This window comes from Phoxinus phoxinus, assembly GCF_949152265.1.
Source record: "Phoxinus phoxinus genome assembly, chromosome: 1".
Taxonomy (NCBI): Eukaryota; Metazoa; Chordata; class Actinopteri; order Cypriniformes; family Leuciscidae; genus Phoxinus; species Phoxinus phoxinus.
In genome coordinates, this window is record NC_136876.1 from 43,342,978 (window position 1) to 43,487,156 (window position 144,179).

Sequence of the window (144,179 nt, forward strand, 5' to 3'; positions counted from 1 at the left end):
CACTTTCATTTTCCTATCAACAGTGGAAACAACTTTAAATACTCAATCTTTTCTGGTCATACAGAAAAGAATAATGCATCAGTCACAAACTCACAATAACAAGAAAACGTTGTGCTTTTGTAAAATAAAATAAAACAAACAGGGCGCGCTATAGCCTATACTGCACATCTTTGTTTCACCCCAGTGCTGGTCTTGACGTAGGCCTACTCCACTAATCATGTGTGTTACGACAGGCATTCATATGCAATGCTGCGGAGGCTTCCGGAACGAATGGAAAAACCCTGATATAGACTGACAAACACTAGTTAAAAAACAACAACATTGCGGATTGCGTTTTATGTTTTTCTCTGAAAATGTTGTAAGGCACATGTGTCAAACTCAAGGCCCGCGGGCCGGACCCGCCACATTATTTTATATAAGCCCGCGAGAGCATATGGGTGTCTTAAAATTAGGGATGCAACGAAATTTAGGCTGCCGAAAGAGACTAAAAAGCCGGCGCGCCCATCCGTTTTCGGCGATGGTTTGACTCTCTGGCTCAGTGTGATTTATGACTTCGAACGAAGCGCGTTCCTGTGTGTGCGCGCGCGCTGTACTCTCTCCGCTCCGGTCAACAACAACAAAAAAAACTGTTAAATTTGATTCTGCTGCATAGAACTGGTTGAAGAATTATATATTGATATTTTATATTATTTTAATAGGTAGCCTACCAGTATTAGCCTTTTCACCGTTTGTAGGCTATTACTAGCAAAACAAAAACTGCAGCATTAGATTTTTGACGTTACCAAATTTCACCCCTTATTTAATATTCACCAAGAATATATGCTTGAAATTTCATTAGGCTACATGGAAAATGATGTAGAATAAAATGCTTTAAACAGACGGGTGTGTTTGGTGTGGCGGTAATTGAGTGACTGGGATAAAGTCATGTGAGAGAAGGCAATGCCTCCAGCGCGGTAGGATTGGATGATATGATTGATTCGTGCGATAAATAACGAGTCATTTAAATATCACCGCTTTGTCACGTCAAAATCAAACTTGAAATGTCCTGTAAACATGACGACTGAGGGGGGTTTCATCAGCTTGCGGTGTAGACGGTAAGCTTGATGACTGCTGGGGAAAAAAAGTGACAAATAAAAGCTGAAAAGTAGTTCACACATAGTATATATTTTTTTTTAATTGTTACTGACCAGTTATTATTTTGGAATATATGTTAAAAAAAAGTCTAACTTGGAATTTATTGGTTTTAATAAATCAAACATTACATAGTGCAAAAAAGTTGAGTTGAATTTGGTCTTTTTTTAATGTTATGTTAAAGCATACCTGTCAACACTCCCGTTTTCACCGGGAGTCTCCCGTATTTCACACCCATCTCCCGCCCCCCTCCCGTTTTGTCCTTTCTCCCGTGAAACTCCCGTAATTTGTATTCCCAAACGTCGTTATATGAATAATCACATCAATATATTATTCCAAGGTTGCCCAGTTGCCAGATCTTGTATGAAACTCATCCTACTCGCGCAATCAACACATCATACACATTTCAACCCATTTGTGAGCTCAACCTGGCAACCTACAACTCAGTAGCGCTGTTGACGTGCGCAGATCGACGCGGGAAGTTGAATAAAGCGATCACTGGTAGAAATGGGAGGAGAAGACTCCGTGGTAAATATTTCACGTAATTAACGCAGGATCCGTTTTTTCTGTCATCCTTTGGCTGGCGTTACATTATATGATGCGCTTTTATTCTTGCAAATGCTTTTAAACCATTCACGCAAAGACAAATTGAGCGCCAGAATCGAGTTCTCTTTCGGCTTGAAGTTGACCGAACTAACACGCAATTCTGCAAAAATGTCAGTTTTGTCGAGTATCCTCATAAGAGCAGACTGAGCACTCTTAAATTAGTTAAATAAAGTCTTAAATGAACATAAAGAAGAGTTGTGAGAGAATGATGCGCGTGTGAGATCCGCGTCTCTGTCAGCGGCGGCTGCTCTTAAAGACACAGTAGCCAAAAAAAGCTTTCAGTCAGGAAAGTTAATCACAGAACAAAGGGAACAGAGAAAAACACTGACTGCTCTTGACAAAAGAACATTTGTAACTTTAATAAGGATTCATCTATGTATAATTTAACATTTATGCAGTGCAAACTGTTTGATAACTTTATTAAATTTCTGTATATTTCCTACCTTTTAGACAAATATTTAAAATATACTGTCTTTGTTGTTTCTTTGTTGTGAAATTATGACATTATAAAATATATAAAAAACACAAGGTTTTTATCACGAGTAATCAGATTTTTTTTTTATGTCTAACCCCCCCCCCCCCCCCCCCCCCCCCCCCCCCCTTCAGATCTCCCGTATTTTAGTACACAAATGTTGACAGGTATGTGTTAAAGCTGCAGTCCGGCACTTTTTTGGGTTTAAAAATATCAAAAAAGACATTTTTGAAGAAAAAAACGTAACCAGCCAGTGTTCAAAACGATCTGCTTGCCTTACCTCGATTCAAAACGGTAAGCTTGTAATAATGTTTTTAATTCCAGTGGTACTGGTGGATTTCCGCGGGAATTTCGAGCATGTCTTTGCGTCATTACGTCACTTCTGTACACATAGAGAAGGAGTCCCCGGCTAGCGTGTGTGGATGATGGAGGTGGAGATTTAGCTTAGCACTTGGTATGGCGGATCCCGAAAGTATAAAGCGACAATCACCAGTGACAACTGGAGATTCACCAGTTGTAAAACCCAAAGACTTAAAAAATATATATTTTTCACGTTTTGACGTGATATAAGCAATCGTTAGATTTAATCAGCATGATATAGCCTACTGCAATGCTTCCCCCCACCCCCCGAATTTGGTCAGAACAAAAGTGAATGTTACTTACTTGTTCAGATGACATTTTCCGATGAAAATTATAATGTTGACACTTTCAAAAAGTATACTCTGAGATTGCTGATGACAGTAACGTATCCACAGCGACGCGGTAGCCTCAATACATTGTGTTCATCCGCGCTGTTTCATGCCGATTTACTACCCACGCACAGTTAATAATTCCGCGAATAACTGCAATTGCAGATTTCGAACAGAGATGGCGACAAAGAGGAAAAACGACGGACTGCAGCTTTAATTAAGTATGACAGGGATTTAAATTTGCATTTGATAAAAACATTTTTTTTAAGAGCTTTACCTAATTTTAAATGTAAATGTAGCGAGCTCGTATCGAACCTTGACCCTTAAACCGAGGTGTTTCATGCTTTTAATCTTCAGAAAGATCTTTCTTCCTTCCCATATTGAGAACTGTGACTTTACTATTAAACAAACCTGTCTGAGATTGCTAACACTTATCTAAAAAGATATGAGCAATAAAACAAACTTTTTTTGAAACACTAAAATCTAAATATATTAGGGGAGAAACGGTACACGAACATGACGGTATAATACACTCCTCGGTTTGAAAGAAGTCTCTTTATACTCACCAAACATTATTGATGTTGAAAACTAATTTCTGTGGAAACCATGATGAATTTTTTTTTTCAGGGATTCTTTGATGTATAAAAAGTTTGAAACAGCATTTATTAAACATAGAAATCCTTTGTAAAATTGTCATGTATACGCAATGTACAGTTCGAGTGAATTTGATGAGGAAGTTTGAGAAGTTTCACAGATGAGGAAGTTCAAAATGTTGACATTTCAAAAAAGCAGGTCCGATAAAAATGAAACAAACAGAAGCAGCGACACTTGTAGAATTTATTTACAATCTTTTAATGTAAAAAAAAGTTATAACCGATCATAACAGCGTGCCTATAGTGTATGCTATGAGTACATCATGAATGAAATCACACTGGACACGTCCGAGATTGATTGTCGGTCACTGGAAAGAAAAAAAAGAAAAAAACATTTCCATTGTCAAAGATTAACTGCGTGTCCTTGTGTGACGTTACATTGTCCGGCTGCCAACTTCCCTTGTTTATTGCAGGTTTCATTTCAACTCGGATCTGGCTGTGAAACATAACCGCATATTCACCTTCGCTCTCATATAACATTGATCATCAGTGCAGTGCGATGAAAACATGGCCCCCGAAATAAGACCCCGTCAACAAAGTCTAAAACCGATTCAGAAATCCAAGATATACAAATCGTTTTTTTAAATCGAGCATAAAACAATTAATACAGAAGAAGATGATAAAGACAATGCTTTTTTGATCTTGACTAAGACGTGATTGACACGATTAGTGAGTGTATTATAACTAGTCAATGGTTTTCTCAATACGCAAGAACAGATGAAACATTCGGTGATGCAATTGGAAAGAAAGAAGAAGAAACATCAGGGAACGAAAATCATCAGTTTAATTGACACAGTTACTCAAAGTGAGTCGGCGTTTGTCCAGAGTCGTGTGGGAGTTTCCCTCAGTGAGTCCCGGCTCCATCAGTTCATGGTTTCTCTGCCGTCGGAAAGGCACTAGTGATTAGATGACTGGAGACTGGCTTTAAGATTTCATATAAACAACAACAACAACAAAAACAATAGTGCTTGCGAGGCGTGTATAAACTACTAAAAACATGGACAACCATCTTGAAGTAATCAAAAGAGTTTTTGTGGCTGGTTACTATTGTGATCTGTCATTTATCATACTTGCGTTAAGCGACATTTGGCATTTTTGGTGTGCAATGATTACAGATATAGACTATGCTGATGCTTAAAACTGAATTAAAAAGACAGCGACGGGGGTTTTTTTGGTCCCTCTAGCCGAACGTGGCTCCGCAGTTTGGACATCTCCTCTGACGCAGGGCCAGACAGAAGAGGATTCCCAGAGGAAAGAAGAATATGGCACACATGATTCCCAGACATGTGAAATCGTCCTCCAGCACGCCGACCCTGGACACAGCACAGCACAACGGTCAGCACATACGCCACCGAAACATCTACCAGACCAGCCTGATTATACAGATATCTTAATTAAAGGGGTGGTATAATGATGTTTTCACAGGATGTACAATAAGTCTCTGATGTCCCCAGAGTGTGTGTGTGAAGTTTGAGCTCAAAATACCCCACAGTTATTTTTATATAGCATGTTAAAATTGTCAATTTTTGAGGGTGAGCAAAAACGCACTGTTTTTGTGTCTGTCCCTTTAAATGCAAATGAGCTGCTGCTCCCGGCACAGGGGGCGGAGCTTCAAGAGCTCGTGTCATTTTACCTCACGCACTGAACATTTCAAAAACTTTTAGCCTTTTATGTTCAAACCGGATTCAGAGAGATCGAGAGACTCAAGAAGTGACAACATGTAGAATTATGTAATTATTAATTATTATTAGAAGCAACAGGACATTTCTGAATGGTTAGTTGATGAATTTTATGTTGCTGATGTGTAGTTATCTTCTAGTCATTGATTAGCATATTCTGTCATGATGATCTATAAATCGTGGAGGCGGGGTTTATGTAAATTTTAGGGTTGGTGATGTCACTAACCCAGGAGGAATGTTGTGTAGTCTCTACCAGCCGTTTGTTGTAGTCCTTAAAAAGCCATTTCTTTAAAAGCAAATATCTCCGTAACTTTGCAGATGTTGTTTTTGCTCAAACCGCAACATTACACACTAACTAAAGTTAGAAAAGTGAAATCATAATCAACCACCCCTTTAAAATGTGCCAGTGCCATTGAGAAGAAGGGTTTATGTACTGTTCATATTACAATTGTTTGGCAAATTTGGCCCACAATGTGATGTTTGGTCCGATCTAGCCCTTGAGTTTGACATTTGATAAACCACATCAGCACAAGTTGCAACAGCTAAAAATAATGTCTCAATTCTCGTACGACCAAAGTTATTTTCATTCTCTGCTGTAACCATTTGCTGTAATCAAATCTGAAAATAGCTTTGACTGTAATTCTTCTTGCGTATGGATATCGAGTGAACACTGGCCCGATGAAGGGTTGGTTCACCCAAAAATTAAAGTTCTGTCAGTAATTACTCGACCTCATGTTGTTCAAAACCCGTAAGACTTTAGTTCATCTTCAGAACACAAATGAAGATATTTTATTAGATGTTCGTTTATCCGTTGAAAGTCTGCGCAAGCAAAACTTTAAAGCTTCAAAAAGTTCATATACATCATAAAAGTAATACATATCAATTTAACACTTTTTTTTCATTTATTTTTTAGCAAAAGCTCAAACGTACTTGCTATAGTTAAAGTCCCCCTGTGGTCAATAATTGTATCCTTTAAAACTCATCTTTGATCACCAAAATTAAATGTTTTTTTTTTCTTGAAAAAAGATTCTTCATGTCTTAAAATAGTCTTGAATGTAACTCTACACTCTTGTCTCATTTAGTATATGCGGTTCTATGAATATGCAAATGAGCCCCGCCTCCACTCACTCACACCAGCTCAGAGATCCACTGGTTGACGATCACACGTTGATCTGATTGGTTACAAGGTCGTTTGTGACGTCAGAAACACCAGCGATTTCTAACCGTGTTTTTGAGACTGTCTTTGGTTCACTGCAGTTTTAAGGAGAAAATACTCAGCAATGCTGTCGACTTGTGAATTTACACATGCTTTGTTTTAAAGAATATTAAAAACAGCACATAGACGTATAAAAGCTTGATTTTCACCACAGGGGGACTTTAAAACAAACTTCACTGGTTCTCATGCGTCAAGCAGAAACGTTTGAGCTTCCGTTTCCCATATTTAATATGCTGTGTGTGTGTGTGTGTGTGTGTGTGTGTGTGTGTGTGTGTGTGTGTGTGTGTGTGGATCAATGTTTACATGTGAATAAAAGCAGAACAGAAAAATCTGATCACCATATAAAGTGATCATGAATAGGGGACATTTTTTAACTAGCAGATATCACCATGAAACTTTCCCAGTTGATTACCTACATAAAGATGAGAAAAAAATTATTACACGTTTTCTGTAATTTTAAATATGCAAATTAGACTATATTTAAGTAAATATGCGCTAATGTGCATATATTTTAAAAAACGAAATCTGAGTATTGGATAAAGCCAGGTTAAAAAATATTTTTTCATTGTGTTCACATATTAGATGGAGAAAAAATGACAGAGGGATTTATGGATATCTACTTTTGTTATCCTGTAAATCAGAATATACTGTCAATAGCATTAAATAAATTTTCGCCATGTTTTTCGCCAATGTAATATAAATCAGGCTAGGAATATATTTACAATATATTTACAAATCCCTCCGTAACTGTCTTCATAATATAACTAGGTACAAGACTGGAAAGTTTGGTGTGTATCGGTGCGACTGAAGTGGAGATTTCTGGACGTGGAGAATGAGAGAAAAGTCATTTTGAGAAAACGGGCTTTAAAGATTTATCATCAGCCAATGAGATTGCGCATTCAGCCCTATTACTTTCACGATTGGTTGCTGATAAAAAGGAAATGACCAAATTTGGATCCGAAAGCATTGTACGGGAGAGAGCGAGATCTATCCAGCGGTGTGTGTGATGACGGAGCAGACAGAGATCGCGGAGCAGCGGGACGATTTATAACGACAACTTTTGTTGAATTTAGGAGAAATCTACAGACGCAAACAGACAAAGTGTAGTAAAATAAAGACCTAAATGTGTATTTCTGACTTTTTTTCACCACAAGTCCAAAAGAAGACATGTTTTTGAAGACAAATTGGAAAAAAAAATGACCAGTGGAAGAAAAACTATGTTTTTGCCTGCCGTGTCTCGCCTTAATACCTTAAAATTAGTAACTTTTCTGCTAAATTTGCCATTTTGAATCAAAATGGCGTTTTTCTGAATCACGTAAATCCAAAGAAATTCGATTCGTAAGGCACAATAAACCTCAAGAAAAATTATTTCATCTCTTTATAAACATGTAGGCAGAGTCCATTTCAATGGATGGACCGTGTCGTTGCCCGCCGCTTTAAATGCTCGCGCTCTTTAAAGCAGGATGGATTCTGATTGGCTGTCAGTGTTTTTATCGTTCATAAGCTGAAGAAAATTAGTTCTGAGAGTGATTCCAACGATATTATTCCTCTGAGCCGTTATAGTTATGGTGTGTACTCTGCTAATCTTTTATATTCAGAACTATATCTTTATAGTTATCATAGTTATCGTCCTTTATGGCTTTCGGAACAACATGAGGAAGAGTAAATGATGACAATTGTCCTTTTAGGGGAAACTATCCCTCTAACCAACCAGAATATTAAAACATGATGTATTATGATATGAGAGAAGCAGCTTCAATTTCAGTCGCCATGCCTCTGTTATTTAGAGATGTAAAAATGCATTTTTAAAAAACAAAAGCATCAAACATCTTTTTAATTCTTAATCATAGACAGACAGATTTCTATATCTATATGTCATGTATGATATAGTGCAGTATGATTTAAAAGGAGGAAGGGAGCAACAATCACATTGTTTGTTTTGTGGTCGCGCTCACTAAACTGGACTGATCTGTTGTGTGAACCAAAGTTCAGTGTGAAATCATGAGGTCACATGACTCTCTCTCAGAGTCAGATGAGCGAGCAGGAAGTGCTTCTGGATTAAAACAACCTCAAAGAGGCCAATTTAAGGCCAGGATTATGAGTTGGAAATAATCTTATTGTGCGATTTGAACATCCAGCATGAAAAAAATTAAAAAATAATATTATATATATATAATAAAATCGTAACACTTTACTATAAGGTTCATTAGTTAATGTATTAACTAACATGAACTAACCATGAGCAATACATGTCCATCTTTGTTAGTGTAAGTTAATAACAAAAAAGCTGTTCATTGTTTGTTCATGTTAGTTCACAGTTGCTATCAAAGATTTTTAATAAAGTATTAGTAAGTGTTAAAATTAACATTAATAAATGCTGTATAAGTGCAGTTCACTATTAGTCCATGCTAACTAATGAACCTTATTGTAAAGTGCCACCAAAAAATCTGATTCTATCCTAATTATTGTATTTTTAGTCGTGACATCCGACATGATGCACTGTCACATGCTCACAAGCGAACAGGAAGAGGAGTGAGCGGATACAGAAACCACAGTTTGTTGAGTGTGATGTGTGTAAGCCTCACCTGCAGGCCGGACACCCCCCCACCACCACCACCGAGGGCTGGACGATGGTGTAGGTGCTGGTGTAGGCCGGCTGGGTGCCCACGGCTGCAGGCGGGCCCGGGACGGCAGGGTAACCGGATGTGGCGGCCGGGAAACCTGCGGGTCAGAGTTCACATCCATTAACACACACTCCACGTTCCTCACTGTGTGGTGAGCAGAAGCGTTTCATGAGCAAGCAGAGCTGAATATGGTACAGGAAGCGGACACCCTTGAGAAAAGGAAGTCACACTTGTAGTGTCCTTCAAATATTACGTTATATTTTAATGTACTTGCAGCTTTTAAAAAGTGTCAACTTTGTATTTTAACCCTATGGTGCTCTTTTTTTTTATTTCAAAGAAATGAATGTACTATATTTTAGTTGGATAACGTTTTTTATTTCATATTTTTGCATTTTTAAGGGATTTTATGGTACTAAATTATATTTACGCTGCACTCTGAAAATGACATTTCCAACTTAAACTGTCGTAAATCTAGCGTTTTTTTTTTTTAACTTTACGAATTTTACACTTTGTTATGAAAAAAATGCACAAAAATACTATTTTTGATTTTAATATGAAATATATATTTTCAAAAATAGGTTTTACTCTAAAACTGCACGATAATCAAAGCCATAAATCTAAACGAGTTGTGTACCAAAAAATTTGAGGTTGATATCTCAAAAAATTACTCGTTTTTTTTCAGTCAGATTTAGTTTGGCCGCAGTACCAAAAGCTTCCACTAGATTATATATTGTAAACTTTTTCGAATCATGTCCATGATTTTTTTTTGTGTGTGTTCACATAGCAAGTGCCAAAACTTTTACCAAGTTTCGTACCATTCCGATTAAATAAAATATTCACACACACAAAAAAAAGTAAAATTTTTCGGTAAAAAAACGACAGAAGAGCAACACGGGGTTAAAGAACATTTTAAATCATTATCTTTTAATAATCTTTTGTCATGCTTTAAAGAAGTGCTCTTATTTTGATGTGTTGACTAACATACTAAAGCACTTGATTATAATTACAACTGTGTGTTATTCAATATTACATTTAAATTAGGGCTGTTAAACGATTAATCGCATCCAAAATAAGTGTATAATTATTTTGTATATATAAATACACACACGTTCATGTATATATTTAAGAAAAATGTGTTATTTATATATAAAATATTTATAATTTATATTAATTATATATAAATCTATATCCAGTATATATTATACATGTAAATATTTATTAAACATATACAAGCATGTTTGTGTATTTAAATATATAAAATAATTATACACAGTACACACACATTTATTATGTAAACAAACTTTTATTTTGGATGCGATTTATCGTTTAACAGCCCAAATTTAAAGTTAATATTATATTATTATAAATGTACTGAACTGGATCTTCATCATTACAAATGTGTAATTAGAAATATATTTAAAAACAACACACAAGTTTCAGTAGAAATTACATTAAAGTATATTTAATTGATCACAAATGCTTGTCAGTGACTTTGTACTTATGAAATGACAGAAGTAGGCATACTTAAGCGGGTCAAAAAAGCACTCTTACGTTCAACTAATTGCGTTTAATATAAATGTAAATGGTAAATAACATGCAATCAAGTGTCCAAAAACACTAAAGTTGGTTCTTTATATCATTTCCATAATAAGAGCTCTTTTTTAAAGGTATGCTAAAGCGCACTACTTTTTCACAAGGGTGAAAGTACACTGTGACATATTGAGAGAGAGGTAAACCGTTAACTAGCGTGTGTGCGTCTGTGTATTTATGGTCTGTGGACTTCAAACTTATGAAACTACATAAGAAGGCAGCTTGGTACCATGGTACTGAATGGTTACCTTGTTCATATACCATGGTATTTAGATTGAGACCCGTTTTTCACAGAATGTAGTCGCGTAAATACATTAATAATTATAAACATAAAACGTGACCTGTTGCATAAACTGCTTAGACTTGTTTTATAAGTCAGGCATCTTTTCTTTAGAGCTGGTTGTACCTAACTAATAATAATTCACTTGTGTGAAGACGTAGACTGCGCTAGTTTGAGAATGAAAAGAGTGATTATCATTAGGATGTATTAGTAGTCAGACTAATTTTAATATTAATAAACTAATATTAGAAAGTCTAGTTTAGTTTCCAAACCAGTACATTTTTTCCCCACAGATCTTTGACTGAATTACTCTGACTCAAAATAAACCAAGAACTGTGTGTTGTTGTACTAAGGCTCGAGACACTTAAACCACGAGTAGTAAAAAAAATAGTATTTTATAGAAAGAAACGCCGTTCCATCCCGTGAATGTTGTACCATATTTTTATTTTGTTTTAATTTCTCTTTTAATTCAAGTTATTTTTTTATAGTTGCCAGTGAGTGAAAAGTCATTAAAAAGTTGTGTGAACACACTTATTGAAATGTTTTTAAATTTATTCCTAATAATTTGTTGTTGTTTTTTTAACTCGAAATGATGATCTCATCAATGATCTCATCAATTGTCAACTGACGATGCGGTCACATGTTTTTGAAGGAAGTCTCTTCTGCTCATCAAGCCTGCATTTATTTGATCAAAAATACAGAGCAAAAACTCTAATAGTGAAATGTTATTACAATTTAAAATAATGGTTTTCTATTTTAATATACTGTAAAATAGCTAGTTTATAATAATAGTTAAATAGGCTAGCTTATACCTGTGATCAACGTGTCCCTGTATAGACCAACGCTACTTTTGCGTCATCGAAGGGTAACGCCCCTTTTTGGGGGAAAACAAACGGATTCCCCTGAGAACAGAACTCGCTCTAATAAGTTTCTTGACAGCAAAAATGGCACAAATATACACACTCTTTGCCGGCTGAGGACCGTGAGTGGTATTTAAAGAAGCTACTGGATATGGGGATACAGAGGTGTCCCTTTGAAATGGTCGAAAACTGGATTAATGACCCCACGCAGTGGCCAAATATGGACTATTCAGAGTTTCAGACATCTAACGTTACCACTGTCTCGTGGAATCACCAAATAACGTTAGCCTATTTTTTTTTGTCATTAACACACTCACAGTATGACAAACTAGACGATGTCTAGAGGAGTCGGTGGTTTACTTGGATCATATTTCACTTGATTTAAGCTATTGACATAGTTTTGTTGTCGACTAGCTAACGTTGTTAACGTTACTAGTTAACGTTAGAAAGACGAAGCTGCTAGCAGCAGTTTAGTTGGTATGATAACGAAATTAAAGCCAGTAACTAGCAAGTACACTACTTCATGTTAAATACACATAGTTTGTCACTAAGTTTGAATTAACTTAGTGACACGAGCAGAAACCAGCCAAGTCCACTTTAGTCCTAGCCTGCCACTATTTCAACAGTAAAATCAGTTAACAGCCAATAGCGTGCCTAGTGAGAGCTAATCACGTAACTTTAACGTTAGCTGCTAGCAGCTTCGTCTTTCTAACTAGTATAGCTAGTCGATAACAAAACTATGTCAATAGCTTAAAATAAATCAAGTGAAATATGATCCAAGTAACTTAAACCACCGACTCCTTTTGACATGGCCTCGTCGTCTAGTTTGTCATACTGTGAGTGTGTTAATGACAAAAAAAATAGGCTACTTACTCTTTAAATACCGCTCACGGTCCTCGGCCGGCAAAGAGAGTGTGTATGTTTGTGCCATTTTTGTTTTTTAAGAAACATTTTGCAGATCTAGAGCGAGTTCTGTTCGCAGGGGAATCCGTTTGTTTTCCCCCAAAAAGGGGCGTTACCCTTCGATGACGCAAAAGTAGCGTTGGTCTATTCAGTGTCACGTGATCATTCAGAAGTCATTATAATAATACATGATTTATTATCAATGTTGGAAACCGTTGTGCTGCTAATTAAAAAATTATGACGTGATACTTTTTACAGGATTCATTGATGAATAAAACGTTTTAAAAAAAGAATTCAACCGCGTTTATTTACACTAGAAATCAATATACCGTTCAAAAGTTTGGGGTCACAGTTTTTTTCCCCTTTTTTTCTTGAAAGATATTAATACTCGTATTCAGCTAGGATGTGTTAAATTGCTATAAAAAAAAAAGTGAAAGTAAAGATTTATATTGTTACAAAAGATTTATATTTCGAATAAACGCTGTTCTTTTTTACTTTTAATTCATCAAATAATCCTGAAAAAGGATTACAAATTCATAATAAAAAAAATATATTTATTATGCAGCACAAATTTTTCCATTATTGAGCATCAAATCATCATATCAGAAGTATTTCTGAAAGATCATGTGACACTGAAGACTGAATTATTGACGCTACAAAAAAAATCAGCTTTACAGCACAGGAATAAATTACATTATAAAGTATATTAAATAGAAAACCAATTATTTAAAGTTGAAATAATATTTCACAATATTACTGTTTATTCTGTATTTCTAATCAAATAAATCCAGCCTTGATGAGCATAAGAGATTTCTTCAAATCTGAAGCATCACATTCTTAATAACACACATGCGTTATAAAATCCTGCATTTTGCAAATGGCAGGATTATGAGCAGATGAAACCCAGTGTGTGTGTGTGTGTGTGTGTGTGTTCGCGGTGGTCTTGCCTTGGTAGGGCGGCGGTGCCTGAGCCTGGAAGCCCATCGCGGGAGCAGCGGCCGCGGGGAACGAGCCGTAGTCGTACGCGGCCACCGGGACCGTGTTGTACGCCGGAGGTCTGTCCTGGAGAAGAGGTTTAGTATCCATATCCAGTCCGAGGCGTCCTGTCCACTTCAGAAAACGAGTTTAAAATCTTCTTGAGCTTGAACGATCACTTGGACTAACGCAAACAAAAACCAAAACAAAGATTGGATGAAAGTTCCTCCACTCTCTTCCCCATGCGACTTCAACGCGCTCTTGCAAGCGTCGGGACAGGAATGGTTTGAAGACGTGTAAATGTCCTAAAGATGCGCCATAGCGACCTGTTCTTGATTTCTCTCGTTTATGAGAGAAATCCGTGTTTGGTAACGACTGAAACTCCTTATCAAACTCAAAATCGACGTTTTTCCTGCTGCTGCTGCTGCACTGTCACAAGACTCGCTGTCACGTGATGAAGTGGAACGCGCATGCGCGGGGGAGGGGGCGCGCCTTAAAGTTATACACTACACTCACTTTTTTCACGCACTCAAAAGTTAAATTTCTATTTTTGTTTTTAACTCGTTTATTATTTTATTTATATTATTGGATGTTATTTTCCCCCGCTATTCTATGTTGTATCTACTGATGTTTGATACTTTGTTATAATTGTTGACTGATTAATAATAAAAATGCTCACTAAAAAAGGTAATCAGATAAAACAAAAATGTTACAGTGCTTTTATTTCTGTTTAGAATCATGTATACATGAGATGGAGGCTCTAGTCTTATTAGTAACCTCATAAAAACTGTGTTATTGTACATGATGTGGGTCACGCTGAGTTCACGTCATTGTTACCCTAATTATGAGATGAAACACCGTGACGTCACCTGAGCTGTTGGAATCCATGTTGGAATCTCGGTAATTCCGACATGGCGAGAGAGAAAAATCCGACATGGCGTAAACACACCTATCAAACAAAATTCACGTTAATGAGTGTTGTGATTTACAATTTGTGAACAGATGTTCAATTAAACCCATATCTTTTCAATAAACCATTTGATCTGGTTTCCAAAAACCCGGTCTGAGTGAATATAACCAGTTTTGCTCACTTGCTTGCACTCGGAGCACATGTTTAATGGTACGGTTTCGGAATTATCGTAAATATGAGTCTCCTAGTTGGAAATTGTACAAGAACGTCTTCACAGTTCGCAAGTTGTGTTTAAAGGGCCAAACTGGTCCTAATAGGCTGGCTATGTGAGTACATTTATAAATTTAGCATTTTAATAAATGCATCTGTGTCTATTGACACACTACAATACAAAAATACAGCTGTCAAACTGTATAAAGCAACCGAGTGTTACTGCATGTAATGCTTTTTACATGTAACACTTCACATCTATGTTGCTTTTTTTATGTATCCAACGAACTTTATTAGTATACAATATATAATTTGCATCTTAATACATCCCAAAAAAACAAAAACATTCCAGAGAGCTATATGTTTATTTTATTGCTAATATCATCTGTGATGTGATTTTGATGAAAGAGTCTCTGACATACATCCCAGTTACTTCATTCATGTTAATAAATAAAATAATGTTTACAGCACACGTTGTTCGCCAAAGTGCTTGTATTCTATTCACAACACAAATAAGGAATACTTCAAAACACAAAAGGTCGAAAAAGAGGAAAAACAACGGTATTTCAAACACATTTACAGCCAGATTAACGTTATATTGTATATAGCCTTTTCGTCTTCAGTCATTTGTAAATTCATCTGATACATCGCCCGTCTATGCATTACATCAGTCTGAAGTAACAGCTGAAGTGTAGGAGTTAGTACTCGTGTATCACCCTTGAGTTGTTAATTATTGAGAGAGTAAAGAGTGAATAATTGATCGAGTAAACCTGCGCATATATGAGAGCTCTGCGCGACGGAAAAACATACGTGCGCGCACAGGCTGTCCAATCAGAAGCGTAGATTTCGACATTTCCGTGAGCGCTGACCAATCAGAGCGAAAATACCCCTGACTTCCTGCTTTGGCTCGCTGAGCCCTTAGAATAATGCTGGGAATAATAATAAACGGGTCGCTGATGTGTGTAATGCTCGGAATAGATGAAGACTCGCTGCACAGTCATTAGACTACACAGAGGGTGAGTTTATGAGCACATCTGAGCGGAATGTGAATTCGTTGTGTGTCGGAATTTATATTCGTCGTATTGATTAGGCTACTATCATTAAACATCATAAATCATAAGGCGAAAGCAGGTGCATAAATGTTTTACATTGAATTAAATTAAGCAGAGAATAATACGGCTGTGAGACAGATGCGAGTTGACCACTGGTGTCCAGTAACAGTATCTCTTACTTAACTAGACTATATTAATGTGTGTATTATTGAGTATGTATATGTATTATTGCTTGATCTATTAAGAATCTAATTAAATAAGAAAACTTTAAAATACAATGTGTACATTTTAATTGTGAACTTTTTTACGGTCTGTGGTTTAATAACTAAACAACAAAGAGCTGTTATATATTTATATATATTAAATATTATTTATAACTTTTATTTTATATTAAGTAAAGTATATAATAATATATAACATTGTTCAAACGCTTAAAAAAAAAGAAATTAAGACTTATTCCGCAAAGACACATTAAATTGATAAAAAGTGACATTAAAGATTTGTATAATAATAATAATACAAAAGATTTATATCTCAAATAAATGCTGTTCTGTTTTGAACTTTCTATTCATCAAAGAATCCTGAAAAGAAATGTATCTCTAGTTTCCACAGAAATATGAAGCAGCACAACTGCTTTCAACATTGATAATCAGAAATGTTTCTTGAGCATCAGATCATCATATCTGAATGATTTCTGAAGGATCATGTGACACTGAAGACTGGAGTAATGATGCTGAACATTTAGCTTTTGATCACAGGAGTAAATTACATTTTAAAACAGCCTAAATTACATAAAAAACAGATCATTTACTTTTTGTTTCACAATATCATTGTGTATTTTTGTTCAAATATGCAGTCTTGGTGGGCAGAATAGTAATAATAATAATAAAATAATAATATCTTTCAAAAAGATAAACAGATTCTTATTGACCACAAACTTTTGAACGGTAGTATATCGTCAGCGAGAGAGAGAGTGTGTGTGTGTGTGTGTGTGTGTGTGTGTGTGTGTGTGTGTGTGTGTGTGTGTGTGTGTGTGTGTGTGTGTGTGTGTGTGTGTGTGTGTGTGTGTGTGTGTGCGTGCGTGCGTGTTTATACACTCTAAAAAATGCTGGGTTGTTTTAAACCAATTTTGGGTAAAATATGGACAAACTCGAACATTGGGTTAAAATCTAACCCAATGGCTGGGTTAAAATTTGGGTTAAAACAACCCAGCATTTTTTAGAGTGTGTATATATACATAGTACTGTGCAAAAGTCTTAGATACTTCAGTATCGAACAATAAAATGGCTTTATTTATATCTTTTGCTGTAGTGTGTCAGTGACAAATGTCAGTTTAAATTTCCATTTTACCATTAGTTGTAATCATCCAGTGATATTTTTGTAAGCACACAGAGTCTGACAACAACAGCCGGTATATGATCTGATCTCACCAATACCATCATCGAGTCAGTCTGTGATTACATGAAGAAACTGAAAAAAACTGAGAACTGTCTCCAAGATGCTTTTTTCCTGCAAAGCTACAGCACTGTGAGAAGTTTTTAAGGCTCATGTCAGACTGCTTGTGCTTACAAAAATATCACTGGATTATTACAGTTAATGGCAAAATGAATGTATGGAAATGTAAACTGATATTTCCTACTGACACACTACAGCTAAATATATAAATAACTGTCTTAAAACCATTTTGTTTTTTGGTCAAAATACTGGCATGCCTAATACTTTTTCACAGTACTGAATAAGCCACGTTCTCTACATTTGGTGAGTCGTGTTGATGACTGCGTGTGCTCTGCAGGGCCGACGATGTCCGTGTCGCTGCTGTGGGCGGTGGATGTGTACGGGCGGGTGTTCAGTCTTCCGGCCACCGGAGGACGCTGGAGCCGCGCTACTGACATAGTGCTGGAGCTGAAGCGTGTGACGGGCTCTCATCAGTCCTGCTGGGGCATCGGCTGCGACCATCACGTCTATCTCAATGTGTATCCCAGTCAAGTGCCCATACGCCACCAGGAAGAGACCTTTGAAAACCAGGTCAGAATTTTCAATTCAATTGCGATTTGGCATGATTCAATACTGTACCAGAGCCCGTCTACGGAGAGCCTGCCCACTCCCTATTAAGTCCTATTGTACCGAATTTTTGGTTGTAGTTCCACCAGAGTTCCACTGGGGGCGATCGCCCGAGTGCAAAATTAATGGGAGTCTATGGAGCTAGACGGCTAAATTTGTCTCTTTCACCCGATTGCCGTTGAGAAATCTCAGATTTGATTGTAGGTTTTGCAAGTTCAACATGGGTTATAGTTCGAAAGTTGAATGAACGAGTACTTATGTCCTTTCGATTTCTTACAGGTTGAGTTGTTGTTGCCCATAACACGCTAGCATTCTGCTTATGAACGCTGATTGGTCAGTGAAGGACTGATTACGACCAGAGATACCGCTTGATGTTATCGTGGCATCCGAAGCGGGACCAGAATGTCTTCTAGCAAAAACTCTTCTAGCACGTGTATTTACCTGTGTCAGCTGTGTTGTCGATGCCTTGAGAGAAAAGATATTGCAGAGCGCGAAAGCACCACAGTGACTGAAAGATTGCCGTAAAGCAGTATCTCTGGTCGTACGAGGTGTATGACGTCATTGACATTTTAAAATACTTTTTAAAGCAAATAAGTGACTCTAAAAAATCTAACACCCAGCAATGTGTAATTTCTTTGCATCTCCTTTCGAAAACAACATTCAAATTACTAGACAAAAAATGATATCCTGAGAAAAGTGGATTTTGAGGGGTATAGCTCCATAGGCCTCCATTCATTCTGCACTCGTCCTGTGAGCGCCCTCATATGGAATCAGAGTGGAACTGTAACCAGTTCAGAAGCCGGAAGTTTACTGAGAGCGGCAGTTCTCCCCATATTAGACATTCTCTGACTGTACATAATAAGGTCCCATTTGTTAAAGTCGGCGTGAAACGGAAGTTGCGATAGTCTTTATTTCCCTATTGTGACGTAGGAGTGAAACTTACTGCTTCTCGAACAAGAATAAATGTAGGGCGGGGCTTGATTTTGTCCATGTGGAATTGATTGGATGGTTGTGGTTTGCTATAGAGACAGAGCGTAACGCGTCATAATCTGAAGACCACGCCCACCGGGGGGGGGGGGGGGGGGGGACAATCCAACCGTCTCCATTGACTTTGCATTGCGAGAGGCTGCCTCCTTGACATTTCTTGCTTCTAACATAAGACAGAAAAATGCCTAAAAGCTGCTGTGTGACGAGGTGTACAGCAAACAAGCTAAGAAACCCATAAATAAGTTTTTATAAGCTGTCGACCCCAAAAAATGAGCGTTTAAGGACTTAAAAGTGGATACAGGCTGGAACGAATGGGTAAACTGTGGGATCCTGACACTCAGTATACACTAAAAATACAGTTACGTGTGCAGTGAGTTCAACATTTGGTCACTGGTGAGTCAAATATCCAAATGTCAGTTTTATATATTATATTTCTGTAAGATAAGCCGATTACGTTCTCCTCCAGCGGGCGTATGTTAGTTCTCAGAGTAATGAGACACGTTACGCTCTGATTAGTTTAGGGTTAGTTGGCATGATTTATAATTTATAGTTATTACTATAGTAAAGTACGTGTAACAAGGACACTGTAAAATAAAGTGTTACCATCATTTATAAATACTGCACAATTGATTTCATGGTGTGTTATGAGGTTGTTAGGATGAACCCAATCGCAGACAGCAGATAACTCAAACAGGGGTTTATTCAAGACAAAAACAGAAAACAAAACCCACGAGGGGGCAAAACATAGACAGGTAAGGGATACACTAAACTAGGACTTGGTAAATAACTAGACAAAACAAACAGTAGACGAGTACTGTAAACGAGACAACACAAGCACATGGCCCAAACAGGCCATGTGCTTGCACACAAAACATGGGTCTGTCATGATCCTGCCTCAAGACTAGAGAAAATCAAGGACATGAGGGCAGAATCATGACATGGTGTCTTAAACATTAGTTAAGGCGTTGACTAACTTTTCTAAATGAAGTAAGAAAATACAACAGGTTATTGTTAGTTCATGTTAGCTCAGGTCTATTTAATACATATTATGCCCCTTTTTTTTTACAAGATGTAATATACTGTAAGTCTCAGGTAAGTCTCAGGTGTCCCCAAAATGTGTCTGTGAAGTTTCAGCTCAAAATACCCAACAGATCATTTATCATACTTGTTGTAAATACCCATTTTCGAGTGGAAGGAAAAGCATTCTGTTTTCGTGCATGTATCTTTAAATGCAAATGAGCTCATGCTCCCGCCCCCGTTTCCAGAAGTGGGCGGAGCCTGTACAGCTCGTGCCTTTAATACTCTGCCAAAAAGTTCTCTTTCACGTCTTATTGACATAAACTGTCAAAAACACAAAAAGTTCACATAAACCCAGTCAGATATGTCTGTGAATGTAAACAGCAAGTAAGGAGATCACATGTGTATATTAGATCTGTGTTTTAAAGGGGTGGTTGATTATGATTTCACTTTTCTGACTTTAGTTAGTGTGTAATGTTGATGTTTGAGCATAAACAACATCTGCAAAGTTACAACGTTCAAAGCAAAGGAAGATATTTTCTTTTAAAGAAATCGCTTTTTAAGGATTACAACAAACGGCATAAATTCATCAACTAACCATTCAGAAATGTTTTCTACATGTTGTCACTTCTTCTTGAGTCTCTCTCGGTCACTGTCTGACTCCGGTTTGCACATAAAAGGCTAAAAGTTTTAGAAATGTTCAGTGTGTGAGGTAAAAGCATAGACAGTATATAAACTGGACACAGCGACCCCATAGATTTCAACGGAGAAAAGTGAAGCCCATTTGAAGCACTCACTTCCTGATCGCCAGGCGAACTGCACAGGCTCAAACTGAGCTTGAAGACGTAGATGTGACGTGAGCAACCTGTCTGACAGCTGTAGGTCTTCTAGTAGCTGTGCCGAGAGAAATCTGCATCAATCCCTTCTGAATCTCGCAGAGACGGAGAGCGTGAGCATTACCTGTCCATGAGCTAGCAGCAGGAGCAACTTTATCACTCTCTATGGGCTTCTCCCTTCACTTTATCGGACTTAATGCCTCCACGTTCCCCCGATTGCCTGTGAGCTTCTCCGCCGGTCTATACGGTAATTTTTCGATGGTGCGACAGAGAGTCACGTTGTTATGACACAATCGTTAGCCTATTTTTACAAAAACGGCTTCTACGGGCCATAACGTGAGATACAAGGTAATGGAGCCTTTTATACATTGTCGCGTTTCTTTAGAAATAAATAATGGACAAATGGAGTCTTTAAACGCCTCAGATGTAAAGTTATTCGCTGTCAAAGTGACGCCAAAATGAATGGGAGTCAATGGGATGCTAACAGCAGGTGAAGTTCTGCTACAATGGCGGCTCCCGTGGAGGCTTCGGTTTCCGGCGGATGGATTACCCCCCTTGGGTAAAAGGACAAGAGATCTTCAAGCTCCGCCCCCTGTGCCGGGAGCAGAAGCTCATTTGCATTTAAAGGGACAGACACAAAACTAGGGGGTTTTGCTCACCCTCAAAAAGTGACCATTTTAACATGCTATATAAACATATCTGTGGGGTATTTTGAGCTAAAACTTCACATACACACTCTGGGGACATCAGAGACTTATTTTACATCTTGTGAAAAGGGCATTATACCACCCCTTTAAAGTGAAAGAAGCTTAATATACAGTACCTACTGCTATACTGTTAATATGAATCAAAAGATAAAAGAAAAACAGAAAATCACCCACTGCTCTTGATTGAATTAGCTTTAGTAGGGCCCATGAATTCCACGATGCAGAAAACAGCTTATGAAAACCCCACATTCAAAATTAGAATATTGTGAAGGGGTTTTCATAAGATGTAAGCCATAATCATCCAAATTATAACAAATAAAGGCTTGAAATATCTCACTTTGCATGTAATGAGTCTATATAATATATTAGTTTCATCTTTTAAGTTGAATTACTGAAATAAATTAACTTTTACACGATATTCAAATATTTTGAGTTTCACCTGTATGTGTGTATATATATATATAGGTTTCTGTATTGGTTTGCTCCAAATATCCTCTGACCTGTGTGTTTTCCAGAGGTGGAACCCAGTTGACGGTTACACCGACACACTCCTCCCGACAGACCGCTGGCAGTGGACGGATGAGTCCGGCTCGATCCCACAGCCTCTTCACAGCTTCGAGCTGCCATCTGCTAACTGGGAGTGGGAGGGCGACTGGTACGTGGATGACGAAAGCTGCGGGAGAGAATCCACTGAGACTGGGGTGAGGGACACAATCTCATAAACTCAACCCATCCCGAACCTAACTTACTCTACACTTAACCTCTGAACCCAGCGCTGACCTTCTCCTGTGCCGTCAGGGCTGGGAGTATGCAGTGGACTTCCCTGCATCCTTCAGCAAAGACAAGAAGTGGAATTCATGTGTCCGGCGCAGGCGATGGCTTCGCTACAGGAGATATAAAGCACTGGGATCATGGGCCAAGGTATAATCACCTGTACAAAGCTAAAAAATATATTGTTATTTCAATGTTAAACACCCAAAGATCAGCCTTACAAGTACAACCAATCCATATTTGTGACCCTGGAAAACATGTCGCACGGGTATATTTGTGGCAATAGCCGACAATACATTGTATGGGTCAAAATGATAGATTTTTCTTTTATGCCAGTTATCATTAGGATATTAAGTAAAGATCATGATCCATGAAGATATTTAGTAAATTTCCTACCGTAAATATATAAAACATTAATTTTTGTGAGTGAATGCAGCACAATCGCGAATATATAAATGTTCAACTTTAAAGGAGATTTTCTCAATGTTTCGATTTTTTTGCACCCTCAGATTCCAGATTTTCAATAGTTGTATCTCGGCCAAATATTGTCCTATCCTAACAAACCGTACATCAATGGAAAGCTTATTTATTCAGCTTTTATGTGTAAATTTTAACAAAAAATGACCCTTGTGACTGGTTTTGTCATCCAGGGTCACATTTATGTTATCTAATGCTTTATATTTAAAGGGGTGATGAACTGAGAAACCAAATTTTCCTTGAGCTTTTGACATATAAGAGGTCATCATACTATAAGAATATCCTATAAGTTTCAGAACTGAAAACTTCCTTGTTAGTCCAATAAAAGCTTTTATTGACACCAGGCGCAGCAAACGACAGGTTTTTCAAAGTGGGGATCTATGAGGTCAAAGGGCATCAAACCCCGCCTCCGCAGAAGAAGATCGACGGCTACTTCAACACCGCCTGTTTAGCCCCGCCCACCGATTCACGCATTACATTAAAACTCATTATAATATTCAAAACTGCTATCCAATCATAGCAGGGGGCATTAACTTTCAAGTCTTCATCGCGGCACGCCCATAAAAACCCAGCGTTTCAGGAGCTAGGCTCAAAACCAGGGTAGAAAATAGCCTATTACTGATTCATTTTGATGTTTTTGAATGTAAAAAAACAAGCGAACGTCATAAGTTGACCTCAGACAACAATATAACATTTTTTTAAAAGCCAGTTCATGACCCCTGTCGCATTGAGAATGTGTGTTTTTGGTGCAGGTGCCTTTGGACCGGGGCAGACCTCCGCCCGAGCCCTTCATTGACCTGAGCAGCGGAGGCTGGGACACGAGCCCTGAGAAGCACATTCACCTGTGGGCCGTGTCCCAACAAGGGAAGGTATATGCCTGGTTTAACACAAGTTATGTGCAATGTTGTTGCCTGCACAGAATATAATGGACATAACTATACTGTATACACTACCATTCAAAAGTCTGAGGTCAGTACGGGTTTTTTTTTTTTTTGGAAAGAAATTAATACTTTTATTCAGCAAGGACACATTGATTTAAAAAAAAAAAAAAAAAGGTGACATTTATAATGTTACAGAAGATTTCTATTTCCAATAAATGCTGTTTTTTTTTACTTTCTACTCATGAATGAATGCTGAAAAATCACGGTCTACACATAAATAAGAAGCTACATAACAGATAATAATCATAAATGTTTCTTGAGCATCAAATCATCATATCAGAATGATTTCTGAAGGATCATGTGACACTGAAGAATGGAGTAATGATGCTGAAAATACAGCTTTGATCACAGGAGTAAAATACATTTTACAATATATTAATCTAAACAATAAGCAGCTAGTTAATCGTGAGAATTGGATCCTAAACTAAAGTGTTAGCAAACACTGAGCAGTGATGCTGTTGTGTTGGCATTGTAGATTCCTGACCACTAGAGGCCGCTGTTGTCCTGTCCTGCGAGTCACTGTGTTCAAAGGCTGCTGCTTTAGGAGTGCAGATCTGCTGTTATAGTCTTTATTCATACAGTTAGTCGTTTTGTTGTGTTTTTTGTGATTTAATTGTTTTTTAAATAATTATATTAAGCTTTAATTTATTTAATAATTAAGCAAATTCATATATTAAATATATATTTTTCAGTTTTTGTTTTAGTCACTTTATTGCTGAAACTGAAACATTATTTCAGTTATTTGCCAGAGCAATATTTCTAATTAGGGCCCAAGCCTTGAAAAGGCGAAGGCCCTATTGTTTTCCTTCGGATTATTATTATTATTATTATTATTATTATTATTATTATTATTATTATTATTTTTCTTACGACTATTCGGGCACTTTTGGGTCTCTTAACGTGCTCAAAAACTCTTGAAACTTTGCACAAATGTCAGAACCCGCGGCCATTAGAGCCGGCCTGAAGCTGGTACCCGGGCGTGGCAGGGGGGCTCGACAGCGCCCCCTGGAACGCGGTCCAAAAACTTGGTCCATAAATCAAACACGCTTGCGTGTAATAATATGAAACTCGGTACACTTATAGATCTCATCGGTTCATATATCCTTCGTGCTCTGACTTTTTACCCCAGCCCAACAGGAAGTCGGCTATTTGGCGTAGTTTAAAAAACACATGCAATGGAATTTAAAATACTCCTCCTAGAAAATTCAACCAATCAACACGAAACTCGGTGTGCATGAAGTCAAGACATGGAGGATGAAAAATTGCCAGGGGATTTTTGATATCTCGAACGGTTTGGCCGTGGCGAGGAAACGCATTTATGGCGAATATTGGAAACAGGAAGTGTGTTATAACATCCTCATACATTAATTGATCTGGATGAAACTTCAGCAGTGTGTTCGCTGTAAGAGGCCGATCACATGGATGTGACTATTGTGAGTCAAAGTTATAGCGCCACCAACTGGCAGCAGGAAGTGTGTCACTTTCAAAATGCTTTAAAATCACCCTCTTATTTTTACCCGATTTGCTTCAAACTTTATGTGTATAATGTAAACACACGGCAGATGTAGACCTGTGAAAGGATTATTGATATCTTAAATACTGTTGCCATGGCAACGCAGCAAACTTTAATATTCTTTTTTAAAGTTTTTGAGACTCTTAGCATGCTTGAAATTGCATGAAACTCGACAGACACTTTACATTTATTGCCTAGTACACTTGTGCAAAGTTTCAGAAACGGGCGTGGTAAGGGGCTCAGTAGCGCCACCTTTAGTCAAAAATGGGGTATTAGTTTTACCTACAGTAACAAAAATCGGTATTTATATTTATCTCCCCGAGCCGGACAACTTTCTAATTTACAGTCATTAGCTCCGACCAACAGGAAGTCAGATATTTTGGTTTGAATGTGATTTGATGGGAATTTTGCCAGTCTCTCTCAGTGTCTGTGTGTGTGAGAGAGGAGGGGGGGGGCTTTATTTTAACCCTTTCTCTGCTGTGTGGGACTTCTCGGGCACTTTTGGGGCCCTTAACGTGCTCGAAAACTCTTGAAACTTTGCACACAGGTCAGAACCTGCGGCCATCAGGGCCGGCCTGAAGCTGGTACCCGGGCGTGGCAGGGGGGCTCAACAGCGCCCCCTTTAACGGGGTCCGAAAACTTGGTCCATATATCAAACTGAATATTGCATGAATTAGTATGAAACTCGGTACACATATAGATCTCATCGGGCCGAACAACTTTCGTGCTCTAAGTTTTACGCCAGCCCAACAGGAAGTCGGCTATTATGGGTTGTATGAAAACGCACGCCCCTGGAATTTTATATACTCCTCCAAGAAATTTTATTTGATCTTCACCAAACTCGGTCAGCATGAAGTCAAGACATTGAGGACGCTAAATTGCGGACGGATTTTTGATATCTCGAATGGTTTGGCCGTGGCGAGGAAACGAAGTTATGGCGAGAAAAGAAAAACACAATGTGTTATAACGTCTTCATACATTTATTGATCTTGATGAAACTTCAGCAGTGTGTTTGTTGTAAGAGGGCTATCACATGGATGTGACTATTGTGAGTCAAAGTTATAGCGCCACCAACTGGCAGCAGGAAGTGTGTTACTTTCAAGATACTTTTGACTAAAGTGGGGGGGTTATTTTTACCTACAGTCACAAAACTCGGTCTGTATATTATGCTTATCGATCCGGACAACTTTCTCATTTACAGTCATAAGCTCCGACCAACAGGAAGTCAGATATTTTGGTTAGACAGCCCCCCCCCCCCCCCCCCCCCCCCTTTTCTGTGTGTGTTTGGAGGGGAGCAGAAAGACTCACACTGATACAAGCTCTAAAGCAGACTTCTTCTCGACAGTCAAAGCGGGGTTACGTTATTGCCCGCCGTGCACAGGAACCCGAAAGGCAACGGGGTGGCGGCTTTATATATATATATATATATATATATATATATATATATATATATATATATAAATAAATATAGCTGCAAGCAGCGATGGAGGGCCCAAGCCGGTGGCAGCGCCAGCCCGGTGCCTTTAGTGTAACTAAAGGCACCAGGGTGGCGGTGCCACCGGCTTGGGCCCGTAATCGCTGCTTGCAGCTATATTTATTTATATATATATATATTTGTTTTAGTTTTTCTTCTAATATTTGTATGTTGTTTTATCTCGGCTTTATATCAATCAACAGAAACGATTTATACTAGTAGTTTGAGGGTACGTTTACAAGACAACGATGTGCTTAAAACTAGGGCTGTAAATGATTAATCGCGATTAATCGAATCCAAAATAAAAGTTTGTGTTTACATAATATATGTGTGTGTGTATTGTGTATAATTATTTTGTATATATAAATACACACACATGCATGTATATATTTGAGAAATATTTGCATTTATATACTGCATATATATTTTTATATTGTGATTTTTGTAATGATTTCTATTATATATAAATATAACTATTTTATATATAAATAACTAATTTTCTTAAACATATACATGCATGTGTGTTTATTTATATATACAAAATAATTATACACAATACACACACATATATTATGTAAACACAAACTTTTATTTTGGATTCGATTAATCGCGATTAATCGTTTACAGCCCTACTTAAAATGGAGACGTTTTTCCTTTGAGTTTTCCGCGTACAGACGACACCATTGTAAAAACGATCCACGAAAACGACTAAAAACGCTGTATTCTGCTGCCAGGCCATTAGATGGCGCTGAAACACTATAAACACGTTATACGCATGTGCATGACGTCATCGTCTTCAGAGATTCACGCTTTAGTTGTTTACACGACACCGTTTTCTACTAAAAACTGAAGAATATTTACGTGTTTTGGCCGTTCGTTTACAAGAAAACGGCGTTTTGGGTTCCTGAAAACACAAACTTTTGAAAACGGGTTTCAAAGTGCACGTTTTTGAAAAAGGTCTCCATGTAAATGATAAAAATGTGAATCTCTGAAGACGATGACGTCATGCACATGCGTATACCGTGTTTATAGTGTTTCAGCGCCATCTACTGGCCTGGCAGCAGAATACAGCGTTTTTAGTCGTTTTCGCGGATCCGTGTGAATGGGGATCGTTTTGACAACGGTGTCGTCTGTACGCGGGAAAACTCAAAGGAAAAACATCTTCGTTTTAAGCATATCGTTGTCGCGTAAACCCTTAGAAATCGGTTTTCAAAAGTTTACGTTTTCAGCCAGCCAAAGCGCCGTTGTCGTGTAAACTAACGGCCAAAGCGCATAAAAAGTTTTACGTATTTAGTTAAAAACGGTGTCGTGTAAACAGCGCCTCAGTTCGCCTGTTTGCAGTTGCAGGGCAGTTTTGTGACCACTAGAGCTCACTGCTCTTCTTCTGTGACGTGCAGCTCTTTATATTTTGAGCTCAGCCAACACCTCCTAATGGATTAACCACTTGCTCACAGGAATCTGAACAATTTCCCAGCCTAGTGGTTAATTTAAACACTCGCTGAATGTTTTGTCATGTTTACGATGTGTTAAAACACTATTCCTGCCACCACACGGATCTCAGGTGTGTGTGTGTGTGTGTGTGTGTGTGTGTGTGTGTGTGTGTGTGTGTGTGTGTGTGTGTGTGTGTGTGTGTGTGTGTGTGTGTGTGTGTGTGTGTGTGTGGTCCCACAGCTGTGGTCCCGCACAGGCATCAGGCAGCAGAACCCGGAGGGGACACGATGGGAGCCCGTCCAGGCTCCCCGAGAGGTGGCACAGGTCAGCGCCGGCCCGAAAGACCTGCTTTGGGCCGTTCTCTGGGATGGACAACTGCTGGCCAGGACGGGCATCAGTAAAGACTGTCCTAAAGGTCCGACACTGACAGATTTATTCCTGTCCTTTGAATTCACACATGCAGAATGCAGAACATACAGTACATGTTTTGAATGACATCTATTTACAGTCAAACTGTGATCATGGTCACGGTCATGTCCATAGCATGACAGAGGTATGAACTAGCGCTGGGTAAAAAAATATCGATTTCTCGATTTAAATCCTAAGAATCGATTAGTCATCCTGTTTTCAGTTGATGAATGAATGGAGCATTGTAGCGCGCCGCATCCCATCTAATAAATCGCGATAATCTTTGTGCTTTGTTACTATTGATATGAAACAAAGTCTCAGATTTCAAATTACCTCCATTTTCTTACGAGATTACGAAACAAAAGCATAAATAATACCGTTTTGGCGCTGTGGCGTGAGATCGATCTGGCGCAGCTCAAGAGAAGCGGTAGCGCGAGCTAGCTCACGTGATCTTCTCTTAATAATACCAATTACAGCGCGAAATATAAATGAATGAGCATCTGAAAGTGTGTTAAAAGATAGAGTACAACTTATCGAAATCCGTATCATGTCACATGGAGTCGCTCAATCAGTGTTTCAACCGTGGAAAGACGTAAAACAGCTAGTAGGCTAAACAATGTCATGTAACGTCACATTTACCTCAGAAAAACCATATCCAGTGAACTCGTTAGTCAGCTAGAAAATTAACTCTAGAGAGGAGCATTTTGCTAAATGCTCCATATTACATAGGCTATTCGTTATAACTTTTAATGTTCTTTAATATTTAATGCATGTTTGAATAAATCTGGCAAGTTTTTGACAGCCACCATTTAAATGTTTATGTTTCATATAGGCTATAACTTTATTATTATTTAAAAAAAAAAGTGTAATAATAAATACATTTTCTTTGCTAGATTTTCTCATGTCTGCTCATGCTAGTTAATGTTAGTCACTCCCTGTAGGCCTATCTAATTTTTTTTTTACTCTCACAAATGTATGACTTTTGGAAGTGCAATTTGGTTACCATATGCAGTTTTAATAGTTGAATTATAACCTTATACGTAATTTTTACTCTTCAAAGTGTACACTTGCAGGTGTTGATTTTAATTAATTTACTGTTAGGCCCATACATAATAATAATAAGGATAAACAATATTTAAAAAGTATATAATTATCTAACAAATTAACCACAAAACATAACATGCTAAATGGGGCATATCTATAATATCTAGCATATTCAAAAATGTAATTGTCAGAACGTCGTTTCTCAGTTGCTGAATGTCGCACAACAACGTTCTACATTGTTACAATGTTGCGAGCACGTAGACAGCGACGTTGCCATAGCAGAAATGCAACGTGCCACAGACGTGGCCACAACGTAAATGTATTTGCTGAAAACCGACTCCCGTAGTTTACAGCATTAGTTAAGAGATTTGTTTTCCTTGAGGAAATTTGCCATGTATCCAAAATAATCAATATTCGAATCGGAATCGCAATCGAATCAAATTGCAAGCTTGTAAATCGAAATCGAATCGAATTGTGAAATTTGTGTCAACACCCAGTCCTAGTATGAACACACAGAGGACCTAAAGAGCATGTGTGTGAGACACTTGTGCCACACTTAAAAATGTTTGAATGTCATAGCAGACAAACTGTGAATCTGCACTCTTCACTAACGTCACTTGTTTTCATAATTTGTCTCATTGTCTTTGAATCAGCTGGTGATTTTTAGTGGACGTATGAAGAAGTCAGTCCTAAAGTTCACACAGGTATCGAGAATCACATTAACTATCAACATGATCAACTAATGCTTGACAACGGCAAAGTGTCTCAGTACTTTTTGTCTTTGTTTTGTAGTGTATTTATTGTTTTATCATATCAAACCTAACATAATACAGTAACTTGTAGTGTAGCTTAATAGTCCAGACTCGTTTGAGGTCAACTGTGCCTTAAACTACACTCGTGAAAAAGAAGTGTGCTTAATTGTATTGGATTTGTACTTCAAATCCTAAAAGTGTATTTTTAAAAACTACCTTGCAGATAATATAATAGTAATGAAATAAAAGGCCACTTGAAAAGAGACATGACTGTTTCTTAAAACACTTTTGTAGACTTTTTAAAAAGTGCACTTTGTAATAAAGTACATTTTAAGTCATTATTTTTTTTAAATCATGCTTTAAAGAAGTGCACTTATGTCGATGTTTTGACTAACATACTAAATCACATGTGAAGTACTTGATTATAATTTTAACTCTAGTGTGTTATAATACTTTTACACTTAATATATTTTAAGAGTACTAAATTGCAACTTCATTACATAACCGTAATTATAAACATATTTAAATACATGACATAAAAGTCCCAATAGAAACGACATTTAGTTTATCATAAATGCTTGTCAGTACATTCAGCAGTAACTTTAACTGTATTTCAAAGACAATAGAAATATGAAATTACATATAAAGATGTGCTTAATTCGTACTTAAGTTGGTCAAAAAAACACTCTAGTCCAGCTAATATTAATTCAGTTTTCACTTAACTACATTCTTTTAAAGTGTATTATTTCCATAATAAGTACTCTGTTTAAAAGTATGCTGAAGTGTACACGAGGGTATGTCGAGCATCTGTGTTAAAGTCTAATCTTTTAACGGAGAGGTTTGTGTGTTTTCAGGCTCATCGTGGGATCTAGTTGAGTCTCCGAGTCAGAAAGGAGCCATTCATGTTGCCGTGGGCATCGGTGTCGTTTGGGCCGTTACTAAGGACAACAAAGTAAGACGATATTTAATGCTCTTTACACTGCTTCGGCTTGACATTGATATTACTGCTAGGGGTTTCACACATTCATTTAGTGCTATTAATTTAAAGGATTACTGTTAGAATTTTTTTTCTTGCCATCAGAGTAATTGTGCAACTTCACTGTCCATTTTCATCTAAAAATGGAGTAAAAATGGCCCAGATGATAATTGGATGCCTCGTCGTGTGTGTGTGTGTGTGTGTGTGTGTGTGTGTGTGTGTGTGTGTGTGTGTGTGTGTGTGTGTGTGTGTGTGTGTGTGTGTGTGTGTGTGTGTGTGTGTGTGTGTGTGTGTGTGTGTGTGTGTGTGTGTGTGTGTGTGTGTGTGTGTGTGTGTGTGTGTGTGTGTGTGTGTGATAGGTCTGGTTCAGGAGGGGTGTGAATTCCCACAATCCCACTGGCTCAGGCTGGATCAGCATTGGTGGAGAGATGGTGATGCTCAGCGTGGGACCCAATGACCAGGTGAGATGAGTGGAGTGTCATATTATACTGTCTAACAATAAACACACTCGCTGTAGAGCAGTTTTCTGCCAGGTGGTCCGTATACTGTAACATGTAAACATCTAAACTGACATCATGTAAGGGGGCCTTCGAATTTTGTCTTTGACATTGGGGGGCCTTAAAGTCCCCCTGTGGGGAAAATCAAGCATTTAATGTTGGTTATATGTCTATGTGGTGTTTTTAATATGCTTTAAGACAAACCATGTGCAAATTCATAAGTCGACACCATTGCTGGGTATTTTTTGTATTGTCTCAAAAACACGGTTTGAAATCGCTGGTGTTTCTGACGTCACAAACTACCTTGTTACCAATCAGGTCAACGAGTGGATCTCCGAGCGGGTGTGAGTGAGTGGAGGCGGGGCTAATTTACAAATGAGGCAAAGGTGTAGAGTTACATTCAAGCTATTTTAAGACTTTTTCAAGGGAAAAAACGTCTAAATATGTCATTTTGGTGATCAAAGATGAGTTTTAAGGGATACAATTATTGCCTACAGGGGGGTTTTAAGGCTGTGTTCAAACATGGCATGTTTGGTTCGATTTAAACGAATGGCGATTGTTCTCTTAAGGCTCCGATATACTCACTGCAAAGTCCTTTTTCGTTCTTCGTTTTGGGATAAACTCTGGTGAGGTTTGACTGATATATAATTGCAACCCGGACCAAAAAACATCTAAACGATCCAAATTATCAACAAAGCCGTTATGTCACTGTCCACCAGGTGAAAAGCAAAAATCATATCACTTTTGAAAAGTAATCTCAGCAAGCCACATGATTTGAGGTATCCTCTTATCTGTAGTGCAAAAAGTGCAGGGCAAGATAAGTTTAATAATTAGGGTAATAATTATGGCTTTGTTCAAATCATTTGCCGTTAGTATCAGCGATGATAATAATAGTGATATTTTCATTTGGAAACTTCACTAACAAGCGATGAATCAATCTGGATAGAGTTCATTGCACTCACACCATGCTTTAATTACTGTTGCTGATATCATATTTCATCTGGTGATATTGTAATAATCATTTTCTCCTGTGTGGACAACTCTAGGGGTCCCAGTACTTGCCCTTGGGGGACACCCATCTGCTATAGGCCGGGAGGAGGGGCGGAGGGGGGGGAACAGTTCTGGTTACACTCCTGTTCTCACATGAAGCTTTGAGGATTAACCACCACTAGATCCTCAGACCAATATGTGCACCCAGCACAACAGCCCGACTGTATTTACTGTCCATGTTTATACGCACAAACACCCATCGTCCAATCAGCTTCTCCAGCTCACACTGGCTCGGACGGGACAGGAATGTAAGGTCTGGTGGAGTTGGGTGTCCGTGGGTGTTGATTACTAGAGCCACTGAGTCTCAGTGTGGAGTTTGCAAGCGATGCAAACCTTCTCTCTGCATCTCTCTCTCTCTCTCTCTCTCTCTCTCTCTCTCTCTGTAACTTGACCGTTGGCTCAGCCCAGCCACATATATATATACACCTCCAATTCTTTCACCCGCGCACAGCCATATGGGAGCGTCTAATTTGAGTTTGGCCGCACTCCGCCATTCCATACTTCACATTTTATTACTAACCGCTTGGACCGGGTGTTCAGCTCAGCTGCGACAACGCTCATATTTTGAACCTGTTCCTAAATTTGACTTAATCAGAAACAATATCCCGTCTATGAGAACTATGTCAGCACATAAAAAGAAAAGATTAGAAGATTGTCTCATAACATGATGATTTTCCGATGCCAGCTTCATTATAATGCAGTTGATTTTATTATATGGGTCGATCAAGCGTTCTGCGATCGTATATATTTATTTATAATAACCGTAATATCCAGTAGTCAGACTCTCCGAACTTCCAATGCTAAACACTACCATTCAAAAGCTTTGTGTGAATCTAAGTGTGTGAATCAGTGTGAAGTTACTAAAATAGAGGCTTTTAATGTTTAGAGGATTTTGTCCCAGATGTTTTGATATCTCAGCTTGAAGAAGATATGTAAAAACTGCTGTTGATGTGATGTATACATACACACACATATATATATATTTTTTATGCGTGTTTTTCTGTGACGCAGGTTTGGGGTGTTGGCAGCGATGACCGGACCGTGTATTTTCGTCATGGCGTGACAGACACAGAGGTCACCGGAAGGTCATGGGTCGCAGTGACGGCCCAGCTTGATAGCAGCAAAAGCATAAATCATTCCAGGTAGTGGAAAAACACTGTACAGAACAGTGGTTCCCGACATGACCTATTTAAATAGGATCCAGAGGGGACCTAGAAAACAGAACGTATGACTTTAAAGTAGAAATATTAGGGCTATAAAAGCTTCAGTTAATTAAAACAGTTCATTTTCATTCAACATCTTAGCACGTCCAATCAATGGTTTAACCGTACCGTTTCATATAACGGTTTGCTGAAAACATATCCACAACTTAACAACAACACTCACACACAGTGTATCTGTCAATGACTTGCATGTGAAAGTTGTGTTCATCAATATAATAGTTTGGGTTTCTGTTTTGGTGTTGGGCCACTTGAGCTTTATTGATGGGGCTGTTAAAGGGTAACTCGCCAAAATTGAACCTACGCTCTTTTTTGTTAATCTACCCGAGTCAAACATTCGTGTAAAAGCATAATTAGGATGGAAACGCCACTTTTAAGATTGCTTGTATTTTCGTTTTCGGTCAAAATGCCTTTTAAATGGGAGTGCTAGGGGCACTACAATGATAGCATTAAAATCGCTATTTTTAAGACACTAAGGCGGCTCGACACAACATGAAACTGTGCTTGAAGTATCACCAGCGGCTCTACACATGAACTCCAGCATTGACTACATTGTTTGTGTACACAAAGTTTGCTATAAAGAAAGGTTTTGTACGACTCACTTTATCAGTTAGTGTTTCCGGTGGCTGGAATTTTGTCAGTCAAAAGTAGTCGATCTCCGAATGCAAAGTAACATGAGAAGAGTAAAGATGGAAATCTCCTAAAGTTTGTTTCCATATCAATTCTAAGTGTTTAAGTTATCGTGCTTTTCATTGGAATTACAAGTTCATGACATTTCCTCATATGGCGTCAGTTCATTACGTTGCATTCGGAGATCGACTACTTTTGACTGACAAAATGCCGGCGGAGTTGTTCAAAACCTTTTTTTTTTTGTAAACTCTGTGTACACAAACAATGTAGTCAATGCTCGAGTTCATGTACATCGACTTCAAGCACAGTTTCATGTTGTGTCGAGCGGTCTTAGGCCACATTTACACATAGCCGGGTATTTAGAGAAACGAATATTTCCGCCCCTCCGTTTTCAACAATAACATCGTGCACACAACCCGCATAAATACGCCGTCGAGCGCCTTTATAACTATGCCAAACCTATGGGCGGCAGTGTAGCGAGAAGGATAAAGCCATGCAAGCCAATCAGAATCCTCAGAATCGACAAGAGAGAACCTAAAACCCAGTTTCTCCCAGTTGACACGACAACACATAACCGGCGTTTTCAGAAATCTCCACTTTGGCCGGAGTTTTTAGAAATAATCGTTTTCTGGAATAAAACCGGCGTTTTCGTGTAAATGACAGGTCAAAACGCAGAGAAATATCTGCGTTTTCCCATCGTGTAAACGGGGCCTTAGTGTTTTAAAAATAGCGATTTGGATGCTATCATAGTAGGGCCCCTAGCACTCCCATTCAAAAGGCATTTTAACCGAAAACGAAAATACGGTCAAACTTAAAAGTGGCGTTTCCATCCTAATTATGCTTTCACACGAATGTTTGACTCGGGTAGATTACCAAAAAGAGCCCAGGTTCAATTTTGGCGGGAGTTACCCTTCAAGCAACACTAGTACAGCAGGATCCTTATATTTCACGTCCGTCCAGCAGATGGCGCCGTGCCTGTCAGTGCTCTGAATGTCTCTGCGTCTTTCCCAGTGTCCGTGTGCACGGTGATGCCGGTGTGTTCGGTGGAGATGTCACCGCTCCTTCCCAGGGATCCGTTCTGGGCTGTGATGATGCCGCGGACATCCCGAAGCCGCGTGTTCCCAAGATCACGAGTGACAGCTTTATCTCCGCGCTGGTGTCGGATCGCTCCTCTCCACTACACGACCCAACAGCGTCTCCCAGTGTACCTGAGGGAGACCAGGTGACCGGCTCCTCTGTCCCGACCCCGACACCGTGGAGCAATGTAGACCTGGAGGAGATGAAGGCCTCGGTTCCCAGGAGCTCAGTGGCCACGTATCCCATCGAGCTGCAGCACAACACGGTAGAGCAGGAGGACACGCCGCCCTGGGCCTGGGTAACCGGTGGAGGATGTGACGTCCATTCCAGATCACATGTCGACTGGTTTAACACCTCAGGTGCAACCCAGTTAAAGGGATAGTGCATCATTCACTCACCCTCATGTCATTCCCAACACTTTACTCGAAGCCTGTATAATGCATTATAGGTATAGATGTTGGCTAATGCGTTATATTTTTTTACATAAATAAATGTAAGCAAAGTTCAAATGCATTTTAATATTTGCAGAATTCTTGTTACTTTTGAAATTGGTTGTTTTGATGCATTATACTTTCTAAAAGGTGTAAAAAGGAGATTCGTGCGATCATACAATCAATACTTGTATAATGCGTTGTACAGGTGAAACTTGAAAAATTTGAATATATCGTGCAAAAGTTCATTTATTTCAGTAATTCAACTTAAAAGGTGAAACTAATATATTATATAGACTCATTACATGCAAAGTGAGATATTTCAAGCCTTTATTTGTTATAATTTTGATGATTATGACTTACAGCTTATGAAAACCCCAAATTCAAAATTAAAATATTGTGAAAAGGTTTTCATAAGCTGTAATCCATAATCATCAAAATTATAACAAAATAAAGGCTTGAAATATCTCACTTTGCATGTAATGAGTCTATATAATATATTAGTTTCACCTTTTAAGTTGAATTACTGAAATAAATGAACTTTTGCACCATATTCTAATTTTTCGAGTTTCACCCGTATATATAAAGGCTTTAAGTAAAGTGTAACCGGTTTGTCAGAATGTGCAAATGACTCAATTGGTCGAGGCTGCCAAGATTAAATACAACTTAAAAGTATCATAAAAGCAGTTTATTAAACACACACACACAATATTCAGTTTCACAACGGATGCCGCGTCAAAACTTGTGACATTAATGATGGTTCTCATGCGTCTCATAATCGATCATGTGCCACATTTGAATATGAACTTGAAGTAGACATGAGAGATAAAGAATTTGACGTTTGATTTTAATGGCTTAATTTTACGTTCTTAATGTTTTGGGGATAAAGGCCATTGCAGAAATGGTTAGTAATGGCCTTGACTAGTACACTGCACGACATTCACGGTCAATACTCTTGCACATTTAAGATCGGTTTTTAATTCTGAGAGTCGAAATATTGAGCAGGGACAATGCACATCCCCATTAAAACTTTTTGAAAGCAATTATTTTATTCAGCATTAAACCTAGTGTCTGTCGGCCCAGATCCGGGCTACATCTAGTAATGTTACGAAAGCTTTCTATTTCAAAGAAATGCAGTTTATTGAATTTTTTTGCACTTTCTATTCATCAAAGAATCCTAAAAAAAAAAATCATGGTTTCCACATAAATATTGCGCAGCACAACTGCTTTCAACATTGATGATAATCATAAATGTTTCTTGAGCATCAAATCATCATATTACACTGATTTCTGAAGGATCATGTGACACTGAAGACTGGAGTAATGATGCTGAACATTCAGCTTTGATCAGTAAATTACACTTTAAAATACATTACAATATAAAAACTTTTTTAAATTGTAATAATATTTCATAATATTACTGTTTTTACTGTATTTTTGATCAAATAAATCCATTTTGTTGAGCATAAGAGACGTCTTCCAAAACATGAAATAATCTTAGGACCGGTAGTGTGAGTGTAAACCGGGTGAATGATGTCACTCCCTCAATTATATATATATAAAAAAAATTCAAAGTAATTGTCAGGGAGGTTTGGTGATATAAAAGCAAGTCTCTATTGTGTTTGATTCTCTCAGATACCGGGCCGCTCTCTCCAGCCATCACCCCTGCTCTCGGTGCTACACACACACACACACACACAGAACCAGGAGCCGCCGTAGAGAAGGTACTGCACTGTGAGCGGCACATGAGAGAATACGTCAAAGGTGGATCTCAAATCATGCTGTGTGTGTGTGTGTGTGTGTGTCTGTCTGTCTGTCTGTGTGTGTGTGTGTGTGTGTGTGTGTGTGTGTGTGTGTGTGTGTGTGTGTCTGTCTGTGTTTGTGTGTGCCTGTGTGTCTGTCTGTCTGTCTGTCTGTGTCTGTCTGACTGTGTGTGTGTGTGTGTGTGTGTCTGTCTGTGTCTGTTTGTGTTTGTGTGTCTGTCTGTGTGTGTGTGTGTGTCTGTCTGTGTGTGTGTGTGTGTGTGTGTCTGTCTGTGTGTGTGTGTGTGTGTGTGTGTCTGTCTGTGTCTGTCTGTCTGTCTGTGTGTGTGTGTGTGTGTGTGTGTGTGTGTGTGTGTGTGTGTGTGTGTGTGTGTGTGTGTGTCTGTCTGTCTGTCTGTCTGTGTGTGTGTGTGTGTGTCTCTCTCTCTGTGTGCGTGCGTGTGTGTTCGTGCGTGCGTGTGTGTGTGTGTGTGTCAGTCCGTGCGTGTGACAACAGGTCGTATGTGCTGGTGGAGGGACTGGCCTCCTCATGAGTGGGAGGATGTCAGTGTGACGCTGGAGCAGGTCACCGGTGCCGGAGCTCAGACAGGAGACATACTTTACCTCTACTACACACTCCACCTGGAGAAGAAGGTAACACACCGGGAGTGGAGTGTCCTTGTTAATATTACTACAAAGTGCACTTTTTTTTTAAAAGTCTACCTCTGGTGCTCGTCACATGTCTATATTTTAGTTCAATAATGTTTTTGGTAACACTTTATTTCGATAGTCCACTTTAGACATTCTACTAACTATAAGTAACTTTGCAACTACATGTCAATGAACTCTCATTAGAGTATTATTATTATTATTTATAGTAGGCTGTTAATAAAGTGTTAGCAGATATTAAAGGAACAGCACAACTTTTTTGGGGGAAATATGCTCATTTTCCAACTCCCCCAGAGTTAAACATTTGAGTTTTACCGTTTTCGAATCCATTCAGCCGATCTTCGGGTCTGGCGGTAGCACTTTTAGCATAGCTTAGCATAGATCACTGAATTAGACCGTTAGCATCTCTCTCAAAAAATGAGAAAGAGTTTCAATATTTTTCCTATTTAAAACTTGACTCTTCTATACATTGTGTACTAAGACCGACATAAAATTCAAAGTTGTGATTTTCTATGCCAATATGACAAGGAACTATACTCTCATTCCTGCGTAATAATCAAGGAACTGTGCAGCCGTACCAGCAGCGCAATGATTAAAAAAAAAAAAACTTAAAAACGTTTTTAAAAAAACTAAGAGCCCCATGGAGTGTGTTAAGAAACAAATGTGTAGTATATCAACAGACACAAGTTGACTACATTTTTAAAAGAAGAGTTCAAAAGCAAAATGAATGACAGTTTGTGGACGCCTTTAAATGAATGTCATTACAAAATGAAGATAAAAATTTGTTTGTGTTGTTGAAGATATAAGACTGTGATTTAATCCCATCCCTGTCCTGATGTGTGTGTCAGTATCTGTATGCTGTGATAAAGGAGGTGACGGCCCTGGTGCCCGTGTTGAGGGACTCTCTGTACACTATGGCGGTGTACACGGCAGAGAGGACCAGGCAGAGAAGCCCCATCTTACTGGCAACTCCGTCGCAACAAGACTTCAGTACCTGGGTAAAAAGCACATTTGGATAAAAAAGTCTCTTTGACATAAAACACACACATGGTTCAAAATGCATGCAATCTTACATCTTACCAGCCATGATGCTGTATTTGCATAATCTTCTTTAAAGTGCCCCTATAATGCTATTTTAAAGGTTCATAATTTAGTTTTGGAGGTTTTCTACAATAGGTTTGCATGCAAGGTCAAAAAACACATTATAAGATACATTGCAGTATCACACAGTCTGAAACGGTTTGATTCAGTCTCTCTAAACCTCTCCTTCCTGAGAGCCTCCTCTGCTCTGATTGGTCAGGTGACCCAGTCTGTTGTGATTGGTCTACTCTGCTCTGATTGGTCAGGTTTGAGAGTCGAAGTAGACGTTGTGCAGACCTTTTTCATTCACAAACCGCCATATTACACACTGCATGAAAGGTTGCATCCTAAAAACATAATAGCCAAACTTTAAAGAGGTGGATGATTAGGATTTCAATTTTCTAACTTTAGAAAAGCTGTTTGAGCATAAACAACATCTGCAAAGTTTAAAGCAAAGGGAGATATTTGCTTTTAAAGAAATCGCTTTTTAAGGACTACAACAAACGGCTGATAGGGACTACACAACATTCCTCCTGGGTTAGTGACAACTAGGGATGGGCGTATCGATCCTGTGGTATCGATATACTCGCGCTACTCATTTGGCATCAATTTCCTTAAAGTTTTTCAAAGATGGCTTCTGCCTGTATATGCGAAGTTGACTGTATGTATAAAATATCTTCTTATTAAACCGTCTGGACACTGACACAGTTCTCAATGCTTCGGTTTGAAGGTAGGGACCCTCATTATGCTACCGTGTTAGTGTGGGGCTATTTTGAGCCTTGTTAGTGGTATTAACTAATGATTTTTATTTGTCATTACTCTATGCCCAATATACTAGCGTTATACTAGCGTTATAGGCTAAACTGTTTTTAGAGATAAAACTATTTACATTCGATAATCATGAAAACAAATCTCAGATAACGTTTGACTAGGCAACAATGTGTAATTAGACCAAAGGTTCATTTTGCGCCGGAGTTCTCCTTTTTTTTAAAATCGATATAAACTAAAAAATTATAATTGGGGGTGTATGTATCACAGCTGTTTTAGATTACTTCCTTAAATTTCTATGTGCCGGGACACCCCTGGCTGTACCTGGCGGCGTATTGAGCTGGCCCATGTCACGTGACAGGAGACGAGCGAATGAGCGTGAGTGACATTGTGCGACACAGCCAACAACGACACACACGTTTACTTCTACAAAGAGGCTCGAAACATAACATTGTTAAGATGTATTTGTTTTTTTTGTTGTAGTTTTTTTTTTTCATTTTAGATTTTTCTACCAAGATTGGTCTTTTTTCTTTCTTTTTTTGAGAAATAAGAAAAGTGAAAATGTGTATGTTTTTGTTCATATTTAATTTATTTCATTCATATTTATGTTTTTAATTTTAATTTTAATTTAATTATGTATTGACCATAATACATTTTGTATAAATGGTCTGTATTTGTCTTGTGATTTGTCTTAAATGTAATAATATTTTTACTGACAAAAATTGGCAATAAGAAATGAACGGTATCGGTATCGATGAAAATGCAAGAAAAAGTATCGGTATCGTATCGAATCCTAAAAGTGTGGTATCGCCCATCCCTAACACCAACCCTAAAATTTACATAAACCCCGCCCCCGGGAACTCGATTTATAGATTATCAAGACAGAATATGCTAATCAATGACTAGAAGAAGATAACTATACATCAGCTACATAAATTCATCAACTAACCATTCAGAAATGTCCTGTTGCTTCTACATGGTGTCACTTCTTCTTGAGTCTCTCCATCATCTGACTCCGGTTTGAACATAAAAGGCTAAAAGTTGTTGAAATGTTCAGTGCATGTGTGTGTGAGGTAAAATGACACAAGCTCTTGTAGCTCCGCCCCCTGTGCCGGGAGCAGCAGCTCATTTGCATTTAAAGGGACAGACACAAAACGGTGCGTTTTTACTCACCCTCAAAAAGTGACAACTTTAACATGCTATATAAAAATATCTGTGTGGTATTTTTAGCTAAAACTTCACATACACACTCTGGGGACATCAGAGACTTATTTTACATCCTGTGAAAACGGGATTATACCACCCCTTTAACAACGAATAAATTCTTCTCATGTAGAACATATGTCTGCCCAAAAGAAAAAAATAATTTATATTTGCACAAAGAAAATGAGATTTCAAGAGTTTTTGTGTGTGATCTTTGCAGCTGTCTCTGTTGAGCGAGTCGTGTTGTGAGTCCAGGGGTCTCGGAGACCATCCATCCAAACAGGCGCTGTGGGCTGTGACGTGTAAAGGTGATGTCATGGTGCATGAGCCGTCACCCAGCCTGGAGGCCCCGGCGCAGTACTTGCCCTGCGATCACTTGTAAGGACCTCCCCATCTGTCTGTCTCACTATAACCCTGTCCTAAACCTAGTTAACTGCTTCATGTCTGCTGTCTACATCGACAGCACCTTCACATGCCACACAAATAGAGCTCCTCAAGCAAAGCACACAGCTAACGCATTAGCATGTCGCTAAGCTAACAACACAATATTCTAGAAAGCTTGTCGCACACACAAATATTGGGCACAATAGTTCATTTTTTAAAGTAGATAGAACTTATGTTTTTATGAATAAATGTACGACCTTTCTATACACTTCGCCTGCCATCTCCATTCAACGCACTGCATTGTGGGATTGCCATCCTGTCTTTCAGTTTGGCCATAGGTGACTTATAAGCAGTTTCTAAACATATATTGACATGAATCTATTCAATGAAACAAATCAGACTCTACATTAAAAAGAGGACAATTTAGCTTGCTTGACTAAAACTGTGTGCAATACAGTATGACAATAAAACCAGCATTGTACGGTAGATGTAGCGTTTGGTCATTAAACCATTATTTTATTTTAATTGTACTTCAAGTTTATATTAAGTAAAGTAAAATGACGTTGAAGCATATTTTCCAAGTATACTAATTTATTTCAACAATTCTTGGGACTAAATTAACACACTTTTAGTTTAGAAATGTATCATTTTAAGCATACTTGAAGTGCAATAGTTTACATCTAGGTTTTTTTTGCATTGCATTGCATTGCAACTAGTGAACTTATAGGTATGCTACTATTTTACCAGCTAACGAAAATACGTTCCAAGAACGTTTTGCTAATAATCAGATTAATTTATGAAAACGTTATTTCTGAATGTTCTCTTAACTTTCAAAAATGTCTAATGTTTTAAAACCGTTTTCTTGGTTATGCGAACATTAAGACATTCATCCAAATTTGCAAACAGTAAACCGTCAGTTCCTCCCGAACACTGCTTATAAAGCAGACTAATACTGCGTTTGGAAACGGCCCCCGAATTACACGAGCCTACATTGCTGTCCAGATAGGCAGCTCACTAGGTTTTGAGCTGGAGTTTCATAATTTCCTAGTTTAAGCTTGCATGCCACCCAACTGTTTGATGCATTTGATTTGGTTTGGTGCGTGTGAATGTGAATGTGTGTCTGGCATTGTAATGTGTGTCTGTTGTTGGGCTTGGCATGCTTCATGTGTCTGTGCGCGTATACCTGCTGTGGGCTCAGGTTCTGGCGTCAGGTTCCTGCTCATCTGCTGTGTGTGGAGTCTAGCAGTCTGGGTGTGGTGTGGGGCATCGGTCACGATCACACAGCCTGGGTCTACACAGGGGCCAGCAGGGGACCATCGGCTCCGGGTAAACATGCACCCTAACCCTAACCCTGCATGCGGCTAACCCTGTCTCTCTCACTAACCTACATCCAGTGCTGATGCCCAGCCGGACAGCAACACAGTGTCGGCCCAGATCCGGTGCATGTGGATTCAACGCGTGCCAGATGTGGGCCGGATCTGGGCCGACACTGTGTTGCTGTTTCGGCAGCTAACAAATATATGTTCTAAGAATGTCTTGCTAACGTTCCCATTAAGTTATATGAATGTTATTTTTGAATGCCCTCTGAACGTTTATGTGAACGTAAAGATAACATTCCATTTTGCAAACATTTTCGGAATGTTTCGGAATGTTTCGAAATTTTTCAGAATGTTTCAGAATGTTTCGGAATGTTTCGGAATGTTCAGAGTATATTCAAAAGTAACATCCAATGAAAGTTAGATGAACGTCCAACTAAAATGCTTCAAGAAAAAAACATTCCATGAACACATATGTGACCCTGGACCACAAAACCAGTCACATGTCGCACGGGTATATTTGTGGCAATAGGCAACAATACATTGTATGGGTCAAAATTATCCATTTTTCTTTTATGCCAAAAATCATTGGGATATTAAGTAAAGATCATGTTCCATGAAGATATTTTGTAAATTTCCTACCATAAATATATAAAAAAAATATTTTTGTGAGTGAATGCAGCACAATCGCGAACATAAATGGACAACTTTAAAGGCGATTTTCTCAATGTTTTTTTTTTTTTTGTGCAGATTTTAAAATAGTTGTTTCTCGGCCAAATGTTGTCATATCCTAACAAACCACGCATCAATGGAAAGCTTATTTATTCACTTTTCATGTGGTGTATAAATCAACATTTCAAAAAAATTGACCCATGTGACTGGTTATGTGGTCCAGGGTCGCATATATAATAATGTTTTTGTGCTAGTGTTTTGAGAACATTATTAAATAAATACAAGATTGCTTTGAACAAACTTTCTATTAATGTTACTTGGATAACTTTGCGAGAACATTGTCAGAACGTTAGCCAACATTCAGAGAGCGCTCCCTGTTAGCTGGGTGAGCATATGCTGTGTTTTGGATGCTGGTGTGCTGATGTTCCCATGAGGTTTCACCAGCAAATCTTTCTTGGTCAACCGGCTTAACTAGAAAGACACAGTTTTGCTGGTGCACCAGTTAGACCAGTACCGAACCAGTATAAACCAGCCTGGACCAGGATGTAGTTCTTGCTGGTCTAAGCTGAACCTTGCATCAGGATGGGATATTCAGTATATACTAGGGGTGTGACGATACCCTCATGTCACGATTCGATACATATCACGATACTGAACTCACGATACGATATTATTGCGATACTCCAAGACATAGGATAAAAGGTTAACAAAAAAATATACCGTTGATTAAAATGCTAAATTTGGTTTTACAACGGGAGTGTAAATGAACAGGCTTGGACTTGGTGCTGGAAACCCAATGCACAGGACAATAGAGGCACCAGAATAACAATATTCATGATTCTGAAGCTGAAAACAGAATTATTTTAGACGAATATGCTTGCACTCTGTCACTCACTAGATATATTTAACATAATTTAGGCCACTTTTTGCTGGTAACATCAGACATTTAGCATTATCAGGACCCATACATATTCCCCCATTACATTATTATACATTATATTCAACATAAAATAACTTTTTCTCACATAGTAATTAATTTGGGTGAACTATCCACGCAACATATTGTTGCATTTTTGAATTGCGATATATTGTGACACTATATATTGTTACACCCCTGCTATATACGGCACAGTATGTTAGGATTACATTAAAAATATAGTCACTTATCTTCCCAGTCATCTTTAACCTTCCCTAAACATTGGGTCCTCAAGTCACAACTCTTGCATACACACATCAATTTGTACGGAGCTTCAAAGGGGACATAGCCTGGTCCTACCCGACTCTCGTACATGGCCTCTCTCCATTGACAAGCGTTAACTTCCTTGAAGGCGGGTACTCTGTTGAAGTTTAAAACTATAGGATCTGCCCAGAGCCACTCTGGATCTGCCATAACCAATCGCTAACGTTTGGTCGTGACGTATGACGACTCAAACTAGCGCACGACCTCAACGTCATCGTTCTCAGCCACTCCCTCTGTTCGCTATGGAAGCTTGTTTCCGCCACAGAATAAAACATTTTAAAAGATAATTGTGACTTTTTATCTCACGATTGTGAGTTTACATTTTGCGATTCTGACTTTATTTCTCAGAATTGCAAGATATAAAGTCAGAATTGCGTGAAATAAAGTCGCAATTGCGTGTTATAAAGTCAGAATTGCAAGAGAAAAAACTCACAATTCTAACTTTTTTTCTCGCAATTGCAACTTTATATCTCTCACTTCTGACTTTATAACATAATTGTGTTTATATCTCGCAATTCTGACATCTTTTCTCAGATTTGTGAGACATAAAGTCACAATTGCGAGTTATAAAGTCCAATTCTTAGGAAAAAAATATGTTTTTTTACGTCAGAATAGTTTATATCTAACAATTCTGACTTTATAACACGCAATTGCGACTTTATATCATGCGTATTATAAAGTCAGAATTGAGAGATATAAACATGCAATTCTGAGAAAAAAAACTTTCAAGGATATTTCTCGCAATTGCGAGTTTATATCTAATAATTCTGACTTTATAACACACAATTGCGACTTTATATCACGCAATTCTGAGAAAAAAAGTCAGAATTGTGAGATAAAAAGTCGCAATTACCTTTTTTATTTTTCATTCTGTGGCGGAAACAAGCTTCCATAGTTCGCTGATTGGTAAAAAATTGGCCGGAGAAAACCCGCAAATATATATACCGCAAACCCAGACGACGTACTGAAGGAAAATGAAAATTGAGGGGAAGTACGTAGGAGGCGGAGCCAGGCTAAAGGGGACATGGTGGTGGAAAAAATATATAAGTTGAGAGGGGAAAAAAATACGTCAATGTTTTTGCGTTCTCTCGCAAATATGTTGCGTTCCCCTGAGAAACTTTGTGTTTGCTCGGAAAACTTTTTGCATTCGTTTCTCAGGGGAATGCAAAACATTTGCGAGAGAACGCAAAAATATTGCCAAATAATTTTTCCTCCCGTCTCATTTTTTTCATTTTTTCCTGTCCCTGTACAATTTGTTCTTAACCTTATTCTAATGTTAACGAATTTGCTATTTTCTAGTTGAGCAACCACATGACCGAGTTTAGTAATCTAGATCAGCTGGTCAAGTCTTGATCTGACAGAACCGTTGCGTCTGCCTGATGTTTTGAATCTGTCGGGTTTCAGGAAATGAAGTAAGTGATGTGAGGAACGTGTGCATCTATGAGAACCAGCGCTGGAACCCGATGGCGGGATACACAGACAAGTGAGTGTGACGTAACGGAGCTGATGTGTGTTTGTGTAAAGCAAACGCTCAGTGTGTGTGTGTGTGTGTGTGTGTGCTCTCCTCCTCAGGGGTCTTCCCACAGATCGCTATATGTGGAGCGACTCGTCGGGTCTGAGAGAGTGCACTAAAGACAACACCAGCACTCCCTCGCCGCAGTGGACATGGGTACAAAGCCTTCCTGTAGCATTTATAGTGTTTGTGTCTTTATTCCGATTAGATCGTTATTGTCTGTGAATGATTTCCACATCTCGCGCTCACAGGTCTCTGATTGGGCCGTAGACTACAGTGTCCCAGGAGGGACAGATAAAGAGGGCTGGCAGTACGCTGCAGATTTCCCTGTGTATGTTGATTTTTGGACATATTAATGAATGGGTAGCTAGACGTTTTTATTTCAAACTAATATATGTTTTTTATGTACATACAGGACCTTTCACGGTTATAAGACAATAAAGGATTTTGTGCGGCGCAGACGGTGGGCTCGGTGAGTTCACATCTTTGCTGATTTTGAACACTTGAACTTTTTTACTTCTGTTTCTTTCTAATGTTGGGCAAAACATTTAAACCACAAACTCCCACAGCAGGCCCTATGGAAGCCCATTTCTGCCACACAAGGAAAATAATACTGCTTTTGAAAAACATAATTATGACATTCTAAATCATTATCAGATAAAAAGTCAAAATTATGACTCAAAAAGTCAAAATTATGACAAAAAAATCTGAAATTGACATATTGTCACTATGACATGAAGTCAAAATTATGAGAGAAAGTCGAAACTATGACATACTAGGTCAGAATTCTAATTTTAAAGTCAAAATTATGAAAAAAAAGTCAAAATTATGAAATAAAACATCCAATTATGACATAGTAAAGTCACAATGATGACTAGAAATTCCAAATTATTACATGCTAGGTCGGAATTATAACTTTATAGTCAATATTATGACATTAAAAAGTCAAAATTATGACATAAAAAGTTAAAATTATGACATAATATCATAATTATGACAGTCATAATTTTGACTTTAAAGTTATAATTCTGACCTAGTAAGGCGGAATTATGACAAAAAATTCTAAATGGTGAATTAGACATCATTACATTAAAAAGTCAATATGACACTAAGTCATAATTATGAGATATAAAGTTGAAATTATGTTAAAAGTATAATTATGACTTTTTAATCTCAAGTAACATAATTATGACTTTTTATTTCATAATAATGACATGGTATGTAAAGTCAAGTCAAGTCAAGAATATTTGTATAGCGCTTTTCACAATACAGATTGTATCAAAGCAGCTTCACAGTATTAAATTAAAATAATAATAAAACGTCCATGTTTGGTAATGCTAATCAATAGTATTATTGATTGATTCATTAAATTGAATATCCCCAACTGAGCAAGCCAAAGGCAACAGTGGCAAGGAAACGAAAAACTCCATCAGATGACCTAATGGTGACCTAAAACTCCATCAGGTGACCTAATGGTGACCTAAAACTCCATCAGGTGACCTAATGGTGACCTAAAACTCCATCAGGCGACCTAATGGTGACCTAAAACTCCATCAGGTGACCTAATGGTGACCTAAAACTCCATCAGGTGACCTAATGGTGACCTAAAACTCCATCAGGTGACCTAATGGTGACCTAAAACTCCATCAGGCGACCTAATGGTGACCTAAAACTCCATCAGGTGACCTAATGGTGACCCAAAACTCCATCAGGTGACCTAATGGTGACCCAAAACTCCATCAGGTGACCTAATGGTGACCTAAAACTCCATCAGGTGACCTAATGGTGACCTAAAACTCCATCAGGTGACCTAATGGTGACCCAAAACTCCATCAGGTGACCTAATGGTGACCCAAAACTCCATCAGGTGACCTAATGGTGACCTAAAACTCCATCAGGTGACCTAATGGTGACCTAAAACTCCATCAGGTGACCTAATGGTGACCTAAAACTCCATCAGGTGACCTAATGGTGACCCAAAACTCCATCAGGTGACCTAATGGTGACCTAAAACTCCATCAGGTGACCTAATGGTGACCTAAAACTCCATCAGGTGACCTAATGGTGACCTAAAACTCCATCAGGTGACCTAATGGTGACCCAAAACTCCATCAGGTGACCTAATGGTGACCCAAAACTCCATCAGGTGACCTAATGGTGACCCAAAACTCCATCAGGTGACCTAATGGTGACCTAAAACTCCATCAGGTGACCTAATGGTGACCCAAAACTCCCCCAAAAAAACTTGGGAGAACCCAGGCTCAGTCGGGGGCAAATGTGGTATGGGGTATGTGATCATTTCTGCTTTTTATGTGATAATTTTGACTTTGTATGTCATCGTTTTGACTTTGAATGTCATAACTTTGAGTTTTATCTCATAATTATGACTATTTATGTCATTCTGGTTCACCAGAGCATGCTTTGTTTTCGTGCGTGTCAGAATCGTGCTGTGTAAGAAAGGAGTGTCGTTGTCTCTCACAGGAGGTGTGAGATCAGCCTCACGGGCCCCTGGCAGAAGGTCCCCCCGATCCCCCTGACGGACGTCACCGTCCTGCCGTGTCTGGCTCAGAGCGGCCTGGAGCAGATTCCTGTGTGGGCCATCAGCGAGAAGGGGGATGTGCTGTGCCGTCTGGGAGTCACTGCGGAGAACCCGGCCGTGAGCACCACACACACACACACACACTTGAAACGGTGACCTCAAGGAACATCAGGCCCAAAGTAATCACCAAATCCCCAATGGCGCAAGTCCCAGAAGAGTAGTCTGGTTGTATCAGTCAGTTTTAGTGTGCCTTGTAAATAAATCACACATAACTGACAGAATTATTAATAACCCATGACTTTTCTTGAAGCTGAAAGTCCCGGCTTTCCGTGTTTCCGCTGTTATACGGTAGGGGGCGCTATTACACATCTTCTGAAAGAGTTTAGACTCTCCTGATCAAAACACAGGCGAAGAAGAAGCAGAAATGAGCCATAGCATATGTAATCAGATGCATGTGTACAATGATGTGATCATTTACATTAAAAACCATATAAATTAAAACTTCCTGATGTTACTGAACATTAGAGGCTCTGTTATTTCCTTTGACATATTGTCTGTTCAGATATTCATACAACAAAATATTCTGAGGCCATTAAAAATTTCTGAAAATGATCAAAAACGCCAGCGGGGAAAGAGTTAACTAGCAAATACCATCACACAACATTATTAGTGTTTTTAATATATACAGCCAATATGTTTGTACTTCATTGGAATAAGAGTATGACATAGTAAAAGTGTACACATTATTAAATGCTGATAAAAAAAACACCTAAATGAGATATGTGATGGAAGAAAAAAAAAAAATAAGAAAAAAAAGTGTTAATGACCCCAAACATTTGAACACTAGAGTGTTTGGATTAGGGCAGGGTCATTATTATTTAACTGAGCACACAGTATGAAGAAGAGAATGCATATATCTGCTAGAGTAGCCTATAACTTTATAGTCAAAATTATATGACATTAAAAAGTCAAAATGATGACATACCAAGTTGAATTATAACTTAGAGTAATAATCATTACATTAAAAAGTCAGAATTATGACATAAAAAGTCAAAATTATGACAAAAATTCTAAATTCTTCCAACATCAAAATTGACTGTCACAATAAAATAAAAAATCACAAAGGTGACATATAAAGTTAAAATGATGACAGAAATTCTAAATTCTTACTTCAAATATCCAAATGATGCCAACCACAATTATATTAAGTCGAAATTATGACAAAAATTCTAAATTCTTACTTCAAACATCAAAATTATGACTGTCATAATTATATCGAGTCGAAATTATGACAAAAATCCAAACTGATGATGAATTAGACATAATTACATTAAAAAGTCAATATATCTGCTATAGGAGCCTATAAAGCCTGCAAGTTAAAATGATGACATACTAGGTCAGAATTATACATTTAAAATCAAAATTATGACAAAAATCCTAAATTCTTAATTCAAACATCAAAATTATTACTGTCATAATTAAAACAAAAATCATAATTGTGACATATAAAGTCAAAATTATGACAAAAATTCTTACTTCAAATTTTAAAATTATGCCAGCCATAATTATATCGAGTTGAAATTATGACAAAAATTAGAACTGATGACTTAGACATAATTACATTAAAAAGTCAATATATCTGCTATACGAGCCTACAGTAGACACGACTGTAAAGTTATTACACACAAAACTCTCATCTTAACCCAGACAGCAGCACAGTGTCGGCCCATGTGGATTCAACACGTGCCAGATGTGGGCCAGACGTGTGCCAGATGTGGGCCAGATGTGGGCCAAAACTATGTTGCTGTCGGGGAATTTCTTCTATCAGTGTTCAGAGAGTGAATATGTCTCTGTCCGGCTCCTCTGTCTGTCCTCATGTTGAGTTGTGTCCTCTAAGCTCTGACTGTCTCAGCGCAGGGCGGCTCCTGGCTGCACGTGGGGACTGACCAGCCCTTCAAGTCCATCTGTATAGGAGGAGGACACCAGGTGTGGGCCATCGCCAGGGACGGGGCCGTCTTCTACCGGGGCTCCGTGTCTGCGCTCAATCCGGCTGGTGAGAAGCAGCACCCCAGTCCCATATCTCAAACACTTTCCCACTTCAACAACTTGTCATACTGTGCATAGATGTAAGATTGGTCTTGCTATTATATATATTATCTGAGAGTACAGAATCTCCGGATCTTATAGAAGTTTGAGTTTATGAAAATGCACAATGTAAAAAAATTTAATTATTCATATTTTATATAAAATATAGATTTTCAAAACCTTGGCGGGCTCTAAAAATGCAAAAACAAATGCAAAAAAAAAAAAAAAAAAAAATCTGAAGCACTATTTCCCACAATCCAATGCGGAGAGGACTGAGCGCGCATGAAAGTGCGGGAGCGAGTACGTTTAAACCAGAGATTACTCTACAGCTTTCTTATTTCTGCTTTAACATTTATTTCATGCTATAGTTTGTCCCCCCCCCCCCCCCCCCCCCCCTTTTTTTTATTAATCATTACTTGAATAAAACATATTCAAATATTGAGACTCGTTAAACTATTAGATGATAATTTGGTGGATGATTTAAAAATGGTCCGTTAATTCAATCGATGAAACTACAGAGCTGGCACGGAGGTATATATAATTACAAACTAAAGTCATTTTGATTGTTATTGTTGTTAATATTATTTTAAAAAGTAAGTAACGCAAGATAAAAGGAGTTTTATCACTACGTGTGGCGAAGCCTTTTCTGCGACAGCTCCAGCGCTCCGACGCACAGTGTAAACGTCAGCGTCCAAATTCACTCTCTTCATTTCGTTCACTCCTTGCAGATATAGTGAACTCAACTGCCTATACACTGGCCAATCGTGGCTTAGCAACCGTAACTAGGCGCGGGAGGCGCTGGGACTAGCGTTAAGCCTAGTTATAGGCTTTAGCTTCAATTTTGATGAAATTATTCTCTAATCGGTTGAATATGTCGTGGCTATATCCCTCGAATGCATACTGCAGTCCCTTCTGTCTCGCTCTCTCAGATATTTCACCTGTTTGCCAAAAATGACTAATTGTCTCCTTGGGAATGTCTGACACCGTTGCAAACACACTGTAATAGACGTGCCAGGCGCGAAAGCTTGCCAGGCGTAGCAACAGTAACTAAGGAGGGCGGGGCTTAGCAAAGGGTCAATTGAACTATTGTCATTTACACTTAAAATGATGAAAGGCACGCCCATTTCGTTAAATGACTCATGATTTATGTGTTGATTTGTCAGGCGAGTGCTGGTACCACATCCCATCCCCGCCGAGGCAGATTCTCAAACAGGTGTCTGTGGGCAGGACCTCCGTTTATGCTGTGGATGAAAACAGTGAGACAGTCGCTTCAACTCACTTCTTTTGCTATTTGGTTGAATCAAGCTGTGTGCGCTTTGAATAACTCTATCTTCTTTATGACTGTGTCAATTCAAAGCATGCTCATTTTTCTATTTATGAATGGTGTGGAAGACCTGGATCATCAGCTACATTTGTCCAGATGTGAAGCATGCTAACAGAGCACAGCTCCTTTTCCAATGCGATACGTGAATATCAGCCCTACACATCAGTCTTAAAGGATTAGTTCACTTTCAAAAATAAATGTTGCTGATAATTTACTCACCCCCATGTCATCCAAGATGTCCATGTCTTTCTTTCTTCAGTTGAAAAGAAATTAAGGTTTTTGAGGAAAACATTCCAGGATTTTTCTCCATATAGTGGACTTCAATGGCAACCAACGGTTTGAAGGTCCAAATGTCCGTCTCAATCATAGGCCTCAAAGTCCCGACACGATCCCAGTCGAGAAATAAGGGTCTTATCTAGCCAAACGATCGGTCATTCTCATTTTTTATTTTTACCACAAATGGCCGTCTTGTGGTGCGCCATGCATTACGTCATCACGTTGGAAAGGTCACGCAAGACAGTCGAAAGTACCGATCCAGTGTTTGCAAGTATGATGTTTGTATGTTGAATGACACATTTTTATGTATTTGTGTATTGTATTTGTATTGTATTTATGTATTGTATTTGTATGTATTTATGTATTTGTATGTACATATTTGTACAAATATGTATTTGTGTCAGTTTATTGTCTTTTAGTCTTTGCCCGTTCCCTTTGTAAACACGTCTTGCGTGACTTTTCAGGGCTGTAAACGATTAATCGCATCCAAAATAAAAGTTTGTTTACATAATATATATGTGTGTGTATTGTGTATAATTATTTTGTATATATAAATACATACACATGCATGTATATATTTGAGAAATATTTGCATTTATATACTGCATATATATTTTTATATGATTTATATTATATATAAAATAAATAGAACTATTTTATAAATAAATAACACATTTTCTTAAATATATACATGCATGTGTGTGTATTTATATAAACAAAATAATTATACACAATACACACACATTATGTAAACAAACTTTTATTTTGGATGCAGCCCTACTTTCCAACGTGATGACGTAATACGCGGCGCATCTCCGAGATGGTACAAGATGGGCATTTGTGGTTAAAAAGTATATAATTTTTATTTATTTTTTAGAGAATGACTGATCGTTTGGCTAGATAAGACCCTTATTTCTTGACTGGGATCGTGTGGAGCCTTTGAGACCTATGATTGAGACGGACATTTGGACATTCAAACCCTTGGTTGCCATTGAAGTCCATTATATGGAGAAAAATCCTGGAATATTTTCCTCAAAAAACCTTTCGACTGAAGAAAGACATGGACATCTCGGATGACATGGGGGTGAGTAAATTATCAGCAAAAAAAAAATTCCTTGATTTGATTTGTCTGCCCAAGGACATTTTTACACAAATTAGGATTAAAAGTAACCTTTATTTTCCAAGGAACTGGAAGACACTCGCTGAATTAAAAATGCAACATTATGACATCAAAGCCGCACTGTTATGTGAAATGTCTATCGTTGCATACTTTCAAATACTAAACAGAAAAGGAGTAGACATGTGCAATGCGCAGTATGCTGTTGGAAACACTGCACCGCATATAAAGCGGTTATCTCTCCAGTCGAGTCTGAGCTCAGTCTGTTTGTGCAGGTAATCTGTGGTACAGACAGGGTTTGACACCCAGCTATCCTCAGGGTTCAGCATGGGAACTCATCTCCAGTAACGTGTGCAAGGTGTCTGTGGGACCACTGGACCAGGTTTGTAACCTTTTACTTATTTTGATGTGTTGACTAACATACTAAAGCACACACAATGCTTCACTGACATTTACAGAATTTCCGGCAATCTATGTTTTCACTGTTATACGGTAGGAGGGGTGCTATTATATTATATGAGAGTGCAGAATCTCCGGATCAAAACACAGGCAAAAAAGCAGAAATAAGCAACAACAAAAAAACATTGCTTAGTTATGCACATTGTAGTCAATGAAAAAAACACTTGTTTCTCAGCTTTTTGTTCAACATGTTGCTTTTTTAATGAAACGGCCACATTCAAGTGTTGATTAAAAAAAAAAGAAACTGTTTTTTGTGGTTGTAGTTTAAAAGTAGAGGCTCTGTTCTGTTGTTTGATATATTGCATGTTGATATTCATACAACAAAATATTCTGGGGGCCATTAAAATATCAAAAATGCTGTTGGTGGCTGGCAGGGAAAGAGTTAGTTGTCTTCGGCCTGGTTTAAATCCTACCCCTCAGATCACTACCGCTTCATGCGTGTAAATGAAAAGTTATCTGACCTAACAAAAGTATGGTGTTCCACAAGGCTCTGTCTTAGGCCCTTTTTTTGTTCTCCTTGTATATGCTTCACATCTCTGTATGTGTGAGTTATTGTTGCTTTTTTCCACGGTTACTTTATGCGACCTAACCTTTCCTCCATCTTCACCTTGGAACGCTCCTCCTGAGGTTTACCAACTCCCATCATGCTCAGACCCACCCCTAACAAACCTAAATATAAAATAACAACTTGACACAAAAAAAAGTTTTGATGGTTGTGAAACTGGAAAGTGGTTGTGATGTTTTATCTGTCCAGGTTTGGATAATTGCTGATAAAGTGGCAGGTTATCCATTAGAGAGCTCGGGAACTGTGTGCCACAGACTGGGAGTGAAGCCCATGCAGCCGAAAGGCCTGAGCTGGGACTTTGGTATCGGGGTAAGTCTTTCCATAACTGTTCACATTAAAGGGGTGGTTGATTATGATTTCACTTTTCTAACTTTAGTTAGTGTGTAATGTTGCTGTTTGAGCATAAACAACATCTGCAAAGTTACAACGCTCAAAGTTCAAAGCAAAGGAAGATATTTGCTTTTAAAGAAATCGTGTTTTAAGGACTGCAACAAACGGCTGGTAGGAATTACACGACATTCCTCCTGGGTTAGTGACATCACAAACCCTAAAATTTACATAAACCCGCCCCCGGGAACACGCAGTCCATGTTGAGAAGAGGAAGAGTTGTTGTAGTCGAGTACATTTGTGAGTCTGCTCAAACTGTCACATCCGTCTTTTCAAATGCAATACAGTACGTTACACAACTGCAATAGCACGTCACTCTGTAGGCATCTTACAACAGTTCCCACACGAGCGATTTATAGATTATCATGACAGAATATGCTAATTGAAGATAGTTAACTTCACATCAGCAACATAAATTCATCAAATAACCATTCAGAAACATCCTGTTGAATTCTACATGTTGTCACTTCTTATAGAGTCTCTCCATCATTGTCCGACTCCAGTTTAAACATAAAAGACAGAACAGTTTCTGACATTTTAGTGTGTGTCTGCGTGAGGTAATCAGAGCTGCTCACACACACACACACACACACACACACACACACACAAGCTCTTGAAGCTCCGCCCTCTGTGCCAGGAGCAGCAGCTCGTTTGCATTTAAAGGGACACACACGAAACAACGCGTTTTTACTGACCCTCAAAAAGGGTCAGTTTTAACATGCTGTAAAAGATTATCTGTGGGGTATTTTGAGCTGAAACTTCACATACACACTCTGGGGACAACATACACTTATTTTACATATTGTAAAAAGGGCCATTATACCACCCCTTTAAATCTAATGCCTTCCTCCGAAAGCCTCCAATTTTAAAATGGTGTATAATTTCTGCAAAAGTTACACAAGGCCTAAATAATGCAGACCTGGTGTCAACAGATGTTCACACTGAGAGTGATTTCTTCGACAGGGCGGCTGGGACCACCTGTCCGTGAGAGGCAACTCTTTAGAGGCTCAGCGTGTGGCACTGCGCAGTCCAATGCCCAGCCGGACTCAGAGTCAGGTGAACGGGAATGCTGTGAGCTGCTAGTCATTCTGCTACTCACCATCATCATCATCACCTTCATCATGCTCGACTGCACGTCCCAGCTTGCTGTTCTCGACACCCTTCCTGTCTCTGCCCAGTGCCCTTCCAACCAAATGTGACTTTTTTTTCTTTTTCTTCTTCTTCTTTTTCTTCCACTTGCCTGAATAACAAACTTTCACTTCTGTGAAAACAAGCTTCTGGGTGTGACTGAACTTCTTTTGATTTCTGTACATGTATGATTTTAATTGACTGGTGTCAATTTGTTTTGCGCATGTCACATTTTCTCGTTGCCGTATTCGTTTCTGTAATCTGTAGAAGCCCATTTTATGTTATTGGTTTGATTATATTATTTGAAAATAATATAAATAGTCCACTTAAGTAGACAATGCTGTATATGTGGACAACTTCCCTACTGTGGTCTTTCTTTGGACATGCTTTTTTTTTCCAATAAAGATCTGTTAAAAAGCACCAGCTTGATTTTCTTTGTGAATTCAAGTAAAGAAATGTCTGCACTACTGGCATCACCAAACAAAAGATCAAAAATAATAATAATAATAAACAGATTTTCTAAATCCTACCCCATCTGATCTTGGTCTGACGCACTTTCCCCAAACTCACACCATTGCTTGAACCTGTGAAACATGCATGACAAAGAGATAATACAAGACAGAAGTTCATTTTCATTTAATTCCATAATAAACAGAGCAATTCATTATAAACCATTCCTTCAATGACACTAGGCATGATCATCGTCATCAATATGAAGTAAAAATATCACAATTTTTTAAAATGTACAAGTTACAAGGACATGATGACCTGCATTTCCCCATTTATTTCATCGTTAATTTGCCTTTCTCGATCACTTCTCACCTCTGAAGTCACATTTTAGCATTAAATTACAAAAATCAGTCCTCATACCTATTCCTAACATCATACCCAATTTACAGACAAAATTAAACATTTATATACAGGAGAACAATTCAACATTAAGTTTCACTTTTAAAGATGTGCAAGATTAAGCAAAGTATACTGTAGAATAAAACCAAAGAATTTCCTTTCATAAAATTTCAATTTGAACCGAAAATCGAGTGCTGGTAATACAGATATTCAACGGGTCGAAAACAGAGATTACTGTACTGAATTACAAGGGGAAGTAGAAGCTATGAACCCGATTATTCCAGCGATAACCTTTACAAATAATCAGGCTCCCAATTTATGTCATACCAAAAAAAAATCAACGTTCTTCCAGATTGAACCGAGGAAATATTCGGTGATGTCGAACGTGCTTTCCTCTGATTGTGTGGTTTTCACCTTGATTTGATTTCAAGGTAATATACATTACAAGGCTATATACATAAGTCGATCGGGTTCATCGTCAACCCAAAGGAAAAGCATTCAGAGCAGCAAGATTGGCAAATATAAAGGATTCATCTGACCCGTGACTTTCAGGTCCGATGAATAATACATGCACAAAAGAGGACAAAACTAAATCATTTCCAATCCCTTGAGTGTTCACAAGCTGCTCTTTAAAGTTAACACAGGGCATCAGAAATGGAAGGAGGTTCTTTTGTTTTTTCCATTGAACAGTATTCCTACTCAATGCTACAAGCAGCCATCGCCTGGAAGTCCTGCTAGTTGCTAGCTAAGTCTCTCTGCGCCGCCAGTGCTTTCAGAATTACTCGCCGACTCGTAGATCAATCCGCCGCCCAACGAGGACAACTTGTTGGTGAATCTCACCAAAAAAAAAATGTCTGGGTCACATTTCAATCCAAAATCTAGAGAGAAATTATAGAATTTGCCATTTCAAATCAGTAAAACAAGACTACCATTATGATACAAACACTTTACAATTGAAATATAATATCAGTACTTATTTTCACATCACAGTAATGAGAGTTGGGGGAGGGGGGGGGGGGGGGGGGGTGCTCAATTCATGAAAATAATGCCACAATGAAAAAGTCTTACTGATCCCAAAAATAGGCTTCATTTTCTGGCGAAATATACGTTTCTTTCTTTTGATTTTGAGGTGAAATATGACCTTGATATGTTCTAGATGGGAGAGAATCCCCTTGGTACTGAATAATAAAACTTGCACAACATTCAGAAAGGATGAAGACACAGGAGGAGAGGGGGCTGTGAGGCACTGGGACGGCCCATTCGATGTACAATCCCACAAAGCTTCAACAAAAAAGCCCTGATATGCAGCACTCCTTAAGAATCCCTCATGAATAGACCACGATGACGAAGACTGCTCACACTACTTTAAGACTTATTAGCATCTCATGTCCGAAACCGCTCAGCTGCTCGTATCCTGACTTTTACATCTTTTAATACAAAACTTGTCACTGAAACTATGCCAAGTTGTCGCTTGGGTGAAAGTGGTGCGATGTCGTGAATGAACGGTCCGAACACTGTACAAAAATATCTATGGAGAGCCATACTATTGGACATCTAATCCGATACACAATCATATAAATAAGCATGTCACACTAGATTTCACATTTAAAAAAAAAAAAATTAAAATCCAGTGTTTTAAAATAAAAGGCAAGTATTGTACGGTTTCAATTGCACGACTGAGTTTGAGTCGATTGGCTCATTAGTGTTTAAGAGGGAGTCCTCTGGTTAAACGGTAAATTTCAGCTTCATTCTTCTGAAGTAAAATGTGGACACTAAGTAGTAATGCATATGAGCAAAAGGGGAAAAAAACAGTGAGGCAGGACACTTGGGAAGCGCGTGAAAGTTTCTAAAGCGTATGTGAAGCAAAGTTTCTTCCAAATTGCACTGATGAATAACATTGCAAATCATATCTCATTTGCAGAATACACAGGAAGTCATTACAGGATGCCACCTGCTCGGTTTCTGCAATCCCCTTCATAACCTCAAATAAATACCAATGCTGCCTGAGAAGCAATCAAAGCCTTCAAAGCAAATGTATCCGTCGCATTTCTCCAACATTTACACGGGTCCAAAAGATTGGTTAATCTTTCTCTCCGTCTTCACCACTTCCTGAGAAAGAAAACGAGAAACAGGATTCAGAAGTTAAGACTCTTGAGGACCCACTCTGCGTGGATGTCTGTGTTCAACTTACCCCCTTGTTCAATGTCGGAGTCTGTGAGGTGTGTGAGGGAGAAGCTAGCGATGCTGGCCGGGGAGATGGAGAAGCGCGTGTAGTTGGAGGGACTGTTCCAGCTCTGCTCCATAGTGCGGTTCGCAGGGGGTGGCGACACATACTTAGAAGCTGCCGAGGTCCCGCTGGACCTACTGGCAGAATGATCACTGGCTGCTTTTGAAAGAAAATTGGGCTCTGGAGATGGGAAGTCGTCATCCCACTCAAATGCGCCACCTGTGAATCAAATCCAAAGGTTTAAAATCTTGGTATTCAATCATGGCTCTTTGATGACATGTCAATTAAAAGAATTTAATTCATAGAGACACCAAATTTTGGGGGGAAATTTGGTTTCTGATTGGCCTTAGGTTAAGTACCACTGGTTTAAAGGGTTCACAGTGCTTGCCAACCCCGGTCATGGAGTATCCGCCACACAACATACTTTGAATGCCGCCTTAATCAAACACACCTGACTGAAGTCATTGGCTCATTAATCGAGACTCCCACCCAGCATCCCAATGTGCATACTATCCATCATAAATAGTTTGTGAAATAAGAACAAGTGTGTCCCAAACAATAGTGCAAAAAACTATATCAGAGTTCTCTGCATGAAAGACCCATGACTAGAAGACCAATGTGCTGCTTAATTCGCTCTGATGTGGTAGAAAGAATTGTTTTAGTAGTGTAAATGAATGTGGAGTGTGTATATGAGGATGTAAACTGTGACAGGCTGCTTTATGGTGACAGAAAGGACAATTTTAAGACATGGTAGTACCGTAAAACTTCAAATAATAGCCCGGGATTTTATTTTCCCAAATCGCCGAACTGCACCGGCTTGTATTGGAGACAGGCGTCTATATGAGACAGGCCTTTAATTTAGTGTTGCGACTCACCCTGTGCTGCAATAAACATTTAGTTTTACATTAATTTACAGAAATCAGCTGGTTGAATGAAAATTGCTGATGCTATCGGATTTTCAGATGATATTCAGACTGCAGTGCAGACTAAGCAACGATTGTATTTAATTGTATAGTACAATCATAACATAGACATGATCTTAATTCCATAATGTCCTTAAACATAACACTATTGCTGGCCATAAACTGACAACAATATTGCTGGCCATAAACTGACAAAGTGCACGTCCGGTGTGCGATACCTCGAGTTGTCATAGACATGGATCGGGTTCATATCTGTAGCAGCGCGGCGCGTCTATGACGACTCGAGGTATCGCACACCGGATGAGAAGCGCCACGTCCGGTGTGCGATAACGCGAGTTGTCATAGACGCGGCGCTTCTCGTGCGGTGTGCGATACCTCGAGTCGTCATAGACGCGCCGCGCCGCTAACTCTCTCTGCCTGCCTTGCTTGCGCTAACAGCTCCCGCCCAAATGCGCAGGGCTCTCTTGCTTGCCCAATCTACACCATAGAACTGGCTTAAACAGACGATCTGACGGGTTTTAGAAGATTAAATACAACCCGAAACTAAAAAACAGACCAGGCCTCTATTTGAGACCGGCCTTTATTTATCCAAACCTGTAGCCACATTAGGCGTGTAAAAGAGACAGGCGTTTATTTGGGACTCGGCTATTATTTGAAGTTTTACGGTATGTCCCAAAAACTTGCCTCCTGCAACACACTCAAAAAATGATCTACTTTTTCCTCTTTACATTACATTTAGGGCATAGTATAAGCGGAGGAATCGGGGGACAACACGAGACTTGAAATGGGTGTGTCAGATAATGATAACATCCAAAAAGTGCACAGTTTGGGGGGGGAGTCCAGGACCACGGTTGGAAAACACTGATGACCGTAAAGAAGAAAATTAACATTACTCATTACCTTCTTCATCAGTGGAGCTCTCAGAGTTGGTAAATCTATTAAAGTAGCTGGAGGAGGACACTGGACTGTTGAAATCAGACAATTGACTACCGGGGTCAAGAGTATGCTCACCAAGCTCCTTTGTTGGGGTTTCCTATTTGGTTGAAAAACGGGGAATCAGGCATAGAAAAAGCATCTCTTAAAAAAAATAATCGAGTTGTATTTAAAAAGTTTAAGAATGCAAGGGAAACTTCTAACCTGGTCAAAAAGGTAGACAGTGACGTCATCAAAGAACGACACGCCACGTCTATTATTTCCATCGATCCCCTCTTCTGGTGTCGCTTTAGCGATCTGAAGGGATTTGGGTTTCAGTAGGCTTTTGAGACTGAGGGAACTGCTGTTGTCCGAGATGATAACCGGTACCGGGTGCACAACTTCATCCTCACTGCACTCAGAGCTAGAGCTGTGTAATCGGTAGGCACGCATATCATCATCTGACTCATCACTGTTCTCATCTTCTTCATCAGCATCCATTCCATCCTCGGTGCCATATTCCATTGAGGATCCATCAAGCTTTCCTAAGTACCTCCCCTCCATATCTGGCTCTTTTTTCTTTGTTCCCTCCCCAGCATATGTCCTTGTTAGCTTTGCATGGACCTTGACGTCTGTTGAGGGCTGCGTTGAGGTAGGTGATGTTGCTGCATGTTCTGGGGCTGCATGGGGTTCAGTTTGGTCTGAGTCGTCAACAGTCAATGGTTTATCCTTGCTCCGATCTTCCTCAGTGGTGAGGACCAACTCAGGCAAAGGAGTCTGTACATCACCATCAGCTGATTCTAAAGTAGGACCTGCAGATTGAATGGATTCCTCGGACACCGAATGCTCCTCAACAGCTTCAGCTCCTTGACTTTCGCCAGCTTCTCGATGACCCTGGAGCCAAAATGAAGCATCTCCTGGGCCGCTTCCACTGATATCATCACTCTTTTTATCTAGCTCCTCATTGTCTGAGAAGTAAGCAGAGTCTCTGTAGTTTCCTCCGAAGGGAACTTCACCAAGTTCTTGTTGGTGATCAACTCTACCAGCATTTACCTGAACATCAGGTACACTGTCCACCTCAGACACAACGATTTCCGGTGGAACCAGTGCCGTAGGCTCCACGGCACTGCCCGTCTCAATCTCTTCGGGGGAATCCCTCAAGCCTGTTTGAGAGTTCCACTCGGGTGACTCCAAGTTCTCGGTTTCATACCCACTGTCTGCAGCTTTGTATGGAGGTTGAAGCTTATTATTTACAGGATTTTCCAATGACTGTCCATGCACCACATCCCTATGCATGTCCAAAGAATCTAATGAGTCTGGCGTTTCAGCCGAATTCTCAATGGTTGGAAGAGTGGATAAGGTGCTATCATCAAGAAGGCTGTCCTGACTTATTTGGTCAAGACAGGAGTCTGAAACCAACAGTGAGGACATGTCCTGAGTTACTTGGTTGTCCAATAAAGTTTCTTGATCGATGGCTTCTAAGAGTGCAATATCCTTGGCGGTCTTCTTGTCTAGCTCCATTATATCACTCATTGAGTCACTACTTGTTAGACCTTCAGTGAGGCCACCTTCTGTACACTCACCAACAGGTGAAGGAGTAAAGCGAAGCATAGCTGTGTCTATGATTCCTTTATACTGCCCATTCTCCTTTGAGGCTCCAAAGCATTCTTCAAGGCTGGGGGGTTTGGCATCTATGCACATATGTAGTGTATCTGTAGTGGCACTTTCAAGGGACTGATGACTATCAGATGGACTGTCAACAATGACCTCAACACTCTCAGAGGTAGACTCGGAAGAGGAGTAATTCCCAGATTTTGGGGAATGCAAAGAGCCATTTGAGTCTGGCAGGTGGTTGCTACAGGTTTCTCCTGTTACTAATATATCAAAAGGCACCATTGTTTCATTTCCTTTCAAAGGCGACAGAAAATCTTCTAAAATCGGGCTGACTAAGTCCAAGAATTCATCCTTAAGCTGCGTAGTATTCACAGCTGATTTCAAAGACTCACCTGTAAGGTTTACACTATCTGAGACATCCGTCTCAACAATGGAGCTCATGGTCTCCTCTATATTTTTTGAGTCTGGCTGTGAGAGCGCAGACTTGTCCTTCATTAGGCTGTTATCTTTAAGAAACAAGAAGTTTTCAGCCAGTTTCTCAGTGTTAAGAAGCATCATTACATCTGAACTGTCCTTATCGGAGATCTCCAGATGAATGGCTTCTGGTCCAGCCCCTAAAAAAGACTTTGGAAAACTATTACTTGACTTGTTACTATTAGTTTCAGCATCAGAATCCCTATTCGGTACATTCATCTCTGGGAGCTCCATGAGACCTCCCCTGAATGAATGAGAATCTTCCAGTTTTGCATCACCCTCACTGAAAATGTTAGTATGGTAAGGGCTATCATGTTCACTTGAGGACCATATATGGCTGTCCTGAAGGAAAGAGTCTTTTGAGTCAATGCTCTGATGAAAGAAATCAGCATCTGTACTGGATTCATCCAATCGGACATCCTGTAGGACTACAAACTGATCCTGGTCTGAAGCATTGGTACCTTCAGCACCCTGACTTTCCCCCATCCCAATTTCACTCTCATCTAGCTCCTCCAACTTAATAAAATAGTCATTTCCAGAGGATGCTTTATGTGCATCAAAAACTGGCAAGGTTTCCGGGACTCTGCCATCTTCTCCTAGCGCTACAGTGTCAGGGAAATGAGCCTGAATATCCTGCCGTGGCACTGGAAAGAACATACTGTGGTAATTCAAAGTAGTGTCCAAGGCGGAACGATTGTGGTTATCATAGTGGTCATGCTTGGCTGCCTCCCACACATATTCAAAACTTAGTCCACGACTCGTTTCGGTGACTGTGAGCACCTCGTCTGGTTCTCGGCCGTCATCAAACTGTTCCAGGATGGGGAAGGAGGAATGACTGACGGTGGCTTGACGAGTAATGGGATTGGGTTTGAGAGAGCTCCAGCGCTGCTCGAAGTCATCCTCCACATCTTTCTGACCCTGCATACGGAGGTAAGTGAGCAGGCGGTGGACCTCTTCAGCAGTTGCCCTCTTGTCTGCAGGCAGCCAACAAAACTGTAGAACTTCATACCTGTAGACCAAAGCATAGAGTTAAGACGTTTCTAGAGAGAAACTGATCTTGTTTAAAAATCTGTGAAGGACTAACCATCTTTCTGAGTATGGTAAATCCAGTTGTGGCTTGAGAAGTCTGACTTGTTGATCCTTGAGCACATGGTGAAGCACTTCTCTATCTGACAAGTGAGGATACGGCTGCTTTCCACTTTCAAACAGCTCCCATAATGTCACACCCAGTGCCCTGAAAACACAAAAATCTTGTTCTGTTATGAACATATAATGTAGAATTATAGGTAATATTATTGAATTGTAATATTACATCTATACCATACTAACAATAAACCTGTTTATTTCAATCCAGGTCATTTATTAATGTAACAAATGTCAATAGAACAAAAGACAATAGAAACCTAATATCCATAAACATAAAAAGGGGTATGTCTGTAATAAGACCTCCTACTATGCTCATGAAATAACTGTCTGACATCCAAGCCATCATTTGGTCCGTCAGAGTGATTCACAGATGCTATAGGAGTCAAACACCTTTACAATTTACGACCCTGCATTCACACAAGTGTAGTGCTACCTCAGTTATGCTCTGATCTGCCGAATGCTGTGAGAGGCCACAACCTCACTACCGCCGTTTACCGTTTCCCTCTACATATTTTTTTTAATCTCAAAAAGACATGAGACTGCAAAAGTGCATCCTGTTAAACAGGTAAACGTAAGGTACCTATAATTTTGAGTTACCTACCAAACATTGCTGGGTTTAGTCTGTTCTGATGTGATCAAGCCCCCATGCAGCTCACCAATCAGCTCAGGGGAAAGCCAACGCAGTGCCACACATTGGTCATCCTCTGTGGTGATGTAATCCTCCTGCAAGGAGACAGAAAGATAATGTAATAAAAATGTTAAATAAAGAATAAAAACAAATAAAAAATAATGATGTCTTTTCAAGTTTTACCTTGAAGCTTGAAGGGCCAATGCCATAGTCTCCTACTTTGACAGTCAGGTCTGTTGTGAGATAGCAGTTCCTCAACGCCAAATCACTGTGATAGGAAGAAAAAAAATTTACCTGGCATGCTTTTAAAAACATTCACATATAAAATGGTTCTCTTGTAGTGAATGTATTAACTATACTGACTACATAACTAATACTAAAAAAATTATATTAAAGTTGCGATGAAACTTAAGTATCTGACCGATCTTCTCTGCCGGATTGTGATGCATTGTGAAGTAAGCTTATAATTAAGTAATACATTTTAATTAAAATTATACAGTCATATAAAAAAATTAAACATGCATGTGTGAATTGTTTTTATGGAAACAATAAAATGCATTTTGGAAAATATGAATTACAGTGTGAATTTTGATTTCAGGTCGACTTTAAACATTGAATCTCATCCACTAATAACTTAATACAAATGTTACTTTAGTACCAACTACTCTGAAAACTGAAATAAGACTTACTGCAAGCTCATTCAGTAATTTAATTCCTAATAATAATCTATTATTAATATATAAATAAATATTTTGTCTCCGGGTCTGTGATTTTTGCTTATTTCCTAAATTGTAGCATAAAAGTAGAAAAATGTAAGTGCAAACCTTTGATAGAAACATGACTTCTACATTAAAAATGTGCATACAGGTTTTACACACAAAGACATGTACGATTAGTGAATGGGACCCAATGCCATAAGATACAACAAATCTTGCTTCAATATTTACAAGAAAGCCTGTGGTCCAGATTTTTGTCCCCATTTGCCCCCTTCTTATGTCATTTACAACCAGCTTAAAGCAGGACTCCTAACGAAAAGATTAGCAAGGAACCATGTTTTTAAAAGTTGGCAACAAACCCATCACAAAGATGTCATCATCTCTATCCACTTTGAGTCCAATTAGTATAAGTGCATGCTGACAGAGTGGACAGATAGTTAAGTAGCAAGCTAGTCTGTTTGTTTCCTAACACCATGCAAGAAGCAACGAGTTTGTTTTGCAGTGTGGTTTCTGTGAACAGACTAGCAGAAGTGTCCATGTTGTTGTTTTGTGGTAGGGTTAGTGAAAACACTGGCAAGAGCTCCAGCGCTGCAACAAAAAAAACCTTCAACAAAAACAGTGATGCTGGAGCTTTTCCCTACCCACATCCAAAGGGGAACAATATGCCCATTTAGGCAAGTAAGTGGGATAGGAGGACATATGGGGTCTCGTTCAAACTGAGCTTGTGAACACGGCAGTTTAGCTTTGCCCATCTTTTCTGAGTTGTCTCTCTTTTACACCCTCTCTTGCGAAACCGCTGACTCTAGTCGTGCTCACTGAATCAGCCGCATGATAAATGGAGAGATATTTTAGACGTGATACTCTGGCCTTGGCAAAAGGGGCAAATACAGTACTGTTGGCGGGTCACAGGGAAGCAGAGCTGTGCTTTTAGCCATACATGGAAAATTCACATGTGCAGACCAGGGTTATTAATGTTAACTAATACTAAATCCATAAACAGAGGTCAATTGAAATAAAGAATATATATTTTATATCTACCGGTAGTTGCCAGGCAATATATATATTTATTTATTTTTCGTTTAGTTGAAGCATTTCTCATTTTTGTTTAGTTGACTAAAACTACTGAATAAAAATGAATAAATTCTACATTAAAATAAAAATAATAACTAAAAATGGGAATTACACAAAATTATCGAAAATTTTCTGTGATTTATTTTGAGAGAAATCATAAATGAAATGGAAACCACCATGACTGAGAGATTTGCCAGACCTCAGGAAATTAGGGGTTAACATTATTCCAGCAACTATTGGCACTTTTCCACTGCATGGTACGGTTCGGTACGGCTCGCTTTAAATGGTACCACCTCTGTTGAGTTTCCAAGCGTACCGTACCGATACTAAAATGTGACGTGAAAACACTGCAGATCACTGATTGGTCAGAGAGAATCGCCACTACCAGCGTCATTGGATTAGCAACACGAGTCACTAAACCCGCTAGATTTAAATAGTTCAGCAAAAGCCATCGCAGTACTATTTGTTCATACAAGTTTTATTAAACGACTTTCTTGGAAAAAAAAAAGAAATCGTGAAAAAACCCCGGCTAAATCGTGGGGATTTGTCAGTCAGTAGACGAGGTGCAGCCGAAGAGCAGATCCGGATATTGCGACCAGGAATGAAAACGTTTTTCAGCAATTTTAACGAGCAGTCTATAAACCCACCCACTTTAAAGCGGTACTAAACTGCAGTGGAAAAGCAAAAAGCGAGCCGCGTCGTACCACGCAGTGGAAAAGCGCCATAAAGTTCATAATGAGCTTACAGCTTCCTTAGTATAGCACCACATAGTGTTGGCTGGGTGTCTGTGTGCTTGCCTTAATAGTGAGCGGGACATTCTACCAAGAGTCTCTGCACTTTTCTATTTTGACGCCTGGATACTCTTGGGCATAACAATCATAAAAATAGGGGTTAAAAGAGTTCCTTTAATGCTCGGACCCCAAAAATAGTCTGTAAACAGAGTCCAGAAGGCCTTTAGCACATGAGCAGTCTAAAAAAGTTGCATTTGGACATGCAAAGCTGCTGAAATGGCTATATTTCACAAGAGACCACTGCTCTTTTGGACTCCGTGCCATTCCAGACAACTGAAGGAGCTCATGTAGATGCCCCACAGTGGGCGTGTCAGTAAATCACCTCTGAAACCAAAAATCCAAGAGCCCAAGTATTTTCATGACGGCCACAACAACAGCGAGGAATCTCCATGCCTCCTTTGGCGTTGTATCCCAGACGAACCCCGCCCACGCCCCGCGCCCACATACGAGGGGATCCTCTTACGCTCAAACCGCAGAATCATCATATCCCAGCGGCGGAGGACAGCCAACAACCCCATAATCCAGAGGAGCTGTGCAATCGGACACCTTTCAGCATATTCGGAGCACGCAGGAGGGTACGGACGCGCTCAGCACGGCAAGACACCCTAGATAACTCAACCTTCCTCTAGAAGACTGGAACGGGAAGAATGAAAGTGCAACGTTGCCTTTTACAGCACCGTGGCCTTTTTTGGGAGAAAAAAAAAACCGAGGACATCCAGCACTGAGGAGGAAAGGCTGGACAAAAACACACACACATGCATTCGGATAGATGCAATGAGTCGCATTAAACCTACTTGTAACATGTTCGCATAAAGGTTAAGCAATGTCAGATCCCTGAGAAGTGGAATGGACATGCATCTTTGAAATGTAAAGTGAGCTGAAGGTGATATTTGCAGGGCTAACCTGTGCAGGAAGTTGTGTTTGTGCATGTGGGTGACTCCCGCAGCGATCTCGCAGGCCATTTTCTGCAGCTGTAGCAGTTCTCCATTCCTGTAGAGCCATTCATGCTGAGAGACGTAGCTCTTCAGGTCCCCCTACACACCAAAACACAAACACAAGGGGCAAGAGTTACGGGACATTCACGACCCAGCCACACAGAATCACGTTTTAAAGACCACAAAACCAAACAATTTGCTTAAACATGATTACAAGCATCCTGGGAAGCAGATATAACAGCATTTAGACTGAAATTATCAAGTTTTGTTGAGGGTAAACCAGCCTGAACATGTAACTAGTGGAGGTAGCCACCGAGGGGCAGTATCCTCTCTCTGTACAGATGCTGTCCTGACGAATGGATAACTCGACCAAATAAGGGAAAGGCTGTTTAATAGTGACTACTATATGCTGTGCCACAGTCATTTAAAAATAAAAAAGCAGCCGTAAGACAGTGCGGGCAGATCAGGGCTGGTTTCTGGGCCCAAAGACTACAGGCTACAGTTTAGCTCTTGGAGAGACTGCATTGAATCACATCATTCATCATTTTTCAGAAACGTGACTGGCACGGAGACCTGGAAGGCAAAACATCCATAGAGCTGCAGCACAATATTTCCATCCGTTTCAAGCCATGAATATTTAGATCACTTCTCAAAAGAAGAAAACAAAAACAAATTATGTGAGCAAAACGCAAGTTTCGGCCAATTGTGAGCCATATACATGAACCTGCTGCAGTATTTCAATCCCTAAAAACAGCGGGACATTATAAAACAAGTGTGTAAAACACTTAAAGAGACTTAAAGTACTAAAACAGTGATATTTAAAGATCAAATTCCATGTAAACCTTTTTGATGACGCATACAGGCAAGAAGATGAGCCCAGAATATGAATGCAATGCTCATGTTTTTTTTCATAATGGTTTTCACTGGAAAAAGGCGTGACGAGAAACTGTGTGTTGTGTTTATATTCTGGGTTTATCTGCTTGATCGTACATGGTATGCATCATTAATAAGGTGTGTACAGAATTAGGTCGTACTGCATTAGTACTCAGTACAAACCTGGTCAATTTAACTGGCGGACAACGGAGGAAAGCCTTGTTTTGCCCTCCTAAGGGTGTGACGGCCACGTGAAAACTATAAATTCTGACAATGTTGCATGTCTTGCATAGAAAGTGGCAGAAAAAAATTAACTATTGTATTTTTTAGTTTTATTTTAAGTCACATTAAAAACACATTTGATTTATTGCTTAACGTCTTTTGCTTATAAAACTGCACACTCAGCCTCCACTTGTCACCATGTTTCAATAAAAAAATATATTAAATCCTATCGAATAGTTTCCTTCCACTATTTCAAGTCTTCTCGCTCAACGACTGAGTATTATTACACAAGTCAAGTAGTGCGTATACATTGGTCTCGAGAGGATCCTGATATCTCAGACTCCTAGCGACACACAGGGCGAAGTTCTCCCTTTGGAATGATGTGGGAGTCGAGCAATATATGATTCCCTTTCTGTTAAATCAGACAACCTGTAAAGCAAGCTGGGAAAGGAGCTTTGTTTGCACACAACATAAGGTTTGGCAAACTGCCATCCATTCTGCCTTTAACTTATCCATATTTAAAACTGATTGCCCATTTGTTATGACCAGTCTATGTTATGAATGAAAGCGCATGAGTCAGTAAACTTTCACCCAATAGGTTATTGTGAAAATCATAAGGAAAAGGACTATTTTTAGTGCCATTAAGCTTTCTTGCATACGCTATTAAGCCAACAGATGTTGTACGTTTAAACTTTATTTGTAATACCCATTGTTCTCACTGGTCATTGTCATTCAATTCTCATTTCTGAAAATAATTTTTTTTTTATGGGGGATGTGCTAAATTTGTCATGAAAACAATATCACAATGGGGGTAAAACAAGCAAATCTTCTTATTTCTTTTTTTCTTCCTTTTGATTTTGGGGGACATATGGCTCAAGCATGTTCTTGACACATTTTAAAGTCCCCCTGTATTCAATAATTGTATCCCTTAAAACTCATCTTTGATCACCAAAATTACTTATTTAAATGTCTTCATGCCTTAAAAAAAGCTTGAATGTAACTCTACACCTTTGCCTCATTTAGTATACGCGGTTATATGAATATGCAAATGAGCCCCGCCTCCACTCACTCACACCAGCTCAGAGATCCACTCATTGACGATCACACGTTGACCTGATTGGTTACAAGGTAGTTTGTGACGTCATACATTTCAAAATGCGTTCAAACCACGTCTTTGGTTCACTGCAGTTTTATGGAGAAAATACTCAGCAATGGTGTTGAATTATGAATCTGCACATGGTTTTAAAGCATATTAAAAACACCACATAGCTACATAAACAACATTAAAAGCTTGATTTTCACCACAGGGGGACTTTAAGAAATGTACACTTTTTTGTTTTATGTTTTTAAAGCAATTTTAAGAGCCCAGCATTGTGAAACATACAAAAGCCCTCCCAAAATCTTAGCAGGGGCACGGTCTGGCTTTAAACACGCATACGCTTAGTGCAGCTCCCTAAAGAAAGCCTTTCCAGGAGAGACTGTCACTCAATCAGAGAGCAACTGGCATTCTGCAAACCAGCTCCAGTTGCACCCTGCAGCTATATTTCTCTCTAAAATGCACTGTGTCAGGGTTACCAGTGGTTACCAGTGATACACAAAGAAAATCAGCCATCCAAACAGCTTTCAGATGTGCTTCTCTCTGCCTCGGGAGAGCGAAACATTGAGCGAACATTTTAATATAAAGTAAAAGATAAAAATCACAGTTATTGAACATAGTCTTTAAAGAAAAAGTCCAGTTCTGCACCTTACAAACTGGAAATGAGTAGCAGCCGACTCATTAGAAGAGTGGTGGTGCTGATATGCTCAGAATAGAGATGCACCGGTATCAGAAGTGGTATGTAAAATTGGTATGTATAAAAAAAAAATGTTCGGCAAACGTTACCAAAATTGGCAAATTTGCTTGTTTTAAAAAAAAAAAAAAAAAAAAAAAAATCGGTAATCAGCCATGAAAAAAATCAATCTATGCATCATTGGTTCAGAATGGAATACTAGCATAATTATTGCTGCATACGCAAGGAATAATTGACGACAGGTCGTTGAATTAGTACAAAGTAAATAATGCGCACCCGAGGTGTAACTCCACTTTGCGTGGTGGCTGCATTACCAGCTCAGGTGTGCATTATTTATTTTGTAATAATTCAACGACCTGTCGTCAATTATTCCTCGCGTATGCAGAAATAATTATGCTAGAATTCCATTCTGGACGGACCAGAGTCAAATATTGCACTTACACTACGGTCACCACACCTCAAGGCATTGTTCAGGTGATGCATTTCAAGACATTTGTCAGGTTTTGTCCTTAAAACAATCTTGAGGGTAGGACTAATTTCTTACGCATCTCCTCCCATGCCTCTGTTGCTAATTCCAAATCGTCATTTTAAAGCTAGTAACAGAAGCTTGAGCCATTGATAGCAGACTAATGCAGTTATTACTAGCAAGAGAGATTAAGCGTGTGAATTACCCGAGTCTGCGTCTCTCAACGTAGTTCGGCAGCAGCGTCTCAACTAATCGCGAAAATGTAAGTTTATCTGCTTCAAGAACAGCGGCATTATCTCCTTGCTAGTGAGAAATGACATGTAGCTTTTAAGTTGCTAAACTATTTTACTGATAAAATCATCAGAGCAGTGCTGACAACACATTTCTGTGCGAGTGTGTGTCTGTATGTGTGTGCGTTTGAGTGGGAGAGAGACTAGAGTATGTGCTTTCCGTACATAATTTTGTGGCAAAAACATGGAAATAATTTGTTGTTTATATCCTTTTGTTTACTATATTTATTTGCTTGGTCAGTGTCCTTGTGGGTTTTGGTTCTTTTGCTGTTGTAGTCTGTAAGGACCATTGAAATAACAAATCATTTGGTGAAGTGATATGGACTGTAAGGCGGTCAAAACCTGGAACAACTTTATTAAAACATAATAAAGACAAAAGAAATGATCATTGATTTTAGAAAACACTCACACGCATGAAGTCACATCCATTAAAGGTAAAACAGTTGAACGTACTGAATCCTACAAATATCTTGGGACAATTATCGATTCAAAATTGAATTTTGAGGCAAATTGTGAAGCTGTGTGCAAAAAGGGGCACCAGCGTCTGTTTTGTCTGAGGAAACGGTCTTACTTTAGCGTTGACAAAACCATGATGGTCTTATTTTATCAAGCTTTTATTTAATCAATTTTATCTTTTTCTTCTTTTCTCTCAGTTTAGCCCAGTATCTCTGTATACCAGACAGTTACAGCAGATAACTGGGTCAATTTTAAATGACGATGCCCACCCTCTGCATAGTGAATTTCAACTTCTTCCATCCAGATGAAGGTATAGAATCCCAAAGTGCAGAACTAAGCGGTATAAAAATAGTTTTGTCCCAGCGGCCGTTAATCAGAGGAACAAAATGCATAGATGACATAGAAACTATGCTAGTCATCTATTATGTATGTGTATGTGTATGTATATATATACGTGTATGTATGTGTGTATGTATGTGTATATGTATGTATGTGTGTATATATATATGTGTGTGTATGTATGTATATGTGTATATATATATATGTGTGTGTATGTATGTATATGTATGTGTGTATATATATATATGTGTGTGTATGTATGTATATGTATGTATGTATGTATGTGTATATATATATATGTGTGTATGTATGTATGTATATGTATGTATGTATGTATGTGTGTATATATATATGTGTGTGTATGTATGTATATGTGTATATATATATGTGTGTGTGTATGTATGTATATGTATGTATGTATGTGTGTATATATATATGTGTGTGTATGTATGTATATGTATGTATGTATGTGTATATACACGTGTATGTATGTGTATATATATATATATATATATATATATGTATTATTATTATTTTTATTTTATTTTTGTCAAATGTTTATTGTTTGTGTTTTGTCTGAATGTATGGAGAACACTCTGACACTGCAAACCAAAACTACCTACCGGTACTAATAAAGGAACCTGAACCTGAACTTTAGCCGTACATTTCCCTTGAAAATAATTGCACACCTTTGCACGTTCATCAGCCAATCAGATTCAAGCATTCAACAGCCTTGCAGTATAATTGAAAATATATACCGGTACTTGTTTTCTGCCTGATATTTAAAAATGCACACTACCATTAAAAAAATTTGTGGTCAGTAATTTGATTTTTATTTTTTAAAGAAATGGATGCATTAAATTGATCAAAAAACACAGTGAAAGCAGTTCGAAAAGTTTTCTGAACATTCTATTCATCAAAGAATCCTGAAATAATGGTTTAGGATTCTTTATGCCACACAAAACATTAAGCAGCACAACTGTTTTTACTGTATTTTTGATCAAATAAATGCAGCCTGGGTGAGCAGAGACTTTTCAAAACAGCAACAACAAAAAAAGAATTCTACTGATCTCAAACTTGAGCAACAGTGTAGGTAAAATTGTAAACACGTTGGGAAATTAGCATTAGGGTGATTTTGCCTTGTATACCAGCCACAGTGGCGGATGCGACGACTAGCGATCGTCACTTCAGTCGATAAAAACCTGAATCCATGGCAATTCGAGCGTCTTTTATAGACGCTCAGTTCGGCGGGCTTCTCACCGTTTGGTTCGCGCAGTTACGCCGCTCTGCCATTGGTTCCTGCAGTTCCCACTGACCAGCCAATAGCGTGCGAGTAACGTAACATTCTCATTTTCCTCTAGATCTCATCAGCAATTTCGATTTTGGCACGCTCTGCGGCAGCTGACCACTAAGGAGCGAATGTACAGTAGGGCTGGGTATCGAGTTCGATACTTTTTAGGTACCGACCGAATTGTCTCGGTACTACCGAGTATCGAAACATGTCTTTCGGTACCACATTTCGATACCTAAGGGGTTAATCTAGTCAACGTCACTGAAACAATGAATCAGCATGCAGCATGATTGGCTGTGGCGGAAAAACACTAACGTTAGTTTACGCGGTTGCCCAGAGAGACGTGGCTCGTCGCACGTGAGGCTGTAGTGTGTGTGTGTTTGTGTGTGTGTGTATCCCAACCCAGATAGATAGAAAATATGTGGAAAAGATAAACAGTGTACCTACCTATGTACCACACTCGATGCCAGAAGCACGCAAAGCAATATTTTCTAAAAGAGAATTGCTGCCAAGACCGGCAACACTTGAGAGTGTTTATCCGTCTTCGACTGCAAGAACTGGAGCACGTCACAAATGAACCGAAACTCAGCGTATAGGATACTTGACTCACAGACACGAGAAGGCATATAGACTTAAATATAGGTTCAAATATGTCTACTTTTAAACGAAACAATTAGAAATAAATAGTTTGCTTATGCAATCCATAGGCGCGCGTGCGTGTTCACTACAAGGCTACTACAGGAATGACGATCGAGGCAACATCGCCATATTCATATTTGCAGACAACACAATCAGTAAACACTTGTTTATTAATAAAAAAGTTTAAATATATCCTTGCTATTTTTTCCCGACACATCCATAATCAGCTACTTTCGCTACTGCTTTGCGGCAAGCTTTATGCAGGTTTTTGTTGAGCGCGTAAAGTTCGCACCCCAGTATTTAATTCAATTCACATTTATTTGTAAAGCATTTTTCACAAAACATATCGTTTCAAAGCAGCTTTACAGAAAATGCATGTGTCTAAATTACAACTTAGAGTGATCTGTTAGAGGTGACTGTGTGTAATGCATTTCAATTAATTTTCATTGTTTCATTGTTAAACAATGCATTAAGGCAGAAACAATGAGCTCATTGAAGTAAAGAGTACATGTTGTTAAATGATTAGGAAACATAGAAAACTTTAGCATTGGTGCTTTTTTACTGACTCAAAATTGGTGCTTTTTTACCTTTTTACCAAAAAAGGTAATGTAATATTGTTAAAATAGGATTTTAGGATTTTCATAAAATTGGTATCGAAAAAGGTATCGTTCAGGAACCGGTATCGAAGTCAAGGTATCGGTATCGACAATTTTGTTACGATACCCAGCCCTAATGTACAGTGACGTGACATAACTGCCAGATTCAAACTGTGCTTTCGTGCTATGGCTGGCGCTGAGCCAAAGACGGACGCGCTCAGTGCTTGTGAATGTCATATACCACATGTTTATTTTAGGTTTCAGACATTTAAATACATATTTATAGCAAAACAATAGCCTACATTTATAGTTTGTAAAATACACAAAATGGAAGCAGCAATAACAATCCATTCAAATATATTTGCCGACGTGTTTTATTCATATCAGATACACAGTCGGCCCTATTGGCCCAACCCTATTACTGAGAGATGAGTCAATATTTGTTTTTCATTAAACATGTAGGCCTACAATTACTACTGTAGAATATGACCAAACACACGTCTCGCAGGCTTTTTTTCACATAACTTTTTATTTGCCTATATTAAATCAAATATGTATTAATAATAATAAAAAAAAATTGTGTATTGAAGCAATTCAGAATATGCTAGTGCACTTTCTTTTATAAATTTGAATTGGGCATCCACCAGCCACTGTGGTTGGCATTTTAAAACCAACACAGATGTCACATGACCTCATCAAGTTTAAAGATACCAGCATGTTTAATAAACCGACTGGAATCCAATTCTCTTGAATTTTTTTTTTTTTTTTTTCAGTCCGATAAAATGAGTCAAGAATGAGAAAATGTGGTTGATCAGGCTCATTTCTCAATCTAGTTAAGCGCACTGAATTGTGATCTGGTTGAATACTGCACATTTTGTCAGATATAGCAGTTCACACATACAGAAAACAGTAAACATACTACAGTACACGCTGAAAACCAATACAAATGGTATGCTATTCTGAACTCGGCCATTGACGACCTCAACAAAACCTCTCAACATGAATGTCAATACGCCATACGAACTGGTCTAGGTTGGGAAACAAAGCAATTCAACGCCCAGGCCTCTCCATTATTCTTCTGAGATGAGAAGTCGTAGGACCATACACCCAAATTGGTCTATGTCTCAGCCTCTTGGTTCGTCGAAACCCGAGCCGTAACACCAGCTAAGGAAACGGCCCAGACTGCATTACGCAACAGCGGGCCGCAGTGAGCTCATGCTCTCTCTGGAGACGGGCGACATGGCTCGAAGCCATCCACCTGCTCAAGGCCCAGAGGATCCCAGACCACAGGCATTGTTCCTAACAACTGGTCAGGTGTGTAGGATGTTCCTAACCACTAGCGCTCTGGGATTAACAGCTAACTAATTGCAGAGTCAAGCGCAGCAGAAACCGAAAGGAACTAGAGAACATCGCCTCTTTCTCAGACGATGCGTGTTTGCACAAACACGAGCGGTGAACTGGCATAAAGTGTTACTATATTTTTGCATATTAACAGTTAGGACATTAGCAAGACTCCATCTGTGTGCTTAAAAGCAATAGCAGGGAATTCATTATTAGATGATGACATCTGTTTTTTACTTTGCACTTGCACATTTGAGACTTGCACAAACAGCGTGGCTTTATTGCAGCACTTTAGCATTAGTAATTGATATGCAAGTTAACTACATGTAAACACATCTTTGAAAATAAGAATATTACTTTCAAATAGTTTTGAGGCAAGCCTGTTTGAATTGTTAGAATATAGGCCTATTTAATTTGACATATTATATAAAAATATGTATTGGTAGTTATTTTACAGTGAAACTCGAAACATTAGAATATCGTGCAAAAGCTCATTTATTTCAGTAATTCGACTTAAAAGGTGAAACTAATATATTATATAGACTCATTACATGCAAAGTGAGATATTTCAAGCCTTTATTTGTTATAATTTTGATGATTATGGCTTACAGCTTATGAAAACTTTTCACAATATTCTAATTTTGAATTTGGGGTTTTCATAAGCTGTGAGCCATAATCATCAAAATTATAACAAATAAAGGCTTGAAATATCTCACTTTGCATGTATTGAGTCTATATAATATATTAGTTTCACCTTTTAAGTTGAATTACTGAAATAAATGAACTTTTGCACCATATTCTAATTTTTTTGAGTTTCACCTGTACATACTATGCACTTATTATAGTAATTACAATAACTGGGTTATATAACTAGGTACTAACCTTGAACCTAGCCCTAAACTTAACCTTAACCGATGTAGTTACCTTACATTACCAGTACTTTCCAGGGTAAGTACACTAGAAGTGTATGTAATGTAAAATAAAGTGTAACCGATTCATTTTTTTTACTTGCCTGCACAAAAATGTAGTTCATATGCAGTATGATTATTAAATCACGTTAATAATCCTAGTGTCTTTTGCAGCACGGTGATAAAATGCACCGACGCAGCAAGATGTGAGTGACAGTGTCAGTAAAAGAATCCTATTGCTTTATTGGGATATGAGGGAATCGGAGAGCTACCGACTGCATGCAGTTATGCGGCTCATATCCTTCACAGGCACAAGCAGCGCACCCGAAATAGAACAAGAAAAACAGAAAATAAATCAAAGGGCGAGAAACGGCCCACTGACAGACACTGTGTGACGGATGCTGGCCTGATTAAAGTGCAGGGAACAAGTGAAGTAGTGAGGTACTTTCATAAGACTTTTCCGAAATGAATTTGAGATGCCGTACGTGGCTGTGAGACAAGATTCAAGACAAGAGCGCGAGACTAGATGACCTGGAAAATGCAGAATTTTTTAAAAAAAAAAGATGTTTTCAGGTATCGAATACACCATTGATCACAATAAGAGTACCAAACAACAAATAAAATCACTAAAGACTTCCCAGATGCCATAACCATGCATTACACTGTGCTCCATCTTATGCTAAAGGACTAGCACCTGCTCATCTGCTCTCCCATTATACGGCAGTCTCGCGTCACTGAAAGAACAGAGTCAGAATAGACGACATACTTTTGATGGCACACTTTAAACAGAGAGCACTTTGGACAACTTTCCGAATTTACTTCTGTACTCTCACATCAAATGAAATATGGTGTCCTGACTGACCCAAGGTCTCTTCTAAAAATCTCAGTAAAATCTACTGCCTCTACGGGAATTATGGAGAACCTACACCAGAATGGCTGAAAAAGAAAAGAATCAAGGTTGCGAAGCAACGTTGTAAAGGACAGCGGGACAAAATTCACTGTGAGAGACCGATAAAGACATACAGAAAATATAACTTCAAGTTATTTCTGCTAAAGGTGGTTCTATAAGTTATTGAATCATAGGGTGTACTTAGTTTTTCCACACGTCTTCTTAATATCTGCTTTATTTTTGTTAAATAAATAATGACACCGTGTAATGTCATGTGTGTTGTTGCTGTACATCTGAGATTGTACTTGCGTACAAATATGTACACACCAGGCTTGTGCACAATTCAGAATTGAGAATGACTCCTGAATTCTTGAATTTGAATTAATGTCAAAAACAGGACCTAGAATTACAATTCGAATTTGAATTAAAGCAGAATTGCAATTCAATAAAAAATTCTAAGAAATTCATATACATATTTTAAGTGAAGTGTTTAACAATGAAGCTTTACAGTGTATGTCAGATGTAATTGCATTATGCACTTTGTGTTATTTGATTACTTTGAAATGGAACAAAACTAATTAAACAACATTGAGGGGGTCGCTATTTCAAGAATTTGATCATTATCTATATTTTAGAACAAAATGTATGCGGGGTTGAGGAGTGACTAGTTACGTGTAATGAAATTATGTTATTAAATTACAAAATTAATGTAATTGTATTTAGTTGTATTACTGAGGTCAAATGTGTAATTCAATTAGCTACTAATCAAATTAAAAGGAAATTGCTTTACATTAATAAAGTAATCCAGATAAAGTAATCCAAATAAAGTAATCCAGATAAAGTAATCCAGATAAAGTAATCCAGATAAAGTAATCCAGATAAAGTAATCCAGATAAAGTAATCCAGATAAAGTAATCTAAATAAAGTAATCCAGATAAAGTAATCCAGATAAAGTAATCCAGATAAATCCAAATAAAGTAATCCAGATAAAGTAATCCAAATAAAGTAATCCAAATAAAGTAATCTAAATAAAGTAATCCAGATAAAGTAATCCAGATAAAGTAATCCAAATAAAGTAATCCAGATAAAGTAATCCAAATAAAGTAATCCAAATAAAGTAATCCAGATAAAGTAATCCAGATAAAGTAATCCAGATAAAGTAATCCAGATAAAGTAATCCAAATAAAGTAATCCAGATAAAGTAATCCAGATAAAGTAATCCAAATAAAGTAATCCAGATAAAGTAATCCAAATAAAGTAATCCAAATAAAGTAATCCAAACCACATTTATAATGGGTAACTTATAACAGTCAGCAATTACATTTCCAAAGTAACCTTCCTAACACTGAATGCATGTGCGATTCAACACATTCTTTCTGTTGTGTGACTGTGGAATTTCTTTGAATTGCCATGAATTTTATTCCATTTCCTGTCATTCAAATTCAACTTCCTGTGGGGCGGAGTCAATTCAATTCAAATTCCAATTCATGAATTGAAAGGAGGCCAATTCTGAAATTCTGAATTTTGCACAAAGCCTGGTACACACTCTCATATACGCTTACCAGTTCACAGTACTCGAAGATGAGCAGGAAAGGAATGGCCTCCACACACTGACCAACACATTGCAGTATATTGGGATGCTGAAGAACCCTGTAAACACACAACGAAAAACACTAAATGCGGCCATATATAACACATTCTGCTAGCCAGATTTTTTTTTTTTTATTCGGTTTATGGGTTAAAAACACTGACTGATGTGTTATTGAAAACACTGCTAATATAACACATTACAAAGTAAAAGCTTAAAGGAGTCATGACCTGTAATTTTCACTTTTCCACGAGAATCAATGTATGTTATGATTGCCTAACGAGTATACACTGGCCGGGAAGCCGATATTTAAAAGTGAAGCGTTTGTTTACCCCAGGGTTCGTAAACCAGCCCACGTGCACGCGCACTCAAACACGAGATTTTAATTTCTCCCCCGTCTTGACGTCAAGACGGGGCCGGATATACCATATATGGACAACGCAGACCTATGCTGCAGGAAGCCCGCCCTGCCCCTCTCCCCCTCTCATATCCAGTCGCGAAAGATGCAGAAACGTAGTTGCACACGTGAGTTACTCTGTTGTTGACTGCCAGAATCAACATGTAACTTAAATGTGTTTTCTCTCCCAAGAACGGACCAAGCTGTCAGGGACCAGTGGATTAAATTCGTTTTTAATGACGCGGTTCCTACAACCCTTCCCACTGGCTTAACGTTAGGTGTCTGTGCTAACCATTTTACGCCGGAATCGTTCACAAATTTGAATGTCTAAAAAAACACAACGTGAAACAAGGCACCACATGATAGCAAACGTTGATCTCAATAACCACTGTAAGCTGAAAAAAAAAAAAGTAAAAAGTAGACTGCATCTCCGTTAATGTAATCTACATTAAATAAAAGGTATAATGTATGTCTCAGTCAAAATTATTGTCTTTACCATTCAGAGACATCTTGATGTAGACGTCCTTCCATCGACTCTACATCTTCAATTTCCAGCTCAGGTTCAGAGTCTGGCTCGTGCATTTACGGTTGAATCCCGTAGGTCGCGGACAGGTCGGGTTCATTCACAACTTGCGCCATGATGTCATTTTGGAATGACATGCTGATGAAGTTACTGGCGGTGTCAACCCCCCTCCTTCCTGCCACCAATCAACGCGCCCCTCATTTGCATTATTAAAATGACCGTCCACGACAGCCAAAATATCGCATCAGATCTCGCGAGACAATAATGCCTTTAGAAATAAGGGTCAGAGGAGCTCTGTGTTTATTTTTTTTCCACTTTTCTTTTTTAGAAGGGCCTGAAAGACTATAATAGAGCGTGGGTATCCAAGGTAATACTAGGTTATGACTCCTTTAACATCAAACCTAATACATAAAGGCCCGCTCTTACCTGAACGGGTCACCCTGCTGCAGGAACTCATTCTGCTCTTTGGAGCTGCCGTTGGCCTTCAGCTCTTTGACAACGGCTCGGGCGACTGCAGGGTCCACGTAGATCTCGCTGAGCAGAACCTGTCAGAGGACGACAAACAGAGAAATTTGTCTGATATAGAATCGATTCTAAGACTGCCGATTGATTTGGGGAGGGACCAAGTCCTTCCTGAAAACAAGGCCTGATGGGGTGGACCACAGGTGGCTCAGATGAGGATGTTCCCATGGCAGGGAAAAGCATCAGGAAATAAGGTTTTCCCTCAAGTCTTAGTCTCGGTAAACACATTCACACGCAGGCAACGGGAGGGCAGCTTGAGCGCCGGATAATGCTCCCTCGTACGCGTCACACTATGGCCTCCGAGGGGCATAGAGATGAAAGCAAGTACCAACAAGATCACGAGATGCGATTATTTAAGATTAAACCTCAGGAGAAATTGTACATTTGTCCTTGACAAAAAACTTCAGAAGTCAGTGCTTTGCTTTCACACAATGTGTTGTTGTCGCAAGACAAAAGTCTATCAATACACCTTCACACTTTCTGAGAGTACAGTGTAAATACAGGAAGACAGGCTTACCTTTCCGAACCAGCCGTTCCCGATCTCCTGAATGTAACTGAGAGAGTGTCGTGCCACGTGAGGACCTGATGAGACGTCTAAAATACCAAATATAAGAACATAGAGATGGATCAATGTGACCAAATAAACAGCAAATGCAAGGAGTAGGAAAAAAGTCAGCTAGTCTGAATATAACGCTTAAAATGAACATGAAACCTCCCAAATAACAAAGACAATCGAATCTATTAAGCTACTCCTAAACTGGCTATGAAAGACTGACCCTTCATTCATTATAATAGGGTTTATTAAGACTTCAGCACCGCTTTTTTTTTTTTTTTTTTTACTTAAAGGTGCACTATGTAACTTTTGGCCCTCAAGCAGTTGAAAAACAAAACTGCATGCATTTTGCAGAAGAACATTGTTTTGGCTCTGCGAGACTGTGAACATGATGTCATACGTGACCCTGGACCACAAAATCAGTCACATGGGTACTTTTTTTAAAATTGAGATTTATACATAATCTGAAAGCTGAATAAATAAGCCTTCCATTGATGTATGGTTTGTTAGGATAGGACAATATTTGTCAGAGATTCAACTACTAAATATATGAAAATCTGGAATCTGAGGGTGCAAAAAACATGAGGACAGTAAAGATGGAAAGCTCCTAAAGCTTGTTTCCATTTAAATTGCCATGAGCTAAGTGTCTAAGTTATCGTGCTTTTCATTGGAATTACAAGTTCATGACATTTCCTCATATGGAGTCAGTTCATTACGTTGCATTCGGAGATCGACTACTTTTGACTGACAAAATTCCAGCCACCGGAAACACTAACTGATAAAGTGAGTCGTACAAAACCGTTCTTTATAGCAAACTTTGTGTACACAAACAATGTAGTCAATGCTCAAGTTCATGTGTGGAGCCCCTGGTGATACTTCAAGCACAGTTTCATGTTGTATCGAGCAGCCTTAGTGTCTTAAAAATAGCGATTTTAAGTGCTATCATAGAAGTGCCCCTAGCACTCTCATTCAAAAGGCATTTTGACCGAAACCGAAAATACTGTAAACCTAAAAGTGGCGTTTCCATCCTAATTATGCTTTTACACAAAAGTTTCACTCGGGTAGATAAACAAAAATAGCCTAGGTTCAATTTGGCGAGAGTTACCCTTTAAATGTGCCATATGTATAATTTTAAACCTACAAGTAAGTGTATTTTTATGATCGCAGTAACTGTAAAGAGACATTGTAATGGGGTAATCAAATGTAGGCTAATATAATGACTAAGATCAGGTGAGTGAATGTGTTCCTCTTACCAGTGAACATTAAGTCTGCGCTTTAATGATTTTAACTTCTGCTTTAATTTTGTTTTTAGATTGTAATATTGTTACAATGTCAGAATGTAATGTGTTTTTAATTATTTATTTTTGTGCACATAATATAGCATAGCCTACATGGCTATGTTCACTACATTTGTTTTAATTGCCTTCAACATTGTTTGTAGGACAACATTGGGCAGGAAGTGTTTTTTATATATATAGCCCTAGTTCACCATCTCCGAAAAGCCAAGCCAATGTTGATTCTTGTTTTATTACAAGCTCGGTCTCTTTCTTTTTTAGCCAGCAGACTCTCCTCTGTTCAGCGTTTGTTTAAAACAGGTGATTTCCCGGAAGTTGGGAATCACTCCCACACCATACACGCGTCAAAGGAGCCAGAGCATCTTTTCTCTTTTTACATAAAATAGTGTATCTTTGTGATGGGGTGAATATGCATACGTGCTGTGGGGGAAGGTACATGCTTCTGACCTGTTAAGCGGGGCAGTTGGAGGTGAGGGGGTCCAGGGAGGGGCACAGGGGGAACAGCGAGTGTGTAAACCTCCGCGGGAGACTGCATAGAGGGGGTGTCCTCCGCTGGGGGCGTGAAATCAACCTCATCCTCAAAGTGGTCATCAAACTCCTGACAGATCACAAATCACATGTGAAATGAATATTAGCGATAGTCGACTGTTGATCAAAACAATATACAGACTTCGGAGACAGAAAGATGCGAGAGAACATTTCACTCACCTTAAAGTTGATCTCTTGCTCTTTGCAGCAGGAAGCACAGTTGAGCAGCAAAACCACAAGGGCCACCAACACAGCCAGAGACAGCAGCAGCGGGATGGCCAGAGAGAAATCCACATATCCACCAGCAGCCTCTGCTGAACACACAAACACACGATTAGCTAAACCAGTGATCATCTCCTAGAGGGAATCCCGTGTGTAGTACACAGTATTATTTGAAATGAGAGGGATCACACACTCCAGGACACTGATCTGCGAGGTTTCTAAAGTCACAACACAGCAGGTCACCATCAAGAGAGGCCTAGGCCTACTTAACACCAAGAACTGATTATAATGGGAGCAATTTAGTTTTGACACTTCACATCACACACACACCCGATAGACTTTTTGTAGACTAATTTTGTAGGTTGATTACAGTAGCAATTAGGGCTGCACAACTGATATTGCAATATTTTGTTTTTCTGCTATATATATATATATTATTGCATATATCGCAATTACAAAGCACTAGTAGAAATTATAGGAATATTAAACTAAAAGTGTGTAAAAGAAAAATCGAGAATTTAATAAAAAAATAAAGTATTAAGCCATATCACGATATCAATTCTGTTTTTATATATTTATATCGCACCGATCTAGCAGCAATTACAGAAAAATTTAACAAAATAAAAACATATTGCAATTATGCTATATCGTACTAGTGTAAAATCAAGGATTGGATATAAATAAAGCATTAAGCCATTTCACAATACCAAATGTATTCTTGCCAGTAGCAATGCCATAATGTGCCGCATTAACACAGAATTTAAATTGTGTGGTCTCACATTTTGCAGTGGCTCTAAATAAGGATCATCCAGTCAATTTTATCATGTATTTTTCTTATTTTCGGTGCACTTAAAGGCCATGTTGCAGGTTAACCACCACTGTCGATTAATGGGTACATAAATCACTCAAGATATGTATATCACTTTTAAAATGTCTCAAAAATGGTCTTAAATACCAGTTTTGTAAGTTTTTGGTATTAAAGTTTTTTTTTTACGCAATTCGGTGATGACGCCCATATGTGCAATTTGCTTGTTGGTAATGAACATATAAACTGTTATCCATTGTATTTTATGTTGTTGGGTATCACAAAACGTAATATAATACAAAAGTTGGGGAGATGTGGAGGAAAGGTAGCCTGATGGCCGTCAAAGCCGTTGAAATGCATGGTCCGAGGAGAATGAGTGGAGAGTTGGTGAAGTGTCCTGGTGAGTTGCTATCATTTAGCAACGCAGCAATGAGATAACGACACATTTTTTTTTACTGTCATTGAATAGCACCGAGTGAAAAATCAACGTTTTCTTTATAGTGGCGGTGATCATGACGTTAGTTCAGATAAGTACCGGTAACCTTTGTCATAGTACTGGTAAACTTTGTCTTTGTCATCTAGAAATAGAAGGCATCGTGCTAGCTATATGGGCGTTTCTAAGCGTTTCTCTTCCTCCGCTGAAAATGCTGTTGCAAACGTAGCCGCCGCGCGTCTGTCGCGGTGTTTGGCAGGTGCTTGTGCGGGCGGTGCCGTCCCATGGAAACTGCTGTAGGGCAGTGAGTGCGTTTTGGTCACTGGTCGAGGAGCTCACCCCGCGACCAGATGTGACGTGCCTCACTCAGCATCCAGGAAACATGCTTCCTGAACCCGTTTGTGCTGAAGATAGCATAGGCTACACACATCTCAGGCAGGATCATGGTCCCCTTCAAGCCAGCACGCACGAGTATGTTAATTGTTTGTTTACTTTTTTCACAAAGTCTTATAAACCAACTTAAACAGTTATAGGTAACTATAGATGTGTTGTATAGACAATGATCATGTTCTATAATCTGCGCTATCTGAATACTCTCGTCTACTACTCGTCTCTCTAGTCACTCTCAGCGCTCTCAAGGCGGGCTTTGGTAAACTCTCTCCCCAAGGTGACGTCATGCAATGCATTATGGCGGAAAGGAGAATCGTTGGCGCTGTAAGATAGTACCTACTTTTTCGTATTATATTCCGTTTTGTGATACCCAACAACATAAAATACAATGGATAACAGTTTAAATGTTCATTACCAACAAGCAAATTGCACTAATTCGTTGAAAAATTAACCCTGCAACACGGCCTTTAAGAGACATTATTACAGGATAATATTGAAAAATTTGAATATGGCGCAAAAGTTCATTTATTTCAGTAATTCAACTTAAAAGGTGAAACTAATATATTATATAGACTCATTACATGCAAAGTGAGATATTTCAAGCCTTTATTTGTTATAGTTGTGATGATTGTGGCTCACAGCTTATGAAAACCCCAAATTCAAAATGAGAATATTGAGAAAAGGTTTTCATCAGCTGTAAGCCATAATCATCAAAATTATAACCAATAAAGGCTTGAAATATCTCACGTTGCATGTAATGAGTCTATATAATATATTAGTTTCACCGTTTAAGTTATCGTAACTTTTGCACGATATGAAAAACATTTCGAGTTTCACCTGTACATGAAAAGCCTCAGACAGCTACAATATCCAAAAACATGTTACATAAATAAATAAATAAATAAATAAATGTGCCGGGTGAATTTTTGCATTAGATGTAAAGTGGTCTATAGAAATGCTTTCTCCATTCTCGTCTCTCCCAGAGATTACGCGACGAGGCGGATCTCTCAGGGGCCTACACACACAAACCATTTGCAGGACATTGTCCTCCGACAGCAGTTCAGATATCAAGTGATGAAAGGCTGGATGTGCTTCAGCACCTGTTCTGTCACTACAACACCATTAACACCGCTCTCCATTCCTCTCATCAAAACAAAACAAGCCTCTGGGGTGTTCGAACAGCAGGCAGTGTAATTGGTGGCAGGAGAGGTTAGTAACAGGTCTGAGATCAGATGAGTTGGGCCGCCAGCATCACGTGTCTGTGCATGTTTGGCGTGTTGCTAACCCGGTAGTTTGTCTTGCGCAATTAGACGACAAGGATGTGCATGTATGGATAATATGCTAAGACGAATCTTTCAGCAGTGGCTGGCATGATGTCCCATAATAGTAATCAATGTGGCTTCAGTAATCCTACAGGCCACACACACAACCGCGTGAAACACGAGAAGCAAAGACGGAGCTATTTTGAACACTTACTCATAAAAGGTGGTTTGCTGTACACAGGTCTTTGACTGGGTCGTGGCTCGATAGTAACTCTCATTCTGCCATAATCTCACATCTCATCTCCACTGGTCCTTCCCTTTCAGAGTATGACAGATTTTCCTGATTTAAACTTCGGTTTAAGAGTCACGGTTTAGTATGTGATCTGTACAGTTCGGTGTGATTTTAATGCAAAATATATTTTAGTTAGAATTATTACGCTCCCATTCTGTTTAATGCACATATATAAGGCCTGGTATTAAGATGTGTTTTGATCGATCGGATCACAAGTGGACGACGCTACATACAGGAGTAAACGGGGTCTAAAACATTTTGAGCTTGTCCACTTTCGACCACTTCCAGAGGTAGTCGAAAAAGGCTGGATTGCTTTCGTAGTAGAAGCGCTCATGTGGTCGAATGTGTTTGAACAGCCACAAAAGACCTGACCTCATGAGTAAACATTATGGGAAGCGCGCTAGTCAGGCGGGATTTAAACTTTGTCGGCTGAAGACCCAAGTTTGGTTTGAAGACGAAAACGTTTCACACAATTCCTGATTTCTAACTCACACACACACAGCGGCTTGCGGTTATCAGAAACGAAAGCTGCTGCTCTCGGCGTGTCTTTCCGTCATCTCCGGGCGCGTTCATTTTTAAAAATTGCGTGAGTTTATTTAGTCCATTAGATCGAAAGAGCCCATACATATACCACCCATAGACCCTCCCCTTGCAGAGGTCTGATTGGTGGGGTCTATGTTGCTGTGTTGACCTGTTCTGTTGCTTTTTCATCTTTTTCTTTCAGGCACATCGTCTCATTTTGCAACTGTTGTAACACCTTTTATAAGTCCGCAAAAAAAAAAAAACTGGGAAGAAGAAAAATAATACACAGCTTACTTAAGTCTTCACCTGTATGAATTAATATACAATGATCAGTCCTTCCAGAAAAATGCAGATTTTTTTTGTGATTGTTGCAGGCAAAAATCCTTGATTATGCAGCAAGTTTTCTTAAAAAATGGAATGGAATATGCGGGATATTTTACGCAATTTTATGCGATGAAATTGCGGGAACTTTTGTTGAAAAAGAGAAAAAAAAGTGATTCCCCCAACACCCTGTTCTCACTAGGCTACTACCTTAATGTACAGAGTCATTTCTTATTACTTCCTATGATAAGCAAGCATACTACATCACAGAAAGTGCTGGGAATATTTAAGTTCTCATCTTGTTTTATTTCAGGCCTTAATAAACATATGGCTCAAAACTTACAAAACATTGATGAGTCGAACCAGTTCTGTAGCTTTACAAAAGGAAGGGTTATGTCGAATGTTTGACGGTGTGTTTGTGAATGTTTCATGGTTTCATTGCGGGGTTTGCAGCTTTTCAATTATGTTCACTTCGCGTAATTACGTCACTTCATAACGTTCCCATGGCAACAGGGGGAAATGGCTGCTCTTGTGAGAAGTAAACGCAACATTTTTCAACTTTCTGCTAAGATATATGTGACTTTTAAAAAATGAAAATGCAGAGATTATGAAATCATGCAAGCCCACATATTTTTCACACTGAAATCGGCAATTTATGCAGCGAAAGTGCGGCGTATTTGAAAAAATACGGCCCCTGCATAAATATGCGGACTTTGGCTGATTATGCGATGGCATAATCGCGTTTTTCTGGAGGGACTGAATGATCCTTATTTTCAAGAGCAGTGAGTGACTTTCTCTTTTGTTGTTTGATTAACATTAGTCACACCGACGGAAGCAGGTTCATTGCAAATGAAAGGTGCATTTCTCTCTATACTGTGGAGATGATGAGTCAGCAACGTCAACTTCATCTTTGCAGCCTACACTGACTCAGAAAACACTAGTATATTAATAAAAAATTAAAATGTCATGCTATTTGCTATTTCGCGAGGCATATAATCCGCCCCCCAGTGGCCTATATGAGTCATCGAGTCTGTAAACAAAAGTCAACAAACTGAAAAAAAATAAACCAAACTTTTTTATAGGCAATATGTAATGTAATCTTGTTAAAACGGATGTGATAAAATTGGTATCAAAAAAGTATCGTTCAGGAACCGGTATCGAAACTTTTTGAACGATACCCAGCCAAACTAGCCACATCCCTTTGCCTGCAATGTACACCTGAACTCCTCAGTACAGACTCAAATGACATTATAACCTAACCCTGTAATTACACTGAGAGCTCTGGGATGTACATGAGAGACCTGTTGCTAGGCAGCCAGGAGAGACAAGTCCCAGGCACATTAAATAAACCAAAGTTAGTTCAATACAATACAATACAAATGCCCAGTAACACAGTAAAGTGACACAAACTGATTCTGTAGAAAGGACGCCCAACTACCAAAACACGAGATTAAATGTAATTGTTTCCAGAACTTTAACACGTGTTTTTTTTTTTTTTTTAATATATATAAAGTGGACAATACAAGCCAATCAAGTTATTAATGTACTGTAAATCCGGTAGTGGCGAGTGACCAGAATTGTCGATTTGCAAAACATGTTAAATGAATGGACAACAATTTATTTCAAATGACAAAGAATGACTTGAAAACCTAGATTTTATGAATTTAATGGACAATGATGTTTAAAAATATTTGTAAAAAACGTGACATGTTTTAGACGATTTTTAAATGTTATACAAATGTTCCTTTTATCATGAACACTTTTATTATATGTCATCGACCAACGAACAGATACGTGTCGTCTTGACACTTTGACACCAATCTATCTCCAAAAACTGCTAGACATTAATACTTCTCCGGTTGCTAATGTTTCTTTCATTAAAAACGGTTGACGGCGAACGCGTTAAAAGGTTGGTATCCATTTTTCTTGGTTACAGGTGTGAGATACTAAAACATTTGCTATGGTTATCACCCATTTCAAAATGTTAAATGTTATAATTTAGGAGATTCTTTCCCGTATTTCAATTAGGGGTGGGGAAAAAAATCGATTCCTAGATGCATCGCGATGCGGACGTGGACGATTCTGAATCGATTCACAAATGCCAAAAATCGATTTTTTTTTAAATCGATAATAACGTAATATTGACGGAACGCAAAAAACGGAACTCTGAAGCGTGGAAACAATATTGTCAAAGCTTCCACCCGGCTCGGAAAGGGCAAAGCACATTACACAATCAATCGCAACTTTTATTGCCAAGGATTTGCATCCAGTCGTTGAGAACCAGGGCTTTCGCGCTATGTTGGACACTTTGGAGCCGAGATACAACGTCCCATCTCGGAGATATTTTACAGACACAGCGATCCCCACACTCTACAACAAGACCAAAACTGAAGTCATGGAATCACTGAAGAAAGCGGGTAGGATAGCTGTAACATGTGATGCGTGGACATCCGTATTTTATGTTAATAGAGATTCAGAATATGTTGAAGTTTGTTATAATTTGTTATTATTGTGATTTTTACTGTAGTGAATTTACTGTTGTGAAATGGAAAATCAATAATCGAGAATCGAGAATCGTTAATAATCGAAAATCGACTGTAATCGAATCGGGACTTCAATAATCGTAAATCGAATCTGGAAATCAGACAGATTAACCACCCCTAATTTCAATATGGTTGTCAAATTGTATGCAGATTGTTAAACAAACTATCTTAAGGTACAGTCAATTCACTGACGCTAATTCTCTCGATCAAGGGCACAACAGTTCACAGACTGCAGGGTGGGAACGTAAAACTTTCCGACTCTCAGCTACAACACCCAATTGAAAGGAGGTCAAAGGTTTAATTATTAATAATAAATGACCAGTGGCTCAGTTGAGTGACAGCTTCAGACATACAGAGCATGACAGCCTTGAGCAAGAGTGCACTACATTACTTATTTCTTGAGTTTGAGAGTAAATCAATAGCAATGCTGCGTCATGTGCTCTGAAAATGAAACAATTAAAAGGCCGAAGCATCGGGAGCAAAAGATGGCAGGGTTTAACTGAAGGTTAAGAGGGGTTGAGAGATCATTACTGCGCTCAGTGCTCCTGCTCCTCTGGTGAGTGACAAGCGGTGGGCAGCGGCGGCACAATCACCACGCCGTTTGTTCTTCTTATCGGAGTCATGAATTTATATCATGACTTGGCAAGCAGCACGAATTATTCAACTGCTTCCCAGGCCAATAAACACCAAGCTGTCAGCTCTTATTTCGTCTCTCTTGCATAATGAAGTGATGTTCGCTCACACAGAAGTGGAGATGACCCAATTGGACAGGGTGTTTTCTTCTCGATTTGGCATCCGTGTGGACAGATTCAGATGGAGATTTGGACGGACACTTGAAGACAAAACTCGTAGAGTTAGCTGGCGCCTTATGGGATGACACTATCATCCAATAAACAACTAGGCTACTTGATTATTTGGATAGTAGGGCCCTATGATTTCCGCGGTGCGAAAAAACGCGGACGGAATCGTGGAATCCAGTCATAAAAAAACGGAACTCATTGTATAACGTGGAATTTCACGGAATTTTGTCAAATTGTTGATGAATAAATAAAAAGCAGGTCAGTACACTTAGTCAAATCGTGATATAGACGAGTGTCTGTGAATATGAAAATGCAAAAATACTATTTAAATATGAATGGTGCATGTTCTGCGTGTGTCTGTGTGAATGAATGGTTTAATTTACCACACACACGCACGCACGCACTAAAGCACGTGTGAAATATATATTACTGTTGTTGTACAGTAGAATTTAGTTACATCGCAATGTAATAATAATACTAACACTAATAATTAATGATTATTAAAACTTTAAGGCTAATAGGCTAATCAAAACATTTCTTCCATGTTTTATTTTTAACAGTAAAGCTTTGTTGTGCAGCACAAGTCATTAATATGATTAAATGATAAATTAAATCAATGTTTTAGCCCTTCATTTGATTGCCAGAACATTTTAAATACACATCTGATTTAAAAATAAATTAAAAGATTATTAATAGATTTAGATTATTAAAATTTTATCCAGAAAACTTAACTTAAAACACTGAATTTGAGAGAGAGAGAAAAAGAAAAAAAAAACATATTTCATAGGGCCCTAAACATATACTAAAATATAATAAATTGTTGTGAAATAGTTTCATGATTTCAATTAGAATTTAGTTTTTAATTAGACATGCTTTTTGGTTACTAACATTTAATTGGAGTTAAAAAAAAACAGATTTCATAATGCCCTAGAATAGTCGGGTCAAATTGGTTTAATTTTAACCCAACTAGCATTTATTTTAGCTTTAAAACCCCATGAAAACAAAACTGGAGCTCTGTGGCTTCTGTTAGCTTTGAGGTCATTCACATCAAGGTTTAGGTAATATTCGCATCTAAAACTCAAAGTCTTTCTCTTCCAGGAAATGGGGACAAAAATATTAGGCTATATTGCAAGGAGAGGCTTTATATATACATATATATATAGACATTCTCAGTCTAGAGAGCATTTGATATTCATATAAATGTGTATACATATATATACACACACATATAAATATCAAATGCTCTCTAGACTGAGAATGTCTCTCTCTGCACATGTCATCTCACATGACCCAGATCAATCATGTGTTAGCAAGTAGACGGAGCATCACTGCAGTCCGGGACGCACCAGAACCAAACCCAGGCTCCTTGAATGTGCCAGTTGCAAAACAATGGCTCCGAGATCGCCTGAACGAGGTGGTCTCGGCCCAAAAGAAAACGAACTCTGGAGCGGTTCGGTTGAGGAGAGAAAGCAACCCAACAGACCAACGAACCAAGCGGTATCATAATTCATAACAGGAAATGTGTGATATAAAAAGCAGCAGTGTCTGATGGTAGTTGCAAACTTTATCTTAAAATGTTGTGCAATGCTGCCTCGATGAAGCCTAGTTTCCGCTCTAACTGCATTATAAATTATATTTCATTTGAAATATAATTAAATATATAAAATCAGTTAGAGCAGGAATGACGGTTTGCGTGCGTCACAGATAAAGCCACAATAAGCTCACGGAGCGAACTTGCCAATCCATCGTGATGCAGAGGAAACTCTGACCAATATAATAATAATTATGAAAAATACGCTTTCCAGTGATGTATGGTGGATATGTATAGGACAATATTTGGCCGAGATACAACTATTGAAAATCTGGAATCTGAGGGTGCAAAAAAAATCTAAACATTGAGAAAATCGCCTTTAAAGTTAAACATTTATGTTGGCGATTGTGCTGCATTCACTCACAAAAATACATGTTTTATATATTTATGGTAGGAAATTTACAAAATATCTTCATGGAACATGATCTTTTTTTAACATCCAAATGATTTTTGGCATAAAAGAAAAATCGGTCCCACTTTATATTAAGTGGCTTTAAGTACTATGTACTTACATTGAAATTAATAATTTAATACAATGGACTTATTGTGTGCATACATGTTTTTACATTGTACTTATATTTTTTACATACCTGCATAATTACAACTGTAATTAATTTATGTAATTACATTTGTAATTACACTGTTGACCCTTCCCTTACACCTTAACCCACCCTTAAACTTAACCATACAAGCACACCTGTCCCTAACCTTACCATTTTGACCCATACAATGTATTGTTGGCTAAATATACCCGTGCGACTCGTGACTGGTTTTGTGATCCAGGGTCACATATATCATAATATAAGAGGACAGCTTCACTCACATGTGACTTGCATGAACACATGTTTGGTACACTTTCAAATGTTCCCTTGTGAAAGTGAACCAAGAAAAAAATGCAACATTTTAACAAATTAAGTCGCTGTTTCGGAAACAAAGCAAACGATCTACAGATCTGAAAACGCCCTTAAAACACGTCGAGTTTTATCCGAAACAGATGAACATGAATCAATACAGCTTATGAAAACCCCAAATTCAAAATTAGAATATTGTGAAAAGGTTTTTTTTCATAAGCTGTAAGCCATAATCATCAAAATTATAACAAATAAAGGCTTCTCACTTTGTGAATATAATATATGAGTTTCACCTTTTTATTACTGAAATAAATGAACTTTTGCACAATATTCTAATGTTTCGATGATGATGATCTGGGATTAACATTGTGTGTTTGGAAAGGATCGACACGCATCACAGGTCTACACACTCACTGGCTGACTGTCAGCGCGCTAAAAATAAAGTGCTGTGTGGGTGAACTTCAGCAAAGGCTAAAAGGACGTGTACAATACAACATTTGCAAGATTATAAGGATTACAACTCTAAATACAATCTCTGCCACAACGTCGCTGCTAAAACCATCAAAGCACAACTTTTGTTATAAATTCACTACCTACCAACAACAATAAACCTCATGCATAATCCATTTTTTGTACAATAACAGCTTGCACCAATTTAGCCTATTTATTTGTCGACTATCTATTAATTACACTTTTGAAAAGTTGCACTTCTCTCCATATATTGGTAAGAAACACATCTGACTGTCATCTCATGCACTTTATCCTAAACCAGCCTTATTCAATTGTTTCCTTAAGACAGACTCATCTACTTTCGTTCAAACACACACTGAGCCTTTGATTTTGAAAATGTGTAGATTTGAAAATTTGTAGGGTTAGCCTGGTTGACACCAGACCCTTCTCAGTTGTGAGTCCCTGGTTGGGGAAGGTTCATTCACAGCCCATTTCCAAACGCCTCTGTGCTCAATTGGATAGACCTAAAACCAATCAGCGCTATCGTCATTGTGTAAAGCCCGCCTCAACGTTTGTGATTGGGAAAAATTGGAAATGGGCTCTTGGCCAGACGGACTTGCAGAGCAAATCTCAAATTTGCCGGAAGTTCGCCAGGGTTTTCCCAGGTTAACGTAGGGTTTTGACTCACTCAATGACCGGTTTAAGCACTGCTGCTAGATTGCTCATAGTGTTATTGAATAATAATGACAGTATGACACTGCAACTGCCCAACTGAAAATAAACAATGATGATTGAGTCACATTTTGTGTGTATGGTGTAATCTTTTTACTGACAACACCTCTGAGAGTGCGAGAACAGGGCGTTTCAAGAAAGGCTTGGGCTTCTTCTTGACTCTAAAGTCTGTTGCTGAGAAATTGTGTCAGAGGAGCCAGTTGAAACACACAGTCAAACACACTACAAATAGCACTCCTTCCACATTTAGCTCATCTGCATTGAAGAAAAAACACAAATGTGAAGATGAAGCCACTGTGAGAAATGAAAGACGCTCACACTCTACATGGACGACCAAAGGAAAAAGGCTAATAAGACAAAGCTGAACACAAAGACAGGCATAAGGCACATTTATCAGTGCATCGATCTCACAATGAAAATTCAATGCACTAATTACAAAATGTAATGATCAATTATCCATCTTAGTTTGAAACGTAAGAGAAAGCCATTTGTAACTTTAAATTTGTAACATTGTCAGCCACTTCCAGTTATTTTAGCTATACAAAAACAGTCCATAATGGTGTATGCGTGACTATGCAAACTGGTATTTATTATCATATGTATTACCATTCAGTATCATGCAGTAGCGCAAATAGTTTTACTTCTAGTTGATTACCTATAGCGACGCCGACTAATGAATGGGAAGAATGGTGGATAACACAATAATGATCCAGAACTATGCGTGTCTGAAGCTCATTTCTAAAAGGAAATATTTTATGAATCATAAGCCTAGGCATGATTCCTGCAATGCTCTTCTGGCTGGTCTTCCATCATGTGCAACTAAACCTCTACAAATGATCCAGAATGCTGCAGTCTTCAACGAGCCCACGTCACTCCTCTGTTCATCTCTCTGCACTGGCTGCCACTCGCTGCTCGCATCAAGTGCAAGGCATTGACGCTTGCTTACAGATCGACCACAGGCTCAGCTCCCTCCTACTTTCACTCGCTCCTACGAGTCTACACCCCTACCAGAAGCCTGCGATCGGTCAATGAGCGACGGCTCGTGGTACCAGCACAGAGAGCCACAAAATCACTCTCCAGAACATTCTCATTCACGGTTTCATTCAATGATCTCCCGACTTAGTAACATTCCCAGTACCGGAACGTGCCCTGTGTGAACAAAAGCCAGGATCAATGCCGTAAGGGGGTGTGTCGTAGTAATGACAGTGCCATCACGCGATGTGTGTTCGTCATCAACAAAGAAAGAACGAAAAAATGTCTGCAAACTGGAACGAAGCAGAGGCCAGGAGCTCCTCACTATCCGCGCTGAAGCAGAGATCGTTCGCCAGATTTGTGGAACGGTACGCGATGCGTTAGTGTACATGTTTTTGACGCGTACGTTACACGCCTCATCATGACGTCACGTGTCTTTACGGGATCTTACCGGGATGTGAACGCACTCCCAGATCCCGGAAAATCACTGGCAGTGTGAATGAACCAAAATCAAACGATCCCGGGACACATTATCCCTGTATTTTTTGGAATCTCTGTGTGAAAAATTATAAAACTGAATCAATACAAAGTTCAAATTCAAGATTTCTTGATGCACCGCATCATTCAAAAGAATCATAATCGAAGACAGTCCCCGTCAGAGTAAACATTTACACCCCAAGACTGCTGCTCTGAACCATCAATACAAATATAATCAAAAAACCAAAGCAGTGAAGAGACTTCATCTGGGACACATTTATTAGTCAGCGCAGACTTCATCATCATCGGAGCTTCCTAATGAACTGCATCAGTTGTTTACTGAGAGACAAATGGCCTTGAAAGTGGTCTTAAAAATAAAACCCATCACATGACGATGGTTCATTCAAACATGATTATAAAGTGCTTGTAATTCCCAAGTCATCTTTCTAACCAAGTAAATCATTCACCACAGATAAGAGTGGCATGCATGCATGGGTTTATATACTTTGCCTTACTGTAACTCTCACTACCCGTGATAAGGAAGTAGAGGCCTATCAATATTTTTCCAAACCAAGTCTATGTTTAAATGTGTTTTATATTATGACTGGCACTTCTGGTCTGTGACGCATCCGCTCAAAGGGACACAAAAAAATAATTTCAAATAATAAGGTTGACCTACAAATAATCCTTATCCGTCAGTTTGAGTGAATGAGCTGTAAATTATCTGTCATGATGTGATTTTGCCTGTCAGGAACCAGATTAACCCACAAAATGGAGCTGACTAGAAATTCACAATGTATTGAACAATACGGTCATTATAACTCTGTCCACCTTTTATCCTAATGTGAAAACATAAGTAATGTCAACATTAAATCCCTTGACTGACTTTTGTACAAATATTAATGCGATATAAGAAAAAAATATTTGCAAGGTGAATTTCGACTTTAAAACTATGCTCCCTTGCTTTAAAAACATGACCGGACCTCAAGAAATGTAAACAAATTTAGGTTATCAACATTCACATCAAAGAGCAAGACCTCTTGTGATTGTGAAATGTGAGATTATTGTGTTTACCATAAAAATAACCTACAATTTTGTTCGAAATTAATAAAAAATTTGTCTAAATTTATTAAAATTTGTTATAGAATTACCATTTTGAAGTCTGAAAGTGTTAAATCAGCATTCTCTAAAACCTCTCACATATTGTAGATATGGCCATACAGTGCAAAATATAAGGTCAAAATAAAGCTAATAATGCTAATTATGCAAATTGCTCAACATATGCACATTAGCATCTGGCAGTTTCCGTATACTGGGGACCCATACTTCACATTTCTGCCAAAAAAAAAAATTGGTGTACCGGTACTCAACATTTCCGGGTTCACAATGGGGCTCTATGGGCTGGCTAGTGGCTACTAGACTATTTGGTACTGTAAACCCGAATAAGTTGGTAAAACTCAATACATTTAAGTTGAAATATTAAAAGTTACAAATATTTAAGTTAAGAAATTCAAAGTTTAAGTAAGCAGAACTTGCAGATTTTTATTTTGTACTCATACATTTTAGTTGTTCTTAACGTGAAATGTTTGAGTAAATTAATCCATACATTTAACTTAAAATGTTCATGTAACCTCAATGTGATCATTTTTGTTATTCTAAACTTAGCTGGTTATAACAATCTAGCTAGTTCAATAACTGCTAACATGCAAAGCTGCATGCACCACTTGTCATCATGACGGTAACTCTCCTAAAATCAACATTAAGTAAAATTATTCTAAATTAGCATAACAAAACATTAATCACTACTAAATATCCCACTTAACATTAATCTTGCACACAAAAAAACATTATATTACACTTAATTTCAGCAATTACTCTCCCTTTCGAGTGCCATGGGCAATGCATGCTGGGAAATAGAAATCCCAGCCCAGTTTCAGTAGAATTAAAGTTTGTCTAAATTAAAAGAAATAATTTCAATTAAACAGTTCAGTTTACTTAAAATATATCAGTCCTGCCCTGTGAAGAAAAAGAAAGTGCTAAATACTCATAAAAGTTAATTTGACTCAACTAGCCCTAATTAGTTTAATTTAAGTTTGTCCTACTCAAACCAATTAGTTCACAGTTAATGTGACAAGAATATCTGTGACGAGCTCTTTTCTGTGATCTGATCCAGGTGTAACAATATGGACCATAAGACATTGTGATCTGCTTTCCCGATTTAATAAACATGAATAATTTGCAAGAATGAACTAAGAATCTCTTGTTTTCCTCCTCAAATCCTCACTCACATCTTTCCCAATTTGTTTTCACATGGGTGCTTTAAATGCAATTTTCTTTCCTTTTTCACTGCTATTCCTCTCAGCAAAGAATTATATAATAAAGCGCTCTGAAATATCCATCAATGTCCCAGATAATGACCCAACACTTGTATGTTACATAATATATAGACTTACATACACTGTAAAAAAAAAAACACATTTTTGTTGGTTTAACTTAAAAAGTAAGCTAGCTGGTTGCCTTAAAACTTTGAGCTCATTGAAATTGAAAAAAAATGTTAAATACAATGAGGGAGATTGGTTTAATCAACAGAAAATCAAAATATGATGTTATCTGAACCACATTAATTATCTAAGTTGATTTGTCAAAAGAAAAAATCCGATAAATCATAAAAAATAGTTTTACAGTGTAGCCTATATTACTACGATAAAATTTAACAAGTCAGTAATATTGCTGCGGAAAGATTAATTTGAGCATTTGGGTTTATTTATTCATGGTCTGCTGAAAGTAATTTGTTAATATTTATATACTTTAAGTTTCCTTTTGATGTTCAGTGGTTACGGGGTGATGAGACAAAAGTCACTGCAAGCAGTTTTTGCAAATGCCAGAGATTTTGACGAGTTTCTTGTGAGTATCTGATTGCTTGCAGTTTCTCCCATAACTCATGCAAAGCATCATGGGGGGAAGACAGGGGGATACCTCACCTAGTGAAACCACTAGACCCATTTAAGAGTAAACCGCACAACAAATTGTGTTTCTGTCGCTCAATCAGCAGAGCATGGTGCTAACAACGCCAATGTCATGGGTTCAATTCCCAGGGAATCCATGAACAAACAAACTGCATTCCTTCAATGCAGAGTACGTTGCTTCGGATAAAGGCGTCTGCCAAACGCATGAATGTAAATGCGTTTACATGTCAGGCCCTTTTTTTTTTTGTACATCAGCACCAATCAAGTTTTAGATGAGCGTATCACACACCACATCTGCTTGCAAACCTCACACACTGATATACAGGGATGCACCGCAATTTTGACTACAGCTTAGGGCTGGGCGATAAAACGATAACGATAATTATCGCGATATAATTTTTCTCGATAAAACGATATCAAGAGTTCGATAAATGTTCGATAATTTTTTTTGCGCCAAAAGCGGAACGAATCTCATTTGAACCGCGCGCGCCACACGGACCGTTTATCCGCTCGGCTCAAAGTACAAACGGCAGCGCGAGCGCGAGCTCACTCGAGCAGACACGTTTACTCTGATCGGCCTCGGTCACGAGATCCAGTGAGAGCGCTTGAATTCAGCGAAGAACACAAATGTCTCAGTGATTTAAACCAGTTTAAAGGCAGATGAAACAGCGCTGACGAACAGGAGAAGCACTGTGCGCAAGGATAGAGTCAGAAGCTTCTCCGTCTACACATTCCCATCATTTACCACGGATTTAACGTTACTGTAACGTTAACCTAGTAATATTAACTGCACCATGAGATGTGGGATATATATACATTGAATTGTATAATATTATTAATGTAGACAATGTATTAAAGGACTAATGGAATATAATTACAGTTTTTAATAATGCATTTAGGCTACTGGTTTTCATAAATACCATAGAAACGTCACAATATGTGACGTTTCTCACATAGAAACCATAAAGTTACAATAGAAACCATAAAGTTACATTTTATCTGTGGTTATCATTATCTATATGCATGATGCTGGATGACCAATGGTTAATTTTAATAAAACTAAAGAATATTACATTTTACCAAATAAAAATAATGTTGTTACTTTTTTTTAACAGATTTTACTGTTTTTGTTAATGAACATAAATTGTATAAAGTAAATCTGCATCCTAACTCAAGCTAATACTACTGAAATAAAGATATTTATTTTGTTAAGGAAAAATGTCAAATGTTTGAATGTTCTACCTCGGATTTGTGAATGTTCACCTGTTTGGCAAGTGTTTGTCATGATATGTTCTGACAATAAAGAGTAGTTTAAAAACACAACGCTCTGGTTTCTACAGCTTTCACTTAGGAGTACAAATCTGTCTTTAAACTTGAAATAAATAAAGATTTGACATTTATCGATATCGACTGATATAAAAAAAAATATTGTGATATTTTTTTTTGGCCATATCGCCCAGCCCTATTTTCAGCCCAGCCCTACAGCTATTTTCAGTTTCGTGGCAAATTGGTTTTGGAGGGTTGAAATCAGTGACCGACGTGCACACAACGTGAATGAACTACACCAGTTAAACACGTCAGCTGTGTGGACACTAGATCTTTATTGACAATATTCATTTCTTAATTTTAATCGGTAATTTGACATGGTTTCTTAAATCTAAAATCTTTTAATCTGTGCTGCTTTCTGTTGATGAGCGAGAACTCTTCACCAAACATTTGTAGCGCACCTGGCATTCAAATAATCGCAAAAGCTTTGTTACTTTTAATATGAAGCAAAGTCTCAAATTCAAGGAACACGCCGACTTTTCTAGCCTAGCTTAGCACAAAGACTGGAGGTAAACGAGCAGTATGCCAGCTGGAGCCATTTACCTCCAGTCTTTGTGCTAAGCTAGGCTAGCGGTGGGTGCGTTACGGGACGCACGGAGATGAAAAGGGTATGTATGGACTTATCTAACTCTGGGGGATACGGTGAATAAGCTAAAGTCGGCGTGTTCCTTTAATATTCTGTCGATTTTATTACAAAATTCAAACAATAAATGTTGTTTAGGCGCTTTTTAATATACAGTGTGACAGATCACTGTAGTGCCTCAGTTCAAGCGGCAGCGCAGATCATCTCTTCCTCTTTACTGCTAGTTACGGCACGAAACAAACATGGATGAACACCAGAAGGTATGTTTAAATATATGTTAAAACTTACGGAAATTAATCCTGATTCCTGTCACATGTAATAATCAGTGTTTCAACCAGAGAAAGATGTCAATAAAACAGCTTGCAGGCTATAATGTCACTTAATGCTAGATTCACCTCAAGAAAGCCATTCAATGTCCATAAACTCAGAAAAACACATTTAGCTTAATATATGCACTGTATTACATATTCAATCTATTTTTACTTAAAGTCGGCATGAAATCAAAATTGACCCTATTTACTTTGTTAGCGGATATTACTAGTCTTGTGGTGAACAATTAATCCGTGCAAGTTAATACACGGAAAAAAATTGTTTGCCGAAGTTATCTTTAATCAAAGTCTGAAAACTTACTTCCGGGTCTGGAATGGGTCTTTTTCTGATGATATAGGCTTGACGACTTGGGTTGTTTAAACGCTTAGCCACTCCCCTCAAACCGTTACTCTGCTATGGGCGAGAGATGGAGAGGAGGAGCGCTAAAGTAAAACCCTGCCCTCTGTTCAATATTCCCTTTCACTCGGAAATGCGTCACAACACTTGAGAAAAGTCGTTTGCAACTTCCGGTTCATGCGGACTTTAACCTGTTAGTGATGTCTTAATTAATTAATTCATGTTTGAATAAATCTGTCATAAAATCAAGTTAATACAGTTTATTGTCACTTAAATGTTTATATTTCACCAAAAAAAGTGGATTAGAAACAATTATGTTATTAAAAAGTTGATATAAAAACTAGGCTACTTAATGTACAATTTAAACGTTTGTACAACTATTTTAGTTATTTGAGTGTTGTTTATTAAATAACTTTGATTAATTGATTATTCATTTATTTAATTTTGGTTTTTAGCCGTGCATCCTGAATTTTCAGTTCCAGCCCAGAATTTTAATTTCGGGTGCATCAGTGCATCCCTAATATATCAGGATGATTCATAAGGCCAACACAAAGGTTTACAATCTACCGGTTACACAATACTGACTACTGACTCATTAAAGTGTTCATGCGTCTAAAAGAAGGAATAATTTACCGCCTGAGCGTGATCGGTCATTAACACACAAATGTTAGCGTTGGATTACCAGTTTATCTGCTGGTAGTTTTGATCACAAGGTGGTTTGTTTACAGACAGGTCAGCTGTCAACTCACCTACTGACACCATAACAAAAGACCAACATGGTATTAACATGGTTTGGGACATGTTCAATGATATAGTACTGTGTTAGCATAGATTTATTAAGTACCATATCTCAATAAGTAGAACAAATGAGAAAGTAATCTAACGTAATAGAAGCTAAAAATTCCCCCACAATCTATTTTATGCATATTTATAATATTATTAGTTTTTACAAAGGGCCTTTAGACATTAAACTATATAGCTGCCTTTTAAATTTTAGGATGGGTGCCCCTCGCATGAGACTAATCATATTTGGGGGGCCGTGGCATCTAAAATATTGATAAGCCCTGCTTTGGAGTACCATGTAAATAAGGTCTATACACACAACACAACTTTCATAAATGACAACATGAGTGAAACATGATCAAACACACATTATAACGTGCTCGACATCTTACCTGCGTGTGTTTTTGAGACTGGAGCGGCTTGTGTGAGTGTGGCAAATCCCAGTAAACACACACCTGCACGAAGAGCCTCCATCCTCACCACTGCAGCTAATCCACTAGCTCAACTACCAATAAACAGCTATTACATCTAAATAAATAACACGAAGGACGCCTGAATTGGCTCATCTATGTCTATGTACATCTATATTCTCGTATCCGCCGTGTCAAAGACTCATGTTGTGCGATATTAGTCATATGCCGTGTTATGAGCGTTAGCTAACACGACAGTGCTGTGATGTTCATCGAGCTAAGCTAATGCTAACCGCTACCGGCGTCTTATTTACGATTATTTCTCATCGTTTGAAACCGCTCGTTCGTTTACTACCTCTCTAGGACGATTACATGCGACGATGTGTCTTTTTCCCGCATTGTAAGACTCCTGGGTTCGTGGAAAAATCAAAAGCGCAGTAAACACAGTGGTCCAGCATCACTTTTCCGCACGAGCGCCATGTCTCGTGACGTCACGCGCCGCCCGCGTCACGCACGCACGCCGCACGCGAGGGCGTTGGTGACACAGAAACTGACAGCGTCCAGAATGATGACACAGTCTGGCCATGCCATTCATTGTCACTGAAGTGTTTACTTAAGGTGAGCAACGCAAAACCTGTTTTAGGAGGAAACCGTGAAACTGTCATAACATGCTGTAGAGGCTACTGAACAATTTCAGAAAGATTACTGATTTTTTTTTAGCACATAAGCCTCTTATTCATCCATATCTATATAGGAGATAATAAATATTTGATGTTTTACAAATCCCATAGTAGCCTACTTTCCTAAACACTTTTTAACCCCCAATGCATTTCAAAATTGTCTTGATGGGGTCATAACGCAAAAGGCTGATTTTGAAGTAATTTGGTCAAATGTGAATGATGCTGATGAATGTAATAAGAGTCACTGGAATTATTATTTATTTTGGGACGTTTTGGTTAAGGTGACAGCTGTACGCGTGAAAGAATGGTATTTGGGGTAAAATGCTTTGTTGCTGGGGGTTTTTTGTATTGCAAATGTGGTTTAAAGTATAGTATACTTAGCTAGCCTGTTCTACCAGACGCTCGTACATTTCATTTGTACAGAGAGTCTCTCCATTGACAAGCATTAACTTCCTTGAAGGTGAGTACTCTGTTGAAGTTTAAAACTATTGAATCTGCCCAGAGCCACTCTGGATCTGCCATAACCAATCGCTAACGTTTGGTCGTGACGTATGACGACTCAAACTAGCGCACAACCTCAACGTCATCGTTCTCAGCCACTCCCTCTGTTCGCTGATTGGACCGGTAAAAAATTGACCGGAGAAAACCCAAGAATACACCACAATCCCAGACTAGTACTGAAGGGAAATGAAAATTGAACGGAAGTACGTAGGAGGGCGGAGCCAGGCTAGTACTTAGCTAGGCTAAATGTCACAATCTGCTCTATCACTCTTATTCTAATGTGAAAAAGAAATGACACCCTATTGAATTCTGTGGTTTTATGTATCATTCAGGACATAATAAAAAATCATCTGGACCTTTGCCGGTCTTAAAATTAGTTAAATACAACGTCAGATAAATAACAACACATGACATATTGCTGGTGTCACCAGCCGCGTTTCCATTACCCTTCAAATTGCGCAAATTGAAATTGCGAATTGAAAATGCGCTTAATGGAAACACGTAATTTTCCCAAAAACTACTATTTATCGCAAAAAAAGTTTTTACGCTCACATGAGATGGTTTTTCAGGCAATTCGAAAAATAAATATTTCACAAAACTGCAATGGAAAGTTTTTGCGCATTTACAGTCACCTGACGTAATGACGCGGTATGTTTGGACATAATACCTTATTAAATTCATAAAAGAATTACAGGAATACTGAATTCTAAACCTCAAAGAAATGCCACAACCAAGACCTCGAAGCACAAATGAGGGAGAAACGCCCAGAAACCCCTCATACTGTAGGCTGTGCCACTCACAGATAAGTGTCTTTCCTTGCCACTAATGCTTGGATAATACGCTTATCTCATTCGATTAATAATAATGGCTAGTGTGGCGTCTGTAATATAAACTGCCAACATTCGTTGCCATGATTTTTTGGAATGACTTCTCGCGAGAGGGAAAAATTACGTTTTAGTCGCATAACATCGGTTAATGGAAACGCCGTCATTTCGCAATAGGTTTTTATCGACATTTAGAAAAAATGCGCAAATTTTTTTTTGCAAATCTGTAATTGTTTTTAGTTTATTTAACAAAAACTAGGCCAAAATGGAAAAGCCATGTGTGACAAACTAACTACAGCCTCACTGTTTCCATATGAATTAAAGAGAGTAATTATCAATCAGTCTCTGCTGATCACATGTCTTTGATTAATTGATCATCAGCAAGTGTGATCTCCTCTATAAAAGCAGAAGTGTTGTCAGTTTGCAGGTCTGGATCATTCAGGTGTGTGTGTTCACACACAATAACAAGCAGGAAAGACATCAGCAATGATCTTAGAGAAGCAGTTGCTGCTGCCATCAATCTGAGAAGGGTTATACGGACATTTCCAAACCATCCGAAGTCCATTATTCTACAGTGAGGAAGATTATTCACAAGTGGAAAACATTCAAGACAGTTGCTAATCTTCCCAGGAGTGGACGTCCCAGCAAACAGAGAAAACACAAAACACCCAAGAGCTTCATCTCAGACTCTACAGGCCTCAGTTAACAAATTTTCAAGTTTATGACTGTACAGTTAGAAAAAGAGGGGACAAGTATGGCATGTTTGGGAGGGTTGCCATGAGAAATAATCTTCTCTCTAAAAAGAAGCACAGCTTCGGTTTGCAAAGTTGCATCTGAACAAACCTCGAGACTTCTGGAACAATGTCCTTCAGACCGACGAGACCAAAGTGGAGATGTTAGGCGAGACTAAACACAGCATATCAGCACAAACGCCTCATACCAACTGTCCATCCACACTGATGGAGGGGTGATGATTTTGGGCTTGTTTTGCAGCCACAGGACCATGAATTCCTCTGTAAACTATATTCTACAGTCAAATGTGAGACTATCTGTCCGACAGCTAAAGCTTGACTGATATTGGGTCGTGCAACAGGACAATGATCCCATGCAGGAACACCAGCAAATCTACAACAGAAGAGCTGAAAAAGACAAGAATCAAAGTGTAGCAGTGACCCAGTCAAAGTGCAGACCTCAGCCGAGAGCGTAAGAAAGCTGTGCATAAACAGACGCCCACAAACCTCAATGAACTGAAGCAACGGTGTAAAGAAAAGCGGGACAAAATTCATTGTGGGAGACTGATAATTAGAAAATGATAATTCAGGTCATTTATGTTAAAGGGGTCATGACATGGGTTTTTTTATTTTATTATTATGTTCCCTTAGGTGCAATTATAGTATTACTATAGTTTTTTTTACAAAAAACTTTTAAAATGTAGTGATTTATGACCTTTTCCCAGTTTCTCATCCTCTGATTCAAACAGTCTGTTTTGGGGGTGTTTCCCCTTTAAGAGTTCAGTGTTAACGCCCACTGTTATGATTGGCTAACGTCAGTGCCTATGCATCAATTATTAACGCCCCCAGCCAGAACATTTGCGGATTCAGCGTATTTAAAAAGTAGTTTAAAGTTTTAAATACATTACTTACAGTTTGCGTCGTCGTTGTTGAGCCCAGAATAGTCGGCACGGACTTATCTTTGAGCAACAGTTTTCTGGCAAAGCCAGGATCATTTTGGGATTTGTTTTCAAAACAGTCATCCTTCAAATGGACTGGGACGTCCGCAAAAAAATAAAGTGCATCCATTTTTTTTTCCCTGACGACTGGATCTTTCGGCAGCGTATTCAAAGATGTTGTTTGTCCACAGCCAGGAACAGCACATCTGCGGCATCGTAATTTCCCTGTACACAGACCCACTCGCTGTCCGTCCGTCGACTGAACACTTGTGAGGCGCGCACGTTGATACGAAATAAGCGTAGTTTTCTTGTGCTGGAGGCGGTCATATGCAAACGCTGGTACGTCACTTCGTACCGTGACGTCACTTCTTACCATGGATCCAGAACGAGCTGTATTTAGAGCTTGATTAAATAAATGATTCGTTTATAATGGGGAGGACGTCTTAAGATATGAAACTTGCAGGACGTTTTAATGGTACAAAGACCTCTTATATACCAAAAGATCAAGGCAAATTTGGTTTCTCATGTCATGACCCCTTTAAAGGTGGCTCTACAAGCTATTGAATCATGGGGTGTACTTAGTTTGTCACACATGGCCTCTCAAATTTTGCTTTATTTTTGTTAAATAAATAATGGCATTGTGTAATATGTCATGTGTTGTTGTTCATCTGAGGTTGTATTTACCTCATTTTAAGAGCTAAAGACCAGGGGCCGTTTTCACAAAAGTGTATTTTCACAAAATTAATGCCTTGCCTTAAAACCGGTTCACAAAGCTGCTTAAAACTCATAATGGCACTTAAAACTTGCTCACCAAAATTACATTAAATGTTTTTTCCTTGATTTTTTTAATTTATGCCTTAAAATAACTTGCCTGTATTCTCCACCCTTGCTTCATTTAGTATGCACGGCTCTATTAATATGCAAATGAGTCCCGCCTCCACTCACTCACACCAGCTCAGAGATCCACTGGTTGACGATCACACGTTGATCTGATTGGTTACAAGGTAGTTTGTGACGTCAGAAACACCAGCGATTTCAAACCGTGTTTTTGAAGCTGTCTTTGGTTCACTGCAGTTTTAAAAAGAAAATACTCCGCAATGGTGCTGACTTATGAATTTGCACATGGTTTGTCTTAAAACACATTAAAAACGCCACATAGACATATAAACAACATTAAAAGCTGGATTATCACCACAGGGGGACTTTAAACTAAAGGGCGGGGTTGACCTTGTTGTTATGGAGATGTCATCACTCTTGCTAACTATGACCACAGTGATTGGCTGATGGGGGAGGCGTCTCTGTCAGTCATTTGATCACGGAAATATTGTAGAACGAGGAATCATGTTGCCATAGTCAAATAAAGATTTTAAAATGTAGGATAAAGTGTCAAATTAAACAAGTATACATTCAGCTAATTGCTATATTGTTCAGCTACATATCCACAGCCGACTCACCTCGTTACCTCGACAGTTAAATCTGGCATCCCTCCGGCATCACTCTTATTGGCCCAGCCGGGGATATGCCGGGAACTCTGGGTTTGGGACAGCACACCAAATACACTTATTTCACTTATTTTGCTCTATTCGAACTAGTGAAAACAACAGCCACAGGCCATTATTTTCGAATTATTTATTTATTAACAAGTTATTTTTGAGTATATTTGTATTATAATAGGACAGTAACAGGCAGCGAAGTGGAAGAGAGAAAGGGGGGAGGGGACCGGGAAAGGTCCACGAGCCGGAACTGAACTCCGGGAACCCGAACTGCCCACAAGACTATCAGCACTGACGATGGGACATTATTCTCAACCTGACTGCCGTGTTTTATTCTCCATCATTCAATGCATATATTGCCTATACATAAATGTTATGTCATCGCAGATTCAAATCTATAAATCTAAATATTTATTGCCTTTATGAAGAAAAGGCTCAATAGCCTCTTGCCTTCTGCAGTGTCTTTGGCCAGCAACAGGATTGTTTGTGATTTTGTCTCAGTGAGAGGAGTCCTCTTGGCTTCCCATAACTTTTCACAGATTTAGGAACTGGTTGTAGCACTAAAATGCCTTGTGAAATTTAAAAAATGTAGGAATCCTAAAAGGAATCCTAAAATTAGGACTGACACACCCATTATTTTTAAGAGTTTCTCTTAAAAAGGAGCTACTTTAGCCTTAACGGTGACATATTATGCCCCTTTTCACAATATGTAATATAAATCTATGGTGTCCCCAGAATGTGTCTGTGAAATTACAGCTCAAAATACAACCCAGATCATTTATTAGAGCTTGTCAAATTTGCGCCGTTTTTTGTGTGTCCCTTTAAATGCAAATGAGCTGCTGCTCCCCGCCAACCGTTCAGAAGATGGACGATCCTTCACGAGCTTCAGATACTCCGTCAATAACAATTAAACATTGAATAATCTCACTCATCCAAAATCTCAGAAATAACCAGTAGCGGAGTGCAGCCTTACAGAGAGACTCAGGAAGAGGTTTTAGACGCACCTGGACGTTTCTGAATGGTTGGTGGATACATTTGTTGTTGAGTTACAACTATTCATCTCGTGTTTAACTTTTACACAGGTTGACGCAGTTCCCTGAGGTCTTTATAAGACAGCTGTGGCCTTTTTATTGTTGGTCAGACACTTGCAGAGAAAGGCTTACCAAAACAAAGTTACTGTTGGTAAATGCACCGGGGACCCGATTGTAGCACTTAAACACATGATATTCATGATTTGTCCCCTTTAAGATGTTTTGTGAATATGGCTAGATGATTTTGTATGATGTCCTGGGGCTCCTGATATATCACAGTACTTAAAAACCATATAATTCAAAAGGGTTTACTTTCTTTTTCACATTAGCCTACACTATTTCACTTTAGCAACCCACCACCTTATTTTATCATTTGTTTTCACACAAATTGTTTTGTTCCTCCAATTGTTCTGTAAAATATATCACCTTACACACACACACACACACACACACACGTTAGGTTTTCATTTTTTGGGGGGGACATTCCATAGACATTAATGATTTGTACAAAGACAACCCTTACAGAAAACTCCCTGCATTTTTACATCTTCAAAAAAAATTTTTTTAATATGGTTTATGAGCTGTTTTCGTCACAGTGACCAAAAAAAATTCCCAACACACACACAAATGCGTAAGTAGCCTATACATCATACATTTTCCAAAAGAGTGGCCTTTAAACCTGTTGCTATCACGGTCAACCCGAATAAGTTTTGTACGTTTTAAGTTTAAGTAAGCAGAACATTATATAAAACAGCATTTACTCTCCCTTTGAGTGCCATGGCAAAGCATGCTGGGAAATAGAAATCCCAGCCCAGTTTCAATTAAATTTAAGTTAGTCTAAATGAAAAGAATCAAGTTCATAAGACAAAACAAAAAAATGAAACAATGTCTCAACAAAAATGTGTCCGTTTTGTGAACTCAAAAGAAAAAGAAAGTTCTAAATACTCATAAAAGTTAATTTGATTGAACTAATTTGTTTGATTTTAGTTGGCTCTACTCAAACCAATTAATTATTTTGAGTGTTAGGGTTTACATTGATACTTTTGTAGGGGTTTAACTTGAAATAATACCAAATCTGATGGCACGCAAAGGAAAAACCTCAGAGTAATAAACAAAAGTTTGCCATTAAGTATTGTTAAAGCAATGAAATAAGATTAATATACACTGTAAACATTTAAACTTTCAATGCTTTTAATACAATCAAAGTGGCACCACAGTTACAATTTAAAGTGAAAAGTTCTTTATATCCAACCAGTTTTTATATTTCTCTGATCATCAGGTCAAATCTTTGAGTAGAAATGACAGAAACTGATGTTAAAACACATTTAAAGGGATTGGAAAATACTTTTATCATAACATGTAGTGTTACATCATGTTATGTAACCGTGTAAAAAATATACCTCACAGGAATATTAGTATTTGAATTTATTTTGAATATTTATTTTCCAAATATATACTGTAGGTATGAAGTCCACTCCTCAGCTCATCATCATTAACTTTTCTACGCTGATTCTGTGTTTTATTTCTATATGTGATGTGTAATTTGGTTTCACAACTAGGCATCCTTCACACAAACTAGAACAAAGGCAAACATTACAGGTCTCAGTAGTAAACCAGAGCCAATGACCTCCGAGTCCTTCACGAGCATGCAAAAAAAACTCGTTTCAAGCCAATAGCGATCAGAAACGATGTGCTTGGATCAGCTAATGAGGAGGGAGGTGTTTAGTGGCGAGGAAGGCCTCCGTGGGTTTAAGGGCACGGGTGTCTCGATCTCTGTGCACTTTAGGTCCCAGAACTGCAGGAGAGACTCTCCGTGTCTTCATTGTTCCAAAGGATACAGCTGAGGATCCGTCGTCACGTCTACAGCCGCTCCAAAGGTTAGTAATGCCTGCTTCTTCACATTCATATTACTGCCAAATCGAACTTGATGTTAGTGATGTCAGATGTTACATTTCTCATTGCATTGCATCCTTACATTTTCCCAAAGGGTCAATTCGGAGATTTATTGCATCCTCAAATTTTTCAAGATCGATTCAGAGATTTATGTGAGTTTAATTGTTCATGTATTTACTATGCACATTCAAATTTGACTGAAAAGCTTCTAAAAAATTCCACTGTCTGATGATGTACATTTAGTATTTAGTATTTTACTGGTTCTTTAATTGTAATGTGTATTTGTAGAACTTTTTGGTGAAGAATCATGGCACTTGCAGGACTCCTGAAACAAGACAACATTGCAGCAGCTATCCAGGCTTGTCAAGGTGAGACACACACACACACACACACACACACACACACACACACACACACACACACACACACACACGTTGTGTTTTCAAGTTTTATGGGCACTTTCCATGGACATAATGATTTTTATATTGTACAAAGTGTATATTCTATCCCCTTACTCTAAACCCTACCCATTACAGAAAACTTTCTTCATTTTTACATTTTCAAAAAACATCGCTAAGTCTGATTTGTAAGCGGTTTTCCTCATGGGGACCCCACTAGGATTTTGGATATTGCCATCTTTGTGGGGGCAGTGTGTTCCCATAATGTAGGGTTTACCAGGCTACACACACACACACACACACACACACACACACACACACACACACACACACACACACACACAGGTGCATTGGGAATGAGTAGATCCAGGTATCCAGGCAGCCGGAGACTGGGGAGCAGTTGCCATCAGGATACCTGTGTGTTTGTGCCGAGCATCCAAGATCATACACACTCACACCAGCCATACACACACACACACACAGGTGCATTGGGAATGGGTAGATCCAGGTATCCAGGCAGCCGGAGACTGGGGAGCAGTTGCCATCAGGATACCTGTGTGTTTGTGCCGAGCATCCAAGATCATACACACTCACACCAGCCATACACACATCTCAGATCACAATCACGCTTACTGTAATATTCATAAAAATGGCACCCAAAAGCATGTTGTCTAAACCAATGCAATATATATCATATAGCAACCTAACTCATTTGTTTTTAATCACATTTTCATATTTTCAAAAAATGTAAACATTTAACTTAAAAATTATAATACAACTGTATTGGCAGTTAATGCAACTGTTGTATGCTAAAATGGTTACATCTTAATTAACTAGTCTATAGTTTAAGGACAGTAACGTTATAGACCTTATTAAGAGCAGTGACAGGTATGAGAGTGATGTGAGGGATACACTTACCGTGTTTTCAAAGGCATCCGCTGTAAAAAGCTGTATAAAGCTCTGAGATCAATGTTGCCTGGGGATTTTTGTCTACTGAAATTTCTCTGAAAGATATTTTTTTGCAGTGTTTCCTCAGCAGAACAATCCAAAATAACAGTTCAACCCACTGAAGAGTATATCTATCCCTCACAGCCTCGCTTTCATTCCTGAGACAAATCAAAGATGGCGCTGCTGTGAATAAGGTCTATAACACCAAGGGCAATATACTCTATAACTATAAAAAAGATATAGTTTTAAAAAAATTACTCTAAATATAAAAGAATAGTAGAGTCCACACCCCAGGCGTAATGATAGAGAGCCTAAGTCCCTCCCCTCCGCTTCCGGCTCATGGGACCTTATTTTGGAAAAAATATGTATGGTAGTCAATGGCGAGAGACAACTTATCTTTTTATTCCGTCCGAACTGTGCCCTGAATTACACATATGATGTTTGTCAATTTAAAAGATAATTATGAAAGTCAAGAAAGTCGCAGTTTGTCATAAAACAGAAGAGTAACGTTTAGTTTCATGTGAAAATCGCTCAATGAACTACATCTCTTCTACATCTGGGGCCGTATTCACAAAGAATTTTAAGGCTAAAAGTAGCTCCTAACTGGCGAATTTAGGAGCAACTCCTAAAAATAATGGGCGTGTCACTCCTAACTTTAGGACTCCTAATTTTTTTCACTAAGAGTAATTCACGAAGCATTTTAGCCCTAAAAGTAGCACCTAAGTCTGGGACAGCTTAAAAGAAGTCGAGAGGACTCCTAACTCACTAAGACCTATTCACAACGGGTCTTAAAATCGCCGCGCGACGCAGTGTATTGGAGACACTCAATGACACGGAGTTATTACAAAGACACCGCCTTAACCGTGAGGGAATACTGATTGTTGTGGATCTTGTGAGGGATGCAATAACAGCGCCAACAAATCGCAACAACCCAATCAGTGCCGAATTGAAATGTTTGATAACACTTCGCTACCTGGCAACGGGGAAAATGCAATTGTGTAATGCTGACGATCTAGCGATATCCCAGCCATCGGTAATGCAGATCCATCCACCAAACCATCAATGCACTCTGTAGACCCCATATTATTCGACAGTTCATAAGTTTTCCTGACATTCGCCAACTCCAAAGAAACAAAGCCAGCTTTATGGATATTGCCGGAGTGGTCGGTGCTATAGACGGGACACATTAAAATAATTGCACCACGTCAGGATGAGGACGTGTTTGTGAATAGAAAGAAAACCCACTCCATCAATACCCAGATTGTGTTCGATGCAAACTTCACAATTCTCGATGTTGTATCCCAGTGCCGAATTTCCCTTTTATTTTATTTTTATTTTTTTCAGCACCAACTGGGCCAGCAGCAGTAACTGATCCTGCGTCCAGTTGGGCTTTCTTTTCCGTTTTGGCGAGTTCATAATCCGCCGTCATTCAACTATTACATTAGGAACAATATTTCCTTGCTTTAAGTAGTCTATTTAGGCTAATAGGATGTCAATTAACCAAGCAAGTGTTAATGCAAGTGTCGTTTTTCATTAGCCTATTAGGCAAGTGGCGGTTTTCATTAGGGTATTAGGCTACCTAGATTTAATTTAATTTAATTCACAACTTCTCTCTCTCTCTGCCTTTTTAGAATTACACTTCACTGGGGCCTGCACAAACATGTCATTATATATGCATTTCGATTACATTATTATTATTATTTTGTGTAGGACACAGACATATTTAGATGTCGTAATTCCATGATTTGGTGCGTCTGTGTTATGTTCCGCATGCTGGCCCTGTCATCTAACAACCAATCACCGTGATCATTGCGAGGAAGCTCGTGCATGATAATTGACGTCATCCATAGCAACGAAGACTCACTCTTAGTTTAGGAGTTGTCATTTTTCCTTACTAAGAGTAGGTCTGAAAGGCGTTGTGAATAACTTTTAAGAGAACACTCCTAGCTAAAATCTTTTAGTGCGATTTAGGAGTACTCCTAGTGGTAAGATAAAATGCTTTGTGAATACGGCCCCTGAACTACATGCTTCAGTCTTGTACAACACGTTGATTTTGCTACACACTCAAAAGGTCACACACTTGATCTCGTCTGCACAACTGGTCTACATAATATTTCCGTGCATGGTTCTCAAATTGGACTGTCTGATCACCTACTCGTTGAACTTAAATGTGAAATGCCTCGCCTCAGTGTGAAATCCACTATAACATACAGTAACCTCAATTCTGTTGATCCACTGCTATTTTCTGAATCTATACAACCTCATCTCTCTGACATTACTGAACACACAAGCTCCCTCGATATCCTTACCAAATATAACGCCTGTATTTCCACTGCCCTCAATATTCACGCCCCTCTTAAAAGTAGATCTGTGCCTTCTACGCACACGTCTCCCTGGTTTACCCCTGCACTTCGCAATCTAAAAACAGCTGGTCATCGTCTTAAACGCCTTTACAAGAAAACTGGTTTAACTGTTCACCTTACTGCTTACAATGACCATATTCAGTTATACAAATCTGCTATAAATACAGCACGCTCTAGTTACTACTCTACCATCATTAACAATGCATCCTCTCGACCAAAATCACTGTTTTCTATAGTCAACAAACTCACCAACCCTCCTGCACCTGTCATGAGTAACTCAGCAGACCTCTCTGAGTCATTCCTGCACTTCTTTCAAAGTAAAACTGATAGTATCTATAATCTCTTCCCATCCATGATCTCTACTGTTCTCACGCATGACCTCCTCACCACTTCTACACCTGGTACTCTCACTGATTGTGCCCCTCCAACCCCTGCTTATATCTCTGAGCTAATCAACAAAGCAAACTCATCTTCCTGTCATCTTGATCCTGCTCCTTCTACTTTACTTAAAAAATGTGCACCCGTTATTTCACCATTGATTTCACTTCTCATCTCTCAACTTCTAAGCACTGGTGTTGTTCCTCTCGAACTAAAAACTGCTGCCGTCACTCCTGTTCTAAAGAAACCAGGCCTCGACCCCTCTGACATGGTCAACTACAGACCCATTTCTAATCTACCATTTCTTTCAAAACTACTTGAGAAAGTGGTTGCTGCTCAACTTCAAACTCATCTGTCATCCAACAACCTCTATGAATGTTTTCAATCCGGTTTTCGCACCCTCCACAGCACTTCTTAGGGTTGTCAATGATCTCCTTGTAGCCACTGACTCCGGCTCCACTAGTATTCAAATTCTTCTAGACATTTCCTCTGCATTTGATACAATCTCTCATAGTATTCTCATTTCACGACTCTCTGCTCTTGGTATTTCTGGAACTGCCCTATCCTGGTTCACCTCCTACCTGTCCGATCGCCAACATTACATCTCCATCCGCCAGTCTAAGTCCACTTCTGCCTCTGTCCCGCACGGTGTTCCTCAGGGTTCTGTTCTTGGGCCTCTTCTCTTCATCATCTACATGCTCCCATTAGGTAATATCATCCGTCATCATGGTTTCAATTTCCACTGCTATGCAGATGATACCCAATTGTACATCCATTCTCAACGCAATGCACCTTTCCCAACGCTTTCCATATCAGCTTGTATTGATGAAATAAATGCTTGGATGACCACTAATTTTCTCAAACTTAACACCGATAAAACAGATTTACTTCTTATTGGTTCACCTCAAACTACATCCCGTGTCTGTGTTGAAAATGTCAATATTGCTGGAGTTCTAGTTCAACCTTCCACCACTGTCAAAAACCTGGGTATAATCTTTGATTCCTCTCTTTCCTTCCTTCCTCACATCTCCTCGCTCACTAAGTCTGCCTTCTTCCACCTTCGCAATATTGCACGCTTACGTCCTTTTCTTAACATCAGTGATGCTGAGACCCTAGTTCACGCTTTCATCAGTTCACGGCTTGACTACTGCAATTCACTTTTCTATGGCTTACCCAATTCATCATTAAATAAAATTCAATATATCCAGAACTCTGCCGCCAGAGTCCTCACTCACTCAAAGAAATCTTCCCACATTACTCCAATTTTACGCAGTCTACATTGGTTACCCATTCGCTATCGCATTCAGTACAAGATACTCCTTATTACATTTAAAGCACTCCATGGTCTTGCCCCCAACTATATTTCTGATCTCATCCATACATACTCCCCTGTTCGCACACTTAGGTCTTCGGATAACGGTCTGTTGACAATCCCACGGCACAAACTAGCATCGTTTGGTGGTAGAGCATTTTGCACCGCTGCCCCAACACATCCGTAATCTCTCATCACTACATGACTTCAAAACCCACATTAAAACATATCTTTTTGTCACTTGTTTCCCTGACCCCTGATCTATGTTCTGATTCTATATGTATCTTCACAGTTTCTATGTCATGTTTTTATGTCATGTTTCTATGTCATGTGTTTTTGTAATTTATTGTAAAGCGACCTTGAGTCTTTAGAAAGGCGCTATATAAAATAAACGTATTATTATTATTATTATTATCTCTCGTCTCGCACTGTACGTCAGTCTGGTACAAAACACTCAGGCATCACGGCGCAACGTTACGATTATAACGTAAGTAAGACTATAGAAAAAATGACAGACGTTAGCTTCAGTAAAGTTAGCTTTATTCATTGAGTGAAAAGGTATGTATTTCGGTTTGTAGTCTTTGTAATTACGTATTTTCACAGTCTTATACCTCAACAGTTTTACATCAAACTGCGACTTTCTTGACTTTCAAATGTATCGAAATTGACAAACATCATATGTGTAATTCAGGGCACAATTCAAACGAGATCAAAATATTTGTTGTCTCTCGCCATTGACTACCATACAATATTTTTCCGAAATAAGGTCCCATGGTGGTCCACCGGAAAGGGAGGGATTTAGCGACAGAGTAACGATATATTTTAGAACGATTTTCTTCAACTGATGAACGATAAAAACATTGACAGCCAATCAGAATCCATCCTGCTATGAAGAGCACGAGCATTTAAAGAGGCAGGCAACAAAACTGCAGCGAGCGTTTAGAATAAGCAGAATTATATAATTCACACCATAGGCCTAGCATATCAATAACGATAAAGATATATTTCTAAAAATCGCTCTGAATATAAAAGAATAAGAAGAGTCCACACTATAACGAAAACGGCACAGAGTTGGAATCACTTTCCGAACTCTTTTTTTTTTTCTCGGCTGATGAACGATAAAATCATTGACAGCCAATCAGAATCCATCCTGCTTTATAGAGCGCGAGCATTAACTGAACGATATTGTACTTTGGTGTGGACGCTATAATATAGTTATCTTATAGATATCACTCTTTGTATTAGCAGGGCTTTAAACAGCATCACTGAATCAACTTAAAACGATTAATTTATACCAAAAAAATAATAATTTTATGGGTTAATGTAAAAACAGCACTAACATTTGTGGGTTGCCACATTTTACAATTATTTAAAATGTATGAGATTAAAACAAATTAAATTTATGGATGATTAAATACTGTATATAGCTGTCACGGAACGATCTCTATCGCCTCCCTCTGGCGGCATCAGATCACTTTCCCCTGAGTACTAGGACTGCACTTCCCATCTTCCACCTCCTCACACTCATTACCTACCAGCCCTGTCCCATCCCATTATCAGCGCACCTGTTCTCACTCTGACTCTCTCAGCTCCCTTTATATGCACACTCCCAACTCACCTTCATTGCGAAGTCTTGATTCTGCCACGGCGTTCATTTCCAAGCGATCTCTGTATTTACCCAAGTATTCCTGGTTCTCCGACCCCAGCCTGTGTTTCCAAGGATCCTTCACGAACGTTCTCTGCCTGCCCTGACCCACGCCTGGTAACCACTCTGATTCCTGGATCTCCCTTGCCTGTTCCTAGTCTGCCTTGTCTTTTGCTTCATTGTGTGTTTCAATAAAATTACTGCAAATGGATCCGAATGTCTCAGACTCTCCATCACAATAGCTAAACCTGATTATTTAATTAATGTATGACTGACAAATATCACATTACGTTTATGATCAAACTGTGTAATCCACTTGGATAGAAAGTTTATATGAAATCCAAATACATCCATCTGAAATTTAGGCCTTAATATTTCATATTCGCTTTTGTTCATCATATTTTTGTCTTTCAGCCCCAGGAACGTTCCACTACAAGTCGTTCTTTGAACAAGTGGGTCTGATGGGTAAAGCCTCTTCCGATGGGGAGAAGGTGTTCAAGGCCCTGGACCAGGACAAGAGTGGATTCATCGAAAAAGAGGAGCTGAAGTAAAGCATTCTTTAAACCGTGCTTGTATTGTGAGGCACATTACGTGATGAAGCCCTCTCTGACTGGTGTGTGCTGCTGTTCTTGTGCTTGGGTCTCCAGACGCTTCCTCCAGAACTTCTCCTCGGGGGCCAGAGAGCTCACGGAGGCAGAGACCAACACCCTCCTGGCGGCTGGGGACGGTGATGGAGACGGCAAAATCGGGATGGAAGGTAAGGCCAAATCAACTGGCCCTTTGGGAGCCGTACTCCTATAGAAACCAGGGCTCCTCGCCCTCTGTTAGCCCGGGGGAATTAATCAGCTCTACACATGAGAGTCAGACCAATACCGCTCCCATTAACACGCGCACACATTACTGATTATCTTGAAAGACTGGGAATTCTCTGTATCCCAAGGCAATGTCTTTCCAGCAGGGTGTTTGACTCTGTCTGGGAAGGAAGGATTAGATTTGCATGTGAGAAACATCCACACTTTGATATTTACAGGGTGTGACCTCTTCATTTACTTAATATAATGTGACACCCAGACAGCAATATGGTGTCGGCCCACATCTGGAACATGTGGATTCAACGCGTGCCAGATGTGGGCCGACACTATGTTGCTCTCTGGGACAGTATCAAGCGATTTAGCTGATTGGACAGTTCACTTATCTCTCTCTCTCTCTCTCTTTGTTCCCGCTCAGAGTTCTGCGGTCTGCTGAATTGAAAATGGGGCGATTGTCTTGACTGACTTGAACTTCGTTTCACCGTTCTCTCTTCTTTATTTGCGTGTGTTATCTGTGATTCGTTCTGACGTTTTATGAGTTGCTAATTAAAAATGTGTTTAGTAAGTTTGTGTAGAAAATGCGCATATCATGTTTGGGAATAAAATGTAATAAATAAAAAACTTGCTTCTGTAACTGTAGTGATCGTAGGAAATGAAACTGCTCAATAAAGTGAAGTCTCCAAGTACGGGAATTATTTGCTTCATGTGATCTTTTTATACTTTTCAAGTTTATGAAACCGATGGCATAACAACAATACAAATATCACAATAACAACAGCAGTAAAGTGTGTGTGTGTGTGTGTGTGTGTGTGTGTGCGTGCGTGTGCGTGTGCGTGTGCGTGTGCGCTTGTGCGTGTGTGTGTGTGTGTGTGTGTAAGAATAAGACAATAAAAAATGCAATAAGATAAAATAAAAATAAGATATAAGACAAAATAAGATATAAGACAAAATAAAAAATAAAACATGATAAGATATACAATTAGATAAAACAAGATAAGATAAGAAAAGATATAAAATAAAATAAAAAATATATAATAAGATGTAATATAAAAAATAAGACAAAAACTAAATACACAATAACACAATAAAAAAATTAAGTTCTTCTTAAAATAAGATAATAAAATGTGATAAGATGAAATAAAAAATACAATTACATAATAAAATACAATAAGATAAGATTGACAACTAAGACCAAATGAAAAAAATAAAATAAGTTAAGAAGACAATATATAAGATAAAATAATAACAAGATTATATAAGATATTTAAAATAAAATAAATAAAAATATGATGATATAAGATAAGAAATAAAACAAGATAAGATAAGATCAGATAAAATATAAATACAATAAAATAAGATATAAGATATAATATAAAATAAATTACGATAAGATATAATAGAAATGAAAAAAAAAAATACAATATGGTAAAAGAAGATAAAATAAAATGTAATACAAATATGATAAGATATAAGATAAAATAATAAGATACACTGTTACCTTGTTACCTTAACATTTTGAGTTCATTGTAATTAAAAATTTGAGTTAATACAATGAAGAAGAATGGTTTAATAAACAGAAACTCAAAATAGTATGTTATCTTCACACATTAGTTATCGAAGTTGATATGACAAGATAAAAAGTTTTGATAACAAATCATGAGCATATTTTCTTAGTGTATGATAAAATATAATATTAAAAATAAAATACTAAAATATGAGGAGATATAAGATAATGTAATAAGAATGTAATAAAAATATGATAACATAAGCTATGAGATCAAATATAAGAATAAAATAAAACAAGTGATACTATTAAAATAACATGAATCTAATCTCATCAGTAAAGATGAGCAATGACTCGATCTGTGTTTAACATTGTACTGAAGGTCTCAAATTGCACAGTCTGTAAGAATTGAATGTGAACACTGAAACCAATCATATATCTCCCGCCCGCATGTGACATGAACGCATACTTCCGGCGTGATTTATGGGCTTGAGGCGCAGAGTTTCTAACCTGGGAGAGAAACACGATCCCTCTCAATCAAACATGCATATATCTGACGTGTTCATCAGTCCCTTTGTCCATGCAGTAAAACTGTTCAATCGGGGACGAATGAAAAAAGCAAACAGCCAGATGGGAGTCTCCTCAATTCCTAAGTCGGGATGATAAGTCAGGGAAAGGGACGTCTGCCTAACCCGAGGGAGGGCCTCATGATCTATAGGGTCCCACACATGGTTCTGAACACCGTTTGTGAGACTAAAAATATCCCCGACTTGACTACTGGACACATTTTTTCCAACACTATTCCAAACCTAGAGCTATCCGTTACTGAGCATCGAATTCCTGTAAATGGTGAGGCTGAGGGGTATATAAGCCGGGGAGCCGCAGAAGTGCGCCTCACACCTCGACTAACTCCTTCGCTTTTTCACTCGCCTTAGACGAGCGCAAGGTGAGTGCAAGCGGATCAGGCTTCTCAGAGAAAAGTCAGTGAACATCACAGCTCACGGGACAGGGACTTGATGGGAATATGGCTGCATTAGTGACGCAGAGAGCATCATGTGGGTCACATAAAGACCCTGGACAGTAAATGTCGATCGCTTGAACTCTGAGGACACGTATAGTGTGAAAGAGGAAAACCAGGACCAGAGCAGTTCCTGATGCATGTGTGGCACTGAAGGGGGGAATGCAGATTTGAGTTTCTTTATATAACGCATTGCATAAGCTATCGAAGTCATTGGTGAATTGCTCTCACTCGATGCTGTTTTTGCAGATCACTCAGAAGCTGAAAATGGCCGTCGCCTCTATGCTCGCCGCAGCTGATGTGGATGCTGCCATCGCCGCCTGCCAGGGTAAGACATCACGTGATCGTCTCGGATTGCAGGGGATCCCACATCTGGGAAAACACTAGATGATAGACCGGCACTGAGAGGACGTCAACGACCACTGATCAGTATAGCGCATGTGCATTCAGATATAAAAAGAGACGAGCCAAACGGGTTTCTGGCCGGATTATGTTTCGTGAACGCACGCGAACTAATGATATGTGAAGCGCTACAGGGCGCTTGCTAATGAGTGTCAAGAGAGTAACTGTTACCAATGAGTGAAATTTAATCTGAAGATTTGATATATGTGAGTAAATATGGACAAGTGATGAAATCCAAAACAAACGGTATAATGAGACAAATTAATATATTATAAGATATATATCAGATATAGCACTAAATTAAGTTAATTATAACAAATATATTACCGTATATTATATTATATTATATTATTTGGGCTGTTTAGAAACATGATCCAAATACTTCTGCCTAAATACTTGAAATTTGTTTTGTAGAAGTTGAAAATCTTTTTCAAAACAAAAATACATATTTATTTTTTAATATAATAAAGAAACAAATTGGACAAGAAATAGGGGGGGGGGGCAGTCAACAAGTGGGCAAATTTAATCTGAAGATTTGATACATATGAGTAAATATAATGGGGGGGGGAGGCAGTCAACAAGTGGTCAAATTTAATCTGAAGAGTTGATATGAGTAAATATAGTCACATGAAATCCAAAACAAACAAATTATGTTGAAACAAATTAATATATTATAAGATATATATCAGATATAGCGCTCAATAAAGTGATTTATAACAATTATATTATATCATATTACCGTATATTATATTATTTGGGCTGTTTAGAAACATGATCCAAATATTTCTGCCTAAATACTTGAAATTTGTATTTAGTCAACTCAGTCAACAAGTGGCCAAATTTAATCTGAAGATTTTATATTTTTTAGTCACATGAAATCTAAAACAAACAAATGATGTTGCAAAGGCATGATGAAATTAATATATTACAAGATATAGCACAAAAGAAGGTCATTTATAGAAATTATAATACACTAATTATATTATGTTAGTTGGGCTATTTAGAAACATGATCTAAAGACTTCTGCCTAAATGCCTAAATTTGTTTTGTAGAAGTTGAATTTCTTTTTCAAAACAATATTTAAATTTTAATAAATATAATACAAAAGAAACTAATTGGACAGGATATAAGGGGGGGAATTTAATCTGAAAATGTGATATACTGTTGGTGTTGATGAATACATATTGACACATGAAATCTAAAACAATCAAATGATGTTGAAGAGGTATAATTAAACAAATTAATATATTATAAGATGTATCAGATATAACACTAAAGAAAGTCATTTATTGCAATTATATTATATGGGCAATTTAGAAACATGATCTAAAGACTTCTGCCTAAATTCGTAAAATTGTTTTGTAGAAGTTGAATTTCTTTTTTTTCGAAACAAAACTGTTAATAAATATTATTATCTGTATTATTAAGCGGGGGGAAAGTGACTAAATTTAATCTGAGTATTTGATATACGTGAATAAATATAGATACATGAAATCCAAAACAAACAAATGATGTTGAAGAGGCTTACTGGAACAAATTAGTATTATTATAAGATATATATCAGAAGTCATTTATAGCAATTATATTATATTATAATATTATATAGGATATTTATAAACATGATCTAAAACTTCTGCCTAAATGCTGGAATTTTGTTTTGTAAAATTGAATTTCTTTTTCAAAACAAATATATTCATAAATATTTAATTTTTAATAAATAAATATAATACAGAAGAAACAAATTGGACGGGGGGGGGGGCAGTCAACAAGTGGGCAAATTTAATCTAAAGATTTGATAATGACATACATGAATAAATATAGACTCATGATAAATAAATACATATTTGGGTTATTTAGAAACATAATCTAAAGACTTAGGCTTAAAAAATGCTTAAAATTATAATTTTCATAAATATAATTAATTTATATTTAATATATATTGGGGGGGGGGGGGGGGGGCAGTCATATACACATAAATACTATGGAATTTCTTTATGGGACTATTTTTGTTCCATACATTTACATAGTATTTCTGTATTTTTTGATGACTTTATTCTAAAATGTATTTGATGACTGTCATTCTAAGATGTGGAAAATAGTAATAATAAGAAAAGCATGTGCAATTTTTTAACTTTAAAAGTAATAGTGGCTTCCTTCCAAGCTAACAAAATTATGTTCAGAGACTGTTTTGCAAACGTTCCCATTTACAAATGAAAACGCTATTTCCGGATATTCTCTAAATGTTTAGAATGTCCAGACTTTTTTTTTTTTTTTGCAAACGTTAAGTGAAAATTCCATTTTATAACTCTTCAAACCTAACAGATATGTTACTTTTGAATGTTCTTTGAAGAAACAAGTAGTAGCCCATTTGAAAAATGTCAGAAGAAGTTTCCATTAAAAACATTGTTGTGCTATTGCTAGAGAGTAACCAGTATCCAGAAACATCAATAGAACGTTCATTCTGGGTTATCGTCATAATTAAAGACCAGACAACCCTGAACGAACGTTCTATTGACGTCACTAGTATGTAGACATTATGCGCCAGATAAACAAGCGCGCTGCCATCTTAAAGGTATAGCGGAGGATCTTTCCTAATTTTAGAAATGTTTTAGAAATCTTTTTTTTTTTTTTTTTAATGCACATGCGCAACACTCTATTTGCTCCCGAGAGGGAACGCTTACATTAACTTTTACTAGCAGTGATTTTAAATGGATTTCTCCAAATAGCATGACAAACTTTACCTGTCTAGTAGAGTCTTCGCGACTGCGGCATCAGTGGGAAGCCCAACCTGTGCTTTTAGCGCACGCCAGCGTGTGAAATATTCACCCAAAATCACTCTGGCCTTGTTTCTATATTCTGCGGCCTTTCTCTTCTTATCATTCACTTAGTATAAATATTTTCTCTTTCGACCCTCAGCCATTTTCAAAGGAATGGCTGAAACCGTAACTCATCACACATAATACACCAGAAAGCAAAAACATAGGGACGAGCACGTACCACGGCCTTACGTAAACATATCACCAGAATGATTGACACTTAGGTGGACCAATAGTATAGGCTACCCACCCGGAAAAAGAAAATCCTCCGCTATACCGATATAAATATTAAGAATGTTGTCTTTGAACTTCCGTTTTTGCGATGGCATCGCTGTCGAGGAGTAATTAGCTGGTGAAGTGGATTTACTTATTAAAAGTTCTGGTGCGGATTGTAATGTTTAGAGCAGATGTCTTAACACATGTAAGTAGACCAGGAATATTTTAAAACGAGCCGTTCATTCATAAATCCGCAAGATCGCTGTGAAAATACAGACCAAAAGACAACGAGCGCACTCAGCGCCGCGCAGAAAAGGGGCGGGGCTACATCACGTTTGTTCATAACTTCGAGAGAACTTTCCCACAACATTAGTTCTGACAATGATCCCTGTTTGCTGGATTATTGTGTAAAAGTAACAATAGTTTGATCAAATGAATGTCACGTTTTGACACCTCTCTCCACAGCTGCTGACTCCTTTGACTACAAGTCCTTCTTCGCCAAGGTCGGCCTGTCAGCCAAGTCCTCCGATGATGTCAAGAAGGCTTTCTTCATCATTGACCAGGACAACAGTGGCTTCATTGAGGAGGAGGAGCTGAAGTGAGACTCTTAACACACCGTTTACATGGGGAAAATGTCTAACAAACGTCAGTTGTGGGCTTCATAGCAGGCCTGTGCTCTTTCTGTAGGCTGTTCCTGCAGAACTTCAAGGCTGGCGCCAGGGCACTGACCGACAAAGAGACCAAGACCTTCCTTGCTGCTGGTGACAAAGACGGTGATGGCATGCTTGGAGTTGACGGTAAATGAAAAATGACAATTTTTAGATCTAGAAGATTTGAAAACTCACATCGAGATAGGAAGCTTAAGCTCCTGTGTGCTTAACATTGAAGTTCGGGATAGTGGATGTTGCCTTTTTGGGTGAGAACGCTTGGTTTGCCAACTAGTTTCACTGGAAAGCAGCTAAAGCCTGTTTGAAAAGTCGCTAGATGACATAAAGCGCCAACTGTCCGCACTTTACATCCGTTTCCTCCTCTGATCCGTGCTCTCATACTGTTTTTTTTATGTGATATATAGCCGAATATCCAATAAATCTGTTCTCATTTGCATATTTTCAGTGAGACTATAGAACAAGCGTGATATAGTGACTGATTGCATGTCAACCAGCAATCCAAAAAGTCGCTAGATTTGTCGCTATTTTGAAAAAAGTCACTAAAGGAGTGTAAAAAGTCGCTAAATTGGCAACACTGGGTCGGGCCAATCTGATCTCACGGGAAAAGGTCATTATTTACGAGGTGGCGATTTCGAATGAATTCGTATGGTTTGAATGGTACGATTTTTAAAAGTAACTCATTACCTCTAACTCCGCCCCTAAACGTAACCGTCACTGGGGTTTAAACAGATCCTACAAGTTAGCCACTAATTAAATGGATAGTTCACCCAAAAATTTAAATCCTGTCATCATGTTTTTTCAAACCTGTGTGAGTTTCTCTCTTCTAAGAACGTTGGTAACCTGAGAGTTGATGGGCTCCATTGACGTCCATAGTAGGAAAAACAAATACTATGGATGTCAATGGCGCCCCACTTGAGGGTGAGTAAATGATGACAGAGTTTTTCGTTTTTGGGTGAACTCTGCCTTTAAGCAAAACGTAAAATAGTTATGAATTGCTGTGAGATTGCAGCGGTCAGGCCAATAGTTCAGATTTCACATTTATACTGCATGGCTTTCAACATGAATAAAACACACAAATTTTTTTTTTTAAATAATTGTAGAAATATTTTACACATATATTTTAATATTTACTTAGATATTATATGTATTCATATGCGGATGATAAATAAATGACGTTTAAGAGGTATATTGAAACAAATGAATGTATTAATTGTTCTATGATATAACAATAAATAGTCATTTTGCAATTGGAATATATATTAGGCTACATTATATTAAACATAAAAAAAAGTAAATGACTAATTGTATATATTTTAATATTAACTTAAATATATTTATTCAAATGCAAATGTTTTTTTATATATATATATAGCCTACATCTTCCACGGATACACATTTACATTTTTCATCAAATTTTACGTTTTCTTGGTCAAAAAAATAATAATTGCAATAACATTTCCAACCCATTGTTACGGATTCTATCAAGTGAAATGTTAAATTCCATTCAAATGTAAATTCCTAATTGTAGATATATAATTTTTTACACATACTGTATATTTTAATATTTACATAAAAATATATTTATACGCAATTTTAAAAGATATATATTATTATACATTTTCCACACATACACATTTTTTTTATCAACTTTTCAAAGAAAATTTTCAATAACATTTTAAACCCATTTTTACGGATGCTATCAAGTGAAACATTTTTAAAGGTGGGGTATGTAATTCTCTTTTTTGGCCATTTTTTCAAAATCACTTAAAATCCTATTCCTAACCCACTTACAGCCACTGAGTTAGAAGCACTGAAATAAAAATTAAGCAATTTAATCATCTGTGGAACGGTCAGGACTCAAAAAACACCAGCCAATCATTTCCAAGACCACCTAGAATCATTGGACAATAAGAGTGTCAATCAATCGGTCGTACCATTGATTGGTCCATGTTCTTTGAATGGGTGGAGTCAAAGGAAAGAAGGTAGGACCATTTGAGTTGTGTATTTTCAAAATCTACCGGCCGTTTTGCAAATCACATACCCCACCTTTAAATATGTACATTTCTAATTGTAGATAATAAATTTTTTACATATATATTTTAATATTTACTTATACATTTATTCACATGCAGATTAAAAAAATATATATATTTATGATTTAACATTTTCTGCACATATAAAAGTTTTTTTCCCACCCATAAAATGTAAAAATTTCTTTACAAAGACAATTTTGCAATGACATTTTCAACCCATTCTCATGGACGCTACCAAAACTATCACAATTCGTTCTTGCAATTTCAACAAGATCCTTGTTAGCCAGTTTAATTTATTATACCTTTACCTTTTTTACCTGGCTAACAAGTTGTCAAAAATAATTCACAACCGAATATCACAACAACACAAAAAAGGCCTAAGTAATGCAAGTGTCAGTTCCAGTCGGGCGTTCTTGTTTTTGAGATGTTTGTCACTTGGCAGCATCTACTGATGCTCTATACTGTAGTCTGAATGACGAGTTTATCAACACTATAGCAGACCCTCGACGATATTTGGAAATGAAAATGGTGATACTTGCAGAATTGACTAATGGTACTCTGATCTGTCTCATCTTTGTCTCATCTCACAGAGTTTGCTGCTCTTGTAAAGGCTTAAATTTTCATCTGACCAAGACCCTTCCATATTCAAGGAACCAGAACTCACGACAGCTCACAACTTTCTCAGCTGAACTTTTTTATATGATCTTATTTATGACTGACTTTGGACAGTTTACTCAGTTTCGAGTATGTGCCTGGATAAGGGTATTTGTATGTGTAAGTTGGATGTTTTATTTCAAGCCCATTGGCCTGTGCAAATGTACAATCTTGAATGCACTTCTGGGGAAGAGTGAAAAACAAGGAATAAATATAGTTTTGGTGTAACATGTCTTTGAAGCGAGCTTTTTTACGCATTCGCCGCTAATCGACGTTCCCGTTGTGTTGTGGGATGTCCTCCCGGGACATTCTCTTCATGATAATGCACTCATATGGTGCATGCCGGAAAGATCGTATTCGCGAGTTGAACGCGTATGAACGCCACCACAAAGTCGTAAATACAAGTGGGAAGCTCGGATTTTCCCGAGCATACGATGTATACGAATTGTGGACGTGTCAGTGAGAAACATGGCGGGATACAACAATACTTATAGGTATTATAGCAGTGACATTGTCATGCTTTTTTATTTACAACCAGATAAGCTAATGCTACCTTCGCATGCTATTGGAATTATCGTAAATACGAGTTTCATTGTTAAAAATTGGACATGAATGCCCTCTCAACTCATATTTACCACTGGGAAGCTTGGGGATCAGTTTGATAGTAAATGTTTAAGGGTGTTAATAAATGGGACGCTAAATATCATCAGATTTTCCCAATTAATAGGCATGAATAAACCCGGTGTCCTCCATGATGTTATTTCCGACAACAAAGCACTTGAATGCGACAAGTCCGTAAATCCCTTCAGAAGTGGGAATTGGGAAATTTCCAAAAGCATGTGAAGGCAGTATAATTGCCTGCAAAAAGAAGAATAACATCTTAATATAACAATATAATATGCAACGATGAAGTTTACAGTGGTTTCTTCATTTTTTTTTTTTTTTTTAAACCTGATGCACTTTCTTTGTTTTTGTTTTGTTTTCTTGAAGTAGTTAAATCCTGCCGTATTTTTGTTTAGTTAATTAATAGAAGGTACACCGCCATCTTTCTCCGACGGCAGTATGGCTAAACACGACTTCCCAACTCGTAAATAGGAACTTCCCAGGAGGACTTGAACGCACCAATAGCCAGGGATGTCCTGCAGGATGCTCTTGGCACAAGGCTGGGCGAGGGAAGGCCCGGAGATTTGCTGAGATGCACTGGTCTGGAAGGGATTTGCAGAGGATAGTTTTCGCATGCCCAATTAGAGTCCATGGCAGCGTCCCGAATGCTCAGAATAGCTCATCGAACACTCGGCCAAGCTCAGTCTTCCAAATCCCATTAAACGCCCCGCAACCGGCAGGATTTCATCAGAGCAACTGGGAATGCTCGTGTAATAATAATGTTCCACTAACCACAATGGTGATGAAATCGTTGACATATTAAAACTTTAGATCGGGGTTCCTCAAATCTGGTCCCTGCAGAGTTTAGTTCCAACCCTAATCAAACACACCTGAACGAGCTATTCAAAGTTACTAGACAATCGCAGGAAGGTGTGTTCGATCATGGTTTGAGCTAAACTCTCCAGGACCGAGTTTAGACACCCCTGCTATAGACAATTTAGAAGATTATACCGTGTCTACACCGCACAAAAACAATGCGAGAAAAGCAAGTAGAATCCATTTTAATCATCGGCGTCGTTTAGACTGAATGCGTCGCGACGAATCAAGATACATTCCAGACGATGATGTTTCGTTCTATTTCTGACGTACTTCAAGCGCTCGCGCTACTTCTCGCGTGAAGAACAAGTAGGCCTACGTCAGAAATGGAACGGTGTAAACACGGCGTTCGCCTTCAGTTCTAATGTTCAACAAAATTCAGTTATGTACCTTACAGTTCATCTTTCGACGGTGTGGTTAGTAGAACAAGTAGAAGAGTGTCTGCCCTGTGAAAGAAAGCCATCAGCCAGGATGAGCACTGCTGCTCTCTGCTGCTTGAACGCTGTATGCAAATGCTGTCAGGGGCGAATTAATAGTAACACACTTCATACTGTACAGTGTAGATCTGCATACACTAAAAACAACAGGGAAATCTGTAATATGTTTAATGGGGGAAAGATGTAGCCATAAATAAAATAAAGATTACATTACTCAGTTTTTCTACCTCAAAATTTCACATTCAAATGCAATTTCTTTTGAAAGTAATTGTGAAATTTGCTTGCAATTTCTGAGTGAAAATTGTCAACACCAAAAAAATTTCTTCAGTGTATAAACTATATATTAAAGTAAATTCAAGTTTGCCATAAGTCAAATGGAGAAAAAGTAAGTCAAGGTAACATAATGGACTCCTGGAGTTAACCTAAAGTAAAAATGTCAAATTTTCTTTTTGGTCTGTTTGCGTACAGAAGAAAACCAGGACAAATTCAGACAACGTGTTTAATGTGGCAAAATCCAACACAGCATATGCACACACAAATAACAACATGCAAAATCATGACTAAACGAACCACTTTACATGAAATACAAGCAAAATCAACCGGAGAGTCCATACCCTGAACACAAACAGAAATGTCCCTCTGAAAAGCGTCCCGCAAGCTTCCCTTCCCTTCATATACTCTTTCCAAGCCCCATGAGCGAGTGTCCATAGGAATATGTCAATGCACTATCAGCAGCGTGTATTATTAGCATGCAAGTATATGATGGACTTTTTTTTCAAACGCACCTTTTAAGCATCTTCATTTTTAAGGGATAAATATAGTACAGAGTGTCCGGTGGGCGCATGTCAAGCCGCCCCCCCTTCGGCCAGCGGGTGTCTATTACATTATGATTCCTATTTGGAGCTGCTGAAGGTATATAAGGGGGAGATCAGGGGCCCCGGAGACCACTGCAGTTCACCGCTCGAGTCTTCTGAAACTACCTTCAGCACCAAAAGACAAAAGAGGTGAGTTTGCAGTTTATCTACGGAGGAGAAAAAAACAAACAAAAAAGCACAGGACTGGTTCTTCCAGATTTGTCTCGGAAGGTTGCATCCTAAATTTTCTCATCATCTCAATCGGCTGTGGAATTGTTTGCAATGCTGGCTTATTTTAAGAGGACCTCATGGACCCTTCTTTGGGATTTAACGTCCTCGTAACTCAAATCCACAAGCGGCACGCTCCCCTTTTCACTGGTTTTGTGGGATTTGCATGGGTTGAAATCATGGCATGAAATGTTATACATGAGATGTTAAGTAATCATAAGTAATCTGTCAAATGGCCATATTTTGAGGCAAACTGGACTAAACACACCTGAGCTTTCGGTGTGCAGCTGTGTGACGACGTCGCGCGTTTCTTGCTTTAATGTTGTTTTATGTATCGTTCAGCTAAAGATGGCATTCGGCCTGAAGGAAGCTGACATCGCTGCAGCACTGGAGGCATGCAAGGGTGAGACCGCGTGAGCCGCCACATCTTTTAACACGTTAAATGCGTGCATTCACTGACCTCTTTCCCACATTTCCCACACAGCTGCTGACTCCTTCAACCACAAGGCTTTCTTCGCCAAGGTCGGCATGTCAGCCAAGTCCGCCGATGATGTCAAGAAGGCTTTTGAAATCATCGACCAGGACAAGAGTGGCTTCATTGAGGAGGAGGAACTCAAGTAAGAGCAGCTTTGAGCTCATACAGAAATGCTTTGCGTCTTGAATGTTGCTGATGAACTGAACTGTGTGCTTGGCAGACTGTTCCTGCAGAACTTCAAGGCTGGTGCCAGGGCACTGACTGACGGAGAGACCAAGACTTTCCTAAAGGCTGGAGACGCTGACGGTGACGGCAAGATCGGAATTGATGGTCAGTCACCTTTAAGATTAAGCCTGCTTCACACTATGGCCTTGGAATCTCTTGAGTTCAATCCCAATGCATCTCAATGTGCTCTAAGAATATTAAAATGCATATTTGATTGACAACCATGTTTAACGTGCTCGTTTGTTTCTTTCCCCCGACAGAGTTCGCTGCCTTGGTTAAGGCATAAATGGCCTCTGACCAACAACACCTTTAGCTCTGAAGGAACAACTTTGCCCAAGACCTCCCATTTTCATCCTACTATAAATAATTTTTATACTCATGATGCTTATGAGAAGTTCCCTTCCATGCAGCACACTGTCAAAACGATGACCGTGAATGTAGCGGTTGTGTCTCCTGTCTTAAATATGAACTTTGCTTACTGTAAAATCTGATGCACTTTTACGGGAACGGACGACAAGAAAAGAATAAATATTCTTTTTCAATATAGCCTAGACTTCATTTTTATTTCTTGTTGCAAATCTGCTTTTCACGTTTATATTAATCACAAATCAAATAAATTGAAAAATACATATATCAGTTTATCTATTGGATCACTGCCATAGATACTATGTTTTTTATATATATGGTAATTATTATTATCAATGGCTTGTTTATTATATTTCAAGTTTGTTTGGTTGATCACATGCATTTTTTTTTTTTGCAGACTCATACTTAAGAAACTATTACAAAGGTGATAATTACTCACTAACAAGCCAATGTTTACCTGTTCAAATAAATAAACAAATCTTTTTATTCCACGAGCGTACACTGTAAACAAAATTGTATGATCAATAAGATATGACAACATATGTTTTACATTGCTTTAACTCATCAAAATAAGTTATACAAGATTCAAGTGTAAGTTGAAATTACTTAAACATCCAAGTTTTTTGCAAATTTAAGGAAGCGATTTTTTTACAGTGATGCTTTAGGTTAAATGGTCCACTAGATGGCAATACTTTACAATGTGTTAATGGGTAGGAAAAGCATCACAAACTCCTTTGAAACTGCACACACCAGACACAATTAATTGCTTATTGTAAACATTATATTGCACACACGTTTACTTACTTTTAAAAAATGTATAAGTAGCTAATTTAAAAAAAAATTGTTTATACACTGACTGTCAGAAAAAAAATGCGGGTTGACACCCAAGGGTTAAAGGTTTGACATTGCATGAATTTAATATGACTGAAATGCTTGTATTGAAAAATTCTAAAGTCCCAATGTAGTCAATAATTTTATCCATTAAAATTCACCTTTGATCACCAAAATTACATATTTAAACGTTTTTTCCTTGGAAAAAAATTTCTTCATGCCTTAAAAAAGTTTGAATGTAACTCTACACCCTTACCTCATTTAGTATACGCGGTTCTATGAATATGCAAATGAGCCCCGCCTCCACTCACTCACACCAGCTCAGAGATCCACTCGTTGACGATCACACGTTGACCCGATTGGTTACAAGGTAGTTTGTGATGTCAGAAACAACAGCGATCTCAAACCAAATTTTTCTTTGGTTCACTGCAGTTTTAATGAGAAAATACTCAGCAATGGTGTTGACTTATGAACAACATTAAAAGCTTGATTTTCAGCACAGGGGGACTTTAAATTCTACCAATGATAAAACTGTTCTAGATGTTAAACTTTGCAAAGCAGGGCCACTGGTGCCTTTGAGCTGCGTTTATGGTCACTAAACGATATATTGGTTTTCAATTTGCAGTGACTTTAAAATATGTATTTTAAGATGTGGGAATGGCATATTTTGAGGTTTGATATTTGGGCTACTTTTGGGCTATTTTTGATTGGCTATTGGGCTAGTTTTGTTACGCAGACCTGGCAATCCTGATGGACCATATTTACTCAAATTAAGTTAGTGGTTTCGTCTTAATAGTTATATTACTTCTCCAAGTTACAGTTCCAAAAAAAAGCATAATGTTGATTTAGACAGTTTAAATAATTATCGCCCCATATCAAACCTTCAATTTCTGGCAAAATGTATAACGCGTTGTGGCTTTGCAGCTACACAATCACCTTACTTTTAGGCCGTGTGTCCACCAAAGCGTTTTTAGCCACCTGAAAACGCTAGGCGCTCTGCTGAAAACGCCGAGCTGCGGGCGCTTGAGAGCGTTTTGGCAGCGCAGTTTTTTTTTCAGTTGAGACGCATCGTTGCTATGATACAGAATATCCGTTGGTCCGTGTGGTATTAGTCCCACCCCTCCTCCACTGTGATTGGACGGTTGGCTAAAAAGTGACAGTGATGAGCGCTGCGTTTTACCTAAAGTTGAACATTCTTCAACTCTCGGCGACCTGTAAAAAACTTCGATCGCTCAGCGCTTGAGCGTTAAATACTCGCTCAGCGCCTCGTTACGCTCATGGCGTTCTAAAAACGCGGCGTTCCCATTGACAACAATAGAAAAATAAAGCCAGCCGCGTGAAAAAACGCTTTGGTGGACACACGGCTTCAATGATCTTTTCGAGCACCTTCAGTCTGGTTTTAGACAACGTTTTAGTACAGAGACAGCTCTGGTCACAGCTCAGCTATTAACCAATGATCTGTTAATAGCTTCAGATTCTGGTTCTTTCTCCATCCTTATCCTTCTTGATCTTAGCGCCTCTTTTTAAAACCGTCAACCACTCCACCAACATAAAACTGTCTTTGGTGTTTCTTTGACTGTTTTAACCTGGTTTAGATCTTATCTCTGTTTGTTTTATGGTTTCAGGCCTGAGATTGGCTCTGTCCCTACTGGTGTCCCACAGGGTTCAATTTTAGGCCCATTACTTTTTTCAGAATTTATATGCAGTATTTCCTCTTGGATTGCTCTTAAGATCACTCAGGGTTAATCCTTTCTATGTAGATGATACCCAGATGTATACCCACTCTATGCCTGGTCAAAATGTGTATGTATCTTTTCTCTCACATTGCATTTCTGAGATAATAACATGGATGACCAAAAACGTTTTGTGTCTTAATAGTGATAAGACTGAGGTTTTGCTAATTGGCTCTCCTCATCAGCTTCATAGAGCTGGTTCAGTAATGTTAAACTGTTTTGGAGATACGAACTAAATAAAATAATGTAGGAGTTTGTCTTTTGACCTACACTTGCAATACTGTCAAGAAAAACTTTTTTCATCTCAGAAATATTGCCAGACTTAACCTATGCCCTCTTTTAGTGACTGAAAGGTAGTTTTTTTTCCTCGCATTGACTACTTTGAGATGCACTTCTTGCTATGGTTCCTAAAACCACACTCAACAACTTGCATGCGCAAAATTAGTATTAGTATAAATAAAAACACATATATATTGATTAGCTTTTTCTTAATGGTTTTCTTTTGTATTCTAGTCTGTTCTTTTGTTTTTTGTACGCTTTGTATTTAATGTCTGTTTTTGTGTGAGTGTAAAGTGCCTTGAAAACCCGCTTTAAAGGAGCTATATAAAATAAAGTTTATATTAGGCTATTATTATTATTATTAATAAGTTACTATATGTGTAGCCGGTCGATTTAGACATGTGACTACTTAATTTTATATTTTTTATGTGCAAGGAGAAATGTTGTATAAAATGTTAACTTCAGCAAAACTTTAGAGGTAAGATGTCCCTTAAAGGCTGCTGTTGTACCACTAAATAAAGGTACAACAATTTGCATTTTTTTCTTTTGAAAGAGAGTCGAGGGTAACTTTTAGTCAGAGGCTAACTAGCATAATCGTACCACTTAAAGTCACATGATCCTTCAGAAATCATTATAATATTATGAGTTGATGTTCAAGAATTATTCTTATCAATTTTTAACAGTTTATATAGCTTAGAGTAGAAGCTAAAAAGTGGCACGGTATGCTAGTTAACCTCTGACACACTCAAACTTTTAGTCAGAGGCTAACTAGCATATCGTGCCACTTAAAGTAGTACTTAAAGCAGCTGAGTGTTGCCAAAACAGACACCGTAGTAGAGGTCAGTCAGCGTAGTGTAGCTTAGTGCCTGCAGAGAATATAAGCAAACGTAAATGAATAAATAAAGGATTGCTTAGTAACCGTATAGGATATGAGGTATCATCGTGACCCATGACATCAGTGTTTCTGGGAAAGCAGCACCTCTGTATCCGGTGTCCTTGTCAGCTCCAGGCTCTTGGGTTTCTCCGTGCGGCATCACGCCGGGTTATCCCACGCATGGACTGTCCCGAAACATGTCACAGCAAACACCTCCACCTAATGCATTTAAATGGGCCATGTGTACCCTGCAACTCAATAGGCAGGCAAGCATGAACTAACGCAGTCTCTTGTGAAGCGCTCAAACATGACGGTCAATGTAAATAGTTGCTGACACTAGCAGATGTGCTGAGTGCAAATGGACTTATTTGCTAATAATCATTTTAATAATAATAATAGATGCATTAAAATTGTTAAAAAACAAAAACAAATTTAAACTTGTTATGTGTATATATTATGTGTGTAGCCTATATATGTGTGTGTGTGTGTGTGTGTATATATATATATATATATATATATATACTTTTATTTGGCAAGAATGCATTAAATCGTTTTAAAATAAAAATGACAGTATTTACCAGTTCAAACAAATAAATAAATATAATAGGCTATCTTTCTGTAAGATTTTTTAATGTTATTTAAGTCTCTTATGCTTAACAAGGCTGTATTAATTTGATAAAAAAGAGAGTCAAATAATATTATTTTATGAAATATTGTTACAATTTAAAATGTGTTTTCCATGTTTGAATACATTTTATAATGTAATTATTAAAACTGTGACTTTTCGCCAGCATTACTCCAGTGTCACGTGATCCTTCAGAAATCATTATAACATGATGATTTGATGTTCAAGAAACATTTCTTAATATTCTTATCAATTTTTAACAGTTTATGCAGCTTAATGTCTCTTTGGGAAACCATGATGTTTTTTTCAGGATTCTTTGATAAATAGAAAGTGCAAAAAAGAACAACGTTTATTACAATGTGTAACATTATACGTGTCTTTACTGTCACCTTTGATCTATTTAATGCATCCTTGCTGAATAAAAGTATTATTATTATTTTTTATATATATTTCTGACCCCAAAATTTCTACTTAAAGGTAATGCACATGATTCAACTGCACAATCTGTCATTGAAACAATTAATTAAACCAATAAATGTTATGTGCATGACCATTAAATCATGAGATAACTAAGAAAAAGTCAAGAACAAAAATGGCCGCTATATCTGTTACACGCGTATGAAGGATGCGCTGTCTGTAACTCCATCGCTCTGATGGAAACAGTACCTCGGTTTAATTGTAACATGGGGGTTTGGTGTCAAAAAGTTAAGCGAGCAGTGTCTGTTTTTCTTTCTTTCCTTTATCTTTCCCTGCACTTGAGGACATATTGCACCCTCTTACATAATATATGCGTCTAGGTGCGTTTTAAACATTGATTACAGTGTTCTGCTGGGCGCTAGTCAAAAGGTGACCTTGAATCCCTGAATCAGCAGAGGAAAAATGACAGCTCGCTGTTTGTCTGCCTATGGAGGGTCAAATGAGAAGGATAAACTCGCATGACACTCTCTATAATGTGTGTGTGTGTCCACAGCTATACCTATGAATTAGTTTTGCATCTGGTGAGCAGTGGATTATAGGCTCCCATCTGTTCAGAAAGACAATATGGAGCAGATTACTGCAAAAAAAAAAAAAAAAAAATCCATTGCAGATTATGGGATTTATAAAGTAATAGACATCTGGAAAGCGATAAATTAAAGCTAACATCAAGGAAAGGTGGCTTTCGAGCGTCCCCGGAATTTGTCCACCTCCCAACAGCAATGCAATATAAAAGCGTTTATGTAATATTATAATGAGGAATTTGGAGTGACCTCATGTAAAGCAGCGGGGAAAGAGGGAGGGAGCGACTGACCAACCTGAGAGGAGGATCGGATGTGCATGACAGGGGTGAGCGAGTGTGATGCCCGTATTATGATATAGGATGGGAGGGACGTGATGAGCAGGTAGACAGCAAAGCATTTATTACTTAATTTGCCTTTTACAAGGGCGTCACAGATGTCTGAGGGCTGGCCCACACACACACACACACACACACACACACACACACACACACACACACACACACACACACACACACGCACACAGTCAAACAGATATAAATAGTACAGGTTAATTAGTTAGGTAAGTAATTTGAGCTAGGGCCTGGCAGTTAGAATTTGATCCACAGACTGGTAACTCAAGAATTAGCCATTGTCACTGCATTCAGACCTATATAAATCGCACCTGGACCGACTCGCAGTCACCACTCAGCCTTACTTCTGTTGAATCACCTGCCAGGAGAACTTCACCGAGGTAAGAGCTTTCCCACCCCGATCTCTTTGTGTGGCGCTGCTTTAGCTGGAAATAATATTTTACCTGCATGAGTGTGCAAGGTTTATATTAAAACGGCATGCATTTAGGCTACAGTTTTTTGTTTTGTTGGTTTTTTAAGAAACTTGCATGTTATTATGTAGGGTTTTAATAAAGTGCATTAAAATGCATGCATTTACACTTTTTTTTTTAATTGCATGTATGTGTATGTGCATTTTTTTAATAATAATTGCATTGAAAATGGTTTTATTTGATTGCATTAGAAGGGGGGGGGAAGGAGTTTGTAAAATGCCAGCATCTTTGATGAACTTCACCCTATCTTTAATCGATTATTTATTTATTTTGATGAAAAGCATATAGCTCAACAACGTTTCAGGCAGATCATCTTTTTCATTTTCATCTATGCGAGATTTATTTGTATCTAGTCTTGGCTGATTTGTGTATTCAAAGGTTTTTGTACATTGGCAGGTTGCTATGCACTGTAAAAAAAGTGTTTAGTTCACTTACTTAAAAAAACAAGTACAGCCATTAACTTAAAATCATTAAGTAAATAAACGTAATGCTTAATTGAAAAAATTAAGTTATGTGAACTTGATAATAGTTTTTTTGCTTTTTTTAAGCATGACGTTTATTTACCTAATAACTTTAAGGCAATGGGTTTCCTAATTTTTTTAAGTAAGTGAACTGAACACTATTTACAGTGTGGAGAGATATGACAGCTGCTTGTGAACATGAGTTAATTATTTAAAACTGTTCTTCTTCTTCTTCAGGACCATGTCACTGTCATCTGTTCTTTCCGCTGATGCCATCGACAGTGCGCTCAAGGACTGTCAAGGTAGGATACACCGTCTCTCCTGTCTCAGCATGTTTGTGTCTCATCCGCACATTAGAAATTGAACCTTGCATTCATTTCTGAAGTTTTTGTCTTCATTTTCCTCAAGTAATGTTTTTGATCTTAGCGCGAATCCAATTCAGTCCAGTTCAATTCAGCTGTTCCCTACTGTAAATGAGTGTCAGGTTTCACGTGTGTTTTAATTGGTTATTTTTCCAGCTCCAGACTCGTTCAGCCCCAAAAAGTTCTTCCAGCTGTGCGGTCTGACAAAGAAAAGCCCTCAGGAAGTGAAGAATGTCTTTAACATCTTGGACAACGACGCCAGTGGATTCATCGAGGAGGAAGAGCTCAAGTACTTGAGTTTTTTTTACATGTGTTTAAAGCCACATTGAAAAGTAGATTCTTTCAACATGAAAAAACTTTTAGGATCTTTGATTTAATAATGGCATTATGTGCAGAATCAACCCTAACCACAGACTTTAGCCTTTCCTGGGCTTTCCAAGCACATGAATATTAAGTATTCATAAACAGACAGGGATTACGTTGCCCGGGGACAGGCTGTTTTTATGCCTTTGAATTAAGCTAGACACATTATCCTCCAGCTGCTTTTTTTGCTTCCTGTCTCTATCTACCAATATTTCGAGTATTTCCTCGCCAGACAGCGGGATTATCTGATGTGGGACGTGAGGTGACTCTCTTTCTAACGTTTTTTTCTTTTTCCTCCAGGTTTTTCTTGCAGCGGTTCTCAGCTGGTGCTCGTGTGCTGACCGATAAAGAGACCAAGGCTTTCCTATCAGCAGCCGACGATGACAACGATGGCATGATCGGAATAGATGGTGATTATGGCTTATGTTTTACAATTAACTGAATAAACAGCAAACCGTTTTCTGATGGTTTTCATTTGATTCCTATTCACCTGACATGATTTAAACAGCTGTCACCTCACATCTATGTAAAGTTAGAGGGCGCATGCTGATTGGTCCTTTACGTGCAATCTATCACATCATTATCACATGGCACAAGCTGATTGGCCTCTGCTGATCCGGATGCCAATGAGATTGCTTGCTCAACATTCAAATATCAGTGTTGTGTGAACCCCTCCACCTCCCCAGCTCCACCTGCCTATATATGATCTATGTGTGTTTATTCATGCAGCAGCAGGATATATGAATTCAATAAATACATTTCTAATATCTGACATGCTCACCGCAGCGTAGACCAAATACACATTCAGTAACATGCTTAAACTATTCAGAAAGTTTGCTGTAAATTGTTTATTGACGCATCTGCAGGTTTACATCCCACGTTAATGGAAATCTGTCTCTGATCTCTTGCAGAGTTCCAGGCGATGGTTCTGTCCTGAATGATCAGTACACATCTCACCCCTCTCTTGTACTCAGATTTCATTTCAGTTCAGCATCCTCGCCACTCCATACACACCGGACTCTTTTTACTCCCGGGGACCCCCCCGGTCAATAGAGTCCACACTCCAGAGGTTTTATTTGATTTTTGAATATGTAGAGGGGCGCACATGGGCATTGACCAAATGTAAAACTACCTGAAAACTATTTAAGTGAATAAATAAATAAATGGATCAAAATATTTCTAATGTTGTCTGTGTTATTTTCATTACTGTTATAAAATATTGAAGAGGTGAACCTGAAATAACGCCTATCTGAACGAGACAATGAGGTTTAAAAAATGTCTTTTAGAAAATAAAACTTTACAATTACAGTAAGATGGGTGATAAAATGTTGCAACATTTGGACAAAAGTGTCAGTATGGTAAATGTTTCACCAGGAATAAAACATAAAGGTGCCATAAAATAATATGTAAAACCACTCATACACAAAGAATCACTCACATTTCTGATTGCAAGATATAGATGTATAGATGATGTAAGATGTATAAATACAATTATATATTAATAAATTATAAATTCAATGCATTAAATAAATGAATATATAAATAGAATGTAGTGAAAATAAAAATAATGAATTAATAATAGCTATAATAATTATAATCATATTTTTATATTAATGATAAGTGAACCAAAACAATTAACTAATTACTGCTGAAATAAAATTCGTTGTAAAATGATATGCCCACAAAAGTAATCCTATTATAAAAGCATGATAATTTAGGTGTTTACTTTAGCTAGTTGCTATAGAGCATATAAAGAGAGCACACAATGGACAAAGACAATGTGTGAGCAAATATTATTAGGAGAAATATGGCTGCTGTCAATCATCTTAGAGTTAGCATGCACAGTTTTCCCTGTGGCATAAATCTATAGACAGAGATAGATAGATGGATGGATGGATGGATGGTGGATGGATGGATGGATGGATGGATGGATGGATGGATGGATGGATGGATGGATGGATGGATGGATGGATGGATGGTGGATGGATGGATGGATGGACGGATGGATGATAGATAGATAGTAGATGATAGATAGATAGATAGATAGATAGATAGATAGATAGATAGATAGATAGATAGATAGATAGATGAGGAATGGTTGGCCTCTAACCCATGTTGTTCCTGTTGCTCTCAGTCAGGACGTCAGTGGAGAACTCTGGCACCACATATAGCTACTGTAATTCAACCCCAGTGTATCAGTGCATTTACTACACAAATGTTTTCCAAACAGTCAGCTAACTTTAGACTTTAATAGCTGAGAATTACACAACAGGACCTAGAATTAGAGCGAGCGTGTTGACCACTAGACACACCACACCCTGACATTAGCACACTAGCAGCCAGTGTACAGCCTGATAGCGCCAGGATTTCACCAAAAACAGTAACAGCAATTATTACAGTAAAATACTGTACTACATGTTTGCTGTTATGTCATTTCCTGTTCTAACACTTCAAAGTTGTGTTTTTCTCTGTAAATGTGTGTGTCATGACAGAAACTGACATGGTTTCCATTGATTTAAGAGTAAATTTCCAATGATGGCGTTTTACTGTAAAACAAATATTGTTAAATTCTGGTTTGAGTATAAGCAATCTGATTAATGGCCATAATTTGTCTATATTATTAAACATTGTTCTGAGAGACATTACTAACATGATTTGCGTTGTGAATCTCAATATCATACACCAATATTACACCAAAATGTGGGATCTTAAGGGATCTCTTCTCAATTTAGGCTACATCAGTTTCTCAGCTGCTCCACTGCAGTTTAAATTATGCATTTTAAACCATCAAGGCCTTTTATTTTACAACCCCTTAATATTATTATTGTAGTGACCCACAAGGAAGTCTGAAAGAGACATTCACCAGGGACTGTACCTTTAAGGAAGGGGAGGTACAAATGATGACGAGTTCCGGTTTTGACGTTGTGTTTTGGTTTTGATATCACTCGCTGTACTGATGATAGTAAATATTGAAGTGGATAGTAAAGTTGACTCGACGCATCTCCGTCTCTTGTCTCCTCACTTACTGCACTCCACATTTGGTGACCCCCGACGCGAGTTGAACACGGCTGAATTATGTCTCACAACGACGGTGGTGAAAACGCTGCGGCCGCGGCGCCGGCCGCTGCTAGCGGCGCGGTTAATGTCGGCGCTATCTACGCAGCCACCATCAAATTACCGGACTTTTGGCAGCACAATCCACGGCCGTGGTTTCAGCACATCGAGGCACAGTTCCAGCTGAGAGGAATAACACAGGACGTTACAAAGTATTTCCACGTGGTAGCGGCCTTAGATGCCTCGACGACGGCCAGGGCTATGGCGCTGTTAGAGGCTCCTCCAGCTGACGGCAAGTACGACGCACTTAAAACGTTCCTGTTGAGCCTCTTTGAACTGTCAGAACTGGAGAAGGCAGACCGCCTGCTGTCCCTGAACGGCCTGGGCGACAGCAAGCCGTCCGAGTTAATGGAGAGGATGCTGGCGGTGCTGGGCGCGGCGGATCCCTCATTCCTTTTCGCCCACATATTCCTGCGGCAGCTTCCAGCACCCGTGCGCACCGCACTGGCTAGTTCCCCCCTCCCTTCCTCCAGAGACTACCGAGCACTGGCTGTGGAGGCAGACAGGATTTTCCTCGCCAACCGACAGCAGTTTGTCCATGCACTGCTGCCCACCCAGCGCACGTCTGTTCCACCCTCGGAGGATGACCCAGAC

At 38.4% G+C, this 144,179-nt stretch overlaps 7 protein-coding genes across 9 annotated transcripts; 5 read left to right on the plus strand and 2 right to left on the minus strand.

Annotated features, from left to right (window-relative positions):
* Positions 1 to 3,535: 3,535 nt before the first annotated feature.
* Positions 3,536 to 14,149, minus strand: bri3 (brain protein I3). The gene is made up of 3 exons (XM_079636324.1): positions 13,651 to 14,149; positions 9,032 to 9,167; positions 3,536 to 4,864 (listed from the first exon to the last, which is right to left on the minus strand). The coding sequence occupies exons 1-3, from the start codon at positions 13,787 to 13,789 to the stop codon at positions 4,732 to 4,734; spliced, it is 408 nt and encodes a 135-aa protein (XP_079492450.1). The 5' UTR covers positions 13,790 to 14,149; the 3' UTR covers positions 3,536 to 4,731.
* A 1,548-nt stretch (positions 14,150 to 15,697) lies between these two features.
* Positions 15,698 to 57,039, plus strand: tecpr1b (tectonin beta-propeller repeat containing 1b). The gene is made up of 25 exons (XM_079623051.1): positions 15,698 to 15,814; positions 17,643 to 17,875; positions 21,974 to 22,159; positions 22,257 to 22,379; positions 23,459 to 23,575; positions 28,306 to 28,480; positions 31,124 to 31,221; positions 31,605 to 31,706; positions 33,804 to 33,934; positions 35,654 to 36,078; positions 37,786 to 37,874; positions 38,391 to 38,546; positions 39,410 to 39,559; positions 41,833 to 41,990; positions 43,195 to 43,322; positions 46,629 to 46,707; positions 46,797 to 46,893; positions 46,989 to 47,068; positions 47,153 to 47,209; positions 49,219 to 49,393; positions 51,194 to 51,329; positions 52,525 to 52,617; positions 54,354 to 54,460; positions 55,292 to 55,411; positions 56,453 to 57,039. Exons 2-25 carry the CDS (start codon positions 17,651 to 17,653, stop codon positions 56,570 to 56,572), a joined length of 3,327 nt encoding a protein of 1,108 aa, XP_079479177.1. The 5' UTR covers positions 15,698 to 15,814; positions 17,643 to 17,650; the 3' UTR covers positions 56,573 to 57,039.
* Positions 57,040 to 57,238: 199 nt separating this feature from the next.
* Positions 57,239 to 104,366, minus strand: lmtk2 (lemur tyrosine kinase 2). Of its 2 annotated transcripts, none has more exons than XM_079622862.1 (14): positions 103,789 to 104,366; positions 84,590 to 84,720; positions 84,329 to 84,479; positions 82,551 to 82,627; positions 81,938 to 82,056; positions 80,566 to 80,653; positions 68,872 to 69,002; positions 65,574 to 65,658; positions 65,364 to 65,485; positions 64,701 to 64,850; positions 61,754 to 64,625; positions 61,517 to 61,649; positions 59,658 to 59,912; positions 57,239 to 59,575 (listed from the first exon to the last, which is right to left on the minus strand). In XM_079622862.1, the coding sequence occupies exons 1-14, from the start codon at positions 103,868 to 103,870 to the stop codon at positions 59,547 to 59,549; spliced, it is 4,425 nt and encodes a 1,474-aa protein (XP_079478988.1). In that variant the 5' UTR covers positions 103,871 to 104,366; the 3' UTR covers positions 57,239 to 59,546. The 2 variants fall into 2 exon arrangements, with proteins under 2 accessions (XP_079478988.1, XP_079478987.1); XM_079622861.1 differs by having other exon boundaries at positions 84,590 to 84,723; positions 103,789 to 104,315.
* Positions 104,332 to 120,441, plus strand: pvalb5 (parvalbumin 5). Of its 2 annotated transcripts, none has more exons than XM_079623698.1 (7): positions 104,332 to 104,424; positions 111,791 to 111,881; positions 111,992 to 112,049; positions 112,186 to 112,265; positions 119,356 to 119,488; positions 119,589 to 119,698; positions 120,169 to 120,441. In XM_079623698.1, exons 4-7 carry the CDS (start codon positions 112,205 to 112,207, stop codon positions 120,189 to 120,191), a joined length of 327 nt encoding a protein of 108 aa, XP_079479824.1. In that variant the 5' UTR covers positions 104,332 to 104,424; positions 111,791 to 111,881; positions 111,992 to 112,049; positions 112,186 to 112,204; the 3' UTR covers positions 120,192 to 120,441. The 2 variants fall into 2 exon arrangements, with proteins under 2 accessions (XP_079479824.1, XP_079479825.1); XM_079623699.1 differs by lacking the exon at positions 104,332 to 104,424 and adding an exon at positions 109,829 to 109,994 and having other exon boundaries at positions 120,169 to 120,440.
* Positions 120,442 to 122,137: 1,696 nt separating this feature from the next.
* pvalb1 (parvalbumin 1) lies at positions 122,138 to 129,289 on the plus strand. The gene is made up of 5 exons (XM_079623446.1): positions 122,138 to 122,200; positions 122,522 to 122,600; positions 126,172 to 126,304; positions 126,394 to 126,503; positions 128,998 to 129,289. The coding sequence occupies exons 2-5, from the start codon at positions 122,540 to 122,542 to the stop codon at positions 129,021 to 129,023; spliced, it is 330 nt and encodes a 109-aa protein (XP_079479572.1). The 5' UTR covers positions 122,138 to 122,200; positions 122,522 to 122,539; the 3' UTR covers positions 129,024 to 129,289.
* Positions 129,290 to 131,819: 2,530 nt separating this feature from the next.
* LOC307004567 (parvalbumin beta) lies at positions 131,820 to 133,305 on the plus strand. Its single transcript, XM_079623883.1, has 5 exons — positions 131,820 to 131,981; positions 132,402 to 132,462; positions 132,544 to 132,676; positions 132,755 to 132,864; positions 133,020 to 133,305. The coding sequence occupies exons 2-5, from the start codon at positions 132,408 to 132,410 to the stop codon at positions 133,043 to 133,045; spliced, it is 324 nt and encodes a 107-aa protein (XP_079480009.1). The 5' UTR covers positions 131,820 to 131,981; positions 132,402 to 132,407; the 3' UTR covers positions 133,046 to 133,305.
* A 5,460-nt stretch (positions 133,306 to 138,765) lies between these two features.
* On the plus strand, positions 138,766 to 141,651 carry pvalb8 (parvalbumin 8). Its single transcript, XM_079623553.1, has 5 exons — positions 138,766 to 139,195; positions 139,984 to 140,048; positions 140,265 to 140,397; positions 140,772 to 140,881; positions 141,383 to 141,651. Exons 2-5 carry the CDS (start codon positions 139,988 to 139,990, stop codon positions 141,406 to 141,408), a joined length of 330 nt encoding a protein of 109 aa, XP_079479679.1. The 5' UTR covers positions 138,766 to 139,195; positions 139,984 to 139,987; the 3' UTR covers positions 141,409 to 141,651.
* Positions 141,652 to 144,179: the final 2,528 nt, after the last annotated feature.

What these genes read in the sequence shown, in the direction of transcription:
- bri3 (XM_079636324.1), bottom strand. Translation starts at nt 13,789, where the DNA reads ATGGATACTAAACCTCTTCTCCAGGACAGACCTCCGGCGTACAACACG. An exon ending in GGCACCGCCGCCCTACCAAG is followed by an intron (nt 9,168 to 13,650) that starts GCAAGACCACCG and finishes TCTGACCCGCAG; the next exon opens with GTTTCCCGGCCGCCACATCC. An exon ending in GGGGGGTGTCCGGCCTGCAG is followed by an intron (nt 4,865 to 9,031) that starts GTGAGGCTTACA and finishes TGCTGTGTCCAG; the next exon opens with GGTCGGCGTGCTGGAGGACG.
- pvalb5 (XM_079623698.1), top strand. Translation starts at nt 112,205, where the DNA reads ATGGCACTTGCAGGACTCCTGAAACAAGACAACATTGCAGCAGCTATC. An exon ending in AGCTATCCAGGCTTGTCAAG is followed by an intron (nt 112,266 to 119,355) that starts GTGAGACACACA and finishes TTTGTCTTTCAG; the next exon opens with CCCCAGGAACGTTCCACTAC. An exon ending in CGGCAAAATCGGGATGGAAG is followed by an intron (nt 119,699 to 120,168) that starts GTAAGGCCAAAT and finishes GTTCCCGCTCAG; the next exon opens with AGTTCTGCGGTCTGCTGAAT.
- pvalb1 (XM_079623446.1), top strand. Translation starts at nt 122,540, where the DNA reads ATGGCCGTCGCCTCTATGCTCGCCGCAGCTGATGTGGATGCTGCCATC. An exon ending in TGCCATCGCCGCCTGCCAGG is followed by an intron (nt 122,601 to 126,171) that starts GTAAGACATCAC and finishes CTCTCTCCACAG; the next exon opens with CTGCTGACTCCTTTGACTAC. An exon ending in ATTGAGGAGGAGGAGCTGAA is followed by an intron (nt 126,305 to 126,393) that starts GTGAGACTCTTA and finishes CTCTTTCTGTAG; the next exon opens with GCTGTTCCTGCAGAACTTCA.
- LOC307004567 (XM_079623883.1), top strand. Translation starts at nt 132,408, where the DNA reads ATGGCATTCGGCCTGAAGGAAGCTGACATCGCTGCAGCACTGGAGGCA. An exon ending in AGCACTGGAGGCATGCAAGG is followed by an intron (nt 132,463 to 132,543) that starts GTGAGACCGCGT and finishes TTTCCCACACAG; the next exon opens with CTGCTGACTCCTTCAACCAC. An exon ending in ATTGAGGAGGAGGAACTCAA is followed by an intron (nt 132,677 to 132,754) that starts GTAAGAGCAGCT and finishes TGTGCTTGGCAG; the next exon opens with ACTGTTCCTGCAGAACTTCA.
- pvalb8 (XM_079623553.1), top strand. Translation starts at nt 139,988, where the DNA reads ATGTCACTGTCATCTGTTCTTTCCGCTGATGCCATCGACAGTGCGCTC. An exon ending in TGCGCTCAAGGACTGTCAAG is followed by an intron (nt 140,049 to 140,264) that starts GTAGGATACACC and finishes TTATTTTTCCAG; the next exon opens with CTCCAGACTCGTTCAGCCCC. An exon ending in TGGCATGATCGGAATAGATG is followed by an intron (nt 140,882 to 141,382) that starts GTGATTATGGCT and finishes GATCTCTTGCAG; the next exon opens with AGTTCCAGGCGATGGTTCTG.
- tecpr1b (XM_079623051.1), top strand. Translation starts at nt 17,651, where the DNA reads ATGTCCGTGTCGCTGCTGTGGGCGGTGGATGTGTACGGGCGGGTGTTC. An exon ending in CACTCCACCTGGAGAAGAAG is followed by an intron (nt 38,547 to 39,409) that starts GTAACACACCGG and finishes TGTGTGTGTCAG; the next exon opens with TATCTGTATGCTGTGATAAA. An exon ending in CCTCGCCGCAGTGGACATGG is followed by an intron (nt 46,894 to 46,988) that starts GTACAAAGCCTT and finishes TCGCGCTCACAG; the next exon opens with GTCTCTGATTGGGCCGTAGA.
- lmtk2 (XM_079622861.1), bottom strand. Translation starts at nt 103,870, where the DNA reads ATGGAGGCTCTTCGTGCAGGTGTGTGTTTACTGGGATTTGCCACACTC. An exon ending in TCTTCGAGTACTGTGAACTG is followed by an intron (nt 69,003 to 80,565) that starts GTAAGCGTATAT and finishes TTTGGTGTGTAG; the next exon opens with GGGGACCTGAAGAGCTACGT. An exon ending in TTACCATACTCAGAAAGATG is followed by an intron (nt 64,626 to 64,700) that starts GTTAGTCCTTCA and finishes TTTGGTCTACAG; the next exon opens with GTATGAAGTTCTACAGTTTT.